This window comes from Sarcophilus harrisii, chromosome 2, assembly GCF_902635505.1.
Source record: "Sarcophilus harrisii chromosome 2, mSarHar1.11, whole genome shotgun sequence".
Taxonomy (NCBI): domain Eukaryota; kingdom Metazoa; phylum Chordata; class Mammalia; order Dasyuromorphia; family Dasyuridae; genus Sarcophilus; species Sarcophilus harrisii.
This window is the reverse complement of record NC_045427.1, coordinates 261,556,773-261,690,203: the sequence shown is the minus strand read 5'-3', so window position 1 is coordinate 261,690,203 and position 133,431 is coordinate 261,556,773. Positions and strand designations below refer to the sequence as shown.

General features: G+C 38.3%; 2 protein-coding genes and 1 pseudogene across 3 annotated transcripts; 2 read left to right on the top strand and 1 right to left on the bottom strand.

Moving 5' to 3' along the window:
* Positions 1-12,188: 12,188 nt before the first annotated feature.
* RPUSD2 (RNA pseudouridine synthase domain containing 2) lies at positions 12,189-22,200 on the bottom strand. Its single transcript, XM_031952095.1, has 3 exons — positions 21,559-22,200; positions 17,550-17,846; positions 12,189-16,500 (listed from the first exon to the last, which is right to left on the bottom strand). The coding sequence occupies exons 1-3, from the start codon at positions 22,150-22,152 to the stop codon at positions 15,775-15,777; spliced, it is 1,617 nt and encodes a 538-aa protein (XP_031807955.1). The 5' UTR covers positions 22,153-22,200; the 3' UTR covers positions 12,189-15,774.
* An 8,165-nt stretch (positions 22,201-30,365) lies between these two features.
* CCDC32 (coiled-coil domain containing 32) lies at positions 30,366-61,992 on the top strand. Of its 2 annotated transcripts, none has more exons than XM_031952094.1 (4): positions 30,366-30,470; positions 37,999-38,254; positions 44,029-44,185; positions 45,413-45,725. In XM_031952094.1, the coding sequence occupies exons 2-4, from the start codon at positions 38,011-38,013 to the stop codon at positions 45,543-45,545; spliced, it is 534 nt and encodes a 177-aa protein (XP_031807954.1). In that variant the 5' UTR covers positions 30,366-30,470; positions 37,999-38,010; the 3' UTR covers positions 45,546-45,725. The 2 variants fall into 2 exon arrangements, with proteins under 2 accessions (XP_031807954.1, XP_031807953.1); XM_031952093.1 differs by lacking the exon at positions 45,413-45,725 and adding an exon at positions 60,614-61,992 and having other exon boundaries at positions 30,391-30,470.
* A 49,841-nt stretch (positions 61,993-111,833) lies between these two features.
* Positions 111,834-113,951, top strand: LOC100930558 (annotated as a pseudogene).
* Positions 113,952-133,431: the final 19,480 nt, after the last annotated feature.

The window sequence follows — 133,431 nt, the reverse complement described above, 5'->3', positions numbered from 1 at the left end:
ATTTAAACTTCCATGTTACCTGTTTTGATTGATGAAATAGCAGTTTGTTTTTACATTTATTCAATAAAATTTTTTAAACAATAATAATAACATGGAAACAACAGAAGCATCCATAGTTGTAACCAGGAGCTAGAAATCTGCATATCAGAAATCCAAAGGCTTTTTTTCCCAGAGGGGCAGGGTTCTGCTGATTCCAAGAAAAAGGGCACATCAGCCTGAATGGATAGAATGAAGGGGGGAGGGCAAAAACCTCACAGTAGCAAATCAGCTATGATCCTCCCTCATCTCTGTGGAAAAGTAACTTTCCATTAGGACTGGAGAAAAACCTCCCTCTTCCTGATGCCTAGTACAAGAGCAGAGTCATGTCCCTTGCAAGAACATGCTGGCACAGTTAAAAATGATAACTTACATTTATTTATCTCTTTTAGATATTTCTAAGTTATTACATGTTATCTCTTTTGGACTTCACAACAATCCTATGAAATGGGCAGTACACATATTTTTTCTTCACAGACTGGCATGATCTCATACTATTTCCTCTCACACGGGAAAGAAAATAGGATTTAGGTAAAAGCTTTGAATTCCAGCTATCTGAGTGACTTCAGGTTTGATTTATAATGCTTGATAGTCTTTAGACTCAATTTCTTCATTTGTAAAATGAGAGATTGGGCTAGATGAGGAACTTCCCAGTTTCAAATCTACAGCAAAATAGTCTACATTTCAACCAATCAGTCATTTATTAAGTACCTATTATGTACAAGGCATTGTGCTAAGCTTCTGGGATGCAAAAAAAAAAAAAAGAAGAAAAAAACCCTCTCTGGCCTCCAGGAGCTCACAATTTTATGTGATTAGATAACCAAATTGTATATTTCTTAGTTTTCTCTCATAGTCCTGCTTTTGATCTTCCAGTTAAATAGTATAATAAAATGTGTAGCAACGGTTGCTTTGAATACCTCTGATCAATTGAGTTCCTAGGTCCCCCTCAATCTAATTGATGAAATTGTAGGATTTAAAGATCAGATTATTATTAATAATAGTATTTATATTGTTTAGCACAGGGTCTAGCACATACAAAGTTGAAATACTTTTCATTCACTCATTCAAGGTCTATTTCAAGTACTAATTCTTTAGCTAAGTCTTTCCAAGGTTCCCTCCAGATGAAGTGATTTCTACCTTTTGTTTCTCAGCACATTTTTTTGTTCTAGTTCTTTTTCCCGTCTTTATTTTTCCCTCTCTCTCTTTTAGATCATGTGTCTGTGTGTGTGTGTGTGTACTTGTCCTTTCCCCCTAAATATTCAAGCTTGAAAGTAGAACCAACCAAGTTCATATCCATATTTGAATTCAATAGTACCTTAGAAAAGGTGTCTACACTGGCACTTAATGAATGCTCATTGAACTTGAAATGTTACTTTACAAATGAGGCAACTGAGGCTCACAAATAGGTCTTGCTCAACATCACAAAGCTACTAAATAATTGAGATTGTAATTGGATCTGAACCAGATGAGGGGAGATCTTTCAAGACATTTCTGAAAATCGAGTAAGGCTTCATCTACTTCAGAGTTTGAGTAAGCCTGAAGGACTTTAAGCATTGAGTCAAGGACATACCTAAGTCCCCTTCCTGTTATCCTCCCATGACATCAGTGTCTCCCTATTTCAGTCAAATATGGGCAACTATATACTTATTGGTCAAGTTCAATTTCTTGGGTAGTTCCCACATTTAGAATGTAAGATCCTCAGCCAATAAGGATGAGGGTCAGTGGTGGAAGGGGGTATTTGCGTTAGGGATGAAAAGTGTTGACCCTGCCCCTGAAGGTGATTCCTCCCTTAGATTGTCTGCTCAATGGGTTGGATGCTCTTTTTGAGAGAATAATAAACTTTGCTTTGCTTCTAGAGATCTCTCTAGCTTTTTTTATTAAATGGTTACCCCTCACCATTTCTGAACAACATAGTTTTGGGGGCTAGTCTGGATCACACTACTTGTGGTGAGTAGGTGAACCCTTGGGGTGGCTAGTGGGGTGGCACCGTGCTCTGATTTAGGCAGCCCGCCAGTGTCCAGGGCTTCTCCCTACTCCCCAAGGTAAAGTGGGCCCGAAGTGGAGAAATTCAGAGCAAAGCAAAGGGAAAAACTCCACGGTAAGATCCCGATCGGTTTGGTGGAAGACAGACCAGTCAAGTAATTTGCTGCACAGCAACCCAGAGTTAAGTCCCCTGTGAGGCCCTTGAGTCAAACTCTGGAGGGGTCTCTGGACAGGACCCTGTGAGGCCCTTGAGTCTTAAACTCTGGGTCTCTGGACAGGATAGGCTTGGCTAGGCCTTATAAGGTGATTGAAGTCAATTGGCGACAATTGGCATGTTTGGGCGTTTTGGAATTTAGATTCCGTCCAAATTCCATGGGAGTGGTCCAGTCCCAGCCAGCCCTCGTGGAGAGAAATGAGAAAAATGATCAGAAAATACCAGTAGATTGGTAGATAAATTGGGAGATAAATTAAGTAATTGGAACAAACTGCCAAAATATATAAGGAAAAAGAAAAAGATGATAAGGTCAATACCTTGTTTTGTCTAGGGTGACAAAGATATTGGTGAAGGCACTGTTGAAGACTGGGTGTGCCAAAGACTGAATTTGTACCTGAAAGAAAAGGAAAAGATTTAATTCTCATCAGCTCCTCCAAGGGCCCTAGGGCCAGGAGGAGAAGTTATGTCTATTTTGAATTCTCTCTTCTCACAAGAGGAGAGGGGACTAATTTTGAAGGAGTGGGACAGCTGCAGGAGTAGTTTCACCTGACCAGAAATATCCTTTAGCAGATCCCAATTGGGATCACAATAACCCTATACATCGGGGAAGTATGTGGGATCGAGAGAGTGAAGATGGTGGCTTCTTTCCTTTCCCTCCCACGTATTTTGACCTGCAGTAGGGGCACATGGGACCAAGGGAAAGAAACTGCTATTTAGTGAAATTTATTATTTTAAATATGATGGCTAAAGTGGTTTTATATTATTGAGAATTTAAAGTTGTGTTTGGGTTTTTAAGTTAAAATATAGGTTATTAAAACAAAATGCCGGTAGCTTACCTTAGGGGAGATTGGGGTTGTATCTCCCTACTTAGATGGTATGTTGTTTTCTAGAGGTATTGGGTAATTTGTAACTGAGTTATGCCTTAAAAAATTTGTCATCTCTGTTGGGCATGTATAAGTTTTTTGCGAACCTTGAAGTTTAAAGTTTAAAAGAAAAATTTTTTTTCTTTGACTTAAAGACAAGGGGCAAGAAAGATGGATTTGCAAAAGCAATTAATCGTTTAAATGGAGCATCTAGTATTGGTTTCGGAGTGTTAACATATGTCAGAGAAGGTTTAAGCAAGTAAGCTTTGGAAGGAGAGAGAGAGAGAGAGATAGGACAGGAAGAGATGATGTGAGAGAAAAGAGAGGAAAATAGCTCTCTAGAATTGGGGAAAAAAAAGGCACAATTCCCTAGTGAATCTGCCATTTGCCATGGGAAAAGGAGATATATATATATCCCATGAGGTTGGAGCCTGTCTTGAGCTGGCAGATTGGATCCTGGGGAAATGGCACCCTAAAAAAGTTAGCTGTGATAAGTTAGGGTGGGGAAGCATGGTGGAGTGGGGGAAGGGTGGCCACGTGGAGAGGGACCTTATCAGGTGATCTAATCCCCTTTCCCCATTAAGTATGATGGCTTTTTAACAACTGCAATGTCTTGCTGGTTCGGATATTAATTGCTTTTACTGTTTAAAGGAAGAACCTACATTTATACGGTCTTAATAACTGAATGTTTTATTTTTATTTTTCAAGTCTATAGTTTTTTAAGAAGTTTGTTGGAACTGTAAGTTATCTGAAAGCTATTTATTTCTACTAAGATCCCATCTGTCTAAAGCAAATTATTTAATGTTTATTTACGTGCATGATAGTCTCCTTGTTTAAGGAAGAAGATAAAAAATCTAGAGCAGTATTTTAATCTGATCTGATAATTTGATATGGTTATTTCCAAAAATTTAATTTTTTTTAGAATGAAGAGAGTATTAATGTTAAATCTGAAAGATCTAAAAGTTTCTTTTTTTTTTTTTTCAATTTTTTTTTTTTATAATAACTTTTTATTGACAGAACCCATGCCAGGGTAGTTTTTTACACCATTATCCCTTTCACTCACTTCTGTTCCGATTTTTCCTCTCTCTCCCTCCACCCTCTCCCCGAGATGGCAAGCAGTCCTATATATGTTAAATGTCTCAGTATATCCTAGATAAAATGTATGTGTGCAGAACCGAACAGTTCTCTTATTGCACGGGGAGAATTGGATTCAGAAGGTACAAATAACCCAGGAAGAAAAACAAAAATGCAAACAGTTTACATTCATTTCCCAGTGTTCTTTCTTTGGGTGTAGCTGCTTCTGTCCATCATTGATCAATTGAAACTGAGTTAGGTCTCTTTGTCAAAGAAATCCACTTTCATCAGAATACATCCTTATACAGTATCGTTATATATAATGTATATAAAGATCTCCTGGTTCTGCTCATTTCACTTATTATCAGTTCATGTAAGTCTCTCCAAGCCTCTCTGTATTCATCCTGCTGGTCATTTCTTACAGAACAATAATATTCCTTTTTTTTTTTTTTATATTCAATAGCCTTTTATTTACAGGCTATATGCATGGGTAACTTTACAGCATTAACAATTGCCAAACCTCTTGTTCCAATTTTTCACCCCCTCTCCCCCAACCCCCTCCCCGAGATGGCAGGATGACCAGTAGATGTTAAATGCATTAAAATATAAATTAGACACACAATAAGTATACATGACCAAAACGTTATTTTGCTGTACAAAAAGAATCAGACTTTGAAATATTGTACAATTAGCTTGTGAAGGAAATCAAAAATGCAGGTGGGCATAAATATAGGAATTGGGAATTCAATGTAATGGTTTTTAGTCATCTCCCAGAGTTCTTTCTCTGGGCGTAGCTGGTTCAGTTCATTACTGCTCCATTGGAAATGATTTGGTTGATCTCGTTGCTGAGGATGGCCAGGTCCATCAGAACTGGTCATCATATAATATTGTTGTTGAAGTATATAATGATCTCCTGGTCCTGCTCATTTCACTCAGCATTAAGAACAATAATATTCCATAACATTCATATACCACAATTTACCCATTTTCCAATTGATGGGCATCCATTCAGTTTCCAGTTTTTAGCCACTACAAAAAGGGCTGCCACAAACATTCGTGCACATACAGGTCCCTTTCCCTTCTTTAGTGTCTCTTTGGGGTGTAAGCCCAGTAGTAATATTGCTGGATCAAAGGGTATGCACAGTTTGATAACTTTTTGGGCATAATTCCAGATTACTCTCCACAATGGTTGGATTTGTTCACAACTCCACCGACAATGCATCAGTCTCCCAGTTTTCCCGCATCCCCTCCAACATTCATCATTATTTTTTCCTGTCATCTTAGCCAATCTGACAGGTGTGTAGTGGTATCTCAGAATTGTCTTAATTTGCATTTTTCTGATCATTAGTGATTTGGAGAACTCATATGAGTGGTAATAGTTTCAATTTCATCATCTGAAAATTGTCTATCCTTTGACCATTTATCAATTGGAGAATGGCTTGATTTCTTATAAGAGTCAATTCTCTATATATTTTGGAAATGAGGTCTTTATCAGAACCTTTAACTGTGAAGATGTTTTCCCAGTTTGTTGTTTTCCTTCTAATCTTGTTTGCATTAGTTTTGTTTGTACAAAGGCTTTTTAATTTGATGTAATCAAAATTTTCTATTTTGTGATCAGTAATGGTCTCTAGTTTATCTTTGGTCACAAATTTCTTCCTCCTCCACAAGTCTGAGATAAACTATCTTATGTTTCTCTAATTTATTTATAATCTCGTTGCCACTACCAAATAGTTTTGGTGATTGGTGCTTTATAATATAGTTTTAGATCAGGTACAGCTAGGTCACCTTCATTTGATTTTTTTTTTTTTCATTAATTCCCTGGAGATTCTCGACCTTTTATTCTTCCATATGAATTTTGTTGTTATTTTTTCTAGATCATTAAAATATTTTCTTGGAAGTCTGATTGGTATAGCACTAAATAAATAGATTAGTTTAGGGAGTATTGTCATCTTTATTATATTCGCTCGGCCTATCCATGAGCACTTAATATTTTTCCAATTATTTAAGTCTGACTTTATTTGTGTGGAAAGTTTTTTGTAATTTTGCTCATATAATTCCTGACTTTTCTTTGGTAGATAGATTCCCAAATATTTTATGCTGTCAACAGTTATTTTGAATGGAATTTCTCTTTGAATCTCTTGCTGTTGGATTTTGTTGGTGATATATAAAAATGCTGAGGATTTATGGGGATTTATCCTGCAACTTTGCTAAAGTTTTGAATTATTTCTAATAGTTTTTTAGTAGAATCTCTGGGGTTCTCTAAGTATATCATCATATCATCTGCAATAAAAGTTTCTTTTATGTGGAAACAGGATGGATAACATGCGATTTAGAATTTTTTTCTTTGTATTTGAATATTTTAAAGGCAAAAGGATCTGTAATGTTAAATTTAGAACTATCTACTTAGATAAGAAAGATAAACTGTATAATCTGTGAATTTTCTAGGATGAACCCTTTACTGTGTTTCTTGAGAACTAGATTCATCTGAAGCCTTGATTAATGATAATTGCTGTAGGAGATAAAATCTTTTGGGACTGTAGCTAATATTTATTGGGAGTTTTGAATTCAGGTATGACTGCATAGGTCATAAGGTGGAATGGTTAAAACTTAAGGACAGTTATCTGAAGTAAAACTGCCTTAAATAGATATTTTAATTTACCGCCCAGACTTTGGTTGCTATTTATTTTTTAACCTTTTTACTTCCTGGGGCTAGAGTTTCTTTATCTAAAGGCTTACTTTGCCCAAGTATTTGGGGCCACTTTCACTTTGCCTTTTGTTCTTTGAGAGAAAGCTGGGAATCTCATTACGCGCTGATTAAGCTAAGGTTTAGGTCTAGAGCCTTTTACACTGTATGTTGATAGAAGGCAGGGCTATCTCTGAAACCTCAATCCTAGGCCCCTGATTTACTTATCAAAGATCTATATGGTCTTCAGATGCGTTTTTCATGTTTTGCATGATCATGGGGGGGGGGAGGGGGCGTATATGGACAAAGAACTTTTGACACCCAAACAATTCCCCATTAAATACGCAGAAAAAATGAAATGAAGGGGAATTCACTCCAGGTGAAGGGAAGGAGGCTTATAGGATCAACTGCCTATGTTGTATTGATCCTTTGCTCCTGACCAGTAGCTTTCCTTTCTAAAGTATTAGATCTAGTAGCCAAAGGATGGCTGATCTGTGTACAATCAGTAGCTGCTACCACTCTCTTGGTAGAAGAGAGTAGGAAGCTCACCTTTGGAAGCAGTGTTATAGTAAGTGTCCCACACCAAGTAAGAACAATATTAAATCAGAGGGCTGGGAGATGGCTCACAGATTACAGAATGTTGATAATCTTAATCCTGCCTCCTTTTTGTGCCCTGGAACAGAACCACCCTTGGAGAGGAATATAATATTATTGTTTAGAGTTAATTGATTTTCAAACAAAAGTAAGAGAGGATTTACAAGAATTCCCAATGCCTGGGGGAGTAAATTGGTTTATAGATGGATCTTCTAGAGTGGTAGATGGGAAATTCTTTTGAGGCAAGGGGAAATAGATTAGCAGATGAGAAGACCAAGGGAGCTGGAGACCAGGAGATTTCTCATATAATGGCCTTGATACCTGTACTTCCCCCTAATCTACCCTTTCCCAGTTTTACCCAGAAGGAAAAAAGAGAAGGCCTCGACTCTTGGAGCAGTTGGGTACTCAGAAGAATGATGGCTCTTACTTGATGGCAGAGAGGTGACCAAAGCAAGTATGAGGCAGGTCCTTCAGCAACTCACCAGGGCAGTCACTGGGATGTCCAAAACCTGAGTAATGCTGGGCTGACAAGGTATGTTACCCCTGGCCTATATACTATGGCCCGACAACTGGTGGACTGGGACCATCCCAAAGCATCCAGGTGGACTTCATTGAGCTGCCATCAGTGGGTCGCCTCAAATACTTGCTGGTCTTAGTGGACCATCTGACCTCATAAGTGGAGGCATTCCCCTCAGGCTGAGCAACTGCCTCAACAGTAAGTAAGGTCTTATTAGAACAGATTATTCCTAGATATAGAATAGTGGAGAGGGTAGACTTGGATCAGGGAACACATTTTTCTGCCCAAGTATTGCAGAATCTGACTGGGGCCTTAGAAATCACTTGGGATCTCCACACCCCTTGGCATCCTCCCTCTTCTGGGAAAATAGAAAGGATGAATCAAGAAATAAAACAGCAACTGACTAAATTATCTTTAGAGACACAACTACCTTGGATTAAATGTCTTCCTAATCAGAACCAAGCCATGTAAAGATATAGGGCTTTCACCTTATGAATTATTGTACAGTCATCTTCTCCAGGAATGTCCTATGGGAAACTGGGACCCTATCTTAGAGACAAAGGATTTATTCCTGAAGAGATACGTTAAGTCATTGCTAAGACATTTACAAGAACTTCAACAAAAAGGGTTAATAGCTCAGACTTCTCCTCTAGGTTTCCCTGTTCATAGTATTCAGGTTGGAGATTGGGTGTTGATCCGTTCCTGGAAGGATGAGAGGCTGACTCTGTGCTGGGACGGACCCTACCAGGAGATACTGACCTCAGACACTGCAATTTGCACTCAGGAATGAGGCTGGACACACCACACCAGAACAAAATGGCCTGTGGCACCACCTTTATCGGAGTGGACAATTGAAGATAGGGAGACCTCAAATTACATTTGAGGAGGGGACCTTCACTGATTGGGAACACAAATTCTGAATCTAGTGCATTGTAACTGTATGATTTTTCTTTTCTTACATTAATTACTTTGTGAAACCCTCATATGGCTTTCCCTGAGCTTTGCGTTTACCTATTTCCTCATGATAGCCATAGAAACCAGACCTTTACCTTCCAGAGATGAGAAGCAGCTCCTCCTGCTCATGCAGAATATAGGGAGAACTTTTAACTTATCAAGTTCTGTGGTGGATTCCAACAATTGAGCCAATGGCCATAGGTACCTATTCCCTTAAGCCCAGCCTGGACCTCTAAACTAATAGGTCAATGGCCAGTTGCCAATTGTAGTTGGAGGAAGGAGCAAGGTTTATGGAAATGTTAGTATGTCACCTTTGTAGGAGGAGGTCTAGGGATGAGAGACCAGCAATATTACCCTTTTACAAGGAATAGTTCAGACATATTTTCGAGGGAACAACCTGTTCTAAAGGGACATTCATTATTGGATCTGTGGCTTAACTGCTTATACTCACTTACCTCTTAATTGGACAGAGATTTGTTATATCGGACGAATAAAGCCAAAATTTTTCTTTCTTCCTGAACAGGCAAACCAATATTTAGGGATTCAGCTGTACGATGATTTGGGAAGCGGGAAATGGGGTTTAGATACCTCTATTACTCAGACTGAAGATGCAAATGGTTGGGGTGATGCCTGGCCTCCAGAGAGAATAGTTAAGAGTATGGGCCAGCCATTTGGGCTCAAGATGGAAACTGGAGATATAGAACCCCAATATATACATGTTGAACAGAATAATTAAGCTTCAAGCAGTTGTAGAGATTATCACCAATCAGACAGCTAAAGCACTAGATCTTTTGGCTGACCAAGCTACTCAAACCAGAAAGGCTGTTTTACAACATAGACTTGTGTTGGATTATTTGTTGGCTGAGTAAGGGGGAGTTTGTGCGAAACTAAATTTATAAGAACATTAGGAAACTTGCTCAGGTTCCTGTACAGACCTGGACCTCACCGTTCAGTACTTCCTGGTGGTCCTGGCTTGGGAAAAGCTGGTGGAAGCAGCTCCTTTGGTTTGGCCTTATAGCTCTCAGTAGTATTATATTATTCTCTATCTGCCTACCTTGTTTGATCCAATTGATAACCAGAATAGTCCAAAACTCATTATCTAGAATGATTAGGTTGGAAGAGAAAGCCGAAGGGTCTGTTAGATTGATGGTGTTAAAAGGACAAGGGTGTGAGCCGGTGGTCCAAGAAGACCAACAGGAGCCAGAAGGGGATGAGGAATTCGATAGGGAATGTGAAGTTATGTTACAAGAATTTGAAAAGATCTCAGTGTACAAATAAGAGGGGGGACTGAACGAGATGAGGCGAGATCTTTCAAAACAGTTGTGAAAATCAAGTAAGGCTTCAACTACTTCAGAGTTTGAGTAGGCCTGAAGGACCCATATAATAAACTTTGCTTTGCTTCTAGAGATCTCTCCAACTTTTTTTATTAAATGGTGACCCCTCACCATTTCTGAACCACACACTTTTGTTCTTTGTTCTTGAAGAAGACCAAACGACATCATTATGTTAGAGTTGAATTGCAGTGTTTTCAACCATGGCTGATCAGATCGATATGAGTTTGGAATGCTCTGCCAAGGTTGGATACAAATAGTCCATATGAACATGTGGGGATGACTTCTCTAACTTTGTGCATCTCAGAGTTTTTTTGAGCTAATACAAATCTGCAGAACTTTCTCTGATGGCATGCCATATTGCATGCCAGTGTCTCCCATGCATGTATGTATACATGTCCTTCCCTGCACTTCAGTCTGGCTTCCTTCAGGATTTAGCTTATATGCTACCTCCCAAGGAAAATTGTACTGAACTATTAGCTATTGGGACTCTCTCCTCAAATAACCATGTACCTTCCTGGGCCTCAATTTCTACGTCTGTAAATTAATGAGGTGATTTTTACAAAATGATCTTCAAGGTCCCTCCTAGCTCTAAATTCCATGATTCTATTTCTATATATTTATAACTAGGATTGAGAGTCAGAAGGAACCTCAGAATATATCAAGTGCAAATCTCTCATTTGACAGATGAAGAAACTGAATCTCAGATACTTTACTGAGGTCATGCAGACATATCCTTTCAGTTGAATTAAGTTTCTTAATTCAACTTAACTCAGGAACTCATTTTTATTTTGCAACCTAGCACAAAGTTTTGTGCTAGCACCCAGTAGGTGCTTAACAAATGCCAATCCAATTGGATACCAAATGCAATTGTATACTTTGTTGTTATTGTTAAGTCTAACTCTTTGTGACCCCATGGACATAACACACCAATGCTGTCCATTAGATTTTCTAGGCAAAGATAGTAAGAATGGTTTACCACTTCTTTTTCCAGTGAATTAAGGTAAACAGAGGTTAAATGACTTTTCCAGGGTCACACAGGTTATAAGTATCTGAGACTGGATATGAACTCAGGTCTTCCTGACTCCAACCCCAGCATTGCATTCACTGAGCCTTTCAATTCCTTAATATATTCTTAGATATCTATAAAGAAAAACAACATTTCCTGACATCAAGCTTAAAATGTAAAGCAGGACAGGAAGGATATACAGATAAATACAAAATTTTAAGGAAAGTAAATATATAATTTTGAAGAGAGCCCCAGAAAATTGGGGATCAATGGGAAGTTTAGTATCCAGTGCACTTATCTTTCTGTCACCCAGGAAACTTGGGAGTCATTTTCAACTCTATACTCTCCTTTTTCCTTATCCTTGTCACTCCTCCCAGTGCAACACCTACAACCAGCTTTCAACATGTGTCCATCCTATTCTTCAAGGTTATTTGTATCTGTTCTCTCTAATCACCCAAGTTCCATCTGTTTTAGGCCCTTGACACCTCACTTGGATTATTACAAAGGCCTCAATCAATCGATATTAAAAAAAATATTTTTAGGCTATAATATACATTCACTTTTTACCCATTTCCATGAGTTAGGTTGGGAGAAAAATGAGAAAAGGAAAAAATCATAAGAAAGAAAAAAAAATGAGGAAAAAAAAGTGAAAACAGTATGCTTTGATCTGCATCTAGTCTCCATAATTTTCTCTCTGAATGTGGATGGCATTCTCCATCCAAAGTTTATTGGAACTGTCTTGGATCACTCAATTGCTGAGAAAAGCCAAGTCTATCATAGCTATTTATCAGTATTTTTTAAAGTGCCTACTGTGTGACAGGCATTGTGGTAAAGTGTTGAGGATACAAAAAGAAGCAAAAAGCAGTTCTGCCCTTCAAAGAATTTACAATATAATAGGGGAAACAACCTAAAATATATATGTATAGACAAAGCAATCTATAAATAGGATAAATAGGAGATAACTAATAGAGTACTTGAAGAGTTGCAAAAGTCTTTCAGTAGAAGGTAAATTTTAGTTGGATTTTAAGGGAAGTCAAGGATGTCAATAGAGCAGAGAAAGAGAATTCCCGAGAAAATGCCTCAAGGTGAAAGATAAAGTATCTTTGTTTATGAAATGTCTGGTGGCTGAACTGGAATATAGGTTGGGCCCTAAGGTATAAGATGGGAAAGTTAAGAGGGGGCTAGATATCTATCAGTTTGTATTTGACCCAGGGGACATCAGGAAGCCATTGGAGTTTATTGACTGGGGAGGTGATATGGTTGGACCTTTACTTTAGGAAAATCACTTTGGGAGCTACATGGGAATAGATTAGAGGGGAGAAAGAATTAGGCCGGGAGACTCTTTGGTTTTCCACACTGAACTATTTGTTTCCAATTTTTTCTCTCCAAATTAAATTTCCTCACAACTGCCAATCTTTGTAAAGCCCAAGCCTGACCCTATTACTCCTCATGGTTTCCCAGTTCTAGGAAGAAATGGAAGTTCCTTACTTTCACACAATGAACCATCCCACAATCTGACTTTAGGCTAACTTTTCAAACTTCACATTATTCCTTTTCACTCACTAGGTTCCGCATTAAACTTAATGTTCTCAAACATGATATTCCCATCTCCGACTATTCTTTGTGTGAATTGTCTTCCATGCTTGGAATTCACTCGCCTAATTACCACCTTTTAGAATCTAACTTCCTTCAAGACTTAGCATGGGTACAATCTCTTCATGGATTGCTGCCCCTCCCCCAAAAAGTTATAGTATATGTTATCTTTATCTATACATATGCTGTTATTTACATGACTATTTTGTCTTTTGTCATCTTGCACAATGCTTTCAAGATCACAAGACCACAATGGCTTTCCAGGGTAACTAGTACTAAAGGTAGGTCTTGAAAGTAAGGATTCTGAGGCAGAAATGGCTTAGTTGTAGCCATAAGGAGTGAGTTAGGAAAATATAAGCAGGCAGGAGAAACGGTTTAGGCAACAGCTGGCCTTGCAATTTGGCTGGAGCATACTGCATGAAGGGGAGTAATGTGATATAAAGCTCAAAATGTGGGTCAGAGCCAGATCTTGGAAGGATTTAAATGCCAAGGCTGTTTGCATTTTATGCTAGAGGTCAGGAAAGACTCTTGAGCAAGGAAATGACCTAGTCAGATCTATGTTGTAGAGATCATTTTGGATGGACTGGAGGAGGAAGAGGGTAGAAGCAGGGAAACCAAATAGTCTAATTAATAGTCCAAGACATTAATATCAAACTCAAATAGAAATAGCCGCTAAATCCTGTAGGTTACATATTGACTTAGACATCCACATATGGATATTATCTATGTTTTATTGAATTTTAATTTTGTTAAAAATCTCCTAATCATATTTTAATCTATACTTGGGAATGTTGTGAGCTGCATGTAACCTGACCACCTCTGGTCTATGTTACAAATGTTAAGAGATTGAGCTAGGAAAATGGCAATCTCCTAAGACTAGCTGAATTTTAATTGAATGCTTCATTGTGGTACTGAGGTAATCCTGGGTTCCCAAAAGTTATCCTAAGAAAGTATAAGCTCTGGCAGCTAATATGTATATAGTTGTTTACTAGCCACTTAATAAATGCTCATCACCAAAAGGCTGAGCATCAGGGTGAATTTTTTTTTTTTTTTGGTAATGCAACTCACTATTGGTGTCTCAAGTCACATAGTAGTGGTAATCTGCATTATTGGAGGATGGTCCACAGTTGATGAAAATTAGTATTCTTAAGGTATCAAATAAATGCTGATACTTAGCCAATACTCACCTCATTTTAATAGTTCCGCCCTTCCCACCTTGTGATAGTGCTCACACACATCTAATTTACATATAAATGCCTCTCTCCCTGGGACAAAAACATCATTCTCTCCATACCCACATTAACTGCAGTTTGTCCTTTATTCTGGAAGAGGACCATGGAAAAGGCAAGGACATGCAGGTGAACTGGATTTAAGTGAGGAAAGGCAGTGCAAAGACTCCAACCCTACTCTCTCCTCCAGAGCCATCTGGATTTAGGGGCCAGATGTAGATCAGGACAACTGAAGATGGCCCTAGATATAGTAGAAAACCTTGGCCTTTTTAAGATAACATTTTTCCCAAGTCTCAGTTTGTGTGAACCAGTGCCCATTCAGTGATTAGGGATAGGTAAGAAGAAATGAGGTAAAGTATGGCCTCATTTCTTAACATCAATCTGGGAGGAGAAGACACACAGAGAATCTTACCCACACAATTAACACTCAATACTTACAGCCAACTAGTCAGTGTGGGAGAGGCTGTGAGCACAGTTCCAATAATCCACTGTTAACGCAGCAGTGAATTAGTATAACCATTCTGAAAATCAGTTTGGGATTCTGTGAGAAAAATCAAGGTATCATAGATTTAGAGTGAAGGAGAGAGTTTAGGGCACATTCAGTAAAATTCTGTTTTTTACAGATGGAAAAATGAAGGCCCAATAAGGGTTAAATGACTAGTCCACGATCTTATGAGTAGAGAAGGGATTTGAACTTGGGTCCTTTAACTCTCAAGCCATTGATCTTTCTAGTTTTTGTCACATAATTAGATACCCTTGGATCACATGATTCCATTACTGGGAGCATACTTAGGTCCTATGCAAACCAAAATATTTACAGAACCAAAAAACTGAAAACAAAAGTAGAGGCCTAATCATCAAGGAACAGATAAATTATGATATATGTGAAATATTATTGTAACCATAAAGAATGATGAAAAATTCAGAGCTTATGGGAACTGCTGTATGAACTGATAACAGTACAAAGCAGAATCAGGAGACTCAATATACAATGGTTATATTACTATAAATGATTATGTTAGATCAAATACAATGATCAATATTGGTTCCTGATGACCCTGGTTGGGATATCTCCTCTTCATGGAAAGTGTGGGGCCTGGGCACTGTTTATATCATCTGTCACTTGCATTATATTTAAGAGTTTTTTGTTGGAGTGTGGGGGACAGATTGGGGAAGAATTGGGAAGGGATCATGATGTAAAAAATAACATGCATTTAAAAAATATTTCCTACTTGAGTAAAATGGTATTTCATAAACCTAGGTGTTTTACTACATATATACCTAGAGAAACAGAAATCCAATCACAGGGAAAGGGGCAAAAACTTTCTGCAGGAGGGAAAAAGCCTCTGCTTGCACAACAAGGAAGGCTGAAGGGATCCAAGTACAGCCACAGGGTATGGGACTAAGCAGCAGCAGCACGCAAAAACACTCAGAGAAAAGCTCTCAAAAAAGAGACACTGAGAAGGAATATTTTAGAAATTAAAAGATGCCAAAACTCTGGCTGGAGGTAGGATGGCAAATGAGGTATATAATTTTCCCTTTGCTGAACAAACTTTTTCAAACCCCAAGATTCTTCTTTTCTAACCCTTGCATGCCAACAGAGGACATCCACTTTCCCTCATTAAAAGAGGGTCAGTCATAGCAACTCTGTGAGGAATGGTGGTCTGCAGAAGGCAATTCAGGAACCATATCCATCAGTCTTCCTTCCAGTCATCCTGTGCCCACGCAGGCATGGGTGAAGAGTACTCAAAGCCAGGCCCTTTATAGCGTAGAGCATGAAGGTACATCACTAGCTCTTGAGGCAAGGGGTCTTGTCTCACCAAACGGCATTCCTCACAGAGAGGGTCCATCTTTTTATGCTTAAGCTGTAACCCAGCTGCCTCCCCAGGAGTCAGTTCTGTTGTGTCTAAATCAAGGGAAGTTGTTTGGTTTGGTTCCTCTGGGCCTCTTGTGGTTGTAGATGGCTCTTTCAAGTCCTGCTTAAAAACCGGGTCTGCAGGGGCCTTAAGACCTGGGGGTAGGTCCCCTTCAAAGAGATCTAGAACATCCAGGCTTTGTTTGGCCCGGTGTTCCTCCAACAGATCTTGTAGCAGCTCATCATCTGTCTTTGGGATATGGCCACCTCGGCCCCGGGCAGGGCCCCAAGCTGCTGTGTTATAGATGGGGTCATTGATGATAGGGTGGCCCAGGAACTGCAAGTGTACCCGGATTTGGTGGGTACGGCCAGTAAGAGGCCGGCAGTGGACCACACTACTCTGACCATTGTAACTCAGCCTCTGGAATACAGTTTCACAGGGCTTGCCCTGTGGGTCTACACGGCACAGCCCCACCTTATAGGATACCACCAAGATGGGCTCCTTGCAGGTGACTGCTTCAGCAGGGAATTCTCCTTCCACCCGGCACACATATTCTTTCTCCAGCTACAGAAGAGAATACAAAGTCAGCAAAAAGGTTCCAGCTCTTAGATTGCCACCCTCAATTATTCTGTCTGAGAGCAATTCTTCCATATTCGGATTCAAAAGCCCCAAGATTCTAACCACTTCCACAAAGCTTTTCTGTGTTCAAGGCTCCCTTTTACTTTTATAGGCCATCTCTCTTAAATAGCAGTACCATCCCCACATGCCCCTCTGTACCTTAACATTTTTTTAAAAAATATTTTATTGAGCTACTCTGATAAGACAATTATCCAAGACAAATCTGAAGGACTTGTAATGAAAAATGCTATCTACCTGAAAAGGGGAAAATGATGAAATATAAGTACAAAATGAAACATATTTATCTCTCTATTTTTCTTGATTTTTTTTTTCTTTTACAACATGGTTCATATGGATATGTTTTATATGACTTCACAGGTGAAACTGATATTGAAGGGAATTTGAAACTCAAAATTTAAAAAAAGAACTTAAAAAAGAAAAATTATTAATTTTATTGCTATCTTATTTTTACATTCTTTTTATTTAAAAGTATACCCCTTCCTCTTGCCTAACAAAACATTTGTAATAGTTCTTTGTTACTTTGTAATGAAGAAAAAACCAAATTTAAGCAACCTGTCAAATTATAGTATATACAATGTTTCAAACCCACAGCCTTCCTTCTTTGCAAAGGGGGAGAGGTACATTTTCTCATCTTTTTTTCTAGGGCTAAATTTGGTCATTAAATAGTATTCAATTCAGATGATCAGGCTACCAAATTTATGCAATCTGCTATTTCTCACTGTGTGATGTTGGGCAATTCACTAAACTCCTCTTAGATCTCTTCCAACTCTAAATCTTTATGAACCTATGATCTCTATGCCTGAACCCTCTGAAAATACTCTACAAAGTTCAGATTTATCGGATGACTTGGGAAGCCCTTCCAGATTTATAATTTAACGATTCCCTTCCTAACACTAAGCATCAGTGGACTCAATCTGCACCTGGCCTTTGAAAAGAGCACAAGTGAAAACGGTCCTTCCCCCACTTTGCTTTACCTGCCGATCTCTAACTTGCTCGTGGATCCGCTCAGAGACAGCAGCTGTCTTGGCAAACATGAGCACCCCTGAGGTGAGGCGGTCTAGCCTATGTAGTGGATGCAGTTCCTTAAGCTGGTGCTCCTTGCCCAGGACGAAGATGACAGTGTTATGGCGGAAACGACCACAAGGGTGAACAGGCATGGAGGAGGGCTTGTCTACCACTACGACTTCATCATCCTCAGCTAGCAGACGAATAGGCTCTGCTGTCACAGGGGGCTCATGCCGGTGGACAGTGTTCTGGAGGAAGTCGTTATCCTGCCAGAGAGATACAAACAGCTGAGTCAAACCTGTACCCACTCCATGTGGAAAAGGAACAGTGTTGGGCACATAAGAACAGTTACTACCATTCAGGAAAAGGATCATAGATAGAATTAAGAGTCAGAATGATATTAGAAGGCTTGGAGTCTAAGCTTTTCGTTTTACAGATGAGCCTAAATATTAAGGGATTTAGCCAAAGTCAAAGTCAAATATCTGAGATATAAGGATTTGCACCTGGGTCTTCTCAATCCCAAATTCAGAACTTTTCCTATTATGCCATACCAGTACTCAAGGGGTCTTTTTTTTTTTTTAATGTCTTTTTGTTGCTCTTTAAAATTTTTTTTTTTATATATTACTCATTTCCCAATGGTTTCTTGTACTTTCATCTCTCCTTTTCTAGAAATCAAAAATGGAAATTCAAGCAAATCTTACACTCTAATTGAATCTCATATTCTCCTAATAGACTGTAAGCTCTCTGAGGTCAAAGACCATTTCAAATTTTGTCTTTGTATTCCTAGCATCTATCATAGGGCCTAGCATGAAGAATATATTTCATAAAGGCAAGATCGATTGAGTGATGTCTTAAAATGTAAGTCTCATTCCAACCAATAGCATATTACCTACCACCTCTTTGTCAAGAGTTATCCTTCATCCTAAGACCTCTGAAATTATAAGCAAACACCAACTAATCACAGTTCAATCTCGAATGAAATTCTTTAAACTATTCACTCAACAAACACTTATTCGTTGTTCTTTAGTCATTTTATTCATGTTTGACTCTTCCTGACTCAATTGGGATTTTATTGGCAAAGATACTGGAGTGCTTTGCCACTTCCTTCTCCAAGTCATTTTTATAGATGAGTAGCAAACAGGGTCAAGTGATGAAGTTGCATTTGAATTCAGATCTTCCTAACTCTGGGCTTGGTACTCTATCTACTATGTCACCTAGCTGCCCAAATACTAATTAAGCATTTATGATGTTCAGAGAACAGTGATTGGTGCTAGAGACATAAACAAAATTCAGATATAGAATTTCAGTTCTGAGTTTATATTCATCTTAGTGGAACATAAGGCATGGCTAATATGTTGATTTGTCTAGTCTGAAGATTTTTCTTTTTTTTTTTTAAGTGAGGGTCCTTATAGTGAGGAAGGAAATAAGGAGGCAGAAAGACATCCATTATAAATGGGGATCAAGATTCTGATGGATGTGACCCTCTTCAATAATGAGATGAAGCAAATCAGTTCCAATAGAGCAGTAATGAATTGAAGCAGCTACACACAGAGAAAGAATTCTGGGAAATGAGTAAGAACCACTACATAGAATTCCCAATTCCTCTATTTTTATCTGCCTGCATTTTTGATTTCCTTTACAAGTTAATTGTATATTTCAGAGTCTGATTCTTTTTGTACAGCAAAATAACGTTTTGGTCATGTATACTTATTGTGTATCTAATTTATATTTTAATATATTTAACATCTACTGGTCATCCTGCCGTCTAGGGGAGGGGGTGGGGGGGGGTAAGAGGTGAAAAATTGGAACAAGAGGTTTGGCCATTGTTAATGCTGTAAAGTTACCCATGTATATATCTTGTAAATAAAAGGCTATTAAATAAAAAAAACAAAAAAACAAAAAAAAAACAAGTTAATTGTACACTATTTCAAAGTCCAATTCTTTTTGTACAGAAAAATAACTGTATGGACATATATACATATAGTGTATTTAACATACACTTTAACATATTTAACATGTATTGGTCAACCTGCCTTCTGGGGGAGGAGAAAAATTGGAACAAAAGGTTTTGCAATTGTCAATGCTGAAAAATTATCCATGCATATATCTTGTAAGTGAAAAGCTATAACAATAATTAAAAAAAATTTTTTTTTAAAATGGGGATCAGTAAGTCACACTTCCCTCGTGTTAAATGTGTAGTGGGCAGCCAGGAAATTAGGTGTGTGCAGCCTCAGACATCTAGGTGTTGGAAAGACAAGAATAGGAAAAAATAATTCTTACCTTTAAGGAATCTACAACCTCGTTAGAGTGAGGAGATACATACAACAATTTTTAGTAAAAGTTAGCAGTAACAAGTACATAAGAGAGGAGAGAAGTTGGAAATATCAGAAGGCTTCTTAGAAATGGCAACATCTGAACTGGTCCATGAAGGAAGAAAAGGAAGATATGAGAAGCCATTTCAGACATGAGGACATTGTATACAGATGTACAGAGAGAAGGAAAGTGGCTAATAGTACAGTACACATGAAAGAGAAATAATGAAAAAAATAAAACTGGAAAGGTAGATTGTTGGCAGATTTTGAAAACCTATTATGCCAGGAAAAAGTTCATATCTTATCTTGTAGATATTGGGGAGCTACTAAAAGCTTTTAAGTCAGATCAGATCTGCATATTAGGTATTGATGTCAAGAAGAGAATGGAGGAATCCATTAAACTCCTAGGGTGCTAATAAGGTAGGAGCAGAAAGGAAAGGATAGATGCTAGTGATAAATTCTATATAATCTGATCACTGAGATGTATTAGTCGGAAAAGGAAGTGTTTAAGATGAATGATGTCATGGGTATACTAATGACAGAAATGGAGATTGAGAGGAAGAGCAAGTTTAAGGGAAGGGTAGAATATATATATATATATATATATATATATATATATACACACACAGAAGATCTGCCAACACTTATATATATATATATATAAGTGTTGGCAGATCTTCTCTGAAGGCAAGCCTTCATTTGGGGGTAAAACATTTAAAGTGTTAGGAGACTGAAGTAATGCTTAGAAGTCATTTGTGAACACAGATTTAGAATTCTCTTATATAGAGGTTATAACTTTAGTCAATGGAATGAGGCTGTCAAGAGGAGGAAAAATTCCAGGGAAGAGAAAGGAGATCCTGGGGGCAGAGAACAGAGTATACCCACTCACTCTTAGGGAAGGGTGGACAAAAAAGACGGGAATAACAGTGCTAAGAGATACTAGTATTGTGAAAATCAAGTGATTACAGTGTCAAGGAGTGGATGTTCAACAGTGTGAAATACAGGAAGGTCAGAAAAATGGATCTCTTAAAAACTCATGAAAAGGTTATTTTTGGCTACCAGCATCTTGGTGTTTGGTGGCAAGTAACAACAGGAAAACGGTACTAATCTGTCTACATCTGTCCTTTGTGTGTGTGTGTGCGTAGGGGGAATGGGAGTGTGTGAAATCCATGTTAAGGACCAATATTGTGCAAGCAGTCAAGCTAGCTACTTCAATTAGTCTGTTTCCCTAACCCAATTAAGCTGACAAATTGCTTCAGCTAATTAACAAGAAGGCAGGGCCACCACTATTCTTAAAGGAGCTTGCCATCTACCGTTCCCATTGAAACAGGGCAAGTATATATGGAGAAATGGAAGTAATAACAACAGCTAGGACCTATACAGCGCTTTGCAAATAGTCTCATTTTATCCTCACAATCACCACTCTGGGAGGCCGGCGCTATTGTTGTCTTCATTGAAAAGTTGGGCGATTAGGGAACTTAGGGCTGCACACAGCTAGTTAAGTGTCTGAAGGCGGATTTGAATTCGGGTCTTCCTGAGCATTCTGTCCGCCCGGAACCACCAGCGAGCCCGATGCGGAGATCACACGCTGGAGCTAAGGGAAGGTTCTGAGCGGGAGCCATTTGTGTTGGTCCCGGACATCTCCCCCTCATCTCCCGGGGCCCACCTTAAGAATCACGTCGAGGTTTCGCACTGGCTGCTCGTTGAGGCGCAGGCGGCCGGCCTTGGCGGCAGCCTCGTAGTACGAGAGGGGGTGGGCACGAAACTCGGTACTGTAAACGTGCAGCAAGCTTCGGCCCACCCAGCGGCCCTTGCAGTAGGTCTGGAAGTCGAAGTAGTAAGGCCGCACCTTGCGCAGCCCGCCCTCGAAGTAGTAGCTGGTCTCAGCGAAGTGCTGGTCGCTGAAGCTGACCCCGGCCCGCCGCTTCTTAGGGGGTGGCACGAAGCGCTCCCCGCCCTGGCCTCGCCGCTTCTTCCGCCCGCCCGAAGCTGGAGCCAAGGCCGGAACGGGCGCCTGCTCCTCCCGGGCCGGGGGCTGCCGCTCTCCACAGGGCTCAAGGCCGCGCTTAAGTTCCTGCCCCCGCGGCTCTCCCGGACACCCAGGGTCTCTGTCCCGCTGACCAGGGGCCTCGTACCCTCCGCTTGCCATCATCAACCTGCAACCGCGGAAGCTGCTCGGGCGCCCGGCGAAGACGAACCTCCGCAGGGTAGGGAGAACTGTGGCAAGCGAGGCGGGAAACACGGAAGCGCCCGGCCACATAGCTCAGCGACCGCTCGCCCACGTGGGGGACGCCAGCTCCATAGCGGCGCAAAGAGATGACGCAAACAATGCCCCAGCCAATCACCACGGCCGAATGCGGAGGCCGCCGAGAAAGTTGTCGCAGGCGCAGAGACGTAAAGAGCAACTCCCATCAACTGAGGGAGAGTGCTGGGAAGCCGTTAGTACCTGGCGCTCTAGTGTTGAGCAGCAGGTACGCTGTCAGGGGACTGCAAGGTGATGATGCGTTGGAAGCTTTCCCCACAGGAGTTTACTTAAACCACAGTTTTTCATACCTTTTTTTTTTATGTTAATGTAATTAAATCTAATATATGTATACATATTTATACAAATATCATGTTGCACAAGAAAATCTGACCAAAAAGGAAAAAAACTGAGAAAGAAAACAAAATGCAAGCCAACAACAAAAAATGAGAGTGCTGCATTGTGGTCCACACTCAGTCCCCACAGTCCTCTCTCTGGGGGTAGATAACTCTTCATCACAAGAGCATTGGAACTGGCCTCAATCCACCTCATTGTTGAAAAGAACCATGTCCATTTTGATACTTCTTTAAAGAACATGCCTGTACCAGGAGATCATTATATACTTCAACAACAATACTAGATGATGACCAGTTCTGATGGACCAGGCCATCCTCAGCAATGAGATCAACCAAATCATTTCCAATGGAGCAGTAATGAACTGAGCCAGCTACACCCAGAAAAAGAACTCTGGAAAATGACTAAAAAATTCAATTACATTGAATTCCCAATCCCTATATTTATGCCCACCTGCATTTTTGATTTCCTTCACAAGCTAATTGTACAATATTTCAGAGTCTGATTCTTTTTGTACAGCGAAATAACAGTTTGGTCATGTATACTTATTGTGTATCTAATTTATATTTTAATATATTTAACATCTACTGGTCATCCTGCCATCTGGGGGAGGGGGTGGGGGGTAAGAGGTGAAAAATTGGAACAAGAGGTTTGGCAATTGTTAATGCTGTAAAGTTACCCATGCATATATCCTGTAAATAAAAAGCTATTAAATAAATAAATAAAAAAAAAATATATATATAAAAGCAAAATAAAAAACATAAAAAAGAAAATAAAAATAAAAAGCTTTAAAAATAAAAAAAAATAAAGAACATACCTGCTTTCCCCAATATTGCACCTCTTACAATAAATAATATTTTTAAAGAAGATGAAAAAAAACTATCAGAATATTGGATAAGTCTGGAAATGTATGGCACTGTTTGTTCCATATCTATAGGGATCTCACTATTCAAAAGAATGGAGTGAGGAACTAGTTATAGAAATATAGGTACACTATTGCAATGTTAGTGGAATTGTGAACTGATCCAACCATTGTGGAGAAAAAGAATGGAACTATGCACAAAGGGCTATCAAACTGCATACCTTTTGATCCAGTAGTAAGTACCCCTACTATGTCTGTTCTACAAAGAAAACAATGAAAATGGGTGATAAGTACAAAAATATTTGTAACAACACTTTTTTAAAGTGACAGAGAATTGAAATTCAAATGGAAACTGAATGTCCATCGAATAGGGAATGGCTGAACAAATTGTGATGTATGCTTGTAATGTGTTATAAGAAATGATGAGCAGGCTGATTTCAGAAAAAAACCTGAAAAGACATATATGAACTGATGCAAAGTAAAGTGAACAGAATCAGGACAACACTGTACAGAGTTACAGCACTGTTGTATGATGATCAATTGTGAATGACAGCTATTCTCAGCAATACAATGATCCAAGACAACTGGTGAAATGCTATCCAGCTGCAGGGAAAGTACTGATGGAATCTGAATGTAAATCAAAGCATACTATTTTTCATTTTATTTTTTCAATGGATTTTTTTCCTCTTTGAGACTTTTATAACAGAACTAATATGAAATTTTGTTTTGCATGATTGTACATGTGTAATCTGTGTCAAATTGTTTACTGTTTCAGGGAAGCAGGAGGTAAGGAAAGAAGGGAGAAAATTTGCAATTAAAAAAAAGGATGTCTTTACATGTAATTGGGGAAAATAAAATATTGTTAAAAAAAGAAAAAGGAAGAGAAAAAATAAGTAAAACATCAGTATATTGGAAAAGGCTGCAAATGTATGAAATGTTCCATATTTATGGGCCTCTTACTATTCAAAAGAATGGAAGAGAAAACTAGTTCACTTTTAAAAGTCATTTAACAGTAGGGATATGGAAATATATGTACACTAATGTACAGTTAGTGGAACTGTGAACTGGTTCACCAGTCTGGAGAAAGTTTGAAATTTGAACAAAGAAGCTTATATCTCAAAGAGAATAAAGAAAATGGGGGGAAAAACTTATATGCACAAAAATATAGTTTTTTTTTTTTTTTTTTTTTGTGGTAGTGAAGAATTGGAAACTGATGGGATACCTATCCATTGGGGAATGGCTGAAGAAATTGTGATATATGAATATAATGGAATATTACTATGCTATAAGAAATTGAGAGATATGGTTTTAGAAAAACTTGTGAAGATGTATATGAACTAATGCAAAAGGAACCAGAACAATGTATAAAGTAAGCAATATTGTAATCATGTTCAACTGTGAAAAAATTAGCTACTCTGATCAATACAATGCTACAAGACAATTCATAAAGACCCATAATTAAAAATGGCATCCAGAAGAGATAAATTCTGAATGCAGATATACTTTTTTCCACTTTATTTTTATGTATTTCTTTACTTTTCTTGCTTTTTTTGTAACATTGTTAAAATGGAAATATGTTTTGTAAGTTTCACTTTCAGATGATTATACCTATCCTATTGTTTGCCTTCTCAGTACTTAGAGGATAATGAAATATACACAAAACATTGTAGGCCTAAAAGCAGCCACCAATTAAGAAAGCGTTAAAGCTCAAACTCACCTGTCATTTAAGCCCAACAATCCATCAAAATCCCTACACCCAATATTGGACAATTCTATTAATATTTATTGATAGAGGAGGGATTAAAAGGAAGAGAGAATTTGGAACTCAAAATAGTTGTTAAAAACAAATGATTTTTTAAAAAAGAAAAATGTTAGTTAATATTGTTATGCCTCAGTTTTCTTATTTAGTAGATGCATAATAAAAAGGGGGAACTTCATAATTCACAGGGCTATTGTGAAGTTCAAGTGAGATATAGATGCAGGCATGCTTAGAAAAAAATAAAAACACCATACAAATTATTATAATCTAGCATGATAAAATACCAAATCTATACTAAAATGGACTTGAAGGTTAAATCTTTAGAATTTGATTTGGCCAAACACAATTTCGATCATCATCCAATAAACTTCAATGCATCCTTATTCCTCCCAAGATAAATATAGTCTCTCTTTTGCATTTAAAACTCTTCACAGACTTGACCTCTTCCTCCCTTTCTAGTCTTTTAAAACTCTACTGACCTCTCCTTTGTGATCCAGCTCTAGAGGGGTTACTGTTCACAAACCTCACTCCTCTCTTCTCTTAGCCTTTGTTACTGCTTTTTCCCATTTCTAGAAAGCTCTCCCTCCTAACTTCCATCTCTTGGAATTCTTGGTTTCCTTCTTAGTCCTTCTCAGTCCTAATACCCTCTTCCCTTAGATGTGAGAGCCTTTTATCCATATGTATCTTGTAAATATATTTATATATAGAATATTTATTTATATACATGTCTTCTATTAGAATGTGACTGGTTTTGCCTTTCTTTGCATCCTCAGTCCTTAAACATAGTGCCTGATTCATAGTAAGTCTGATTTCATTAGTATACTGCTTTCACCCCTTTCTGCTACTCTCCCCCCCAATAAAAAAAAAAAAATCAGCCTTACCAATATCCAGGTCAATTCTTCAACTTATGAATTTTAGGGAGTTGCTTAGAACACTGAGAGTTGTTCTTTTCTCAGGATCATACAGTATTTTTCAGGGTTCAAAAACAGTATTGAAGGACTTGAAAGTCTTTCTTTCAGGCAGGTTCTCTCTCCACTATTCCATGCCTCTTAATATAATTTTTATAATAGCTTTTTATTTTTCAAAATACATGCAAAAATATTTTTTAATATTCACCTTTGCAAAACTTTGTTTTTCAAAATTTTCACTCTCCCTCCCCCTCTCCCTCAATATAGGTTAAATATGTGCAGTTCTTTTAAACACATTTTCACTCAATATAATTTTTAATCAATTATAAACAATTATTAAATGCATAATAATTTATTGATCCATATTGTTGTTAAGCAGAATCCAAAGAAATTTAAAAGTAGAGATATATGACTTCTCTCCAGAATTGGATAAAGAAAGGATAAAGCATTCCTGCTCATTATATAGAACTTCAAGAACACAGATGCAGATCATTCTAGTATGTCATGAAGAGGCAGAAAATCACAGGGTAACTAGGTGTCAGCTATGCTTTTCTTTTGAGATTATCTCCAATTTATCTTGTTTATATCTTGTTTGTACATAGTAGTTTACAAGTTGTATCTTTCATTATACTGTAAGCTCCTTGAAGATAGAGAATTTTTTGCCTTTCTTTGTATCCCCAGTGTTTGTGATGACAGAAATAATACAAGATGCTGTTGCTATCTGCATATATATATATATATATATATATATATATACATACATACATACATACACAGCTATATGACATACATCTTCACACATCTAGCAGAGTTCCTTACACATAGAGTTGCTTACACATTGTTGGTGTTTAATAAAATAAATATGTGTGGAGGATGAATTTATTTGAAACAGATTAGGCACTGGGTCACTGTGCTTTTTTTTTTTTTTTTAACCACAAACCAACCTGACATACAGTAGTTGTTTAATAAATTCTTGTTGAATTGTCCAGTCCAATCTAAAATATGAGTAAGTGTGGTTGAAAGGACCAAGGTTAATCAACAATCTACTTCACACTGAGTAAGGTCTTTCACTTGATTAGAATCTATAATAAATGCAAAGAATCTATTAACGTTCAGCTGTTTCTTAAAATCTTGAAACCGGCCTGAAGGTCTTAAGATACTACCTAAGACTCCATGTAAATGACATTTCACTTTGAAATGATTGAGTAGCCTGATTTAATACTCTTGTTGATAATGAATTAATAGATTGAAGAAGAATTTTAGAGATGGCAGAAACCTTAGAAATTGGTTAAGAGATCAAGGAAGCATAGAATCATAGAATTTTACAGCTGGAAGGGGCCTTTCATGTAGACATCAAACTCCCTTTCCTATCCCATCAAAAAATGTATGAAAGACTCCAAAGAATAAGCAGAGATTGCTTCTGTTCCCCCAGGATCTTCTAGTAAAGTATGGGAGTTAAGTTCTCTTGACAGCTTTTGAGTAGGTTTCATGCGTTCAACAAGTATTTATCGAGCACCTACAGGTAACAGCTTTCACATCTAGAATAAAATGTCAGGCTTTTCCTCTGCCAGCTAACCTGATTTCATGCCCTAGGCATGCTGCTGGTTGGGTGATTATCTCTTTAGAGAAAGATGACAGAAGGAAACAGTTCTTAGGAAGAATCCAGGCTTCTCTGCCGGAAAAGCAGGCTGCAATAGCAGTGATAAGCAGACCTATAGATAAGTCAGTTGGTATCAGTCTGCAATATTTATTGAACACTTTTTTCCTCTACTGAGTACTATACTAGATGTTATGGGGAGATATCACATATGTATATATGTATATTATATCTGTATATATACACACTTGCCTTTTGGATTTCCTACAATCCATTGTAGGATTCAGAAAAGGACACAAGGCTGTCGTACTACAAGGCTGTATAATTCAGCAAGTATAAACATAGATGGCAAAGGAATGGTTCTTTGATTTAAATTAATGGGTTGACTAAAAGGACTACTTCATAGAAGATATATGTTTTGAGTTATTTTGAAAGTAGGTCATAGACTACTGGAAGGAAAGTATTCCAAGTAGGCATCTGTCAAAGGAAAGCAAATACGCACATGCTTGGTTTGTCCCAGCTGAGGTATTACATCACCCCCTCATTCTCCCCACTCCCAGGTGTTGCTTTCTAGACTTTCCTTTAACATAATGGAATTAACATATTTACACCCTGGCCAAAAACCCTATTTTTTCCCCCTTTGGTACCACCTTCTGTTAGCAACCAACCTCCTTAGCAACAGAGTAGCCTTTCTTTGGTCTATAGTTCATTCCAACAAACTCCTCACCTCCAGCTTGCAAGTATAAGCCACATCTGACACCTAGGAGATGCTTTGACACATTGCTCTGTTCTCCACTCTGCTTGGCAGCTTCAGGGAACACTGATACAAGTGATTACGAGACTTAAATTCAGTCTAAAGTCAATAACTAGCTGACCTCACTTAATTTGCTTGGCTGCATCTCTGCTTCCCAAATAGGACCACAACTCCAGCAACCAAACAAAAACAAGCATATTTATTAGCAGAGAAGAAGTACAAAAAATAGGGCTTTTTTGATTAGGGTGCAAATATGTTAATTCTTTTTTTTTAATTAAAGTTTTTTATTTTCAAAACATATGCAGGGATAATTTTAACACTGACCCTTAGAAAACCTTGTGTTCCAAATTTTCCCCTCCTTCCTCCCCCACTCCCTCCCTATAATTGGCAAGCAATATGTTAAACATATTAAAACTTAAATCCAATATATGTACACATATTTATACAATAATCTTGCTGTACAAGAAAAGTCAGATCAAAAAGAAAAAAAGAGAAAGAAAACAAAATGCAAGCAAACAACAACAAAAAGGATGAATATGTTGCCATCCACACTCAGTTGCCACAGTTCTCTCTCTGGGTGAAGGTGGCTCTCTTTATCATAAGACATTGGAACTGGCCTGAATCACCTCACCATTGAAAAGAGCCACATGCATCAGAATTGATCATCGCATAATTTTGCTGTTGAAGTGTATAATGATTTCCTGGTTCTGCTCACTTCACTCAGCATCGGTTCATGTAAGTCTCTCTAGACCTTTCTGAAATCATCCTGTTGGTCATTTCTTACAGAACAATAATATTCCATAATATTCATAAACCACAATTTATTCAACCATTCTCCAACTGATGGGCAGCCACTCAGTTTCCAGTTTCTAGCCACTACAAACAGGGCTGCCACAAATATTCTTGCACATACAGGTCCCTTTCCCTTCTTTAATGTCTCTTTGGGATATAAGCCCAGTAGAAACACTGCTGGGTCAAAGGGTATGCACAGTTTGATAACTTTTTGGGCATAATTCCAAACTACTCTCCAGAATGGCTGGATCTCTTCACAATTCCACCAACAATGTATTAATGTAAATATGTTAATTCTTTAGGCTAAAGAAAGACAAGAAAGGCTACTGTGTTCTGAGCAGTGCACCAATTCACTCTGACTTTTTGCCACAAAGATGGAAAAGACTTCCTGCAGAGTGGTCAGAGTCACATTTCAAAGCTGAAAGGGGGCACACCCTTAGGTGTACAGGAATTTCCTCTACAGTATCTCTCTGCTCATCCAGCCTTCACTAGACCACTTGCAGACACTCTCGGACAGTGTTGGTGACTTGTTAGGAAATTAACTATTATTATTTTTGTTTTTGTTGATAGGACCAAAATCTGCAAATTGCAGAAGGATCAGGGTGGAGAGACTGAGGCTAGGGTAACTCCCCAGGAGATGAAGAAAGGCTATCCCAGGAAACTGGTGGGAGACCTTTGAATGAAATTTAGCAAGCATTTATCAGTCTCCTGCCAATTTCCCAGAAGTGTCCCAAGGTGATTTTATTTATGTGCATATATATGCACATAAATAAAATAATATATGCATTCTGTATATAGAAACAGGGAGCATACCCACTTATGCATAAGTGTATATACACTATAATGTATATTATATACGCGTATGTAAAGTATAGCTGTATCTATATGTGGGTCACATACATAATATTTAGCTTCCACTGTAAGGGGCAGGACCGAACCCACGCGCACAACCACCAGTCCCCAGAAAAACGCCCCACCGCGTGGCGGTAGTGACTCCCGCGCGCTCCCACTCGCGCACGTAAACTTCGCGCTCCACTCTGGAGAACCACCTACTGCCTGCCACGTGCTCTCGTCTCCGAGCAACGGCTGCTCCCATCCCTCCCCAATCTCCACCCCCGCCTTCGCTCTCAGCCCCGCCCTGCTTCGGTTCTCCTTGCAGCCAATCCGCAGCCAGGACATCACCAGTTCTAAAGGCGATTGGAGGAAGCTCGACGCCCATCATTTGGAGACTCCGCCCTGTCAGGTCATTTTGGCTACGGAGGCAAAGGTGGAGACGAGTACTCTTGCGGCTACCGGAGCCGGCTGTTGGGGTAGGTGAGGGAGGGACCCCGGAGCTGGGACCCTATCTCTGACCACTCGTTTCCTCCGGGGCGCGGCTCCATCCGGGCCTGGGGGCGGAGCCACGGCTGGCGTCGGGGCCTGGACGCTTGACTTCCTTGCTTGTTTTGGGTCCTGCCGCCCGGGCCCCCCAGGCCTAGCTACCCCGCTCGGACCTTGGCCAAGTGGGTTGCTGTGGCCGGCCGCTTACACTGGCCCCAAGTTGCTATGACGATTCAGTATTCATCGTCTAGATGAAGCTAGAAGCTTCCATTTCCGGCTCCTGGAGACCAGTTTGGGCCATTTAACTCCTCCCGTGGGCTCCTGCGCTTAGAGGTTCCCCAAATACTGGTCGTGCATCCAGGAATTGTCCCTTGCCTGGGTTGTGCTCCGAGATACGGGAGGAAAAAAGTAACACAATCTCAGTCAGTCTAATAAACATTGTAAGCTTTCCCTCCACCTAGGACGTCATGTCCTTATCTACGCATGCTCTTAAAAGCTGCCCTTTTTTTTTTTTTTTTTTTTTTTTTGAGTCTCTGAACCCTCCCAAGATATTTTGGGATTAAGGTCTAGGTTTCTTCTTAAAGACCTCCAAGCCACTTTGATCCTCGTTGATTGGCCACCAATAGGTCTCAGGCCAAGCCCCATTTGGTTCCTGTTTGGGTCCTGTTTGACTCGCCTCGAAAGTAAATAGCAATCATTTCTGCTTGAGGGTACTCCCTTCCCAGATTTATGGTTTATTTAATTGTTGTTGTTGTTTGGACTGTCTAGCTTTAATCACTGAATGAGTGAGGCCTCAGTCAGACTGAAACCGATTGAAGATAGTTTAAACAGGCAAACCCCGCTGCATTCAGAGCCATATCCCATCATCCTGATCTGCATCTGAACACTAGATCCAGATGACCCTGGAGGGGAAAGGGAGGCAGGTGGTCTTGCACAGCCCTCTTTCAGTTAAATCCAATTTATTTGCAAGTCGCCGCATCACCTCCCTGATGTCATGGTCCTCTTTCAGTGAAGGACAAACACTAACTGTGTACCAGGCACAGCGCTAAACTCTGAAGATACAAAGAAAGGCCAAAGACAGTCCCTGCTCTGAAGGAGCGCATGGTTACATGGGGGAGGTTTACATGCAAATAACTATGTTAAGTTAAGACAGCTGTGGGATAATTTGGAGATAATCCACTGAGGGAAGGCAACAGTATTAAAAGGGGGGATTGAGAAAGGCTTCTTGTAAAAGATGGGGTTTTGGCTGAAATGGGAACGGAATCAGGGAAGCCTCAAGGTGGAGATGAGGAGGGAGAGAATGGAAATATCCAGTTAGGAGATGACTTATTCAAGAACAGGGAGAAGGCAAGTGTCATGTGATGGCAGAGTAGGAGGGAGGAGTAAGAAGACTAGAAAGGTATGTGTGTGAGTGTGTGTGTGGGGCATGCAATTAATGAAAGGCTTTGAAGATCAAACAGTGTTATGTTTGATCTTGGAGGTGTTAAAGAATTACTGAAGTTCATTGAGTAATAGGGATGACTTGGTCTCTCAGCTGCCTTTTTGGATTTATGCTTAGGGTCATAGAGGTAAGGTACAATGGAAAGCATTCAATTCCTCAGGCATTTACTGACTATTCTGTGCCAAACACAGGGAATATCAGACACAAATGTGTGTCCTTTGAGACTCCAGGTTCCTAGACAATTCTGGGAAGAAACTGCACTTACAGAAAAGAAAACAAAATCTGCAAAGGAATGGTGGTTGGGGACTGGGACACTAAAAACTGGAGTAATCAGGGAAGAGTTCTGTAGAAGATGGTATTTGAGCAGAGCCTTTAAAGGTGTTATGGATTCCAAGAAGTGGAAGTGAAGAGAGAATATTCCAGGTTTGTGGAACAACCTATGCAAAGGCATGGAGGCAAGAGATGGAAACTTTTATAAGTTTTAAGAGCTTTTCTCTTAAATAGAAAATCCTTATCAGCAAATTGAAGATGTGTTAACCTCTATTTGGGCTTATTTTGTCAGAGTGCAGGCAATTTAGGGTCAGAAGACTTGAATTCCCATTCTCTATTTGCTATTCACTACCTTCTTTGAATTTAGAAAGTCAGTTAACATATGTGGAACAGAGTTTATTGAGCTCCTTTCCAAGTCTAAAATTCTGCTCTTAAGGCCATGGAACTGCATCCCAATCTGAACTTGATTCTAAGCTCTGGGTTTTGATGCCTGCTATGATACAACCTTTCTCATTTTAAACAAGTCATTTAACCTTTGTTTCCTCCTTTGTAAAACGAAGGCATTTCTCTCTTCCTGTTCTTGTGTTACTGGAGGAAGTTACACAACAGAATTGAATCCCTTACAAATTTGTGTTATCTCATTTCAACTTGATTGATTTTTTATATTTCTCCTTAGCAACTGTTCAGATCTTGTTTTCTCTCCTCAAGCCCCCAGTGCTGCCCCCATACCACCTGTGACTCAACTGAGCAGATGTCATTGCCTATTGTTTTACTAAGAATGTCAACACATTGAGTTTTCTCATTTTCTCAATTCCATTTTACATCTTTAAAAATTCATAGATTTTATTTGTTTTTACATCCTTTCCTCTCGAATATACTCTTCTATTTTCTCTGTCCTTTTCCCCCTTAACCTTATTATCTGAGGAATAAATGGCCCTTTTCCTTGCCAAGACCAGTGTTGCTATTTGTACTCTATTTATGTGTCTCTTTTCATATATTCCCAGATATTGTTCTTTGGATAATTCCTTTCTCATTTTCAACAGGTCTAACTAACTGGCTTCTTTCTTGCTGTCTAAATGAGGTGGCTGAGGTAGCACCAAATGGTATTATTTAGGCACCAGATGATGTGCTTTAGGAAAAGAACCAAAAGTTGAGGTTCAGTCATGTGAAAAATTCACAATGACCATTTTCTTTTTTTTTCTTTTTTATTTAATAGCTTTTTATTTACAGGTTATATGTATGGGTAAGTTTACAGCATTAACAATTGCCAGACCTCTTGTTACAATTTTTCACCTCTTACCCCCCACCCCCTCCCCCAGATGGCAGGATGACCAGTAGATGTTAAATATATTAATATGTAAATTAGATACACAATAAGTATACATGACCAAACTGTTATTTTGCTGTACAAAAAGAACCGGACTCTGAAATATTGTACAATTAGCTTGTGAAGGAAATCAAAAATGCAGGTGGGCAAGAATATAGGGATTGGGAATTCAATGTAATGGTTTTTAGTCATCTCCCAGAATTCTTTCTCTGGGCGTAGCTGGTTCAGTTCATTACTGCTCCACTGGAAATGATTTGGTTGATCTCCTTGATGAGGATGGCCAGGTCCATCAGAACTGGTCATCATATAGTATTGTTGTTGAAGTATATAATGATCTCCTGGTCCTGCTACAATGACCATTTTCTTTGACAAAAAGTACGTTTATTTAAGAGAAGAGATTACAGACAAAATAGGAGCTACAATAGACTTGCAGGAAGGGTGTAATATAAAATAGGGTTGGGAAAGCATAGAAAGGAATTTTATATAAAAAGGGCAAGTTCCCTAGTGGAACTTGTTATTTACCAGGAGAAAGGAAACAACTCCACAAAGTTGGGCAGGCTAAATCCTGAAATGGACTTAACACCCTAAAAGAATTAGTTATAAGGAGGAGAAGTGGGGTCTGGAGCAGAGTGGTGTTAAGAGAGATACAGGGAGGAGTTAAGGGAAAGGCAACATGAGGCAGTGTGTCAGTAGTGGATTGACTCAAAGGAGAGCAGTAATGAAGCCATGTTTTATAGGGAAAATTTAGCCTCAGGTACTTGACATAACTTGGATTTCTTGACTGGATTACCTCCAGAAGGTGGGAACCATGGAACTATACTGATCTTGGTTAGCAGAGCTTTCTTCCTGCCTCCACAGAGAATAATTTTTATCAATTCTTAAAGTTGTCTACCAACCACACCCACCATTTAGGACCTCATCACAAATTTGTTCAGATCTTCTCTATCCTAAAATTTTTATATTTCATATTTGTATATATTATCTTCATTTCTCAAAAGTCTTCCACTTCTCCCATCCAAAGATTATGCTGAAAAATAAATAGGATAGGAAATAATAAATAAAATAGCAAAAATAAGCAATTCTGAGAAACAAAAGTATATTCAGTGTTCTTCATTTATAGTTCCTCCCCTCTGGGAGGAGGGAAGTATAATCTCATACCTCTTCTATAGGGTCAGACTTGGTCATTATAATCACATTGTTCAATTTTTTTTTTTATCTTTCCATTTATATTAATGTAGTCATTGTATATACATTGTAATGCTTATTGTGTCCACAACACTTACCACTTGGTAAGCACTTAATAGTTTTTCATTCTATTCTGTCCACTTCACTCTCTTATCAATTCATATAAGTCTTTTTATGCTTCTCAATATTCTTCCTAGTCATTTTTCTTATAGTGAAGTGATATTTAACTCTATATACACAGTTTATTTAAGCTGTTTCCCAATAATGGATAGCTATTTTGTTTCCAGTTTTTGTATGCTAAGAAAAGTTGTGCTATAAATATTTTGGGGGGGATGTGAGACTTTTCTGTCTTGGGCCATATACTCCTTAAAAAAAATGTCCATTTTACCTTGCTATCTTCTCAAACTACTGTATGATGTCTTTCTTCTTTTTATGGATAAACTTTGCATGCTCTCTCCTGCTTTAGCTCACTACAGGCTAAGAGTTGCTGCCAAGTAGAACCCTTCTCCTTTTTCCCCCTTGGAAAGCTGCAGAATATCTATCATTCTCTTTGTTGTAGAATTTCCCTACTTCTACTCATTTCCTAATGGTAGTGAACTTCTTCCTTCTGAACTTTCTGCCCTGCTAGACCATATATCCTATACCAGGATATATCCTAAGAACTCCTGGACCTTGCTATTCAGTCAATCAATAAACAGTTATTAAGTGCCTACTATGTGCCAAGTACTATATAAGATGTGAAGATACAAAAAGAGGCAAAAGACAGTTCCTGCCTTCAACTAGCTTACAAACTAATGGGGAAGAAAACATGCAAACTAATGTATACAAAGCAAGCTCAATACAGGATTGGGAGGAAATAACAGAGAAGGCACTGAAATTAAGAGGGGCTGGGGAAAGCTTCTTGTAGAAGGTGGGATTTTAGTTGGAACTTAAAGGAAAGCTTTTCAGTCAATAGAATTCATTTTAGGCATGGGGGACAGTTAGAGAAAATTCGAGTTTTGATTATGGAACATCCAGGAAGCCAGTGTCATAATGCAGAAGAGTACATGTAGGGGAGAAAAGTATAAGAAGACTGGAAAGATAGGAGAGGGATTGGTTATGAAGAGCTTTGTGGGCTTTTATTTGTTCCTAGAGGAAGAAAGAAGCCACTATAGTTTTTTGAGTAGGAAGCTAGGGAGTAGAGTGGGGGACTAGAGCGTATGATATGGTCAGACCTTCACTTTAGAAAAAAAATCACTTGAATGGTTAAAATGGAGGATGAATTGGAGTAGGGAAGAGACTTGAGGCAGGCAGACCCTTCAGCAGGTTATTGCAGTAATCCAGGCATGAGGTAATGAAGGCTTGTACCAGAGTGGTAGCAGCATTAGAGAGAAGGGGCTGTATTCAAGAGCTGTTACAGAGGAGGAATCCAGAATAACTTTTAGGTTATGAGCCTGAAAGACTGGAAGGATGTTATTGTCCTTTAAAATAATAGGGAGGGTTTGAGGGGAGGAGGTTAGGGAGAAAAATAATGAGATCCCTTTTGGACTTAGTTGAAGACATCTGCTGAATATCTGTTTCTAGATGTCTGAAAGTCAGTTGGAGCATAGCAGAGATATTGGGGTAGGATAATTAGTATGTATCCAGTCTCTCAACCCTTAGGACCTCAGATCCTTTCAGTCAGAGTTTAACTCTCTCTTATATATAACTCTCTTATATAGGTTTCTCCCATTTAGAGTGTGAACTCCTTAAGAGCAAGGAATGTCTTCTTTTTCTCCCTCCCCTCTCTCCTTTCCTCTGCCATTGTTGTGTATCACAACGTTTGGCACGTAGTAAAGCTTAATACATTTCATTTTCATTCATTCACAGTGAGGTATTCCAGAAGTTCCTGTTTGTGTATGGACATGTTGATTGCATTAAGCCTTAGAACATTGAGAGCCTCTTGGAAGAGACCCAAAAGGAGTTTGGCTTGTCCATTAGCACAGGAAAAATCCAAGTAGACAAAGAATATCTACTGCCCAGATTTCAACAAGCATTTGGATGGACATTCTATAGAACTTGTCCAAGATTAAGTATATCTGAGATAGTTAATTGAGTCTGCAATTGAACACAAGATCAACGATGAGCTGTATTACATTTGAGAAAGCTGACTCCAAGCTTCCTATAAAAACAAAGTCACATCTTTTTATTACTTTCCACTGGTGTTACTATATGTTAAAGAGATACACAGGATATAATTGTTTCTGAATATCACACAGAGAGCAATGAAGAGGTTCATGAAGGGTGTGAACAAACTACAGCATAAAATCAACAAGAAATTTCAAAGAACAAGAGTAAAAGATATCATCAAGGAATTATATGTGATAGATAAGTTAAGTTGGTCATATGGCAAGAACAATGTCAGGTAGATAGAGTATTTCACCCTCTGTTAAGAGAAATTAAATTAGGCCTCCAGCATGTTGGGTGGATCTCCTGTGATGAACTTTTAGGAAAACATAGGCAAGAGTTCTACAGCTTAGCAAGCAAGGAGAGAATGTGACCTGAATCATTAGAGGAAATTTCTGAATTGATGAAATCACCTGCTCATTTAAGCACAAAAAAAGAAAAAAAATACACACACACACACATACAAAGCTGGCAGGAGCAATACAATGAGATGTGGAGTAAATGATAAAATGCATATAGAGCATCTTTTTAAAATTCTAAGTTTAATTGTAAATAGATTTTACTTTTGTTTGAGAGTAATAATTATTTAAGTTAATTTAAAAAATAAATAATGAAAACATTTTAAACTTTAAGCTAGAACATATAACATTTCATCTTCTACCTTATAGTAATGTTATCCATATATAAATCTTTTTTTTTGTAAAAGTAAACATTTTATTTGCTATTCTTTTTATATATCATTGTCACTTTCCATTGACTCTCCTACCCTTTACCCTCCAGAATCTTTTCTTCAAACAAAAAAAAAGTATGGTTAAATACAACAAATTAGCACATGACTCCTCCTGACAACATCTGCTGCATTCTATATGTACTGTCCATTATTTTTTTACTTATAGGAGGGAGACACTCTTCTGAGTAGTTTGCTGAAGTAGCAATTAGTCATTGCTTTGATCAGAATTTGGATGTCAGTATTGTTTTCCTTTACATTATTACCACACAGAAATATGTTGAAGTTAAATTTCTTTGAAAACAGCTTCTTTAAAATCTTATTAGTATCTCTCTCTCTCATTAGACAAATGGAGAGCTCATGGGAATATACTTTAGTTGTGGAACCTTCAAGTTCTTACAAAATGGAATGTATGTTTTTCAGCTAAGATTCCAAATGAAATCATTTGAGAGCATTGATTCTGCTGTTCCAAGGTCCAGTGGGGATCTCTGGGCAGAAATCTGTTCCTGTTTGCCAAATCCTGACCAGGGGGATGACCCCAAAGATGCCTTCTCTGATTCCTTCATGGATTTATCTTCTGGAGGTGAGAATCAGAGAGAAGCTGCAGACTTGACTGTTCAGCCAAACCTAAAGCCTTGGGCTCCATTACAGGATTCAGAAGTATATCTAGCATCTCTAGGTGAGTACAGAGTTTTGTCAGCATGGTATCATGGTAGTAAAGCATTACCAACTGCATCAAATCTAGTTTTCTGTTCAGTTGAATTTGTTCCTTTTAATTTTCTTAGTGGTATTTTGGATTTTTTTTTTTTTTTTTAAGGCATTTGGGGTTAAGTGATTTGTCCAGGATCACACAACTAGTAAATGTCTGAGGCTGGATTTGAGCTCAGGTTTTCCTGACTCCAGAGCTGGTACTTGATCTACTGTATCATCTAGTTGCCCCTGGATTATGTTGTTTTGATATATCCAACCTTCCCCTGGTATAACTGAGCTATCTAACTAACTCTTCCTGCCTTTTACTGCTCATGCTGCATTTTTGTTCAAAGATGCTTCACATTTACTGTGTCAGTACTTAAATTTGGCTGAAAAATGGGGTAATAGGCCACATGTGAGATCCTGTAATTTGAAAAGTTGTCATGCTAGGTTGCTTTTTGATATAGAAAGATACTTACTCCAAATCAGCTTCTTGTTAATTATTTTGCTTAAATAAGGATAATAATACTTGCACATCTTACCTTAACAAGGCTGTTGAAAGAATCTAATGAAATATGTGTAAAACATTTTACACACCTTTGCCACATAAATGAATCATTATTCTGAATAAGATAAGATTGTTAGAGAACAGATGACAGCTTTTAAATGTTGAAAAAGTAGACTTTTTTTTTTTGGTTCATAATTAAGGCCAATGATGAAATTATTGAAAAGCAGGTTTTGACCCAGTAAAACATACACAGCAATTAGAGTTGTTTTGAAGTGGAATGAACTGCCTTGGGAAATAGTGACTTCTCCATTACTAGGTATTTGTAAATCAAAGACTAGATGACCACTTATAAGGGATAATTATATAAGATAAGGATTCTTCCTAAATTGAACTTTGTAACCTCTGAATTTTTTCCCAGTGCTGAGATTCTGGGGTACTACAATGACAAGACAAAGTATATGTCATAAAATAATATATATTTAAAGTAGAAGGGATTTGAAAGACCATCTGTTCCAATATCTTCATTTTAAATATGAAGGAAATGAAGGCCAAAGAATTAAGTTGATTTGTTCAACATCACATAAGTAGTGAATATCTGAGATGGGATTTCTGACTCCAAAGTCCAAGATTCTTTCCTTTACACAACAAATTGCCTTTGATATTTAGGAAGAACCCTCATCTTCTTAATATCCTGTTTAGAAACTCCCAAATTGGTTGCTTTTATAGCTGATTAATTCACATATTTTATTTTGACTTCTATGAGCTTTATTTTTAGATAGTGACATTTCTTTTTTTTTTTTTTTTTGATAATAGCCTTTTATTTTTAAATACATGCAAAGATAGTTTTCAGCATTCACCTTTGTAAAAGCTTGTGTTTCAAATTTTTCTCCCTCCCTTCCTCACTACCTCTTCCCCTAGATAGCAAGTAATCCAATATGAGTTAAATAAATCCTTTTAAACATGTTTCCACATTTACCTTTTTTTTCCCCTTCCTTTTTTGCTGAGGCAACTGGGGTTGAATGATTTGCCCAGGGTCACACAGCTAAGGAAGCATTAAGTAAGTGTCTGAGATAAGATTTGAACTCAGGTCCTCCTGATTCAGGGTTGGTACTCTATCCACTGGGCCACCTAGCTGCCCCATGTTTCCACATTTATCATGGTGCACAAGAAAAATCAGTTCAAAAAGGAAAAAAAAAGGAGGGGGAAAAAAGCAAACAACAACAAAAATGGTGAAAATATTATGTTGTGATCCACATTCAGTTCTCACTGTCCTCTTTCTAGATGCAGATGGCTCTCTCATGTCTATTGGAATTGGCCTGAATAAGATGGTGACATTTCTTAACCTCATCCCTAGATCTTAAAGTGCAAAGAATTTGGAGTTCATGTTATCTTATTCATAGATTATAGTGATGTCCATTATTGTTTGTTTGATTTTTGTGGCATCTATTTCATTCTGAAGAATTATATAACACTTAAAACAAACCCAAAAATGGATAAAAATTTTAGGAGAAAATAACTTATAAAAATTTTATAATGTTTAGTCAGATAATTTTAGGAGCCTTGATGATTGGGAGGAAGTAATTGTTTTAGGGTAATTTTGGGAAAAGGAAATATACTACAGATGAAAGAGTGAACATAATTTTTAAGGAACAACATGGAAAGATAAAAGGGGAGATATCAGGGCAATGATAGAAAATAATTTGATATAATGGGGAATGATCAGGAAGATAAAGATATCAAATTAAATTTGTTGGGATTCCACCAGGACAAAATAAATGGGTCATTGCTATGGGTGAAGCATTGTAGCACTGTAGTTAGAGATATCTAGAGCATGTGTTTAATGACTGATAGAAAAGAAGTAAAAGGACAAAAATCCTTTTGATTATGTCAGAGCCATAGGCTTGTGGATAATCAGTATACATGTAACAACTATGAATATTTCAGTAAATGGTCACTGATTCTGAATATTAGATTCCATATTTTCTTTTTTACATTATTTAGGTGGGTGACTATAATTGCTGTAGTTCCTGCTATGAGAGGTAGAACCATTAATGATAGGTTGTGAAAGAGGAGAATTAATAGTAGTATATAATGATGGCTCCTACACGAAACTACCTGAATCCCTCTCTCTCTCTCTCTCTCTTTTTTTTTGAGACTGAATTAATTTTATTTATTTATTTATTTATTAAAATTATAACTTTTTATTGACAGAATCCATGCCTGGGTAATTTTTTTTTTTTTGCTCTTTTTTTTTTTTTTTTTTTTTTTAAATTTAATAGCCTTTTATTTACAGGTTATATGCATGGATAACTTTACAGCATTAACAATTGCCAAACCTCTTGTTCCAATTTTTCACCTCTTAACCCCCACCCCCTCTCCTAGATGGCAGGATGACCAGTAGATGTTAAATATATTAAAATATAAATTAGATACACAATAAGTATACATGACCAAAACATTATTTTGCTGTACAAAAAGAATCCGACTCTGAATTATTGTACAATTAGCTTGTGAAGGAAATCAAAAATGCATGTGTGCATAAATATAGGGATTGGGAATTCAATGTAATGGCTTTTAGTCATCTCCCAAAGTTCTTTCTCTGGGCATAGTTGGTTCAGTTCATTACTGCTCCATTGGAAATGATTTGGTTGATCTGTCTGAGGATGGCCAGGTCCATCAGAACTGGTCATCATATAGTATTGTTGTTGAAGTATATAATGATCTCCTGGTCCTGCTCATTTCACTCAGCATCAGTTCGTGTAAGTCTCTCCAGGCCTTTCTGAAATCATCCTGTTGGTCATTTCTTACAGAACAGTAATATTCCATAATTTTCATATACCACAATTTATTCAGCCATTCTCCAACTGATGGACATCCATTCAGTTTCCAGTTTCTAGCCACTACAAAAAGGGCTGCCACAAACATTCATGCACATACAGGTCCCTTTCCCTTCTTTATAATCTCTTTGGGATATAAGCCCAGTAGTAACACTGCTGGATCAAAGGGTATGCACAGTTTGATAACTTTTTGAGCATAGTTCCAAACTACTCTCCAAAATGGTTGGATTCGTTCACGGTAATTTTTTTTACAACATTATCCCTTGTACTCACTTCTGTTCCAATTTTTCCCCTTCCTCCTTCCACCTCCTCCCCCATATGGCAAGCAGTCCTATACATGTTAAATATGTCATAGTATATCCTAGATACAATATATGTGTGCAGAACCGAACAGTTCTCTTGTTACATAGGAAGAATTGGATTCAGAAGGTAAAAATAACCCAGGAAGAAAAACAAAAATACAGACAGTTTACATTCATTTCCCAGTGTTCTTTATTTGGGTGTAGCTGCTTCTGTCCATCATTGATAATTGAAGCTGAGTTAGATCTCTTTGTCGAGGAAACCTGGATCTCTCTTGATCAGATTGGAACAGAGGGCTCTCAAGAAATGGAAGCTTTCCATGACTAAAACATGACTTTTCCAAGACCAGAATAAGCACAAATTTCATTTATTATTTTCATTTTCAAATCTTATTAATTAAAAAAACACTTAGTTTAAAAACAATTACTTTATTATTTAGCTTTTTTGCTATTGTTGGAAAATGAAATGCCTCAAACATTTAACACTTAAAAGTAGTTGGTTTTCTTGTTGGTGATTTACAACTTAATAACAGTGATTAATTATTCATATTAATATACACTTTCAAAAGTTAAAACCATTGTGAATTTAAAAATTTGTTTGTTTGTTTTGGTTGTCATTTGAAATGGGTGAAGTCATTTGGCCTAGAATTTTACATGTTAATCCATATGCTGTAAAAAAAAAACAAAAAACCCTGAAATTAGAAAATATAGTTAATGGTGAAGACATCTCCACATTCTTTTAAATGAAATAGATCTGTTTAATCAGTTATAGCACTTAAAATAAAAATAAAATTAATTAAACCTATCAGTACACAGCATATTAACCAAATTCAAAGGGAATGCAGAATACCTTATTAGGTTTTGAATATCTAGGCTGCAATTTGAACAATTTAAAAAGGCTCTCTCTCTTTTTTGACATTTTTTAAAAAATAACTTTTTATTGACAGAACCCATGCCAGGGTAATTTTTTTACAACATTATCCCTTGCACTCACTTCTGTTCCGATTTTTCCCCTCCTCCCTCCACCCCTTCCCCCAAATGGCAAGCAGTCCTATACATGTTAAGTATGTCACAATATCTCCTAGATACAATATATGTGTGCAGAACCAAACAGTTCTCTTGTTGCACAGGGAGAATTGGATTCCAAAGGTAGAAATAACCCGGGAAGAAAAACAAAAATGCAAACAGTTTATATTCATTTCCCAGTGTTCTTTCTTTGGGTGTAGCTGCTTCTATCATCATTGATCAATTGAAACTGAGTTAGATCTCTTTGTCCACTTCCATCAGAATACATCCTCATACAGTATCGTTGTTGAAGTATATAATGATCTCCTGATTCTGCTCATTTCACTTAGCATCAGTTCATGTAAGTCTTTTTTGACATCTTTAATCAAGAATTTAGTAATAGAGAGATCCTAGAAATTTTAGATTATTGAGTTCTCACCCAAAATAAGTTAGTATCTAATGAATGATTGGATGTTCCATTATCTTCTCTAAGTCATCTTTTCTAGTTCTTTCTCATGAGGTTTGAAGAAGTTGGCTTCATTGTCACTGTATTAAAAAGAAGCACCATATACGTTTCTTTATTAAAGCTTTTTATTTTTTAAAACATATGCATGTATAATTCTTCAACCTTAACTTTTGCAAAACCTTGTGTTCCAATTTTTCTCCCCCTTTTCCTCCTTTCCCCAGATGGCAAGTAGTCTAATATATGTTAAACATGGTAGAACTATATGTTAAATCCAATAACCATATGTGTTTCTTGAAGAAACTATTGTTGAGTTGAAAATTGACAATATTCACGCTGTTAGAAGAAACAAATATTCTTAAGACAATAACATGCTGAGCTTTTGTGATTACCAAGAAAGTGAACATTGCTTTGATTATAAAGTCTAGTAGGTTTTACTGTTCTAGGATTTTTTGGTTGAGAATGGAAAACAAAAAAGAAATAGTTGAAGGTAAGAAAAAAAAGTTAGTTTCCCTTATCATAATTGATTCATATCTAAGCCCATTTTGGAATAATTGGTCAGTATTGAAAGAACTTGAGTAATAAACATTGGTTTTTCCAATTTAGCTAAAGTCTCATTCATCATTAGATATCTTTCCTTTTTTCCCTTAGAAAAGAAACTAAAAAGAATTAAGGGTTTAAGCCAGGAAGTGACTTCCAAGGACATGCTTCATACCCTTGCTCAGGCCAAGAAAGAATGCTGGGATCGATTCCTTCAGGAAAAATTAGAATCTGAGTTCTATATGGAGGGTCTTGAGTCTGATGAGAGGTAATGAGCCGCTGGGCAATAATATTTCTCTACTTTAATATATCACAATTTGTTTCAAATTTTCTTATTATAGAAACAGTTTGATTACTGAAAACAGTTTTCTCATTTCCCCTAAATGAAAGGACAGTCCTATGTCCTGATATCACTTAAAATCAAATCAAATTTGTTTTTTTTTGTTGTTGTTTTTTTAAACTATAGCTACGTATTTCAATATTAAAAATATCCTCTGAAGTTGTCTTTTTTACAGGAAGGTCTTTTCTTTATCTTTAGGCTGACAATGAGTTTTTGGAATGTATGGAATGTACTATCTTTGCTGGAGCAAATGTTGCAGGCTATATCTTAATTATGTAAGCTGAACTACTTAGGTGTATGGCACAGATGAACCAGTTCTCTATGTATATTTTTAAATATATAAATATATATTAAATATGTTTTAATATATATACACATATGCCCATATATACAATTTTTAAGGTACTTAATTTAGGTGTGTTTTACTTTTAAAAAATACCCCTTTAATAATATTTACTGAGTTTCAATCTCAGGTATCTTGGTGATATAAAAAATATTAGGTGAAATTCTTGCTTTCAAAGCTTGCAACTTAAGAGGAGACTATTTATACATATAGAAAAAGAACTAATAATACAAGATAGAATGTATTAAATGAGTGTTATGAACAATAACACTTTAAAAGCAGAGATCATTGTGGGCAAGAGTGGGAAGGGAAGAATCCCTTATGTGGCAGCTGTTCATACGTAAAAAGAAGTTTATCAGTTGGATGCTTTTATCTTGAGAATTGCTTGTGGAAGGAAACAAGAAGAGACTCACTCACTTTTATTGGTGTGGATGGAAGGTGATGGGGTATAGAGGGAGAGAATGCACCCTCCAGAAATGAAAAGACAAACATCACTGCTCATGGTTCTTTTTAAAAAATATAGTAGCTTTTTATTTTTCAAAACACATACAAATATAGTCTTCAACATTCACCTATGCAAAACCCTGTGTTCCAAATTTTTCTCCCTCCCTCTCCCTCTTCCCTCCACTAGACAGCAACCAATCCAATATAGGTTAAACATACTGCTCCCAGTTCTACAATTCTATTCTGATCAAATGTTCAAGGCAAAAGATTGGTGGGGGATATGATGGAGAGTAATAAGCATGATAATCCTTAAGTAAATTCATCAATGATGTCGATTAAGTTCACCTTCTAGCCCTTCTCTTTTGTAGTACTTTGGAACATTTCAAGAGGTGGCTGCAGCCAGACAAAGTGGCTATCAGTGCTGAGGAGATACAGTACCTGATTCCGCCAGAGTCACAGTCTGAGAAGCCCGGGGAGGAGCCAGCAGCCGTGGAACAATAAACCACACACACCACGCAGCTGTCACAGGTCCCCAGAGACCAGTGGAGTTCTCAGCAGCAAGTAATGAAAGGAGAGTTGAAGGTTAAAAAAAAAGAGAAGCAGTCCAAATTTCTACTCTGCAAAGCAAACAGCTGCAGGCCTCCAAAGACCTGCTTAGGATCTAGCATATGTGATTGCCTTGGATGAAGTGACTGGTTCTGTGCATACTGGACCCAAATATTGCTTTTCTCTCTGTTGTTTTGCAGCTCTTCCATACCCTGAAGCTTCAGGTTAGATCACTGTTAGTAATCTGATGAAGGACCAAGCATGGAAAATGTTTGGAGAAATTGATGCCCTAGGCTTGAATGGACAAATTATGTGAACTTTTTTTCCTTCCTTCATGGGTAAACAAACTCAGAGCTCTCATATTGCTGGTTGTATCCCTACATGGCAAGAGATTTCTGTTTAATAGAACAAACCTATCAGACACAGTGTTTCCTGTTCATGTTCCAAACACCTCTATAAATTTTATAAGGGCACAGGGGAGGAAAAAGTCTACCTCCTCACATGTCAGCCCCTCTCAGTATGCTCTGCAGTGATATTAAATAATATCCCTACCTGACATTTGTATTGTGCTTCATGGTTATTAAAGCCCATCCACTTAAGTTATCTTACCTGATCCTCACCACAGCCCTGTGAACTAGGTAGGGCATAAGTTGTTATTCCTATATTAGAGTTAAGGAGATGCCTTTTGCCCAGGATCATATCTAGTAAGTATTAAAGCTATGACTATCACCCGGATCTTCTTATCCTAAATCCAATCCTTTTTTTTTTTCTGAGGCAATTGGGGTTAAGTGACTTGCCCAGGCTCACACAGCTAGGAAGTGTTAAGTGTTTGAGGCCAGATTTGAACTCAAGTCCTCCTGATTTCAGGGCTGGGGCTCTATCCATTGTATTACCTAGCTGCCCCCAATTCTTTTTTTCATTAAATGCTTTTTCACTAAAGGATGAAGTGGCAGAACCCTGAAGGAAAAGGATTTTATTTTTTCTATTGCCTGATTTATTTTTGTAATAGGTTTAGAATGGGGAGAATATTGAGAATATATGTATGTAAGTATGAGTATCTTTCTATTTCATTTTTTCAGCTGTCTTATTAAAAATTCTAAGTTCTAAATCACATTTTAAGATGATTTTAGTATTTAGTTGGTATTACAACTGAAAAGTTTTGTTTTTGTACCTCCTGGCAGTTCTCCTGAGCATAAACTTCTTTTTGTTTAGATATTTGTTTAAATTGTTTTGATTTGGTATATACTGACCATAAAAAGCTTTTCCCATCTTAATACCTATTTATATGTATCATAGTTCTCATGGCTACTTTCAGGGAGAGAAAAAAGGAAAAAAAATGCACGAAGTAACAGAATTGGTGCCTGCATTGCCTGTGACCTTCTATTTAATGAGTATTCTTCTAGCATTATGAACCTCAGGTTGCCTTTATGGGCAGTGTTGCTTTTGCTGCCAGAGCTCCACAGTCTAATTCAGGCATTGAACTAAAGTAATTGGTACCTTGATAATTGGTACCAAATTCAGATGGAAAAGAGTGTTGTAAAAACCATTGATTGTTCCTCAATTGAATGCTTGGTCTAAAAGAAAAGAACCTTGGCTATATTCAGAATTTTAAATTTCTTGAAAAGCCTTTGGAAATATTTGTTCCTTACATATTTTGGTCAGGGAAAGTTTAGGAACTATGTTTTTAACCAGCAGGCTTCATTCAGTTTGGTAACTTAGTATCCATGACAGATCCAGAGAGATGTGCCACAGTATCTGTAAATTCCAAGGAAACTGGAATTGGCTCCTGAGATTGCTGTAAGGAATATAAAAGAAAATCATCTCTTTGATGATTTTCAACCTCTTACCTATGCTTTGTGGTTATCTGCTGGCCTTACAATAAGTAGATGGATTTTTGTTTTTAAGATTTTATATTTTATCATTTTGAGAAACTACCTTTTTTTTTCTTGGTGACAATTATTTTAAAAAGTCAGAGAAGGGGGACAGCTAGTTGGGATAGTGGATAAAGCACCAGTCCTGAAATCAGGAGGACCTGAGTTCAAACCTGCCTTAGACACTTAATACTTGGTGGTTATATGATTCTGGGCAAGTCACTTAATCCCAATTGCCTCAGCCCCCCCCAAAAAAAAAGTCAGAGAAGAGGAAGGTTGTCACCAGTAGCTAGAACACCCAGAGAAAGTGTTGCTTTCTAGGAAATAGGAAACTAGTTGAATAGTATCTTCACAACTCAAGCAAAAATCCATCACTGTCTTTTTCCTACCCTTTGGCATATTTAAAAAAAAAAAGTAAAATTCTTTTAAAAATGTAAATAATATTTTATTTTTTCCAATCACATATAAATGTAGTTTTCAACATTCTCTTTTTTAAAGATTTAGAGTTCCAATTTTTTCCCCCTCCCTTTCTCCCTTCTCCTCTCTCCAAGATGGCAGGCAATCTGATATAAGGTATATTTGTACAATCATGTTAAGAATACTTCCAGATTAATCAGTTTGTGAAAGAAGAAATAGAACAAAAGGGGAAAAAACACAAAAAAACCCAAATTAAGTGAAAATAGTATGTTTTGATCTGCATTCAGATTCTATTTCTTTCTCTGGCTATGGATAGCAGTTTCCATCATTAGGACTTTTAGAATTGTCTTGGATCATTGGGTTGCTGAGAAGAGCAAAGTCTATCATAATTGATCCTTGCAACAATGTTGCTTGTATACAATGTTTTCTGATTCTGCCCACTTCACTCAGCACCAGTTCACTTAAATCTTTACAGGTTTTTCTGAAATCTGCCTATGCATCATTTCTTATAGTATAATAGTATTCCAGTACATTCATATATCACAATTTGTTTAGCCATTAATAGGCATTCTCTCAGTTTCTAATTCTTTGCCAACACAAAAAGAGCTGCTATAAATAATTTTATTCATATAGGTTCTTTTCTCATTTTTATGATTTGTTTGAGTTAGCAGTGATATTGCTGGATCAAAGGGTATGCACAGATTGATTGCCCTTTGGACATGGTTCCAAATTTCTCTCCAGAATGTTTGGATCATTTCACAACTCCACCAATAATACATTAGTGTCCCAATTTTCCCACATCTTCTCCAACATTTATAATTTTTCAAAAGGAAAATTCTTGAGAATGGAAGGATAGAATTATCTGGGATGTTTTGCTTTATATACGGATTTAGGTAGTTGGAGCAGGCATGAAGAAAGAGCCAGGTGATTTTAAAAAATGTTTTATTAATGCTTTTAAAAAATACTGTTTCTTCCCACTGACTTCCCATACCTATCTGAATAGAGCCCTCCATCATTAAAAAAAAAAGTATAGTCAAACAAAATTGAATCAGTACAGAGGCTATATCTGAAAATATATGCTTCATTCCACATCTCTGCTTCTCTGCTGAGAAGTATGATTGGTCACTTCTGCATGAATCGGAATTTTGAAGTCTTTAAATATTTTTTCCTTCACGTTATTGCAGGCTTGGTTCTGCTTACTTCATTACCATTTCATACAAGTCTTCCCAAGTTTGTCTGAATTCTTAAGTATTCACTTTTTAGGATACAATAATATTTTACCACACTCATATGCCATCATTTGTTTAGTCATTCCCCAGTGGATGGGTTCTTCTTTTATTTTCAGTTTTTTAATACAAATATGCTACTATAAATATTTTTGTATATTTGTGAGACATCTCCCTCTGTCTTTTACATTCTTGGGTTATGTGTCTAGTAGTGATATTATTAGGTATAATTCCAAATTGTTTCCTAGAATAATTGGATGATTCTCCACTTCATGTAGCAAGGCATTTATGTGCTAGTCTTCCTACAGCTCATTTACCATTTTCATCTTTATCATAGGATCAAAGAATCATACATTTATAACTGAAGAGTCTTCAGGGTATCTTTTTCAATCTCCTTTGCCCATCCATCCTTTTTTATACGTGAGGAAACTAAGGCCTAGAGATGTATATTTACTTGACTAAGGTCATACAGTTAAGTAAACGTTCAGTTGAAATTTGAACCCAGGTCCTCTGACTCCAAATCTAATGTTCTTTAACAACTCATATTTCTGTAGCTTTTTAATGTTTACAAAGTGCTTTTCTTCTCAGGTACTTCAATTTGCATTTTTATTAGTGATTTGGAGCATTGCTTCATATGGTTATCGATAGTTTTGCTCATTTATCTGTTAGGGAATGGTTCTGGTTCTTAAATGTTTATATTAATTCTTTATGTATCTTGGATATTAGACATGGAGATTTGTATATTGATTTCCTTATTACTTCTGTAGATTGGAAGCAAATATTCTAACTTCTTTAAGCCTAAACTTCCCTCTGGATTCATGGTTTCATTATTTGGAATTTTTTCTCCTTAGTTGCAGTTTACAACCTTTCCTTCCCTTACTTGATTTCTGCCTTTGCTGTAAGCTAAAAAAAAAAAAAAAAAATCATCACCTGATGGCCAATCCTTTAGTAAATGAGCTTTTCCAAACTTAGTGAGACCTCAAACCATAGGCACAGAATTCAGGGACCAGGCTTATAAGTAAAGCCTTTCCAGCTTGGCAATATGTGGAGGTTTTCCACTTCAGCCTTTAAGAACCCTGCTTCGTTGTACTACACATGAGTAAGATGAGACATTGAAATTGGTATGTGAAAGATTTGAATTTTATCATGGGAGTAATCACATTAGCCCCAAGTTTTCTTCATTCTGTGAAAAAGAAGCAAACAAATTTTAATTCCCTGGAGTCTTAGCATAGTTTCTTATCCTACTTAGTCGCTCATCAAGTGACCTTGGAAATGGAAATGGTTTTCTGGGTAATGTTTCCAGAGATCACTGAAATTCATGAAGAAGGAGAATGGTCTTTATTATTCCTTACTGTCTTCCCTGCCTGTGTCTCTTAAGTTAAAAAAAATAGAAAATTGATGATTGGAGTAATAGTTTATGTTAAATATAAAGTATTGGAATGAAAATAACCTCTGGGAGTAGAGCAGTAGTGTGAATTCCTTCACATAAGCTAGAACAGGTAAGATTTATGCCAGAGAGACAAGGGGCCAGCTGATTGGTGTTTTTAATGGTTAAAACAAAATAAAACAAAAACAGTAATTACTCCATGGTCTGAAAAGACTCGTACTGGAATTTCATAGAATTGTCCCCAGTACAAACTCCAGAAATGTGGAGGCAGCAAATGAACAAACAGTGAATCAACCAGTGGTTGCCAACATACTTACTTGCCTGGCAATGCTATTGTTGATAAAATTGTTTGAAGAGAAATGGTGTTTTGGACTGGCTGGCTGACTATTAGGGTATAAATGTCTAGAAGAGATGCCTGTGCCCTATCCCTCAAGGCAAGACTATATGCCCTAGTTGCTGGAGATAACTACCTTTTTCTCCAGAGACCTCAAAGATTTGTTTGTTTGTTTGTTTGTTTATTTTTACTTCTCTGAGATGCTTCTGGAATTTAAAGGATATTGCCATGCACATGCTGCCCTGTGGGTTCCAAAACAGAATAAAAGACTTGATTTTCTAGCAAGGCAGTAAAAGACAGAGGCCAGTAAAAATAGGTGCATTCGTCCACCTCACTCAGGAGACCTGTTTAGAGCTTGAGGTGGTTATTATATAACACTAACATTTATGTAGTATTTTTTTGTGGCATGCCACAACTCTAAAGGAAATAGTACAAATATGATTATCCCCATTTTTGTTGTGCGGAAACAAGCTCAAGGTCAGGATTAGAATTTGAATTCAGATCTGACTTTCCATTACTTTCTCTCTATAAAAGGAATTATGAATTGCTGTGGTACAGATGGGGAAATGAGAGTTCCATAGGCAGTTGTTGAAAAATCTGTTTGCCATACAACCTTCTACTTCTTACCTCCCAAGCCTCCATAAAGTATAATGAAATTGTATCCCCCAAAAAGGTAACATATCCATGGAGAGATCGATAATCTGAATGAATGTTTCTTGCTTCTTTTGTTTGGTCCCTACTATAGTTTCTTTTGTCTCTCTTTTGAATGGAGGTCTTTTTCTTTTCACTACTACACCTCTTAGAAAAAATTGTCTATGCCCGATATTTGTTTATTACCCACTCTTTAATCCCCATGTATTTTACCCTTCTAAAGTGAAGCTGGTTTCTCAAAGGGTATCAGTTTTCTAATAATTGCTAAATCCAATCCCCCTCATCCTCATCCCCAATTCTCATCAACACTGATCATTCCTCCCTTGGTTTTAGAGGCAACTCCTGCCTCTCTGACCCCTTCTCTGTTTCTGCCAGCTCCTTTTTCTCTTCATGATCCTAGAGGGTCAGTAATCTTCAGGGTTCTGTCTTTGGCCCTCTGTTCTCTCTCTGCTTAGCAAATTCCCTCTTACAGCTTTAACTACCACATCTATGCTGATGACTCATATTTGTTTGTTTCTTGGCTTTTATGCTCCAAACCTACCTCTTCAGCTGGCTATGTAAAATATTTCATTTGGATGACCTACACCACTGCAAACTCAATATATCCAAAAACCCAACTTTGGCCTCTTAAGCTTGCTGTTTTTTATTATCTTTTATAAGTGGCATTCTGGTTTTCCATGTTTAAAATCTTATTTTTGTCTCTTCCCTAGCTTGCATTTCTCATAATCAGTTTTATTCATTCAACCTCAATAATCAAATATTAAGAGGTGATTCAGGTCAATTCCAATAGACTTGTGATGAAGAGCCATCTGCATCCAGAGATAGGATTGTAGAGAGATTGAATGTAGATCACAACATAGTATTTTCACCTTTTTGTTGTTGTTTTTTACTTGCTTGGTTTTTTTCTCATTTTTTTTTCCTTTTTGATATAATTTTTCTTGTGCAGTATGATAAATGTGGAAATATTTACAGAAAAATTGCACATGTTTAACATATATTGGGAGAGAGGGGAGAGGGAAAAGGCGGGAGAAAAATATGGAACACAAGGTTTTTCAAGAGTGAATTTTTTTTGCTTGTTTTTAAAAAAAATTTTAAGTGTTGAAAACTATTTTTGCATGTATTTTGAAAATAAAAAAGCTATTATTAAAAAAATCAAACATTAAGCACTTACAGTGTGCTTGGCATTGTGCTAAGCTGTGTATACAAAAAGGAAAAAGCTAGCCCCTGCTTTTACAGCCACCTCTGCAAAATATTTCTCATTTACCTTCTGCCTTCCCTTTCTTGGCACTATTCTGGCACTAGTTCTCATCACCCGTCCTCTTGGAGGATTATGATCACCTCACAGACTTTTCCTCCTCCATTTTTTCTGCTCTTCAGTTGAGTTTTCATAGCTCAGCCAAAGTAATCATTCTTCTTTGAAGCTCTACTCATGTCACTTGTCTGCTCAGAAATCTTCAGCGACTCATTATTGCTTACTAAGTATGATTCACACCTCCCCAATCTGGCATTAACTTACCTTCTTGGCTTTTTCTTACATGACTTTCTTCTCTGCATTAAAAACCTTGGCCAAACTGGATAGTCCTTTTTCCTGAAAACATGCTCCACACTTTCTCACCCCCATGTATTGGTTCATGTGAAGCTTGAGAACTTTCACCGGGAATGTTCTCCCTAAATTTTCTTGAATAGCCAGTTTAAATGCCACTTCCCCCACAAAGACTCTGATCTCACTCAGATCTACCTTCCTCCTGAGACCTTAAGCCACATTTTGGTTCCTGTCTCTTTTCAGGGTCACTGGTCTAAGAATTCTCCCCTGGGTGGGCTTGGTAGGTACTAGGGGAAAAATGGGCCACTTTTCCCATGAAGTTGGTAACAATTTGGTGATTTTTACTTTAGTTCTACTCAAACTACCTTTATGACCAGTTGGGAGCTTCTTAGGGCTGAGGACAGCTGGGTGGCACAGTAGATAGAATGCCAGGCCTGGAGTTAGGAAAACTCATTCATATTCATGAATTCAAATCTGGCCTCAGACACTGTGACCCTAGGCAAATCATTTTACCTTGTTTGCCTTGGTTTCCTTATCTCTAAAGTGAGCTGGAGAAGGAAATGACAACCATTCCAGTATCTCTGCCAAGAAAACCTCAAAAGGGATCACAAAGAGCTGGACATGACTGAAATGACTGAACTGATTGAATTATAGATTTGTGAAACTGAGGCCCTAATGGACAGATATGAAGTGAAAAACAAGCTTTTCATATGCTCTCCTGGCCAATTCTGCCCTCAAGATCAATGAATTTGTTAGGCTCCTATCTGCCTGTTGTGAGGAGCTCCTTCACAGAACCAGGAAAGAAGGAGAAACCATTGAATGACTTCTTCTGGAAGGTAATTTTGAGCCTATTACACAGATCTTAAGAATGAACTCTGAAATTATAGCATTAAGTAATGTCAATTCCTGCTAAAATTATTGATTGGATGATTATAAAGGGGTGTTTTGTGAACTTTAAAAATGAAGGTGATTACCAATAAATGGATAGGTTAAAAAATGAATTTATTCCAGAATAACCTAATCTCCTCCCTCACCCCTTTTTTTTTCCTTATAATTATTAGGCTAGTAGATGAGAATAATACCACAGATAGAATAGGAAAGTGGCAAGATACAGAAGTTATTTTTATCGCTGAATTCTTCAGTTTTACTCATGGACATAAAGTATATTTAAATTTCATCAAGGCTTTTGACAAAAATCTCATATCTTAGTGAACATGATGAAGATTTTCAGAATAAATGATAATACAATTATATACATTCAGAACTAGTTGATTAGAAGTTAGTGTTGATTAATGAATTAATTGGTGCTAACCAATTAGGTAGGTCTCTAATGAAGACTATCCTTGTTTCTATTGTGACTCATTCTCAGTGACTTAGATGGAAGCATACATATAGCATGCTTACAAAATTTTGGATGGCCTAAAGACAGGAATGCTAATTGGCAGAATTAGGATCTAGGAATATCTCAGGAGACTGGACTAATGGGACAAATCTAGAACACCAAGCAGTAAAGATTCAAAATGTTACACATTTAAATATAAAGTAATAGACATGGCTAGATGACAAGTCACGGTAGAAAAATGTTGGAATCTTTGTGGACTTAAGAGTTGATAATGAGTTACTGTGATGTGGCAGCCAAAAGAATAATTCATTTTAAAATTGCATTAATAGAAATAGAGTTCAAAATGTGGGGAGGGCTAGTTTCATTGAATTTTGTCCTAAACTGAAGCTACGGCATAGTGTCCAATTTTAGGTGCCACATTTTAGAAAGAACAAAGGCAAGATACAGTCTAACTATAAGTGATCAGAATCCTGAGGGGACTGAAATCTTGCTGTCTTGAGATTAGCAGAAGGGTCTTTTATCTTGAAGAGAAAACTAAGGGGTAATAGATTTCAGCTGTTTGAGAGGTACAGAAAATCAATTCAATTTGTCCTATTGACTCCAGAAAGCATATAGTTCCAACCAATAATTGAAAACTATAGAGAAGCAAATTTCAGCTTAACATAAAGACGAGCTTCCTAACAAATTTAAGTGAGGTAGTGAGTTCTTTGTTAAGTATTTTTAAGTAGAAGCTTAATATTCATTTTTACAGAATATCATAGAAAAGATTTTTCTTTTGTCCAGAGGTTATGCTAAAATGAACTCTGCATTCCCTTTAAACTGCAATTCTATAATTAAAGGATTCTGTACTTTTTACCTGTTGAATAGCTATAAGTGGTTCTTGGGACAGATTGTTTGTGGTAGAGAAAAATCTATAGGTTTCTCATTCCAGATTCAATTTCAGAAGTAGAGATTGGACCTTAAATTTTTGCATTTCAGATCTTGTATTTTCACACTGTACTGAGCAAGTCTTTTTCAATCTGGCTCTTCTTGCCTTGCCTAGATGCTCTGATAGTTGGGCCAGGCTCAACCCTTTAGGCAGGGAGGTTCCCTGCCTTATAAGCAAGAGAATTTGTATCTTATTCTGACCCATATCTTTCCCAAAGGCATAGTCCTGTGCAGATTAACTAGTTTGAAGAGCTATAATAGCCAAAATCAAAAAACAAAAAACAACATAAAAACCTGAAGCTTATGGGCCTCTCTGACCTTTAAAGAATACTTATGGGTGTCAGACACTGGGCTCCCTCTTCTGCCTAACATCCTTACCTTGTCATTTTCTAGATATTCATTTGCCATTCTTATACATCTTATTTAATTCACTGACCAATACCTATGCCATCTCCCTGCTTGTGATAGTATAGGAAATCAACATATGTTGCTGATGGAGAATATTCTCTATACAACTCTAAACATTTGGCTGCCTCAGTGAGTTGTCCTAGTGTAAAAGTGAATTTAATTCAGAAATGATATAGTGACAGCTGCATGGACAAGGTATGATAGTTCCATGAAACTGAGTGTACCGAGGTGTAAGAATAACATCTCTGAAGGCCATCACTGACCCCTTTACCACTTCTTTCATAGCCTAAGAACCATTTCACCAAGTGTTTTGGCAATTGATATCCAGTTATATCTACTGTTGCTAATCCATCCTTCATACCCTGGGGCCCCATTGAATCTAGATCTAGTTCCATCTAATAAATGAAAACTACTTGTATCCTTTACCCAAAACCCTTCTTCCTACACTACATGTGCTCCAAGATATTTGTATTAGAACTTGAGCTTCCCCTTGTGTGAGTTAAAATGCCCCATTAATAAAAGAACTATTTTATACCTAACTAGTGTCTTTTTTTTTTTTTTTTTGGTGAAGTCTCCAAGTTCTGTAACTGCTGATAAAAAAAAAAAAGAAAGCAGCCCAAGCCAATGAGACGTTAAGGCACTTTCTTGTGGCCTGCACCAGTATTTTTACCTTAATTTTGGGAGGACAGTACTGGGGCTCAGACCATGATTATGTGACACCAGAGTTCCTAACTCACTTTCTGTATCAGTCAAGGACACATGAAAATATTCTGAATTTTCTATGTGTGCTGTCCACATATGGGCAGTTAATAAGTAAAGGTGCCAAGAATGATTAGAACATAAAAGAACCCCAGAGATGTTCTTCAAGGCTTCAAGGATGTGTTCAGATAGGGAAGGATTCAAGTTCTTTGCAAAGGAAATTGAGTTATTTATGAAAGAAGCTGAAAGGATCCTAAAAGAGATTTTAAAAAAAGGAAAAGGACCTATATAAACAAAAATATAGCAGGTCTCAGAGCAAAAAATTTGAAATTGAGTGGATGTCCATCAATTGGGGAATGGATGAATAAATTGTGGTATGTGATTATGAGGGAATATTATTGTTCTATGGGAAAAGATAAACAGGATGCTTTCAGAAAAACCTGGAAACTCCTCCATGAACTTAAGAAAAGTAAAATGTACAAAGTAATCGCAATGTTATAGGATGATTAGCTGTGAATGATTTTGCTATTATCAGCAATGCAATGATCCATAATTACTCTGAAGGACTTATGATGAAAAAATCTTATTCATACGCAAAGAAAGAACTTACTGTTCTTTCTTTGAATACAGATTGAAGCATTCTCTCTTTTTAATTTTATTTTTTAAAGGGGGAAGATCTATGATTTTTTTTACAGCATGACTTTTATAGAAATGTTTTGCATAACTTCACATGAGCTTTCTTAATGGAAGCTGGGGGTGGAAAGGAAGGGAGAGAATCTAGAACTCAAACGTTTAAAAAAACATGTAAAAAATTGTTTTAAGTGTAACTGGGGAAAAATAAAAAATATTAAATATGAAAGAAGCTGAGAGCTCTTTTCCATAATGTCATGAACCTGAAGCACAAATGTAGAGTGATATGGTATTCTCAGGAAAGGAGAAGATAAGAGATGAACAAGACTTAGCAAGAGGTTGTGGGGTATTAGGATTCTGGAATTGGCTAGGAGGGTGTTATTGAGCAAACCAGAAACTATAAGAATCAAAATAATTTGGAAGGGTCAAAGAAGACTGAAAAGACAATGGGTGAATTAATACCAGAGCAACTGAGTGCGTAGAAGCCCCTGGGAGAAGCAAGAAAATGGCCATATGTGGAAACCACCCTGTCTTTACCAAGGTCTCTGACATCGTTGGTATTACTGGACTTTTCCCTATTGGTATTGTTCGTTTTGTTATCTTGGAGAACGGGGATTGATCCTCTGGGGAATGGAGGAAGAAAATAGCATTTTTCCCTTGCTAAATGTTCTCAGCTGAGTACTCTTTCTGTTCAAAATGGAAAAATACCACATTTGGAATTAAAGGACCTGAGTTCAAACTCTTGCTATGTGACTACAGTAAATTACTTAATAGTCATAGAAAGTGGTTTAATAGTTCTAGACCTCAGCTTTCTCATATGTATTCTGACTATTAAGGTTTTTCATGTGAGCTTCTATTAAGGTTTCTTTTGCCTTTAAATCTAATATCCTTTTGCACATGTTTAACCTATATCAGATTGCTTGTTGTTCTGCATTAGTTTTGTTTGTACAAAAACTTTTCAGTTTGGTATAATCGAAATTTTTTATTTTGTGATCAGTAATGATCTCTAGTTCTGCTTTGGTCATAAAGACCTTCCCCTTCCACAGGTCTGAGAGGTAAACTATCCTATGTTCCTCTAATTTATTAATAATTTCATTCTTTATGCCTAGGTCATGAACCCATTTTGACCTTATCTTGGTGTACGGCGTTAAGTATGGATCAATGCCTAGTTTCTGCCATATTAGTTTCCAATTTTCCCAGCAATTTTTATCAAACAGTAAGTTCTTATCCCAAAAGCTGGGATCTTTGGGTTTGTCAAAGACTAGGTTGCTATATTTGTTGACTAGATTGCTTGCTGTTCTAAGGAAGGGGAAGGGAGAGAGAAAAATTTGGAACACAAAATTTGGTAAAGTTGAATGTTGAAAACTACGGATTTGGGAAAATAAAATACTATTTTAAAAAGGAATCTATCATTCTTTATATCTCCTGTATTAAATTAGATCTGTCTTAAAATGCTTGATGGGGAAGTGAATATACCTAGGAAGAATAGGAAAGGAAAAAAATTCAGATATGCCCAGGATCTGAATATAGCTTACAAATAATTGTTTAAAGGGAAACTCTCAAGACTGACCAGGAGGAGAAGTGTCTAGGAGCTTTACAACCTGGTTTATATCTAAAAATAGAAATGTTATTTACCTTAATAAGTCACCATAGAGATGGCTCACTGACCTGGTTCCTTCCAGGCTGCCTACAAAGATGCCCAAGGCTAACCTTAAAATAAATAAATAAAAAACAAGAATACAAAACCTCTTACTAGATGCTGGTATTTCCTGTAGTTACTGTGTTGCATTTCAAATCCCTTTTCATCCAAACTCCATGGTGCCTCCACTTCTCACTCTCTTTTAGACCCCCTGCATTTCTGATTTCTTACCTCTCCATTCAATAGAAACTTTTTTGTTCCAAGTTACCAGCGAAACCTTAATTACTACATCTAATGGCCTCAACTCAGTACTCAACTTCTCTGCAACATTTGACATTATTGATATCTCTGTCATTATGGACACTGATTTTAGTGACACTGTTTTCTCCTGGTTTTCTTCCTCCTCCTCTGACTGCTACTTCTCATTCCTTTCTGCTGGATCTTCATCATATCAGATGCCCTAACTGTATATACCTCTATCTTGAGCCCTCCTCTTTTTTCTCTAAACCAGGAATTCTTTAGCTTTTTAAAAAATACTTTAGTAGACAGGTGAAGCCTGTGGGCTCCTCAGAATAATGTTTTTAGATAAATACAATAACATATATGATCACAAAGGAAACCAATTATGTTAAAATGCAGTTATAAAAAAATTTTTTTTAAGTTTGAAGACCCCAGGTTAAAAAGCTGTTCTAAAAATGCTCTAAATCACTATTGATTAGAGAATTGCAAATTAAGACAGTTCTGAAGTACCACCTCACATCTCTCAGATTGGCTAAAATGATAGGAAAAGATAATGATAAATGTTGGAGGGGATGTGGGAAAACTGGGACACTGATGCATTGTTGATGAAGCTGTGAAATGATCCAACAATTCTAGAGAGCAATTTGTAACTATCCAAAAGGTTATAAAACTGTATATACCTTTTGATCCACCTGAGTCTATATCTCCAAGAGTAAAAAAGAGGGAAAAAGACTCATATGTGCTGAAATGTGTGTAGCAGCTCTTTTTGTGGTATTAAGGAGCTGGAAATTGAGTGGATAATCACCCATCATTTGGGGTATGGCTGAATATTGTTCTGTAAGAAATGATGAGCAGGCTGATTACAGAAGGGCCTAGAAAGACTTACATAAACTGATGATGAGTGAAGTAAACGGAAACAAGAGAACATTGTACACAGTAACAAGAAAATTATGTAATGATCAACTGTGATGGACATGGCTCTTCTCAACAAAGTGATGATTCAAGGCAATTTCAGTAGACTTGAGATGCCATCTGCATCCAGAGAGAGAACTATGGAGAATGAATATAGATTGAAGCACAGTATTTTTACTTTTTGTTTGTTTTTTCTTTCTCATGGTTTTTTCCCTTTTGGTCTGATTTTTCCTGTACAACATGATAAATGTGAAAAAATGTTTAAAAGAATTGCACATATTTGACCTTTATCAGAGTGCTTGGGGAGGGAAATGGTGAGGGAGGGAGAAAATTTGGAACCCAGAGTCTTACAAAAATGAATTTTGAAAACTATCTTTACATGTATTTGGGAAAATAAAATCCTATTAAAAAAAGAAAAATAAGGAAATAAAAAAGGATCTCTGTTCTAAATATTCCTTTCTGATCTCATCAGTTTCCATGAACTTTATTCTCATCTCTGTACTAATGACACTGACCCAGGAATGTTCTGGTAAATGTTTAACAACTAGCTATATGGGGGAGAAAATGTACCTACCCATGGCACATTTTTATATTTACATCGCCAACATTTTCTTCATCACTTTCTAAAGTCTAGGGAGTCAATAAAACAATAAATCAAACCCTGATTCACAGCATTTGCCAATGTCTAAGGTGGAAATAGATTGAAATTTTAATGATCAGTTCACTTGAGCCAGTTGGAGCTGGCTCCAGCATGCTATGGCCTAAATCTAAATGTCTACCCCTTTATCTCTCTACAGAGCTCCCGTCTTTTATCACCAGTTGTCTACAGAGCATTTAGAACTTGATGTCACATAGGCATCTCAAGCTCAACACATTCAAAACAGAACTTGCAGCTAGATAAAATGCTGAAGCTGAAGTTGGGAATATCTGAGTTCAAATCCAGCCGTGGACACTTATTAGCTATACGACTTCAAGCAAATATTTTAACTTGTCTCAGTTTCCTCATCTGTAAAATAGGGATGATAATAATAGCACCCATTTTCCAAGGTTGTTTGTGAAGATCAAACAAGATAATTATAAATCTCTTAGAGCACGACACATAGAGGTACTCTATACATGCAAACTACCATTACTATTATTATTATCAATTATTCACCTCCCCCCACAATGGTGCTCTTATTTGAAATTCTCTAATTCTGTCATCCAGGTTCACAACATCAGTGTCTTTTCTCAACTTTTCACTCTCTTTCCATACATATTTAATCAATGACAAATCTTACCCTTTTTAGCTTTATGTCTTACATATATCTTCTTTTTCCTACTCACAAAGCCAACATCCTAGCATAGAGATGTCAAAATGCAATCCCCAAACGTCTAAGTATGTCTGAAACCACATTAAAATTTGATTGGAAAATATTTACTAAAATAACACAAACAAATAAAAGGTTTTTCTGAGTCAGCATGCAGCCCACAGAGATCCTTATGTATAGATTAATGGTTAGCTTTTTGTTTGTTTATTTGTTTGACAGCATTGCCTTCTTCATCACTTCTAATTTCAAAAACTGGTCTTGGAACTTTAGGTCTCTTTCTTTTCTACTTTCTTCTCCATATAGCCATGTAATTTTTCTAGTACACAAATCTATTTCAACTATCCTCTCTCTTTCCCTCCTTTTCCTTCTCAGCCCCTTCCCTTCCCTCCCATTTAACCTCAAGTTTCTATTACTCCTCTGTTTAGCCCTGCCTTTCCAGTCTTATTATATACATTACTCCCCTTCACGCACTCTTAAGGTCCAGTAATGCTGTTCCCTATATAAGTCTCCATCTCTTGTTTCATGCTTTGCTATAGCTGTCCCCACCCCCCAGCCTCACAGCTCCCCATGCTTCTTCCTCACCTCTTCATTTTGTAATTTGGTTCCCGTCAAGATTGGTTCAAGTATCATTTTCAGGAGGAGGCCTTTCCTGGTCCCCTTAGCTGCTAATGTCCTTTTCCACCTTTTCCACTCCCAAAATTACCTTTGATTTGTTTTGTAATTTGTATATTTTATATATTCACGTGCTCTACCCTGTTGGAATGTAAACTCCTTGAAGGCATAGAGAATTTTACTTTTGTCTTTGTATCACATACAAAGTGCCTGGCACATAATAGTTACCCAATAAAAGCTTGTTTATCGATTGACTTCTGGGTACTCTTTCCCTCTCTTGCAGAACTTTGAATCAGTGTGTGTTCACAGTTCTTCCCTTCTCCATCCCTTTGTCTCACCTTAAGCCTTATGATATATCATAAATCAGACATGATCTATGTGTCTGAGCCTTACCTCCATGGTTCCTTCCTTATCCTCTGGTCCACTCCTGACAAACTTGATTTCTTTCTCCATTTGTCCCAGCAATTTCTTATTGTGGAAGATCCTTTCACCTCCACATTCTACCTCCTGCTGGAAAAATCCTTCCATCCCTTCAGTCCCTTCTGACTGGCCATTTACTTCTAAAACCTCCACTTTAAGGGAAAGGCCCGGGCCCTTCATGGTTCCATGGTTGTCTGAGCTCCAATGCCTGACTCTAGGGACTTTCTTTACAATAAAACTCAGGTACCTTCTCTTCCTCACTTCCACCTCAATTTTCAGTTTCTTTTTATGTGGTGTTTTCCCAGTTAGAATGTAAGAGAGTGGGATAGGGATTAATGCAGAAATAATCCAGTGAAAAGAGAAATCTTTGAGCTAAAAAGCAGAATGAGAAGGGAGGGAACTCTAGAAAGCGGTTGCAGTTGTGTCTGACTTTTGATAATTCCATTTATTTTTTGTTTTTTTTCAAAGACAATAGTTAGACATTTACTTCTCTACAAAGTCCAAAGTAGAGTTGTAGTTAGTGAAATGACTTCAAATGTGTCACATTTGATCCCAGCACTGGTCTATTCTGCACTTTGTCACCACACCATCTCAAAGGCCATAGGTTCATAGATCAAAGAACCTAAATCCAAATCTAGAGTCTAACCCCCTCATTTTACAGGTGTGGGAACAGAGACTCAGGAAAGGAAGGTGGCTTGTGCAATCCACACAAGGCAAGATTAGAACTCAGGACCTCAGACTGCCTGGTCACTGCCTCCCTGGGCACCTGCCTTCATCTATCACCATTCCCATCTGGCTGATCTCCTCTCAGAGAAGCAGGGGTCAGGCTGTGTGGATCTGGGGAGTGGGCTTCCTCTTTCCTGATGTGACTCTATTCACCCTAAGCAAAATGTTCTGTGCTTACCCAAGCTCAACTGAATTAGTATTGGGAACAAAAATTATTAGTTACAGCTCTGGGAAAAGGTAATTTTAGAGGAACTAAGATAAGGAATGAGAAGTAAATGAATACAAGTGAAGATATAGAGCTGGGGGGAATTGTCTCTGAATCTCTTTTCTCTATTCTTTCCAGTTTGGGGTATTGTTTTTTCCCCTGCATTTGGGTCTTTATCTTTGCTTTTTGTGTCTGTCTCCCTATGTCTATATTCCACTTTATTTTTATGCCTTTCTTTGTTTTTATCTTAGCCTTGGTCTCCGCCTTTATCTCTCTCCCTTCACGTCTCTGTTATTGTCTAGATTTTTTTTTTTAATTTTCTGGATCTCTGTATTGATCTGTGCCTGCCTTTCTTTGTCTCTATGTGTCTGTCCTGTCTCTTTGTGTCCCAGTGCCCAGCTCTTTGTTTCTCTGTTTCTCCTTTTTGTCTCTGTCTTTCTGTCTGTATTCTCAGAGCCCCTGTGATCAGGGTATATACCTGGAAGGAGCCTTATCCCCTAGTCTGTGCAGACCAGGAGAGAGCAACATAGCTCATTGGCCTGAGGGAGCTGAGAACACTTCCAGCCCTGCCATTGCTATGGTAACAGTCAGCAGCCCCGGGCTGGGCCTGGGAGATTTTGAGGGACAATCAGGGGAGGAAACATGGTGTGTGTGTGTGTGTGTGTGTGTGTGTGTGTATGTATGTGTGGCGCACTGGGGAGATCGTGGAGAGTATTCTGATTCAGAGATGTGAGACAACTTCTCTCCGATGTCCCAGTCTTTATTGCTTCGTGGGCCTATGCTGAAAAAAAGGACAAAGCCTGGGAGAGTCGGGAACAGTCAGATGGACAGATGAAGGGAGACAGATTGAGAGAGGATGAAAGAGAACAAGAGACAGACATAGCAAAACACACATATGGTGCATACACATGCATGCTTGTGCACACACATAAACACACTGCCTGGAGTGCCATCCCCTCTGGTTAAAAAACCATTGCCTACACTTTTGTTGTCCACTAGGCAGGATAAAAGCAACTTCCCCACAATACAGAAATGTTATTTTTCTTCATAATAAATTCCTTCAAATGAAATCAGCAAATTTTTAGAATTTTCCTAAAAAATAGAATTATTGTATGTGAAAAAGCTGCAAGGAAAGATACCCAGATCAGAAGGCATGTCTTCCAACAGAATCCAGGGTCAGAGAGAATCCAGAATCTTCCAATCACCATATTTTTGTTGATGTATGGTAAGAATTATAGAATCATAATTCTGAGTTGGAAGAAAGCTCAAGAGATCACTTTGTTCAGTCCCTTCCCTTTATACAGATAAGGCATTAGGGTTTGGTGTTTTTTTTTAATCTGTTTTTATTAATTTATCCATACAGAAAAGTTCTAGTGAGAAAACTAATTTACCAAAGCAAATTGGTGATCTGTAATTTAGATTTTTTAGAAGGTTGGTTGCTTAGGTCACTAAGATTGCTGCATGGCATAATATTAGCATTATATTATAATATGTTATGTTACATATTAGTGTATAATATAACACATATGTGTATATTATAGCCCTACATGGAGCAGTGAATAAAGTGCCAGGTCATAAGTCAGGGAAATTCATCCTCCTGATTTCAAATTTAGTTTTAGACATTTACTAGCTGTATGATCTTGGGCAAGTCACTTAACCCAATTTGCCTCAGTTCTTTATCTATAAAATGAGCTGGAAAAGGAAATGGCATAGTACTCCTTTATTCTTGCCAAGAAAACTCCAGATGGGATTAAAAAGAGTCAGATGTAGCTGAAAGGCTGAAAACAACAATAAAATTCTAGAACCCAGAGTATGAGGATGAAATAAGATAATATTTATAAAGTGCTTTGCAGACTTTAAAATGCTACATAAGTGCAATATTATTGTTGTTGTTGTTGTTGTCATTTCTGACTCTAAGGCCAGATTTATACCATTCTACCCTGCCGGGGTTGCCTTTCTTAAGTAAGGTGTTACTTCCTTTTTTATAAATGAGGTAGCTGAAACTCAGGATCTGGGGGCAAAGGTCTCATTACACCATGCAGCAATCTACCATTGCCACATTGCCCAACCCCAGTACTTTGGGATATTCTCCCTTATATTCCCTGTTCTGTGTTAAGATTGCCCTTGGTCTCAATTTGTATAAAAAGCCAAGATCAATATTGAGGAGGGTCTGGGAGACAAGGAAGAGGAAAGTTACCTCTCCATCAATTGCCCCCAACCATGATGAAGAAGCTGTTTCCATGAAACTTTTCTCCAGTATTGTCCATCCCTCCATAGTGGTGGTAGTGGCTTTGGGTGGAAGAACACTAGATAAAAGCAACAGGAAGTTATAGTCATCTTCCTAGTAGTGTTTTAGCCTCGTGACATCTCATGTACACTGTCCCTTCCCATACCCCAATAGAGGTATGGAAGAGTTGGGGGTGAGAGAGGGAAGGATCAGTGGGAAAGACAACTGTATCCCTTACTAATTCTATCTACTAATACAGTGGTCAGTAATTTTCTTATACGCATCCTTTTCCTTCACCCTCATGAAAAGAGTTATTTGAATTTATAGCTATTCTATTCCTTATGAGTAGACAATGCAAATAAAACCTTATTAATAACATTTTGGTTTGACAAGACACTTCACAACAAACACTTTTAAAAAGACCTTTACAAACTGCCTTCCCCCAAGTAGAATAATAATTATTAACAGAAATGACTTAACAGGGACATTAGTTGATGAATTTTTTTTTGCTTCTCTGTTGATTTCACTTACATTATTTTTATTGTACATAGAAGGTGTTTCTTTTGGCTGTGCTTTCTGTATTCTTCATCATTTCATAAAAATCTTTTCATTTTTCTCTGAATTTTTTATATTAATGATTCCTTATGGAGTCACAATCAATAACTTTTATATGCCAGAATTTGTTCATCCATTCTCTAATCAATGGACACATGTCCAGTCACCACACATAATTCAGCTATGAACATTTTTGTATATATTAGAATCTCTTCTACAAGTTACCATAGAGTAGGGGATAGAGAGCTGGCCTTGAATTAGGAAGATGGGGATTCAAGTTCTGCTAGCTGTGTGACTGGGAAAATTACTTAACTTTTAGTGCCCTCAGCAACTGTTTAATGCTATGAGTCAAAGAGAAGCTATTGGCCTTCATTGGTTGAGGAGATAGTTCACAGGGAGCTCTGTACATTAAAGGAATGAATAAGTGTTGAAAAACCCCAAAAGAAGATCTTACTATTAGTAACCTCCTTGGAGTATAATCCAAGTACTGAAATCTCAGGATTAAGTTGAGTTCACAGACTTTTATTAAACACTTGCTATGTCCCAAGCACTCTTAAATACAAAGAAAGGCAAAAAGACAGTTTTCAAGGAGTTTAAATGCTAAGGGAAAAAACACAGTTAGGTAGAGATGTTTATATACAGAGTAGAAGGAAAGATCTCTGAGAGACGAAGATTAGCATCTCTGTGAACTTGGAAAGGCCTCTTAGAGGAGGTGGGATTTAAGTTAAATCTTGCAGGGAAACTATGAGGCAGAGGCAAGGGACAGAATGTTCCAGGCATAGGGTCACAGGCTATGAACAATTTAGTCCCGTAATTGATGGATAAGTCTTAAAGCTATGCAATGAGAATAAAGTAAGTCATGAAATGTTCCTTAAAAGAGTTCAAGACGTTCACCAAAGGGGAAACATGAATATAAAGTCTGGGGAAATTATCATTTATATCAGGAGACTGGCAGAGGGGAAGATGAAGGACCACAGAACATTTAGTACTAAGAAATAAGTGCTTTCCATTGATGGAGAATCTGAGCTCTCACAGGAGGGTCTAAAGTATAATGATTTGAATCTCCAGACACCATCAGGAGAAGAAGGGTCATATTGTATGGTCAGAGTAACAAAACCAATACTGGTGGTTGTCATTTGCCAGATGAAAAGCACCAAAGTGGCTATTTGTTGACTTGACAAGTAATGGAGAGGTTTGCTGTCTTGCCAGGGTATGCATCCAAAACATGATGCAGAGCCTCCCAAGACTGTCAGATATAATCACCATTACCCACTTCTAGTGATTGATGTGAGGACAAATGTTTACCACTAGAAGGAACCTATAAATCATTGGTAGGGATTATTAAATTCTGGGCATGAAATTAAAGAACTTAGGAACACAGCTGGTATTTTAAGAAAAAGGCAGATTTGGGAAAAGACCAGCTGGCTAAGAAGATGGTATCTGAGATTGGGATTTGCATTCCTGGACCTTGATTTCAAAGATGGGCGGCCATATTGGGTGAATTTCCTGGAACAGACATAAACGTGGACAGGAGTCACACAAGATGAGCATTCATGAATCCTCTGTGCTCTGCATATTGGTGGGAATGCCCACATGAGTGATATCATAGATCCACTGAAAACTTAAAGTACAATAGATTTGGGATGGAAAAATGCCATTTGCATCCTGAGAGAGAAAACTATGGAGACAATGTGGATTGAAACATAGTAGTTTCACCTTTTTGTTTCTTTGTTTTTTTTTTTTTTCTTTCTCATTTTTTCCCCTTTTGGTCTGATTTTTATTTCATAACATGACAAATATGGAAATATGTTTAAAGGGATTGCTCATATTTAACCTACTTGAAATTGCAGTAGGGAAGGGGGAGGTAAGGGAGGGAGAGAGAAAAATTTAGAACACTAAGTTTTACAAAAATGAATATTGAAAACTATCTTTGCATGCATTTGAAAAAATAAAAATCTATTAAAAAGACAACTTAAGGTACAATAACAATGGGTTTGTGGTCAGAGCTGATATTCACCTAAAGAGAATCATTTTTAAAAAGTAGTTAGTGAGTATGCTCTGGTACACTATCCCAGAGATCTCAGAGCTGGGGCTGTAGAATTCTGGGGTATCCCAAGGAGTTTAGGACTTTTTCTTCTCTTATGCCATTGGATCAAGCCTTATTTATATGTGTTTCCCCCACTATTAGGTGCCAGTGACAAGTGCCCCAATGTTTATTGAACCACCAATTTTTTTAAAAGGGATATTTACTCCAAATATATAACATGGATAATTTCCCCCCCTCAACACCTTGGCAATACATTTCCCCACACTACTTTGGTTTCTGTAGAGAATAGGCTCACACTTAGGGAAGAAGAATGTATTAAATACCTATTCTGTGCCAGGTGCTATTATTATCACCATTTTTCTCCCCAGTTCAGGAAACAAAAGCAGATAGTGGTAACTTGCTCAGATCCTGTACATATTCATTGGTATGACTACTAAATAAGTCCTCATCTGAGCTATTTCTGGGTGGTCTTCCAAAGGTCAATCCATGAAGGTCACTTCTTGAGAAAAAGAACAAACATGCAAATGAAGAAGCAAAGGTCATTTCATGGAACCAGGTGGCCACAGGAGGGAGAAGTCCCTGAGGCTTCCCTCCTCACAGTGTTGTCTGTCATCAGATGCTGTGAGCAAAGGAGTCACACTCTGATCCCGTGTCATCACAATTCTCCTAGAAGCAACATTTCAGGCTCTTCATATCCAGTTACATATATATATCTTCCTGGAGCCTTACAGGTCTAAATAAGAGAGTTTTCAATTGAAAAGGGGGGTTGGTGGGCAAAGAAAACTGAAGGTGGAGGCAGGGCGATTAAAAAAAAAACCAACTATATACATTTAGACAGTATATATTAGATATCGTGAAAAATGATAAAAAAATAGGAAGAAGATTAGTTGAGAGGACCAGTACTTTGCCATAGACATCGAAGGAGAGCCAGTAATAAAACTCATGGTTTCAGATGTCTGTATACAAATATATGAAATGTAAGTAATAAACAAGAAGAATCTCTGAATCCGAGGAGAAAAATTCAATTTCACAGCTACCACTGACACTTGATGTGATGGGACTGATGATTCAATTATGATTATAGAAAGGTATACTTTATTCAGAAGAGGGCAATGTGATAATAATATAGTATAGTCAAAAGGTATGCTTCACTGAGGAAATCTGGGAACTGGACAGAAGAAACATGGTGATGGATACTGGGGAAGGAACAATGAAGAGAAAAATAGAAGTGATGTTATAGCTGCGGTATGTTACAGATCACCCAATCAGGAAGAAGAAATAAATGAGGAATCTGGAAAACATCACAAAGCTGCCATGACAGCACCATAGAGTGTCCCAAAAGTCTTTGTGTACTTTTGAGTTAACTCTTTTGGGATGCCAAAAGATTCCTGGTAGTATTTATAATTCAGCTCCGTGTGTGTGTGTGTGTGTGTGTGTGTGTGTGTGTGTGTGTATCTCGGTATGTCTCTCTCTGTTTCTGTCTCTGTTTTTGTGTGTCTGTGTCTCTCAGTATGTTTCTGTCTCTCCCTTTCTCTCTGTCTCTGTCTTTGTGTGTCTCTGTTTCTGTGTGTCTGTCTCTCGGTATGTCTCTTTCTGTGTCTTTGTCTCTCCTCTCTCTGTCTCTGTCTTTGTCTGTCTCTGTTTCTGTGTGTCTGTCTGTGTGTCTGTCTTTCTCTGTTTCTGTGTGTCTGTGTGTCTGTCTGTTTCCATTTCTGTGTGTCTGTCTCTTGGTATGTCTCCTTCTGTCTCTGTCTTTGTCTCTCCTCTCTGTCTCTATCTCTCTATCTCTGTCTCTGTTTCTGTGTGTCTGTCTCTCAGTATGTTTCTTTCTGTCTCCATCTGTCTTTGTCCCTTCTCTCTCTCTCTCTCTCTCTCTCTCTGTCTCTCTCTCTCTCTCTGTCTCTGTGTCTCTCCTCGACAACGTCCCCTCCAAAAAAGCACAGCAGCTAATTAATTCTTAACTTTTCTTCATAATGACTTAATTCTGAAAAAATTAGGGAAGCAGCTAAGAGAAATTACTACTCTGAACTTGATACTCCTATAAGTAGAAAAAAAGATAGTTGTACTGGGAGGAGGGACCCATTCCATTTTAGCATCTGTCATATGGAGTTAAAGGACAACAAGATATAGTCTAAGATACATATTCAAAATTTGGGAATGCAACTTCAAAGAGTGCAAAGAAAGGATCTGTAGGTCTCAAATTCTATGTGGGAAATTATGCCAAGAGGAATAGGAAGTTCTTGAAAATGACATTATAAAGACACAAATTCAAATTATGCTAGGGAGGAAGAAAAGGGAGTACCATTTAAGGAATATTGATTCACTGGGAACTCATCAATTAGATTTCAAAAAGGTCTTTGTGGAAAATGGAAGGGAGAGAAGATAGTACAGAATGGAGTTGCATGGCCCTGCTAAGAAGAGTGTCAAGGGTCAAAACTCAGTATGAATTGAGACATAAGAATAACAAAAAAGTCTTTTTTGGATGAATGAGACTGGATATCAGGTTATCAGGTCTAGGGGCTGCCTTCTGCTTTCTCCTACGTTAAGCCTTTTCTTTTTCTTTTTCTTTTCTTTTTGCTGAGGCAGTTGGGGGTAAGTGACTTGCTCAGGGTCACACAGCTAGGAAGTGTTATGTGTCTGAGGTAGGATTTGAACTCAGGTCCTCCTGACTTCAGGGCTGGTGCTCTCTCCACTGCGCCACCTAGTTATTCTTTTTCTACCTCAACACATACAAATTCACATTGTTTAATCTTGGAGACATAATTTAGTGAACCCTATTTTATGGATTTGAAAACTGAGTTACCGGATACTGAAATGATGTGCAGAAGATTCTGGCGCCAGTAAACCTGTATTGGTCTTGTGAGATCAAGTCCAGTAACCCTCACCTTCTTGGTTTTTTTTTTTTTTTTGTCCTTTGGATACATTCCGTTTTGTCAAGATCCTTAAAGTCTAGTGCTCAGAACTGAACACAATAATCCAGATTGGGTTCAACCAGGGCAAAGTGATATGTTTACTGATCAGTGGACTATCAGCTTTCTCATGCTTTCCACTATGTCTCTATGGAGCCTAAATCAGACTAGGTTTGTTTTGGGTGATTTGTTTTGTTTTATCTTTGGGCTGATAGCAGTTTTTTTGCTTATCTTAATTATCCTGAAATCTTTTATTCGCAATTCTGTTATTTCACAAACTGCAATCTCGTTGTGCCTTTATAATCCTGTACTTGTAAAGCTGATTTCAGAGCCCAAATCCAAGTGAGCAAAACTGTCCCCCACATGGAGCATGGGGTGTTGCTGTACGTCTCCAAGAAAGGGAGAGTAGAATTTCTAGTTTCTTCTTCTAGAGAGATTTTCATTGCTGCCAGGAGGGGGAGCAGGAAGTTGCAACCAGAGGCTGCTCTCCTCACAGAGAGGAGGAATTGGACTGAAATGATATCTATCTGCTCCCTTAGGTATTGTTAGTCCAGGGGACGTGGTTTTCAGTTCAAGCTAAACTTTTGATTGCTGATTAGAAGCGCTTAAGGGAGAGAGAAGGACTCAAATTTATACCCAAGGCTTGACTCCGTTCCCACCAACTACTAGTTCCACAATAACTCACATAGAAAGCAGCAAAGAAGCCCATTTACCCAAGTCCATAGCAAAACAGAAATCAGAGAAGTTATACATAGGAGAAAATAGAACAGACAATACAGAATGAAGAAGTTCTTGCATTGGGAGAGAGGGAACTTAGCAAGAGGCAGACAGACAGACAGACAGAGAAAGACAGAAAATGAGGGAAAGAGGAAAAGGGGGAAAGAGAGGGAGGAAGAGAGAAAGAGAGGGACAGAAAAAGAGACAGAAACAGATAGAAAAAGAAACAGAGACAGAGAAAGAGAGGAGAGAGAGAGAGAGAGAGAGAGAGAGAGAGAGAGAGAGAGAGAGAGAGAGAGAGAATCTCATTCAAAGGGAAATTTCTTGAAATCTCTGATGTAGCAATCTGGGGATAGGGACTTGATGAAGACTGCCAGTTCCTTTCAAGTTTGCTTTTACTTCAGCAATCTGAAGGGGAATTGACGTCATCTATCTTTTCTCTCGACACTGGAAGCCTGAAGCCCAAATTGACTGTAGAGGTCAAAAGAGATTGGAGTTTTCCTCCCTCCCACTCTCCTCAACTCTGCCTGCCCCTCATACAGGTGTGGAATATTATCTCCATTAGGGCTGCAATGGTTTTGGGACTTAGGTTACAGAAGTTTTTGTTTTTGTTTTTTTCCCAATTAAACTTATAACCTCTTTTTTTTTTTTTTTTTTTTTTAAGTATTCTTAGCCTGTTGTTTCAGATCCTGACTGTCATTCAGTGTGTTAGCTAGCTAAATGTCCTAACTCTGTGTCATCTGATGATTTAGATGGCATACTATCCTTGACTTCATCCAAGTCATCAAGATTTGAATAGGGTGTCATCCTTGACTTCATTCAAGTTGTTGAGATTTGGATACCATGTCATCCTTGACTTAATCCAAATCCTTGATTAAAATGCTAAATGGAACAAAGCCAAGGACAGAGTACAGGGACATCTTGTATTCTTATTTATGCTGGATTTCAACTCTGTTAACCATTTATGTTCTAACCCAGCCCAGCCCAAAGACAATTCCCCAAAATTGTCTTGGAATGCAACATAAAAGCCAAGTAGAAGTTGAGTAGTTCTGCCTCCTCTATATCATATGCCCCTCATCCCATTTATCTTAGGGTTTTTCTCTTTTCTTTCAGCTTTCTACTCTTCTCTTTTTTCTTTTTAAAAATTCTTTGTAATAGGGGATGGCTCTGTAGAAAGGGAGAATGAAGGGATAAAAGGAGAAATTTAGTCAAAGTAAAAAAAAAATCCCAATAAAACTGTTTTTTTTTTTTTTTTTTTTAAATTTCTCCTCAGAAAGCCTGGGTTAAATCCCAGTTGTGCCATCTGTATGACCTTTGGTCAATCACTTAATCTCTCTGGGTTGTACTTCTAAAATGAGTACATTGGCCTAGATCAGTGATTCTAAGTGTGATCCAGAGAATCCTGGGGATCTCTGAGACCCTTTCAGAGAATCTACAAATTCAAAATTAGGTTTTATTCCTAATATGGTAAATATCTATAAATATAAACCACAACAGATCCTCAATAAATTTTAATAGTGTAAAGATACTGAGAACAAAAGTTTGAGAATCACTGGCCTAGATGACTTCTAAAGGCTGTTCTAGTTCTAAATTTATGACTTCTATGGGACAATCACTGGGACACACATGTTCTCAGGGGAGCAATTAGAATTCAGGACACAGACCAGGCCTGAGATAGAGCTGCTGCCATGTTGTAGTAATATGGCAACTGGCAAAGGCTAGGATGTCCATGCCAGGTTATGGGAAGATGGGGGATTCCTGGGGAGATAGCAATGTCTCCATAAACTGGCAGGTGAAGTATTATGGCCTGAACCTTGTACGTATGATGGGGTAGGAGAGTCAGGTTAGGATTGATCCTAGACAATAGGGTGTTCAATGGACCCTTGCTTATGATCTTGTTATTTGGAAAACTCTTTAACTCATGATAGAGTTACTACTCACAACCAGAGACTGCTGCATACTATTTTCATTTTTTGGTGTTATTTTCCTTTTTATCTGTTTCTTCTTTCACAACATGAATAATATGGAAATATGTTTTACATGATTACATATATATACATATATATATATTCACACACACATATAACCTATATCAAATTACTTACCATCTTAGGAAGGAGAAGAGAGAAAATTTGGAACTTCTGAAAAAATTTTTTGTTTTAAATTTTTTTTAGGTTATATATGGTACATTTATTTTTTACATATTTCCATGAGTCACATTGGGAAAGAAAAATCAGAACAAAAGGGAAAAAAGAAGGAAAAAAAAGGTGAAAAAATATATGTTCAGTCTGTTCATTCACTTTCCATAGTTGTCTCTCTGGATGTGGATGGCATCCATAGATGGTTTTCTATCTAAAGTTTATTGGGATTGCCTTGGAATAATGAATTTCTGAGAAGAGCTAAGTCTATAAAATTAATCATCACACAATCTTCTTGTTGCTATGTACAATATTTCCTGGTTCTGTTTGCTTCACTCAGTATTAGGAAATTAATTTTTTTTTTATAATAAATGAACTTTAAAAATTAAATATTATTTAAAGGGGAAAAAAGACCACATATAATGACTGCCACTCACTTTTGTAGCTATGAGAAAGGAGAAAAGCCTTAGATCTGTTTCCTTCAACTTCTACTTCTAGACTTCATTTTCCTCTTGTCTAGAGGTCCATCTGCTATTTTGTACTAGTTCTATGTTATCCCTAGAACAGAGGTTCTCAACCTTTTTTGTGTGCATATCATGGTCTTTTCTGATAGCCTGGTGAAGCCTATTTTATTTTAGAATATGTAATTTTATATATAAATATAACTATCACAATAATTTTATTTATTTTATAATAAATAAAATATATAAGATTATAAAAGAAACCAATTATATTGAAATATAAATATACATAAATAATTTTTAAAAATATAAGTTCAGACACTCCAGAATCCTTGCCTTACAGAAACAAGGGGTATTTATTCAATATAATGTAGGCTCTATATGCACTTAAAAAAAAAAACTCGACAGCAACAATTTTCCATGCAATTTTATATATAAATATAACCATCACAATAATTTTATTTATCTTATAAGATTACAAAAGAAACCAATTATATTGAAATATAAATATAAATAAATAAGTAATGACAAAAAAAAAATACAAGTTCACACACTCCAGAATCCTTGCCTTAGAGAATCAAGGGGTATTTACTCAATATCATGTGGGATTGATATGCACTTATAAAAAAAAAATAACAACTCAATAGCAACAATTTTTCGGAACTTAAAAGAGCAAATAACACTGACTTTTGCCACCCCTGGCAATTCTGTTGAATAGGCTTGGCAACATGATAATTTGCTTGGCCTATCTGACAAAGCCTGCTTGCCTCTCTTGTCCCAGGTTTTCCAGCAGCTAGCAATGCTTTTGTTCATCTCTAAAAAGAGGAGGGTTACTTGAAAGGAAGGAAGAGGGAGGCTTTTCAGATGTTATGAGATGAGGACAAACTGAATCAAAAAGAATATTCTTGATCTTTTTATATTTTTCATCCTACTCCCTTACCCCTAAGAAGCTCCAAATAGTTCAGGTGGGTGAGCTGGGCCATTTGACTCAATTCCCTTACCCCAGGTTTTGGTTTTATTGAGAAAAGGGGCAACATTTTTTTTTAAACTATTTTTGCATGTATTTGGAAAAATAAAATAATATTACAATAAAAAAGTTTAACAGCAACATCAAAGAAAACATGAATTCTATACAAGAAAAATATTGATTTTGAGGATAGAATATGGAGGGAAAATTTAAGAACTAAAGGTCTTCCATAAGGATTTTACAAGTCAAAATCCAATAGGCAGTTGGAGATGTAAAACTGGAGATCAGAAATGATTTTTAATTTAATTTAATTTAAAAAATCCATTCCAAGTAGTTTTGAGGCCTACTGCAAATATAGTTTGATCTGGTACAACTAGGAGGGGCTATATTTTTCAAGGCTAATTGAGACTAGCCTTCTCAGCTAGCTGAAGGACTTTACCCTACATGACAGAGTTAGGGGATGTGAGAAACCAAAGAGCTCAGTTTATTGCGGGTAATAAAGAATCTCTGAAGGTCACTATGAATGGAGGCTTCCCCTCCTCAGCCTTGGACCCTTTTCCATACTGACCTGGTTAATATTACTCTGCCCTCCAGCACATTTCTCCAGGCAGAAGAATCCAAAAAGAAGCTCAATTAATTACAAGTCAGTTAGTTCTAGACTGGATCTGACTTTACGACTATTACTTCTTCCTTCCCCAGACTGGTACCCATTTTGTGTGGTCTCTGGAAGAACACAAGCTGGAAAACAGGACACAGAAACCCAGGAGTACCCACCCACATAACAAGACAGACACCAAGGAATACCGATATTACCCCAGAGAAAGAAGGCAGAGCAAACTGATCTGAGAGGCAGGAAGCAAGGGCCACTCTCCCATTCTGAGATTGCTTGTAAGCAAGTAGATAAAAAGTAGGGGGTCCAGGCTTCTGGGCCTGTATTTAGGCTAGTGAGTGATATTGTGATGGTAGAATGGATAGATGGGAGATGGGGGAGCTAAGTGGTACAATAGAGTGCCAGGGCTGAAAACGGGAAGATTCATCTTCCTAAATTCAAATATGGTCTCAGACCATACTTGGGAGGTAGGTGCTATGAAAATTTTACAAATGAGGAAACTGAGGCAAACAGCTTAAATGATTTGCCCAGGATCACACTAGTAAATATCTGAGATGAGATTTGAATTCAGGTCTTGAAGAGTTATTTGCTTGAGTGTTGGGGCAGGCTTCCAACTCAGATCTTGTAGAGTACCCGATATTCCACTTACCTCTCAGTGGCAGTTATATTTCTGACAACACTTTCTGTTATCTGGAACTCAAAGGTGCCCAGACTAGGCCAAATGTGTCCCATGTTGTGTCCAGAGTATCAAACTCTAGAGTAACTAAGAAATATCTTATGAAATTGATAAAATACAATAAAACATGGATAATATTAATATGTGATTTTCTAAATTAACACGTGGTCCCCGGGGATCCTTATGTATGATTTAGCGGCTCCTCCATTCTGTTTAAATTTGACACTATTGTTGTATGCTGTTTTAATAGGCAACTAAGGGGGAATAGTAGCTAGAGTGCTGAGTTTGAAATTAGGAAGACTTGAGTTCAAATTTGACCATCACACTTAGCTGTATGACCCTAGGCAAGTCATTTAATCTCTGTCAACCTCAGTTTCCCCACCTATAAAAGAAGGATAATATTAACACACAGAGTTGTTGTAAGGATCAATTGAGATGTCTAAAAAGAATTTTGCAAACATTAAAGCTCTAGTAAATGTTAAGCATTATTATCACTTACTACTAATTATCATTTTTATTTTTACAGAATTTACAGAATACAAAATTTTTACAGATCAGAGATCCCCAGCCCCCTTAAAGTAACAGACACATTCTGAAGCCTACCCTCTCTTCCCCCCTCCTTGCCACCCCAAGTCCTTGAGGGTCTGAGGGAGGTAAAGCATAGACAGAGAATAGCTCCAGGAACAGCCAGGGCAAGCACTTGTTTTGCAGCAGCACGAGAATCCTATACTACTCCATGATGACTCCGCCCTTGCCGGGCACGGGGGCCCGGCTGCTGCCACCCAAGGTGGTCGGGGTAGGGGTTTGGGGGGGTTTCCCCATCCATGGCCAGAGGCGGCAGCAGCAGACGCAAACGCTTGCTGCCTCGGGCCGGGGCGAGCCACAGACCTTCTCAGCAGCCCTGGCAACAAAGGTGGCCTTTATCGTGGACAGATTGGGAAAGGGGTGGAGGCACTTTGGCAGAAGTGGACCATGACTAGGGTGGGGAAACCACAAGTTTGCCTCCCGGTGCTAAATTTAGAAGGCACCAAATTTAGAGTTTGCTAACAGCACTTGGCAGTGTAGCAACAACAGTGTTTAACACCTAATTCAAAAAGATAGAATAGATTTAATTTAATTAATTTTTTTTCAATTAAAAAGCATTTATTTTCTCTCTCTTCCATCTCCCCACAATGAGGAAAAAAACAAACCTTAAAACAAAATATGCATAGGTTAAGCAAATAGGGATGGTTAAATTAGGAAACTATCAAGTGACTGACCGGTTAGTTCTTCCCTTACCCACCCTCCGGTGGCCTTTCCAGAAGCCCTCCCAGGGTCTACATTTTGCCTCCTTCTCCCCTCAGGACAGTGTCTCACATGATGAGGACATACTTTATACCAGTTGACCCAGGTGCAGTTTTTTGTATTTGTCCCAGGAAAAAAAAAAGTCCCACTACTATATCTGCATCCTGCCCTGTCAGTTCTTATGGAGGAGGGGGCCCCCTGCTGGGGAGCAATCAGAAATTTAGGGGACAGTTTTTGAACCCTTTTGGAGTGGGGGGACATATTGCTACCACCTTCAGGTCACCTCTCCCACCAAACTTCTTCTGCAAGAGAAGAGACTTGAATAGTCCATGTAACCAGCTTTATAGAATGTAATCTCCTTGAAGGTAGGGACTATGTCATTTTTATCTTCCTAGTTGGCTTCTGACAATGGTTTGGCATTTTTAAGGTGCTTAATCAATGCTTATCGCATTGAACTGGATCAGATCCTGCCACCTAAAAGGCTTCTTGGGAAGGAAAAGAACCAGAGCTATCGAAAGTATTTTTCTGTAAAATAAAGGCCCACAGATCAGAGCCTCCTCTGTCTAATGACTTGGCAGCCTTCATTGATGTGACTGGACAGCTGAAGGACTGCCTAAAAGTCAGCAAGAGGAGATGGCCCCAGGACTGGAAAAATGACATGGAGGCCCTAGCCCCTGCAGCTGGATAGCCGCTGAGCACAGAGGTCCCCGAGTGGCAGAAAGTACTGCGATCTCTGTCTCTGTCTGGGCGCCGTACTGTGTGGCCACGAGTCCTGGGAGTGGCCGTAGAATGGGATCCTAAGGAAAATGAGAGATCCTAGAGAAGGCGTGAGCTAGAAAACTCAGGATACAGGGAGACTGAGCAGGACCAGTGCCTCCAGGGAGAAGGGAGAGGTGCAAAACATCCCTTGGGCCAGGGGAAGGAGGAAAGGTGTCCCGGGGACAGAAAAGGCTTTTATTTTCCTCTGGTTCAGCCCTTGGGAATATTTGTGTGGAACAGAGCCAAGGGAAAGAAGCTCCCCAGCAAATGAATTTTAGGTTCAAGCTCTACCTAGGGCTGGCAGACCCTGAAAATTGAAGAAAATAGAGAAGCCCTTTCTGAAGAATCCTAAAGGGGAGGACAGGATAATTGCAATGGTCATTGATACACACGAGTCCCTCAGGAAGAGGGCAAAAACCAAAAAACAAAAACAGTCAAAAATTCCAGATAGGAGTAGAGTGAGGTAAGGCCTTTATTGATGTGGACACATTGGTAATGGATCAACAATGACCCAAGTGACAAGTAAGGAGAAACAATTGTAGACCCAGCCAGAAGGTCACCCACCATTCCTACTGGGGACCAAGTGAGAGCTCTAGAACACACACACACACACACACACACGCTGCTTTAAAGGAGGTAGGATGATACAGAAAATAGAGCACTGTCCTAGATACGGAGGAATATCAATTTGGCTAGTTATTCACCTGTGTGAACATGGAGAAGTCCCAAACCTCCCTGATCCTCAGTTTTGTCATCCGTAAAATGAGGGGATTAGATATATGGGTAAGGTTGTGTACATGTGCAAGGCTGGGGTAGATGCTTTTGTTACATCAGGAAAACAAGATAATGATATTTGGTTTAGGAATGCAGTAACTATTGACAATATCCCTGAAAAGGACACCATCTTCTTTGATACTCTGAATGATCTCTTAACATTTTTCCCTTTATTTTAACTATTAAACTTTTACAGTATTATGTTAATATTATATAACATAACAACAGACAATAATATATATAGCTATATAGTTATATTATATATTATGTATACTGTCATACATAATATATTATATAACTAATATATTGTATAATATAATATAGAATATGTTGTACATGATATAATATATTTATAATATGTATGTTTATGTCGTTATATTTTTATTGTTTTGATTTGTATGAAACAAATTCACCAACTAGCCCTCTCCAAACAAATGGAGTTTGAAACACAAAAAAATGTTTGTAGCAGCCCTTTTTGCAGTGGCAAGGAACTGGTAATTGAATGGATGCTCATCATTTGGGGAATGGCTGAATAAGTTCTGGTATATGAATGTAAGGGAATATTATTGTTCTATAAGAAATGATGAGCAGGCTGATCTCAGCAAAGCCTGGAAAGAATGACATGAACTGATGATGAGTGAAGTGAGCAGAACCAAGAGAACATTGTATAAAGTAACAAGATTATGTGATGATCATCTGTGATAGACTTGGCTCTTACAATACAGTAATTCAAGGCAATTCTAATAGACTTGGGATGGAAAATGCCATTCATATCCACAGAGTGAACTATGTTGACAGAATGTGGATCAAAGCATATTTTTCATCTTTTGTTGTTTGTTTGCTTGTTTTTTTTCCTTTTTTTCCCTTTTTGATCTGATTTTTCTTGCGTAACATGGCAAATATGGAAATATGTTTAAAAGAATTCATATTTAATTTTTTAAAAAATTGCAGCATAACTTTGCCATCTGGTTTAGACTTCTTCCTCTTCCTCTTCTTCCACCTCCTCACTATCTTAGTCAGCATTGAAGGTGCCATCTGTCAAATTAGAGACTCTTCTTCCCTTTTCCTTCCTCTTCTCTTCATCTCCCTCCCTTTCCTCTCCTCTTTTTCCTTTCTGGGCAAGGTAACATGCCCCTATCATTCTTGTCTCTGTGAAGATTCCATGGCACAAACTTTACCCTATTTACCTGAAAGGTCTTCTCCTGTGGCAGGGCTTCCATCCACTAGTTGGAAGCTGGTCTCATCATCCTTCTGAAAATAGGTATATTGACTTCTAGCCACCAACTGTAATGATCTGTGTACCTCTTATCCTGGTAAAAGGCACCTATCCAAGCTGCAACCTTTCCCACTGGTCTCTGTTGCACACGTCCTCAGATTCTTAGAAGGCTGCATAGGAACTGCAGCCTGAGGGGTTGTTCTGGCTTACTGGAATTGAGAATCTGGCCATCTTCCAAAACCCTAAATTCCTATGTAGGTGGATCCCACCTGATTCCACAACACTAGCTGTACTTCCTCTCCCTTTAGATGATATAAACCAAAATAAACAATAGGACAATCTGAACCTTTGGGTTTTGGGTTAAGCCATCCCATTTTGTCATGGTAGTGGTTAAGCCTTAGAAGGAGGCAGGGTGTGAAAGCCATGGGGGACACCTCTGGGGGGTTTTCCCTGTGCAGCTCTGTTATCTGGTGGTGTGTGTGTGTGTGTGTGTGTTTGGGGAAGTTTTAAGAACTGGATTTTGCAGTAAGTTACTGTTAGGTGTTAGGCATACAATACACTCCCTTCCTTTAAGGGATACCTTATCAGCCTGGCAGATACCTGTTTCTGCCAATCTCTATGCAGTGGGAATGGGTCATACTGGCCGGAGTCATGATATTCATCTAACTCTTGATGGGCAGTGATAACTGTCTCTCTCAAGGTCATTTACATCAGTCTCCTCCTCTGCAGCTTCTGAGCCTTTCCCTATTCTCCACATCTCCTTTCCAGGGGCTGCAGGATCCCAGCCCCTGAGGTCAAACCCTGGCAAAGCTGCCACCTCTCATTTCTCATTCTTTTTCACTTTCTTGAAAACATGATACTGATTGCTATTAAATCCACTGACCAGGCCACCCACTGCTCCATCATCATTGTATCCTCTTACCGACAAACCCGTTAAAACCACTTGTACCTTCAAAGATTTCCTGTTCCCTGGAGGCTATTTCCCTTTCTCCAAAAACACCAGAGGAAAGCCTATATATTAATTGTTCCCCGAGACAGTCATGGGGAGAGCAGTGGAAGGGACTCTTCTTCAACAACAGCTGCCAGGGACCTCCAACACCTGTTTCTGTCAATTCCCATGGAAGGAGAAGGACATAATCATCAGACTCCATTTCCGTGTGAGATCTATTCCAAAGGGACTCATTGGCAGCTAACACCATTCCCCTCAAAAACTCTTCCGCTAACCTCCCTTTTCCGGCTCTATCTCCCTTCTCTAGAAGGGAATCTTCTAGCCACGGGAGAACTATTCTCTGATACCTATTGGCTTCAGGCTTCATGGACAGGATGCGAACCGGTTCTTTATGCAGGTTGCTGGTGATGGAACAAAGGTTAATGCAGGAAACTGTTTCTCTTACAGTACGTTCAGATAGCCTAAGCTCTCGGCTGAATCAGGACGGGGCACCCTGGCAGGCTTGGGAGAGGCAGAGAAAGGGATATCAGCAGTTGTCATAAAAGAAAAAGGGCTTTGGAAAGACAGGGTGAGCCATAAACTACCAGCTCCTCTTCTCTTCCTGCCTTCACCCACCTGATCTATCGCTGGACCATCAGCCTGAATCTCTGTACCAGGAGCAGTCTTCTGCTGTTCTTAGTCTGGATTTCAGTTTATTCTTAGTTTGCCCCTCTTTAGGACCCAGTCCCCTCAGCCTTAGGCAGGGATTGCCCTTTTATGCCCAGCTGTTTGCTTAATCACCTACACGTGTCAGTCCAGCCTCAGGCCCTTCCCTCCCTGGACTTGGCTTGCCAGCTGCCCAGACCCACCAGCTTCCTAATTAGCAACCTGGCAATGTCCTGGCCGGCTTGTTTTTATATTTCTTCTACGGGCTCTTCACCATCTCCTCCATCCTGGAATGGTGGTAGTTCTTCGGTCACTCCCTGGACCATAGCAAGAAATTGCTCTAGGCAATGGCGGAGCCACCCTTTCCCCAGATTAGGGACAATAGATTTGATGGACTCCATCTGACCCATGGCCGTGTCTACCATAGACCCATGATTGGCTGGCTATCGTATGGCCGTATTCAACTTCTGGCGAGGGTGTAGCATGATAACAGCAACTGGCATTCGTAGATTAAGGCTTACAAAGCATTATCTCAACAACTACCCTATGAGGCAGATATGGATGACCAGATCTTTGAACCACAGCGGGACACTGGGGATGGTCATACACTACGTTGCCCTCTTCTGACTGCACTCAGCAGTGGTCAACTTGCCATGTGACGCAAATGGAAGAACTGGCTGGTCAGTGGATTTAATAGCAATCAGTATCATGTTTTCAAGAAAGTGAAAAACCAGGTAGGACAAACCCTACCTGGCCAGGGGATAGCTGACCTGCCTAATAGCAGTCGCTGTTAGCTAAGGTTTATACAAGGTTTACAAACCACTTTCTCCTCAGCTACTCTGTGAGGTATTACTACCCTTCTTTTGCAGAATAGAGAACTAGAGCTCAGAGGAGGCTAAATGATTTTGCCCTGTTACGTGGTAAATGGCTAAGATGAGACTTGAACCCAGTGTTAGATGCAAGTCACCTGACTCTAAATTGAATGCTCTTTCCACTACTACCATACTGATAGTAGGTGGTGCAGAGCAGGGGGTCTCAAACTGAGACTGCAGATAGATTTCTGTAAATTTGAATGGGGAAAAGGTGACTTTTGAATTTCAATGTAGTTTAACATATATTGGATTACTTGACATCTAAGGGAGGGGGAGAGGGAAGGGGGGAAAATTTGGAACACAAGGTTTTGCAAGGGTTAATGCTGAAAAATTATCTTTTGTAATCTTAAATGCTTTTTTTTAAGTGCTTTTTTTTTTTTGCATTTAAAAATATTATTCTGAGAAAGAGCCATAGAGGGGCCCACAATATACAAAAGGTATATGAAGCCCCAGAGCAGTAGATTTGGGGGCAGAAATACTCTAGTTCAAATCCTCCCTCAGATACATAGTAACTGTGATCTTGGGCAAAACGTCTCACCGGTGTCTGCCTGAGCTTCCTCATTTGTGTAATTCAGGGATAATAGCATGAACTTCGGGAGGCTATTATGAAAAGCAAATGAGATTTTTCTATGCATATGTGCGTGTAGCGTTCGGAAAACCTTCACACTCTCCCTAACCGTGAGCTGTCGGGTAGGGGCTCTGCGGCCAAAGGCGGCTTCTCCCGGCCCCGCTCGGTGACTGCAGGTTGCCTGGGCTCCCGCCTCCCCAGCCTTTCCCTTTGAGCCCCGGCCGGCGAGCCGCGCCCCTTCCCCGCTGCGAAGGGAGAACGGGACTGCCTGCGGAGAAAACCCGCACGGCCCTCCTTCCCCGAGCCGCGCATCCCCCCACTTCCCCGGTGCCGGCCGCCAGCAGCGCGGAGGCGCCTCGGGGACAGACAAAGAAAGGAGTATTCCCGGCTCCCGAGGCCTGCTGGGGCGGCACCCGGCGTAGGTAACTCCTAGCCGGCCGCCCCGCTCGCCCTCGCCCCCGGGGGTCCCGAAGCGCGCGCCCCCGAGCTCTGCAAGCATCCCCGCGGCTCCCGCCCGGCCCCGGGGAGTGCCGCCCTCCAGCAGCTGGAGGAGAAAACATCCAGCTGTTGTGCTCGGTGCCCAGCTCCCTGTCATTGTGCTGAGGGGGGCGGGGGGAGGGAGAGGGGGGAAGGGGAGACGGCGGCCCCTCCTCCCTCATTCTGTATGCTGCAGCTGTGCTCCATACCGCAGAAATGAATGAAATCTTAATTACAACTCAGCCCCACTTGTTAGTGTCTCTGGCAGCTGAGAACGCCTTGAGCCAGCGAGATGAGAGCCCAGTCAGAGGCACATTTGCCTAGGGGGGCTACAATTCAAACCACCTGAGTTCCATTTCTGCATTGGCTTGGAGTGGGGACTTTGGTTACCGCCTCCCTTCCCCTCTCCCCTTCCATCTGGATCTCACCCACACAGGGGGAATCTCGCCTTTTCCCAGACGTGAGGAGATCCAGACATAGTGAGCAGGAGTCTGGAAGCTGCGGGGAAGGGTCAATGTGCTGATGAATTTCTTTGCTCTCCTTCGCCTGGGCCTCAGATATTTATGTGTACAGAAGATAACAAAAGCAAAGCAAGGGAGAGTTTGGATGAATGTAACTTAACTCTAAGATAAGCGAATAAATAAACCCGATGCATCCAGAGTCAGAGATGCTTCTGGGGACTTGGTTTTTTAGGTGACTTAAAGAACCGAAAGGTGGAAGCAGTGGATAGAGCGCTAGTCCTCGAGTCAGGAAAATCTGAGTTCTAATTCGAGCTCAGACACTCAACATTTCCTAGATATGGGACTCTGGATGAATCATTTAACCCCGATTACCTTGCAGGAAAAAAAAAAAAGAATTGGAGGGGTTCTAGTCACTCCTGGTTAGTGTGAGAATCAAGTGCATGAAGGGTGAACAAAAGGAGAGGAAGAAAGAGCAAAAATAACTCTTGAAATTATAAAACTATCAACCTGATTTTGAAGGATCATAGACTTAGAAACAAGGAAACTCAGAGGTCATCTGGCCTCCTCATTTTTAAGTTGAAGAATATGGAGCCAAGGGTGTTAAGGGTGACTATCAGATGTGGTATTTGAACCACAACCAATTTTATCTGGGAAAATCCTGTTGGGGTTGCAGCGGGGGTATCTCAACTAGGTGCAGGGAAATTTTTTTTTTACCTGCTTGGAAAACTTGTACTGCTATGGCTCCTTATGATATTTATACACACATGTATACATCCTTTTTCAAAATTCATATGGAAAATAGCTGATTCCTCCCTTCTCCCCTCATTATACTTCTGAGTTATCAAGAATTAGCAGGTGTGGAAGGTGAGGGTTTGGAAGGCTGAAGGGCTAGTCATAAATTGTTGAGATATGTTACCAGAATAGTTTGGATTTGTTCTAAGATAGAAAATTTAAACTTTTTTTGAGTGTGTTTTATGGTCCTCTTTGGCAGTCTGGTGAAATAGATTTACAGAATAATTTGTTATTATTTGAGAGGCAATCAGAGTTAAGTGACTTGTCCAGTGTCTAAAATTGGATTTGAATTCAGTCCTCCTGACTTGAGGGCCAGTGCTCTATCTATTGCACCATCCAGAATAGTATTTTCAAATGCATAAAATTAAATACATAATATTGCAAAGGAAATAAATTATGTTGAAACACTAATTATGTTATATTAAACCATATGTTCGCTATATTGTATTGTTAGAGTATTGAAAGATTAGTTATCTAAATATCATGAAAAAAATAAAAACAAGTTCATGGAACCCAAGTTAAAAGAGCACAGACAGTATCTAGCACATTCCTCATACTCAGTAAGTACTTAATAAAATAGGTGCTTGTTGAATTGAATTGAACACAGTCAATTTTGGGGTCACCTGCCTTAATGAAGGGAGTTGTGCTCCAGAGAGTCCCAAAATAAGTGGTTAAGAAGTTTTCTTTGGTTTGGGAATTATTGATTTATTTGCTGCACAGTTGTTTTCCTAATTGTTTTAGCCTTGGGCTATTGCGAAATCTACTCCCCTGTCCAAAGCCTTGAATGATCCCAATAGAAAATCTGGAATTAAAAATTGATTGTGGTTAATCTACATACATATTGGCTCACATTTCTCTATGGTTTATGAATCACTTTCATTACAACTTTCTGAGGTGGGTAGGAAGGAATTCCTCTTCATGGGGAAAGGGAAGGTGTCCCCATTTTGCAGATGAAGGGACTAAGGCTCCCATAGACCCACTTGTCCATACTCACACACAATTATTAAGTGATGGAATCAGGACTTGATCTCAAGATGTCCGCTTAAATTCTAGAGATCTGGATTTTGCCATTTGCTAGCTCTGTGATGCTGATGCAATTACTTGAACCTTGGTTTCTGCATTGGTAAAATATGGGTAGTCAGATTAAATCATCTCTAAAATTACTTTCAACTCTAAATTCTTCAGGTCTATGACTGTAAGTCCAGTGCCCTTTTCATAGCACAATATTGCCTCTCATTCATTCATTCATTCATTCATCGTATACCATGTGAAGACTTTTAAATTATAGGAATATACAATGATGAATATGACACAACAGAAGACTGCACAAATTACTATAATACAAATTACAATACAACAAATGCTTAAAAAGGGCCAGAGATCTATGAGTTCCAAGAAAAGATGAATTTCTTTTGATTACAGAGATCAGGGGAGTCTTCATAGAAAAAATAAGCTTTCTAATACGAAGGCCTGATCACATTGTGGTACTTCTCAACAACTATCAGTAGCTCCCTATTGTCTTAAGTAGTTTTCAATAGTATATGACTCTTTGTGACCCCATTTGTAGTTTTCTTGGCAAAGACACTGGAGTGATTTACTTTTTCCTTCTCCAGATCATTTGATAGATGAGGAAACTGAATTAAGTGATTTGCTTAAGATCACACAGCTAGGAAATGTGTGAAGGCAGATTTGAACTCAGGGAGACTTTCCTCATCCCCAATCCAGTCCTCTGTCCACTGCACCACCTAGTTGCCCTTCCTTCTTATCTACAGGGTCTAAGATTTGTATTAGACTATGTAGACAAAAATCTAGGTCTCATACAAATCTTTGTAGTTTTCTGTTTAATTAAGGCCCTCTTTAGTCCCTATATCTCCAACATACATTCATCTCTGTATTTAGAAATTTTTCTCTCTTCAAAGCCCAATTAATGAAGTATTTTCCTCATATAGTCTCCCCTCAGCCCTCCAGCCAAAAATTATATCTCTCTTCCTCAAATTTTCTTTAGAGTACCTTGCCTGGATCTTTCTTTTGCCTTTATCACATTCTCTCTTGTTTAAAACTTATTTGTATGCATATCATACCCCTTCTATTAGATTTTAAACTCCTCCAAGTCTGGAACTGTCATTTTTTCATCATATGTTCTGAACAAATAGTAGTCACTTCATGAGAGCTTGTTGAGTTAAATTGGCCCTTGAGCTCGGTAGCATTTCCATCAGAGGGATGAAAAGAGAAGAAAAGGGCATTAAATACATAGGGGAAAATCACCAGCAAAAGCTGGGATGTGGAAAATAACAGGATGTTCTTGGCATGGTGTGTAATATAGGTCAGCTAGACGCATGCAGCACGTGTAGGGAAGTACTGTAATTTAAGCCTGGAAAAGTAGTTGGATTATGGAAAAATCATGGCTGTCAAGCTAAGGAGTTTGGACTTTATTCCAAACTGGAGCCAGGAAGATAAGTTCAAATTCCCTCAGATACTTATTAGTTTTACTTCTGGGCAAGTCATTTGATTTTTGTCTACCCCAGATTCCGCAACTGTAAAATGAGGATAATAATAGTAGCTATCTCCTAGGGTTGCTGTATAGATTAAAAGATATATTTGTAAATTACTTAGTATAGTATCTAGGACATAGGTGCTCAACAAATGCTTGTTTCCTTCCATTCTTTATTCAGTAGGTAACAAAGAACCACTGAAGGTTTGTGAGCAATGGAATAACATCATAAAAGCTGTGCACTAGGAAGATTACTCTGGTAGTAATATGAAGGATAGACAGGAGGAAAGGAGGGACCAGAGGCAGAAATTATCGTTAGAGTTCAATCAAGAAGCAATGCCTTTTGAATGTCAGAAAAACTTTTGAAAGACCTACATGAACTAATGCTGAATGAAGTGAACAGAACCAGAAGAACATTGTATACAGTAACAACAGCAACATTGTGTGATGATCAACTATGATAGACATAGCTCTTTTCATCAATACAGGGATCCAAGACGATTTCAAAGACTTGATATAGAAAATACTACCACATACAGAAAGAGAACTATGAAGATTGAGTGCAGATTGAAGTATTCTATTTTCACTTTTTTTTTTCTTTCTCATGGTTTTCCCCTTTTGTTTTGATTCTTCTTTCATAACATGATTACTGTAGAAATAGGTTTAATGTGATTGTATATTTATAATCTATGTCAGATTGCTTGCTGTCTTGAAAAGGGAGGGAGGGAGAAAAATCTGGAACTCAAAATCTTGTAAGAGTTAATGTTGAAAACTATTTTTACATGTAATTGGAAAGCAGTAAAGTACTATTAAGTGGGGGGAAAAGGAAGAAGAAGGAGAAGAAGAAAAGGAGAAAGACAAGGAGGAGAAGGAAAAGAAGAAGAAGAAGGAGAAGGAGAAGAAGAAATGCATTTGCATTTCTGGCATTCTAACATTCCTGGCATATAGAAGGTGCTTAATAAATGCTTATTGACTAAATGAAAGGGGTGGGACACCTTCAAATAATCAAATTGGATGGTATCATATCTTTCTATATGGAGATCACAGGGACACATATTTAGGATTTTAGAGATCACAGAATACATTCAACTAATTCCTCTCTGAGGAAAATGGGATCTTTCTAACATCACAAAAGTAGAAGGGATTTAAGGCAGGTTTTGAACCCTGGTCCTCCAGACTCTAAGTGCAGTACTTAGGCCACTGCTTTCATTTGACAGATGAGAAAACTGAAGCAGAGGGCTTAAGTGATTTGTCCAAGGCCTAGTGCTCTTTCCACCCAGTATTTATGCTCACAGATATCCCTGTGCTAGGAGACAGAACTGAGAATTTGGATGAGTGAGAGCTAGTTTCTTTGTGGGTTTTATTTCTTTTGTTCCAGTATTAGGTCAGATTAACAGGAAATAAACAGCAGAGAAAATCCCAGAGCACCTAGTCATTGAATGATTGATTTATGATCAATTGAGCAAAAATATGAAACTTTTCCCAAAAACCAGCCCACTGTCCCTGTGCAACATTTGGTAGGCTTCTCACCAAAGTAGATTAATTGTTCCAGGTAATGGTTCTTTACAGTATAGAATGTAAAACACAGCTGCTACAGAGACAAGGGATTTACGATAATGGCTCATCACCACAAGGTAATCACACACAATGTGTGCTACTTTGTGATCTGAACCAATGTGCAAGTCAGATATGATATTAAAAGACCAGGACTCAATTCAGGGTCCCCTTCTCATTGAAAGCCTATTTTAGGGAAGAGAGCAAGAAGCATCAGACTGAGCCCGCAGCAGCTGGATTTGAATTTCAGCTTTGCTACTTAATATCTTTTCCAGACCTCAGTTTCTTTATCTTTAAAATAATGAGATTGGGTTAGACATTCTGATCCCTCCCAACTCTAAGATGTGATGTACATGTGTTAGGTGAACTTTGTTTTTAAATTTTGAGTCCCAAATTCTATCCCTTTCTTCCCCTTCCTTCCTCCTTGAGAAACAATCTGATATAGGTTATATATGTGCAATCATGTAAAACATATTTCTATATTAGCAATTTTGTGGAAGAAAACTCAAATAAAAAATGAAAGAAGGAAAGAAGATGAAAAATAGTATGCTTCAGCCTTCATTCAGACTCCATCAGTCTCTAGAGGTGGATAGCCCATTTTTCATCATGTCTTTTTGAATTGCAACTGCTGTCTCCTGTTCCAGACCTAATAGTGGGGCACACTGAGAAGTAAAAAAAAAAAAAAAAACAAAAAAAAAACTCCAAACCACAGAGAAGTAAAATCCACAGAGAAACCAGCCCTTATTCATCCAAATTCCCAACTATGTCTCCTAGCAGAGGGATAACTGAGTGTATGGTAAGGTGGAATAGAGCATATAGAGCAATTGCTGAGAATAGCCAAGTCATTCATAGTTGATCCTCACACAATGTTGTTGTTACTACATACAATGTTCTCTCGGTTCTCACTTCACTCTATGTCAGTTCATGTAATATTTTTCCAAGTTTTTTTGAAATCATTCCACTCTTCATTTTTCACAAGGCTATGTACTTTTTGCCAGCAAAGACCTGAAGGCTAGGTTTATGCTTTTAACATATAACATGTTAAGAGTCATATTAAGAATAAAGAATAACTCTTAAGCTAACCCAGTTAGAAAATCTGTGTTGCTGTGCCTTCCCTCCTATCCCCACCCTAGCAATAATTACAGCCTAGTAACAGCCCCTACAAAATAAACAAACAACAAAGATTGATGAAGTCTAGGAGCCTGGGATGGAATTAAGGATCTTGTTAAAAGGAAGGGTCAGCATCTCTCTGTTTTTCTTATCCCCTCCAGAACTCCAATCTCTTCCACACTCTAGGGACCATGAACTCGGTCTGTATTCCATCTCTCTCAGGAAGGCTGAATTAAGAAAGTCAAGAAGGGTAAGGATAATGTAAACATAGGCTTCCTCACTTAATTCCAGGATATACAACTCTGGGTATCCCTTGAAATTTGAAAGAAGCAATTATAGAGTAATTGTGCTTTACATAAGTGGCACGATGGATGGAACACTCAACCTGGAGTCTGGACTATTTGAATTCAATTTGGCCTCAGACACTAGCTGAGTGATCTTTTAAAAGTTGTCTTATTTTTTCTGATTATATATGTACATTATTTTTTAAATACTACATTTATGAATCATGTTGAGAGAGAAAAGAACAAAAGGGAAAAACCATGAGAGGAAAAAAAAAGAAAAAAAGTGAATATAGTAAGTGTTGCTTTACATTCAGTCTCTATAGTTCTTTTTTTTGGATGCTGATGGTGTTTTCTATCCAAAATTTATTGGGATTGCTTTGAATTACTGAACTGCTGAGAAGAACCAAGTCTTTCATAGTTGATTATCTTACAATCTTGCTATTACAATGTATAATATATTCCTGGTTCTGCTTGTTTTATTCAGTATCACTTCATGTAAATCTTTCTAGGTCTTTCTAAAATCTAGCTGTGAGTAATCTTGGTAAAGTCCTTTAACCTCACTGTCTGCCTCGGTCTCCTCATTTGTAAAATGGGGATAATGATAGCCCCTATTTCCCAGGGATGTTATAAGGATCAAATGAGATCTTTGCAAACAAAGTGCTATATAAATACTATTTATTATTATTATTTTTTCACCAGCTGCTTCTGCCCAAAATCTGGGATCCCAGTCAATAAATAAACTCTTATTGGTTGATAGGTAGGTTAATAAATCCCAGGAATGGAATAACCTTGAATCCTAGCCTCCAGGTTCTGACCCCTAACACAACACCTGTTGAGAATCAGCAAAACAAGGGGTCCTCAAACTTTTTAAATAGGGGGCCAGTGCACTGTCCCTCAGACTGTTGGAGGGCCGGACTATAGTAAAAACAAAAACTTTGTTTTATGGGCCTTTAAATAAAGAAACTTCATAGTCCTGGGTGAGGGGGATAATTGTCCTCAGCTGCCACATCTGGCCCGTGGGCCGTAGTTTGAGGACCCCTGCGAGTATCCAAAGCTTCCTTAATTTATCCATCCACCATCAAACTGAACCAAATGTCAGTTCCAGTTGTGTGCAAACTTGATCTCAACATCAATTGCTATATGGTTCTTAACTCCATCTGCTTTATTTCAGTAAGCAATAAATGACATTTCTTGTGTTTGAAAAAAAAATTGCTTTTTAAAGATTTTTTTAATATTTAATTTAATTGCAAATCATAGGCTAGAATCAAAACCCCAGGTTTATCTGGACAATGTTCAATCTTTGGATTACCTCATATAAATCTCTTTGTCTCATGCCTTGGCCAAGGTTTCTCCTGCTCTTTACAAAAAAGGAGGAAAAAGGCCCTTAGCCCAAATGCAAATACTTGGGCTACATACAAGATATTAAATATAAGATGTGATTATTTTTGTCAAGTAGAATATGCAAAGAAGCTGCAACAAAGCCCATAATCAGGAGTATCTTAATATGGGGTTCACAGGTTTCAGGGGGCCACAAAAATTATATCATTATTTTCACTAACCTTTAGTTTCCTTTGTAATCCTATTTATTTTATTTTATGCATTTAAACATCAGAGCTAGCTGGCACAGGGGATAGGGCATTGGGACTGGAGGCAGGAAGACTCATCTTCCTGAATTAAAATTTGTCCTCAAAACTTACTAGCTATGTGATCCTGGGTAAGGCAGTTGGTCCTGTTTACCTCAGTTTCCTCACCTGGAAAATGAGCCAGAGAAGGAGATGACAAACCAATCCAGTATCTTTGCCAAGAAAACCCTAGAGTCTGAAATGACTGAACAACGTATATTTAAACACATTATTATGATAAGAGGTCCATAAGATTCACCATACTGACAAAGAGGTCCATGATAAAAAAGGGTTAAGAACCCATGTCATATTAATATTGGAAACATGTTTTGTATGAATTCACATGTATAGTACTAGAATCATTTTCTGGAGGAAGAAAAGAGAATTTGAAATTTTAAGTTTAAAAATGGATTCTTAAAAAAAGTTTAAGGCAAAATGCATTTAAAAAAATAAAATGCTTACAATGTGCTAAGTTCTGAGAATACAAATAAAATGACAAAAAAAAAGAGAGATCCAATGCCTTAAATAGTTAAAACAATGTTCACTGCTTATGGCATTCTGTATTGCCTTCAGTTATCAAAGCAGTATTCCCCAAGAGTTAAGGTCCTTCTACAAGAAGAACAAATTTGGGGTTCCTACAAAGTAAAGCTATATGCCATTTCATTTTCTGCAAGGACTTGTACAGAATTCCCAAATTATATTATACTAGCATTGAGGGTCCTGCTCAGGGAAAATCAAATAAAGACAGTTATGAGTGGATCTCTTTCCCTGAATCTGTACAATCTACATAATTTACAGTACCAGTGGAGGATAAGGTCATAGACCATAGAGAGTGGTCAAGCTGACTCTTGAAAGCCTGTTGTTAAATTTCCATTGTGAGCATTTTTACCTCAGAAATCAGCAAATGCTACAAATCAGGACTTGATTTATTATTTTATTAATAATGTAGACTAAGTGATGGAGAAAATGTTAGTAGTGCTCATCAACGTGAAAGTGAGTTGAGAATGCTTATTTTCCGGAGAACTGGTTGTTAAACATTCCTGGATGGAAGCAACATTAGAGGTCGCAGAGTTCCACTTTCTTCCTTTCTCAGATATTGAATTCAGAGCAGTGAACTGACCTGCTCAAGGTTAGAGAAAAATTAAGTAGCAGGATCAGGATTAGAATCCAGGTTCTACAATTCCCAATTCAGTACTCTTACTACTATAAGGAAAGGGAAGGGAAGGAAATAAAGCAATTTCTCTTCTTTTCGCAATGTAGGCAACAATGGCAATAAGGAAGTTTCACTTAAAATCTGACTCAAAAACATCCAGTAAAAATAAATAAATAGGAGCAGCTAGATTGGTGCAGTGGATAGAGCACCAGCCCTGAAGTCAGGAGGACCTGAGTTCAAATGTGACCTCAGACACTTAGCACTTCTAGCTGTGTGACCCAATTGCCTCAGCAAAAATAAATAAATAAAGATTTAAAAAATAAATATACATGCATACATAAATATGTATATACCTAATATAGAATATGTATATACCAATGTGGAAGGGTTTTCTTAAAGAGAAAGGGAAAGGATCCAAAATAATCCAAAATTATTGGAATGGTTTGCCATTTCCTTCTCCTGCTTATTTTACAGATAAGGAAACTGAGTCAAGAAGAGTTAAATGGCTTGCCCAGCTCACACAGCTATTCAGTGTCATGTGTCTGAGTTCTGACTTGAATTCTAGGCCCAATGCTCTAGTCACTGCCATACTCAGCTTTCCATATGGTTCCCTCTAGTATCATGCAGTTTCCCTGAGTCTGACTCTCAAGGATGTTTCCCTTTTTCTTCCTTCATCTACTTAATTTTCAGTGTCTCTGCTGTACTTTTCAAAAGCACCCCTATTCTAGGAGTATGCTGATAAGCGCTCCAGAAAAAAAATAAAAGATTTAATTGCATTACTAACATTTTCTCCATCTAAGTCTAGATCAAAACTTCTTAAACATTTTCCACTTGTGGTCCCTTTTTGCCTGAGAAATTCTTACATGAACTGAGGCATATAAAATAGGTATACAAATCAAATATTTACTGACAATAAATTATAATTTCACAAGCCCACATTCAGGTGCATGACTCCATATGGGATTGCAACCCACAGTTTAAGAAGCTTTGGTTTAGACCACAGCTGTCAAACATGCCCTCTGGCTGAAGCTTGGGGCCCACATTACTACTCTGGAGTGTGACACCAGATTTAAATGTAATAGAGGAATATTAAATAAAATAAATAAAAAGATAATATTACATTTTAAATTGTCAATATGTGACCTATAAGGATCTTGTGGGTAGTTAGGTGACACAGTGGGGAAAGCACTAGATTTGGAATCAAGAAGACTCATCTTCCTGAGTTCAAATCTGACCTCAGACACTTACTAGTTGTGTGACTCTGGGTGAGTCACTTCACCTGATTTGCCTCAGTTTCCTCCTCTGTAAAATGGACTGGAAAAGGAAATGGCAAAACACTACAGTATCTTTACAAAGCAAATCTAAAATGAGTTAACAAAGAAGTGAACTCAACTGAAAAATGACTGAACAACATTTGGGATCCTTATGGATCGATGAGTTTCTATTTGAGTTAGATGCCCTTTAGACCATCAATAAAAGAATAAATCAAGCCCCGATCTAGAGTGTTTGCTGATTTCTGAGTTATAAATGCTCACACTGAAAATTTAACAATCAGCTTTCTCCAGTGGAGTGGTTCTAGCACATCCCTGACAAGCCCAAAGATGTAATTAAGATATTAAGTTCACTAGCAATGACCTCATCATCAAAGTGAATTTAAAGTTCTGGACTTGGAGTTAGGAAGAACTGACTTCAAATGCAGCCTCAGACACTAAGTATGTGACCATTTACTCTGTTTCAGTTTCCTTATTTGTAAATAGGGATAATAATGGCACCTACATCCCAGGGAAGAACAAGTGAGATAATATTTGTATAGTATTTAACAACAGTGCTTGGCACATAATGGGTGCTTAATAAATGCACATTTCCTTCTTTCCTTTATAATCTTGTAAACAAAGTATTAATATTAAGGGGTTCAACCCCTATCAGGTTCCTTCTGGACACACTTTTGACACAATGACTGTAAGCTTTTTTCCAATTTTTTTTTATCATGGATTTTGTATTTGTTATGACTTCATTTTTTCATTTAAGTCCTACTCTGAAATCTATTGTGGTTTAGAAGTGACCCTTGGTTCCTGAAGGCCATGCCAGCTGAACATATGCCTTGGCAGGCTCTACTAAATTAGACAGACTTTGAGTATGAATAAACTATATATCTATCATCTGAGGTCCAATCTGGTTGAGTCCAGAAAGACTCATTTACCTGAGGGCCAGCCATCAGATATGCAGTGATTCGTGGAGGGAGACTTTTTTTTTTTTAATTAAAAAAAGATTTTATTAATATATTCCACTTTTAAACCCCCTAAATTTCCCCTTATATTCTTTCTCCGTCCTTCTCAAAAAGCACATTTATATAACAAAGAATTGTTTTTGAAAAGAGAAACAGAAAAAAATCAGTAAAATATTGAAAAAATCTAATATAATATGCAATTTCCATACCTATGGATCTTTCTTCCTGCCTCTGCAAAGGGACAAAGAGGTATATTCTCATATTACATAATTTGTCAATACTTCAAGGATTTGTGATTTTATAGTTCTACATGCCATCTCCCCAATCTTTGTAATTTTGTAACATTCATTTTCTTTCTTTTAGTTACATTTTTCTTTTTTTAACAATAAGTTTTTATTTTTACATGAGTGTAATTTTCCCCAAGATCCTTCTCTTTTTCACTTCTAGAGACATTCCATATAACAAATAGTATTTTTAAAGGCAAAAAAAAGATAAAGAAAAAGAAGAGGAAAAAATAATTGAATAATACATCAAACAAAATTGAAAGTATTTGCAATGTAAAATACTTCTAAACTGGCCAAGTCTATCTCCACGAATCACTGCATGCTTACAACACAACAACATTCTGGTACATCCTTGCACCACAGTTTATTTAGTCATTCCCCAACTAAGTGAAATTTTTTTTTTTTTTTTTAAGTCTAGAGTATAAATGATCAGCCTCAGAGATGAGACCCACTATCTAGGAAGGAAAGACAAAGCGGTATACTGGAGTTAGTTTGAAAGGCTCCAAAGCCAATAGTTAAATTTTTAATGTGAGAATTTACACCTCAGAATTTGCAAACTACAAACCAGTATTTAATTGATTGCTTTGTTGATTGTCCAAACTTAAAAAAATGGAGAAAATATTAATAATGCAGATTAAGTTTGAAGTATGTCATGTGTACTTCTAACCCCATAGGCAGTTGTTAAACATTTAACCAGCATACCACAGGGAGGAAGCACCTGCACCTAGGAAATCACAAATCTTTGAAGTATTGACATGAATATAATTTCAATTTACAATCAACATTAAAAAATTCTGAATCCAGTTTTTCTTTGACACATTCAAGAGTTCTTTTTTATGTTCTAAAAATAGAATAGAATCATTAGCTTATTAATGGGGCATGAGGAAAGAGATTAACTTTCTTCTCTTTCTTTTCTCTTATTCCTGGGTAGGAAGTGTATGAATTAGGAGTCATTGTTGAAGACTTGGAAGAGGCTATCTGTTCTAATATCCTCATTATACAGATGAGGAAATTACAGCTCAGGGAGTCCTCAAAGGCAGGACTTGAACCCTGGTTCTCTGACTGAAGATTCAGTGCCATTGGGAATATGGGACCAAAAACTATAATGTTTCTTCCAAATTTCAGATGGCTATTATCCTGCCAAACACCCAATAATGGAATAATTGTTAATGCTAATATACCACCTTTAGAGTCTGATTCATAACAGAGATCTCCACTGAGCATCAAGCTTTAAGGTTAAAGAAAAGAGCATTAATCTGTTTTTTTTTGTTATTTGGTCATTTTTCTAGCCATGTCCAACTCTTCATGATTCCATTTGGTTTTTTTTGGGGGGGGCAAAGATACTAGAGTGGTTTTCCATTTTTTTTTCTTTAGCGGATTTTACAAGTGAGGAACCTGAGGCAAATATTGCAGGGTCCCCCAGGTACTAAGGGTCTGAGATTGGATTTGAAGTCAGGCCTTCCAGAATCCAGGCCCAGCACACCATCTGCTGTACCTCCTATTGCTATAGTAGAAAGACTGGACACTTTGGTTCCAATTCCAGCTCTGCTATTTAATAACTCTTATGATTTGAATGAATCACTTTGCTTTTTTGAGCTTCCTTTTCCAAATGAGGGAAATAGACTATGGAAGGCAGTGTGATCCTCCTATAAGTGTGCTAGATTTGAAATAAGAAGAGGTTCAAATTTTGCCTCTGTCTTGTGTACTTTGGGGCAAGTGTGTTGAATCTCCTTGGAACTTATGTATCAAGTGAGAGGAATGGATTAGTTGACCCCTCCTGTCCTTTCTAGTTCTGGATCTCCAAGGTCTCTTCTAATTCTAAATACTATAACCTATAATCCAATGTCTGAAGTTGACTTCTTTGAGTGTAGTAAGTCAGTCTTTCCAAATACATCCGTGACTTGACTAGTCATAGAATACTATTTATTAGTGCTCAAAGGGACCTTGGAGATGAGTCACCTGTAATCCTGCTGCCACACCCCCTAGTACTTAAGGTAAGACTGCCTTATGTCTGGAGGAAGGATGAAATATTGATTCTGGAATCAGGAATACCTGAATTCAAATCTTGCCACAGACACTCACTTGCTGGGTGATTCTAGATAATTGACTTACTCTCTGAATTTCCCCATCTGTAAAAAAGGGATATTGGACAACTAGGTGGCTTAATACATAAAGGACTGTGGTGGGGATCAAGAAAACTCATCTTTCTAGTTCAAATCTAGTTTCAGACACTCATTAGTTGTGTGACCCTGGGCAACTCATTTAATCCTGTTTGCCTCAGTTTCCTCATCTGTAAAATAAGCTGGATATGGAAATGACAAACCACTCTAATATCTTTGCCAAGAAAATCCAAATTGGTGTCACAAAGAGTCAGACATAACTGAAAAATGACAAACAAATAATAAAAATGGGGATGAAAATAACATCTTCTTTACAAGTTTGTTGTGAGCATGAAATAAGATAACATATGTAAAGCACTTTGAAAACCTTAAAATGCTATATAAATAATAGCTATTTCTGTTCCTTCTCTCTTCCCCCAAATTTGAGCAGCTACAAATACAAAATTAGAGTATAGAATGAAAGGTGTTGGAATGTGCAATTAGACTTGACTGAACCATATTGATTCAGGAAGGACTCTGATCTCAGACTCAACTTTTTTGCCACATTGGTTGGAGGAGGTGGAGCAAAGGTTTTCAGATCCTCCTTGAGAATCTGGCCTGCAATAGATATCAGAATAAATTTCTATGTGCTTGCCTCTTAACATACCCATCTTTTATTTATCTCTTGGTATATTCTGGTGTGAGCAGACTGCAAGCATATTTACCCATACTGCAATTATCTATCATCTATCTATGTATATATATATATATATACACACACACACACACACACACATACACACACCTACCCCTATCCATCACATCCATCCAATGAGGAACTTCAAAAAAGAATCCAAGTAAGAGATGCCATCCAAGAATAGCATGATTTAAAAAGAGGAGTCACACAGCAAGAATGAAGGATGATGGGTAGATATCCAGCAATCCTTGTAAAGTCAATACAAGGCAAGGAAGACCTTCAGCATGCTGTGTGGATCCCCTATGGTAGGACTGTGCTGCTATCAGCTTCTATTAGATCTCTAACAACTAAGATAAATTTCAGTGTGAGCATTTACACTTTGGAAATTAGCAAGGGGAACAAATCAGCACATAATTTATTGTTTCATCAGTTGTGTAGTCTTAAGAAAGAGATGGAGAAAATATCAATAATGCAAATTATAACAAAAATATGTTATTTGTATATATCCCCCCTTTCCCAGAGATCTAGTTGTTAAATATTTAGTAGTATTCCCTTGCCTTTCTGTGAACTTTTAGCAAGACATAGGTGAGAGTTTCACATGATGATCAAGCATGGGATGCATTTTGAATTGAATTATGGAAAGAAATTTCATAATAGGTGAGATCATAGCTCTATTTAAATTGTTGCCATATACAATACCAGGTCCCCAGACCTGATATTCATGGAATGACTTTTATGGAAATGTTTTATGTAACTTCACATGTGTATTCCTAATGGGGGGGAATGGAGGTGAAGAGGAAGGAGAAAATCTGGAACTCAAATTTTAAAAAACAAATGTTTAAAAAATTGTTTTAAATGTAACTGGGGAAAAATAAAAATATTAAATAAAAAGACAAAAAAACCCCTAAACCCCAAAGATTCATGGAAATTTTTTTATTATTTCATTTCATTTCATTTCATTTTTAACCGAGAGATTCTTTGGAGTCAGAGTTGCTAGATAAAATAGATGAAAATTGCATCCCTCTAGTGTTACTGTTTATTAGAGATGGAGGTTCTTCCCTGAAGCTCATGTGATTTAGTATGATAGGATTTAGAGCAGATATGGGCTCTGGAGATCAAAGTATCATAGGATCAGCAGTGTGGAACCAGAAGTTTCTCAAGGTTATTTAGTCAACAAATATCTATTAAGTGCTTGCTGTGTACTATGCAAACAATTACATACAAATGAGGTGGGGGACAGGAGGGAGAGGAGCAGTCATCCCCCTTCACCCTGACCTTTATCTTGCCATTGGACCCAGATAGCTCTGGAGGGAAAAGTGAGGCTGGTGACTTTGCACGATCCAATTTCCTTGCATGTCACGGTTCTCTTGGACAATGAAGAGCAAATAACAAATAGGGGATAGCTAGATGGCCCCATAGTGCATAGAACGCTAGGTGCAGTCAGGAAATCTCATCTTCCTGAATTCAAATCTAATCTTAGACACTTACTACCTGTGTGTTCCTGGGCAAGTCATTTAACCTTATTTACCTTGGTTTCCTCATCTGTGAAATGAGCTGGAAAAGGAAATAGCAAACCACTTGCCAAGACTGAACCGCAATGAATGTACAAACAAGCTATAAATAGGAGATAATGAACAGAGAGAAGGCAGTAGAATTAATTAGTTCACCTCCTTCACCGTTAACCTGTCTGATTTAAAAGAAATGGAAACTAAGGGCCAAAAAAGCTACTGTTTTGTCTAAAATCACATATTTAGTAAATGACAGAGTGGGAATTTTAAACCAGAATTTTGTGTCTTATCACAAGCTAAATATCTTTCCATGGAAAGCAGCATTTTCTTGAACTCAGAAATTTTCATTTATAAAAACAATATTTAAAAGTATTCCTCATCATATCCCCTGGCAAGTTATACTCTTTGTGACTGTTCTCTGATCAATAGAACAGTTAGGAGATTCAAAACTTATCTTTTGCCAATTTTAGAGCTGAAAAAACTGAGGCCCTCAGAACCCAAGTGACTTGCCCACAAATGGAGGCAGTAGATGGAGCAATGGATAGAATTCTGGGTCTAGAGTTGAGTTCCAATTTGACTTCAGCCACTTAGGAGTTTTGTGACCTCACCAAATCACATAACCTCTTAACCACTGGTTTTGTGACTCTCACCAAGCTAATAAAAAGCTAGGCAGGGACTCAAGGCCTTTTTTCTATGACATGCTATGGGAATGTGCAATATAAATGACTTCCATATAGTTGCTTTTCCTTTAACACATATTATAGCCCCATTCAGAAGAGACAGGGGATTAAATAAATTATGAAGTGCTTGATAAGAGTGGCAGTAATTGTTGAAGGTGGAGAATCCCCTCCCGGCTTGCTAACTACAGACACAGTTCATTACACATCTCTCTCCCAGCTGTTTCTTTCACACCCACCTCTCAGTGGAAATGGATGGCCCCAAAGCCAGTGAGAGGGATTCTGGTGAAAGGCAAGTGTGAACTTTCACAACTAAAACATAAAGAAACACTTAGCATGGTCTCTCAGCCTCACTCTACCATTTTACAGTGATGCTGGATTCCTCAATCCACAAACATTTACTTGAGCACCTATTAGGTGCTAGGCATTGTAAAATATCAAAATATGGTCTTTTTGCTTAATTAGAAAGCTCTCAGTTTAAATTAATTAAACAAATAATAGATATCATGTACAAGGCCCTATGCTAACCATTGGGCATGAAAAGATAAGAATGAAACAGCTCCTGACTTCAAGAAACTTACATTCTATAGGAAAAAATAAAATGTGTACACCAATAAGGAAATACAAACTATATCCAAGGCAATAGCAAATAATTCTGAGGAGAGGGCACTAGTAACTGGGGTGCTGTGTCTTTAGCCTCCCTTTAAAGGAAGACCCTGTTTTAACAGTCTTTATATCACCTGGCAGTGTTCCCAGCACCTTTGGATTGCTCCATTTATGCTGGGTGTATTGATTAAGTACCTATTGCATGGCACTGGGTAGACTGAGATGGATACAATGCAGACACTGCTTTTCTGGCATGTATAATCTAATTAAAAGAAGGAAGGAAGGGAACAAGCATTTACTGTGCTATGTGCTAAGCACTGTGTTGAGTACTTAAACAAATATCTCATATGATCCTCACAACAATCCTGGGAGATAGGTGCCATTGTTATTACCCTTTTACATAATCACCAGTTGAAGCAAATAGTAGGCAAGTGACTTGTCCAGAATCAAAGTGTCTGAGGCTGGATTTTAATTCAACTCTTCCTGACTGGGACCAACACTCTTATACAGTAGTATCATCTAAAATATACAAATGTGTTTGCTATTTAACTCTTATTTATATTTTTGATGGAGAATATAATGATCAGACTTGCCTTTGAACCCCCAAAGCAATTACTAAGGCTTTGAAACGGTTTTTGAATGGATGCATATTTTCATTGCTTACATTGATTTGGGAAGTTATCAGTGCAGGAAGGATGAACATGTAGCAAAACTTGCAATACCACCATCAATATAGCTGGGAGAATGTTTACAATATCAGTAAACAAGCAATATCACCATCCGTGCAGTCAGGGGAGTGTGACGTCTTGGAGTTGCCAAGGAGATGGGGATGCTGGATGCCTGCTGCTTCAGGCAGAAATCGGATCTGTATTTCCCTTCTTGATTCTTTGGGAAATATGTCCTGAACTCGAGACTGGTGAAAGGGGGTGGATGTGACTCAGACGCCCTCCCCCCACTCCTTCTTAGTGTAAGGGACTGTGGGAATTTGTGGGTTGGCCCCAGAAAAGCAATAGATGAACTAGGAGGGGAAGAAGCTACTGGGACAATCAGTCAAGCTAGAGACAGGTAAAATAGGAGCTGTGAAGGGAAGCTTTGGCATCCTCAGTTCTGAGCTTTGGGACTTAGGCTGATTAATGGATGAGCAATGCTGGGATAGATGATATACCAATGAAACCATCTTGGACTAGAGGACTTCCCCCAGCTCCTCAATTCAATGATTTTTCCTCTTATTTCCTTCTTTTCTTCTTTCTTTAGAGAGGACATGAACCCAATTCCCCAAAATTATCTCAATTTCATAAGTCACTTATTTCTCTATGTACTTAGTCTTTCTAGTATGATAAATGTTAACTATCTGCAATGCAGGTCTGTGTGTATCCTTGTTCAAATGCAGTAGAGAGGGACCATAAGGGAGCATCCAAGAGGATAGAGAGACATTTATATTAGTAATATTTTTTTTCCTGAATGGCTCTTCAGACTGAAGAAAGAATTGTTGATTCCTTTTTTAAAAAATAACTTTCAAAGGTGGAGAGAATACTTATTGCAGGATCCCTCTCTAGATGATGAGTCAGAAATCTGGCTGGAGGTGGGTTATGACTAGTTGGTAAGGTATTTGAGGTGGGGCCTTCAACCATTTTCCTTCCCTTCTTTCCTCTAGGATTAATATGAGGGGAAAACATCTCCTAGAGGCAGAATTGAAGGAATAACTGAGAACAGAGTTGCTCATACTATACATTGATAAAGGTGAATAAATATTTAACAGTAAAATACCACTACACCATCATAGCTGTGCTAGAGAAGGGTACCATTCATGTTGCTGTAGGGCCAAATTCAGGTCGATGGTCTTTCAGATGGTCTCAGATTCCAGTTTGCCTGTTTGTAAGCCTTAGATTATTAATCAGGTCATAAGACTAGCAGCCACCAAGGCCAGTGAATATGGCATAAATGATTTTTTCCTGGCTGCAAGGGCACTGAGTTCTTATGGTTCTCCTAAAGGCTTGACTAACCAAGTTGATTCTTTCAGAAATTGAACTTTGCCCATCTGCCAACACATTTAGGTTGTACTTGTAGAATATTCTCATTGGGTAATACTGATCAACCAGCAGCTGAGTGAATACCCATGCCCAAGTTATGGAAGAAAAAAGGATGGAGGACGTTTAGATGTTGAGTCCCCTATTGGCCAAACTGAATATTTGAGTATTATCTAATGCTACCTGGCACACAGTAGGCACTTAATAAATGTTTATCGATTGATTATGTAAGCACAGGACAAGGAAGAGGCTGCCGAAAAGCTACAGTTCAATGGAGAACCAGCAGATGGCAGTAGCATTTTGATGGAGAGCTATCATGGAGCTCAGCAGAGGCATATGGCCTGAGAGAAAGCAGCCAGCAGATGACATCAGCAGACCAACCGATGACATAAACAACTCTACAAGGAAGCAGCAAGTGGCAGCTCCAGACACAGAAGGGTGTTCCATCTGGGATGCAACTGTGACTTGTGTTGTCTAGGCTATGTGTGTTCCCTCTTCCACCACTGAAATGGAAACCTATTTGAGAGTATTTCCCCATAGGTATGGGGGCATTTTTTCCTTGTTATTTACTTAACTTTTCTAACAAAATACCTTTCTTTTGAGTTAATGTGTACTCTGGTTTGATCTGGTAAAAGGAAAACATCTGTGGGGGCTTGTGAACTGTAGTTTAAAAATATGCAGATCCAAGATGTACCTTGAAACTGGGGAAGTTGGAGGGGTGCCTTGGCTGCAGTTACAAATATAGCAATAGCCAGTTGTATGTGATTAGCATTGCCTTTGACCCAGAAATTCCATTGCTAGGCATTTGTCCAAAGGAGATTAAAGATAGAGGAAAAAAACAGTCCATAGGTACAAAAAGCCTTTTACAGCAGCACGTTTTACAATGACTAAGAACTGGAAAGAAAGTAGATACCTGTCAACTGGGGGAATAGCTAAATAAATTATGCTACATGACTGTAATGGAATATTACTGCAACAAAAAGGAATGGTGGATGTGAAGAATGCAGAGAAGCATGGGAAGACATAGATGAAGTGATGCAAAATGAAGTAAGCAGAACCAGAAAAAAATATAATGACTATAAAAACCTTCCTTTCTTCTTTTTTCTCCAACAATGAACACTCTGTGATTGTAATGATCAAGCTTGGGCCCAGAGGTAAAACAATTAGTTTTTTTTTTTCTTTTTGTGAAGAGGTGGGAGAATATACAATGCATGTGTTATCAGACTTATTGAATATCTTGGTTAATGTTGGTACTGCTTTTTCCCTCTCTCCTTTTACATTTTTATGATAGGGGATGACTCTCTGGGGAAGGGAAAGATATAGTTGGAAATGGAATAACAAAATATATCAATGTCAAGGATCGTTTTCCATTTCACTCATAATATTCACTTTATTTTAGAACCTTTGTTCATAATGATAAAAATAAGTATATTTATTAAATATTTTCTATGTGCAAAGCAAGATAATGCCTGTCTTCAAGAAGCATACATTTTGATTGTACCTGTTTAACCTATATCAGATTGTTTGTTGTCTTGGGAATGGGGGAGGGAAGGAAAGGAAGGAGAACTTGAGATCTTACAAAAGTGAATATTGAATATTGAAAATAATCTTTAAAATGCACGTGTTTAACCTATATTGGATTGCTTGCTATCTTGGGTGGAAGAAGAAGGGGAGAAAAGGAAAAAAATTTGGAACATAGGGTTTTGCAGGGGTGAGTGTTGAAAACTATCTTTGAATGTATTTGGAGAAATAAAACATAATTAAATGTAAAAAAGAAAACTATCTTTACAGGTAATTGGGAAAAATACTATCAAGTGAAAAAAGAGAAGCATTTATTTTTACTTAAAGATAAGTAAATCAAGATTCAGACCAATTCCAATGATCTTGTGATGAAGAGAGCCATCTACACCCAGAGAAAGGACTGTAGGAACCCAGTGTGGTTCACAGCATAGCAGTTTCACTTTTTTGTTGTTTGCATTTTATTTTCTTTCTCTGGTTTGATTGGATTTTTCTTGTGCAGCAAGATTTAACATATATTTTTACCATGTTTAACATATATTAGACTACTTGCCATCTAGGCTGGGAGGAGGTGGGAAGAGGGAGGGAAATTGGAACACAAGGTTTTGCAAGAGTTAATGTCAAAGAATTATCCATGGAAATGTTTTGAAAAATAAAGAGCTTTAAAAAAAAAAAAGATAAGTAAATCAAGTATTTATTAAGTATCTACCTTGTGCCTGGCACTATGCTAAATGCTAAGAATATATATAAAAAAAGAAGAAAACAGATCCTTCCCTCATAGAGCTTATATTCTAATGGGGGAAGGTGATGTGTACATATATAGGTATATATAAATAAAACACCCAACTACAAACATATCTTTGTGGCTACATATAGGGACATATACATATGTGTATGTGTATATGGGGAGGCTGCTAGCACACGGGGGTGTCCTGAGGCCCTTTATAGTTTGAACTGAGTCTTTAAATGAGCGGGTGATCTATAAAGGAGAGGCAAGGAGAAAGGGTATTCTGGGCATGGAGGACAGCCGGTACAGAGCAGGAAGACAGGGGACGGAGCTTGGGGTCCAGGTGGGCTAGACCAGATCAGGGAGTGCACAGACTAAGTATAGGACCAGAAGGACGCCGAGGGACCGCGGCAGTATATTTAACCTGGTGGTAATAGGGAGCCACTGACACTTAATGGGGACACTTTGGGAAAAGGCAAAGTGAGCCAGGGAGAGGGAGAGCGCTGCCAACGGGGGGCCTCGGGGAAGAGCTCCCGGGGAAGGCTCCCGCGCAGGGGGCTGGGGAGCCCGACCAGGAGCGCGGGGGGCCGGAGCAGGAGCCCGGTTCGGGGCCCCGGTCTGCGCCGAGAGCACGGGGGGCTCCGTCTGTCCCCCGAGCATCCCCTCCCAGTGCGGGCTTCTCCTGCAACGCTAAGATGGCTGGAGTCCCTCAGTGACCGGACCAACGCTCTTTCCCCTTCTCTCCTAGGAGGGCCCCTCCTGGGCAGAGTGACGAGAAGGGCCGCACTCTGAGTTGCCCGAGCAGCTGCAGATGCTTCAGGATGCAGGCTCCGCCCCTGTGCAGGATCTGGTTCAAGTCTTGCCCTCCCTTCCCGGGCGGGAGGGATCCCGGGCAGCCCCATTACAGGTGGAGGGCGGCAGCGCCACCTCGTGGCTGCGGGCCTGGGTGGGGGAAGGGCGAGAGGAGCATCTTGCTCCCTCCTGGGCGTGTTTTCTGTCCACCTGAGTGGGTCCCAAGTGACCGCGCGCACCGGGGTCCCAGCAGCTGGGACCCCACCGGGGCAGCTGGACTAGAAGGAACGCTGAGCCCCGAGCCAGGCCTTGGCCCCCTAGCCAGAGCAGGTTTGACTCTTAGTCAGCCGACAGGCATTTATGAGATGCCTACTGTGTGCCGGACGCCGGTGCACAAACGTGAGCAGCCTCAAGGGGCTTCTGTTCTACTCGGCGGGAGAGAGGCTCACAGACATGACACACACGCAGAATTATGGGAGACCATGAGAGGATTCAGGGCAAACGCCTACGGACGTGGGGATGGAAGCGCCGTCCGCCTCCAGGGAGAACCGCATTTTCACCCCTTTTTTCTTGCTGTGATTGCTTGTTTTTTTCTCTCCCTCATGTTTTCCCCCTTTTGATTTGATTTTTCTGTGTAGCACGACCAGTATGGAAATGTTTAGAAGAATTGCACATGTTTCACCTGTTTCAGATTGCTTGACGTCTTGGGAGGGGAAGGAGGAGAGGGAGGGAGAAAAATTTAGAACACAAGATTCTGCAAAGGTGAATGCTGAAAATTATGTGCATATATTTGGAAAAATAAAATACTTTTAAAAATAAAATAAAATTTAAAAAATTATTTGAGAGGGGGAACATTAACAAGAAAGAGTAATAGGGGAGACCCTGCAGGAAGTGATGCTTAAAACCTTGAAGGAAGTATGGGATCCAGGAAGCAGAATTGAGGAGATAAAGGATTCCAGGCCTGGGGGCTGCAATGCAATCTGTAGAAGGAGCTATTTTAAAATTCGCTTTTCTGTCACAATGTGCCTTGGACATAGTAGGAGCTTAATAAATGCTTGCACAATGCCTTATACCTAGAAGGTTCTTAATAAATACTTGATGGATTGAATTGAATCAGAGTTTGCACAGAATGAGGGGCAATAGAGCCCTTACAGTTTCTGAATCCTAATTTCATGAATCTGATTTCTCAGGAGGCTCATGAATCTAACTGGCATTTACAGCATAACTTGGCTCTGACAAGTGTGGGCACCTGCCTTTATTCCAGCAGTAGTACATGCAGTTTCACAGTGATGATTCATAAATGACCATGTTAAAGCATTACGGTCACGAGGAGGTGAGAATGACCTGCATCCAGAGATCTGTAAACACGCACACATCTGCAGCTCGGGGTGAGTCATAGCTGAAAGAGAACTCCATGCATTCTGACCTTCGTGGGTGGCTGGCTATTTAATCGACAGATAAGGAGCAGTCCAGTGCTACCCAGAGGGGCAATGCTAAAATCCAGGTCCCTTTGTAAAGGGATCTCATGAATGTTTGAAGATACATGAGCATGCTGAACAAGCCAGAATACTAATGCAGTGTAAATTATGTGTTACAGTCTATAAATGCTGCAGGAGTTCCAAGGAGAGGGAGATCAGGGAGAGCTTGGGTAGTCAGGAAAGTGGCTCTTGAAGCTGGGCAGGATTTGCTTGGGTGGGGGAGAGGAAAGAAGAATTAATCTCTTTAAGGCTGGCCATTGCTACCCTGGGCTGAGGATAGGGGAAGCATTCAGGAAATGCTTACTGATGATTTAAATAATGACTGCCAGGATCCAGAATCACTGGTTTCTGGAAATAGGTAGTTTCAGGGGTGACTCTAAGAACCAACACTTTCCCCTGTTTTCTTTCTGATGCTGCTGGAATCTGGGGCTAGAACAACCCACTGTACAGGGCCATTCACACTTGATGTGCCTTTGGGAGAAAGAACAGATCAGAGGGGCTTTTTCTCATTTGCCTCCCCTTGGCTCACGGCTTACCCTGCGTCTGCAGTGAATCACTATCCATAGTATCCACGAAGGCTTTCTTGTCAGCTTCCTAACGTCCCAGAAGGGAAAGTGAGTTATTGGAGGTCGAATGGCAAGGCGTCCCCTCCAAGGCACTATCAGAGCAAAAACGTGAATGGGGCAATGGTGGTGGTGAATCAGAGAAGGGACGCCTCTCAGTACTGGTTTCAGGCCACATGATAGAGGCTGGAGGGTCAAAGTCTGAACCACATCAGAGGCTCCACTGGGGGGATGCAGAAAGTCAGATCCAGAACTGGCTGCAGTGACTTGGGGGAGGATAGTCCCTGGGACTCCAAGGAGACTGGGACAGAGAGTCTGCTGAGCTGAGAATTGAGGGTTTTTTCTAGGAGCTGTGGTAGGGGCTGGAATGACAGTATCAGACCACTCCAGATGAGCCAGCAGGGATGGAAATCTCAGCCATGGACTCTCATGGGGTCAGTTTCATGAGTCAAATAAACTCTGGCTGGTTAAGGAAGGAGCTGGACACTATTTTAGAGTCGATGTTTGGAAAGTGACCAGGGGATTAGGGTGTGGGGAGCAGGAAAAGCTAGGCCTTAAGCCAGGAATGAGAGAGTCAGGGGTGGGGGGTGGAGGTGGAGACCAGAGCCAGGGACATTGGTGAGGAGTGGATGGCTAAGACAGGAGTTAAGGCTTATGCTGAGGGCAGAGATTAGTGGTTATAATGCTTAGTATAGTGCCCCGCACATAGGAGACATTTAGCAAATGTTTATTGATGGACTAAATAACAATAGCTCATGTATCAATCAACCAATAAGCCTAAAGACACTGTGTATGGTACATTGTGAAAAAAAACACTTGATTTAGAAACAGGGAATCTTGATTTAAATTTTGTCTCTCTGTCACTCTCTATCTTAGGGCTCAAAAGATAATCACAGTTTCTCAGGGATTTAATTCCCCTTTTCTAAAACAAGGGAGTTGTACTACAGAGATCCTTTAACACCCCTCCTGCACAAATTCTACCTTGCTATGATCCTTGGCATTTTAAAAGAGCTTCCTATGTACCAAGCACATTGCTCATAATAAATGGAGCTGATTTCTTTAGTGGAATGGGAGGCAGCAGCATCTACTGGGGGAGGATAAGGGTCGTGAGGAGGGAGAAGGTTTGAAATAGTTGTTAAGGGGAGTGGAATAGAGAATCAATCAGGGAAGAATAAATTTAATTCCACTCAAACAGTAATTATTAAATGCCAGGAACTGTGTGAAGCATTAGGAATACAAAGACAAAAATTAAATGCTCCCTTCCCTTAAGGAGTTTGCATTTGTCATGTGTTTGAATTTGGTCCTGCTCTCTCAGATCCAGGCCTAATACAAATTACCCCACCCTCTAGGGTTCTCTGGTACCCTAAGGGAATTGGGCTGTCTCTTGTTGCTGTGATAATTTTAAGCCCCCATTGGCTGTTTCCCTCTCATTTCTCCTCCTGTAGTTTACACTCCAGTTACCAGATTGCTTTTGCAAAAGAATATTTAAAAGATATAGCAACAATAAATGTACATTTTCCCCAGTAAGTCAGGAGGCACAACCCCCTTTATACCATCTTGTTCTTTGGATTTGAGGGTAGGGTAGAAATTAGTTTCATAATTTAGCTCAATTTACATAGCATTGGTCCCATCAAATTCATGGTCAGGTGCTAGATTATATTTCCCTTGGGCTGTAGGTCTCTTATGAACATTACTTCTTGTCCCCCAGGGCATCAGTCCTGTTCTTTAAGAGATATCTGGTCCAGGCTCTCAGTCCTGGCTTCCTGTGGCTTGTTCTCCTGACCCCTGGAAATTTCTGAGATCAGAGAATATACTCTCTGGTCACCAAGTTCTCACTGAAGAGATGTTAGTGAAGAGCCTTCCTCCATATGTGGTTAGCAGATCTGAAACAATTATGAAATGCCTCTACTTGGTCCAGTCTCTCCAAGATACCTTTCTTACATCTCATTATGATTCTTCCCAGCGTCATTCATATGAAGACACAATCATAGCAAACTGATGGTATCTAAAATGTTTGTCAGACTGCCATTACATATTCTATTAGGGAATCAAGTTAAGATAAATAAATAAGCATTTATTAAGCACCTATTATGTGCCAGGTTCTGTACTAAGCACTGGACATACCAAAAAACACACAAAAAGGGAAACCAAAAGAAAAAAGGCCCCACTTTTTTGGAACTTTGTTTAATGGAGGAAACAACATAAGAAACTATGTACAAATAATATATATATATGGGATAAATTAGAGATAATCAACAAAAGAAAGAAACTAGCATTAAGAGGACTGGGTAAGGATTTTTTTTTTCTTAATAGTATATTATTTTTCCAGGTACATGTAAAGATAATTTTCTTTTTTTCTTCTTGATAGTATTTTATTTTTCCAAAATGAATGTTGAAAACTATCTTTATATATATTTCAAAAAATACATGTAAAGATAGTTTTCAACATTTTTTATAAGACATTGTGTTCCAAATTTTCTCTCTCCATCCCTTACTTCCCTCCCTCCCCTAGACAGCAAGCAATCTGATATAATCAGCACTCATTTTTTTGAATTTTGAATTCCAAATTTTTTCTCCCTCCCTTTCTTACCTCTCCCCTTCCCAAAACAGATGCAGTCTGATATAGATTATACATGTACAATAATTTTAAACACATTTCCATATTAGTTATGTTGTAAAAAGAAAATCGGAACAAAAGGGGAAAACAATGAGAGAAAAAGCAAACAAAAAAAATGGTGAAAATGGTATGGTTCAATCTGCAATATGAATATAGATGGCATTTTCTATTCCAAGTCTTCTGGAGTTGTCTTGGATCACTATATTGCTGAGAAGAGCTGAGTCTATCATAGTTGATCAGCACAATTTTGTTGTTACTGTTTAACATGTTCTCCTGGTTCTGCTCACTTCACTCAGCATTGGTTCATATAAGTCTTTCCAGGCTTTTCTGAAATCAACCTGCTTATCATTTCTTATAGAATGATAATATTCCATTAGAGTTTGAATTAGGTTTGGAAGTCAGGGTTTAGGAGTTGTAAGAATTAGACATGGGAATAAAATGATTCATACATTCATATATCATAACTTATTCAATCATTTCCTAACTAATAGGCATCCATTCAATTTCTGCTTCTTGCCATTACAAAAAAAAAAAAAAAAAAAAAAGAACTGCTACAAATTTTTTGCACACATGGGTCTTTCCCCCCACCCCACCCACACCCCTGAATAAGGATTCTTAAAGGAAGTAAGATTTTAGCTGGGACTTGAAGGAAGCCAGAGGAGCCAAGTATTGGACATGAGAAGGGAGAGCCTTCCAGGTGACAATGCCTTGTTTTATTTAAGGAAAAAACAAGGAGACCAGTTTCCCTAAATGACAGATGGCCCCTGTATGGAAGAAGAATAAGGTACAAGAAAACTAAAAGGTAAAATTATGAAGGAATTTAAAAAGCAGAGGATTTTATATTAATCCAGAAAGTGGTAGGAAACCAGTGTAGTTTATTGAATAGGTGACTGGCTTAGGTAGAAATCAATTTGACCAATGGAGTGGTAGTTAGACTGGAGTTAGTAGAGACTTGAAGCAGGCAGAATAACCAGTAGGCTGGTGGTACAATAGTCTAAGCCTGAGATGATAAAGGCCTGTGCCAAGGTGAAGTTTCTACTGTCAAAGAGAATGGACAAGACTTGGCAAAGAATTGATTGAGGAGGGTGAAAAAGAGTGAGGAGAGATTGATGGCACCTTAGTGGTGAATCTGGGGGCCTGGGAGAAAGCGTAATAGAGAAGGCAGGAAAAAGGGATGATTTGGGGAAAAGATAATTAGTTCAATTTTGGACATATTGGATTTAAGATGTCTGTGGGACGTTCATTTTGAGATATCAACTAGGTGTATTGGAGTCTGGAGGTTAGGAGAAGAGTTGGGGCTGGAAAAGTAGATCTGAGAATCATCAGAATAGGGAAGATAATTGAATTCATGTGATTTCAAGGGATCATCAAGTTAAACTGGGTAGAGGGAGAAAAGAAGCCCTGGAAGACACTCATAGTTAAGAGACAAGGCCTGAATAAAGATCCAGCAAAGGAGACTGTAAAGAAGCAGCCATACCTATACTAGAAGAATAGGATAAAGTAGAGTCAAAAAAATCTAAAGAGAAGAGAAAATTATAGAGAAAAAAGGTGATCAATAGTGTCCATGGCGACAGAAAGGTCAAAAGGGATGAGGATTAAGAAATGGCCATTAGATGTGGCAACTAAGAGACCATTTGTGATTTGGGAGAGAGTAGTTTCAGTTGAATGATGAGGTCGGAAGCCAGGCTGTAGAGAGCTAAGAGATTCAGAGGGCCATTCTCCTGCCCAGAGGCTGCAAACATCCCTGTCCATCCATTCTGCCATCACCATTCGCTCCAGGCATGGAATGCTCCAACATGGATAGAAATGAGCTGGTACAAAAGGCCAAATTGGCTGCACAGACAGCTATATAATGAGATGGCAGCCTGCAAGAATTCTGTAACTGAGATAGGAGTTAAGTTAGTCAATGAGGAGGGGAATCTTTTCTTTGTTGTTTACAAAAATGTTGTAGGTCATCTTAGAGGCTCATTTCAAATATTGAGCAAAAGATAAAAGGTGCTGAAAAAAAAACCTCAGCAGATGACTTGAGAATACAAAAAGAAAATTGAGATTGAGCTGAAAAATATTAGCAATGATGTACTGATTCTACTGTGATGTACTCTATAGGAAAAATTTGATTCCTAATGTCTCACAAGCAGAAAGCAAAATTTTCTATTTGAAATTAAGAGACTGGGGGCAGCTAGGTGGTGCAGTGGATAGAGCACCAGCTCTGAAGGCAGGAAGACCTGAGTTCAAATCTGACCTCAGATATTTAATACTTCCTGGCTGTGTGACCCTGGGCAAGTCACTTAACCCTAATTACTTCAGGAGAAAAAAAAGAAAATTTAAAAAGAACATTACTTTTATTTGGCCAAGGTTGCTGCTTATGATGACAAGAAAAGGAATGTGGACCAATCACAACAAGCTTATCAAAAAACATTTGAAATAAGCAAAAAAGAGATGGCCACCAACACATCCTACAAGACCGGGCCTAGCCCTGAACTTCTCTCTGTGTTTTTTTTTTTTTTTTGGTGAGATTTTGAGCTATCTAGAGAAAGCTTATTCCTTTTCAAAGACAGTCTTTGATGAAGCCATCGGTGAACATGATATGTTAAGGGAAGAATTGTGCAGACAGCTCACAGTTGCTGAGAGACAACTTGACATGGTGGAAACCAGACTCCCAAGGAGATGAAACTGGGATAGGAGAGAGAAAGGAGAGAATTTAACCAGTCTCCTAACGTTGGTCGGCCTCATTCTAAACTTTGCACAGTAGGACCATTTGTCATCCATGCTGCTTACAATTTATGACAAGTTTATGTTATTTCTGTTTGGGTTTCTATATTTCCCACGTAATTTTTTTTAATATTTACTATTAGAGGAATAAAGACAATTAACATTTGGGGAGTTATCTGTTTTCATCTGAGAGGGCCAATATGGGGATAATAAGAGGGAAGTTGGACTAGACAGCTTTGAAGGTCACATTCAGTTCTAGATCTATGATCCTTTAGTTCCCAGAGCTGAAGCCCCAATTACAACTTTCTTGCCCATCCCAGAAAGCAGATGAAGAGGAAGGGGATTGTTATCTATGTCACGAGGGTTAAATCTAATCTTCTGAGCCCACTGACATAAGGGTTTCCAAAGAGCAATTGGTGGTTAATCATGGGTGCATATATATCACCTAAAAGTACCAGAATGATATTTCTTGCTCTGGAATAAAGGTCATACCTAGATTATTTTTAGCAACTATCACCTCAACAGCGTCCCCCCCTCCCTCCTGCTTCATAGAGGGAGCTTGCTTCTGCCAACACACAGGTATAGCTGGTACAGTGGATAAAATCAGGAGACAGTAGTCAGGAGGATCCAAGCTAAAATCTAACCTCAGATACTAGCTGTGTGACCCTGGTCAAGTCACTTAACCCTAATTACTTCCCCAAATGAAACAAACTATTCATGTATGGTCAATGCATGTTTTCTGCACAGAGCTTGGAGATATTATCCCCCCTCCCCCCAGAAGATCTAGCTAGAACTGTTCCTAGGTGTGAATTCAGTGAGGTGGGATGGGAGATAAAGCACAGAAGATAGTCTGCCTACATTTGACTGTATTTTCTAGAGGAAAAGGGGTTACTCTATCCCAGACAGATCAGTTCTTTTCTCGGGATGTAGTTGATGACTTCTAACCCTTTAACTCTTGGGAAAGGAGACCCAGGGGTGGTGCAATGAGTCAAAAGGATCAACAGGGTAGCATGAAATATAAGTAGAGGAGACTAGAGCCTCCACATTGCTTCTCTGCCATATTTGCACCATGTCTATGCTCCCCTTTCTCTTCCAACTTTCCTTTATGTGCTTTTTTCCCATTAGGATATAAGTTCCTTGAGGGCAAGAACTGTCTTGCTTGTTAGTATATTTGTATTTCCAATGTTTAGCACAACACCTGATATATAGTAACAGTTTAATAAATGCCTTATCCATCTTTGTGTTCTGGACCTGGTAGCATTTCTTCAGTTATACCGTACATTAAAACATTGCTAGACCCTCCGATAATAAAACTGGAAGAAATCTTAGAGAGATTATTCAGTCCAACCTCTGTATTTTACATATGAAGAAATATATGAAGAACAATAGTGCATTTTAAATGGCTTTTTATGGTTGAAAAAACATATTCCTCATAGCCAACCCTGGAAAAACGGAGGCTCAGAGAAAGAAGTTAAATGATTTGTCCATGATCACATATATGGTTAACGATTGGTACAGCCTAGAGATCTCCAAATCCCCAGTTCTCATGCCTTTTCAATTCAATTCAACATATTTACTTTAAAGGTCTCTAATGCAGTGTTGGAGAATTATGAATTGATCTAACCATTCTGAAGAGCAATTTGGAACTATGCCCAAACTGTACATAACCTTTGATCCAGCAATATCACTGCTTAGGTCTGTATCCCAAAGAGATTTTTTTTTAAAAAAGGAAAGTACCTATATATACAAAAATATGTATTGAAGTTCTTTTTTTGTGGTGACAAAGAATTGGAAATTGAGGGAATTTCCATCAATTGGGAATGACTGAATAAGTTGTGATATATGATTATGTGCTATAAGAAATGAGTAGGATGCTTTTTAGAAAAACCTGGAAAGACTTACACAACCTGATGAATATTGAAATGAGCAGAACCAGAAGAACATCATACTTCTTTCTCTTATTTTGAGAAAAATAAGTAAAGAAAAACTGTACCATGATCAATTGTGAATCACTTAGCTATGCTAGAGATACAAAGAACCAAGACAATTCTGAAGAATTTATGATGGAAAATTTTATATACCTCAGAAAAAGAACTGATATTCTGAATGGAGATCAAACATAGCATTATTTTACTGTTTTCTTTTTCTTTTCTTTTTTTTTGCTGTGTTTTCCTTTACAACATGACTAACATAGAAAAATGTTTTTCATGACTGCACATGTATAACCTTTATCGAATTGTTTACCTTTTCAATGATGGAGAAGAGGAGGAAGTATGGGAAAGAATCTGAAACTCAAAATTGTAAAAACAAAAACAAAACAAAGGTTAAAAGTTGAATTTATATATAATTGAGAAAAATAAAATATTAATTTTTAAAAAGAATGTAAGCTCCTTGAGACCAGGAATTATCTTTCTTTTTGATTATACTTATGTCCCTAGCACTTAGGACCTGGCACATAGTGAATGGTTAATAAATGTTTTTCGACTGATAAAAAATTACATGTGTGTATATATATATATATATATGTAATCTACAAGGTAGATACTACATATATATGTATATATGTAGTATCTACCTTGTCCAAAGCACTATGCTAGATAGTAGGATTATATAGAAAAATATAAATCCTATCCTCAAGGATCTTAATTCTACTGGAGAAAAAACCAATATGTGCACAGAAATGCATAATGTAAATTGGGGCAAAAGAATAATCAAACAAAATGGTGTAGGAATACTTGAAGAGAGAGAGAGCAACAACAGCTTTAAGTGTCAGAGAATGCTTTGGGCTCAGTTAAATTTTAAAGTAAGCAGTGGAGAAGGCAAATAGGATCCACAGATAATGAGAAACCTTTTTTAAAAATTACATTTGGGGATTTTTACATTACCTTCATTTCTGAATATATTCTTGCCTTCATCCCTCCACAGTTTTTCCTTGTAACAAAGATTTTAAAAAATAGTTAGGCAAAAACCAATCACATATTCAAGGCATCTGAAAGTGCATTCAACATTACATACCCATAGTCCCCCACACCTCCCCCCACACTCTCAGACGAAATTTAGTAGGGGATTGGCATGAGTGGAAAGGGAGCCATCCTTTAATTTGTATTTTTACAGAAGGCCAAATTGGCTGTGCAGACAGCTATATAATGAGATGGCAGCCTGGAAGAATTCTGTAACTGAGATAGGAGTTGAGTTAGCCAATAAGGAAAGGACTCCTCTCTCTTGCTTACAAAAATGTTGTAGGTCATCTTAGAGGGTCATTTCAAGTATTGAGCAAATGATGGGGAAAAAAACAGCAGATGGCTCAAGAATACAAAAAGAAAATTGAGATTGAGCTGAGAAATTCAATGATGATGTATTCTATTGTGATGTACTCTATAGATAAAGTTCTTGATTGATGTTTCACAGCAGAAAGCAAAGTTTTCTATTTGAAAATGACAGGAGACCACTACCTTTATTTGGCCAAGGCTGCTGCTCATGATGACAAAAAAAAAAAAAAAAAAAAAAAAAAGAATGTGAATCAATCTCAACAAGCTTACCAAGAAACATTTGAAATAAGCAAAATAAGAGATGGCCACCAACACAAGACTGGGCCTAGCCCTGAATTCCTGGAGGATGGGGCAGATGCAAACATGGAAAGAATGCACATGTTAATTCTTGAGCATGTGCTGCCTTATCTGCCAATTTCTAGAGGATTGGAGAAGGAGGGAGTGAAGGTCTGATATGGGCTAGGTTGGGTGGGTTAAAGTGATATCTACTCTGGAAGAAACAGCCTTAGAGGAAAGAAGTTAGTATGTGGCTCACCAGGGAATTTAAAGAAACTTAAGTCTTCACTTTCTGCAAGGGCAGTGCTTAAAACTATCCTGTCCTTAGAGAGGACTAGACCAGGTAACAAGTTGTTGTTTTTCGGCCCTTTTCAGTGGTATCCAACTCTTTGTGACCCAATTTGGGGTTTTCTTGGTAAGGGTACTGAAGTGGTTTGCCATTTCCTTCTCTGGTTCATTTCACAGATGAGGAAACTGAGGCAAACAGGATTAATTAAGTGACTTGCCCAGGATTACATAATTAGTAAGCATCTGAAGCCAGATTTGAATTCAGAAAGATGTCTTCTTCACTCCAGTCTCTATCCACTGCATCACATAGCTGCCCCTGACCTGCTGACAAGAGGAGTATTTACAGTATTTGCATGTGTTCTTTATAAGAGTCAGTCAAAATCCTCCATATTGGGTTCACCTGGTATAGTAAATGACAGCCAGTTGGGAGTCAGTGAGACCCAGATTCAAATTCTCCTCCTATTTTACAGTCACTAGCTCTATGACCTGAGCAAGTTATTTTACCCCAATTGCTTCAAGAAACTCCCTACTTAGTGGATAAATCATAGAAATGCCCCTTCACATCGGTGGAGATAATTTCTATACTAACAGTTCTCTAAGATGTCAAAATCCTAGATCCTTGGACTATTCCCATCCCCCCCCCCCAAAAAAAAGGCTTTTAAGTTCCTGAAAGACAAGCATGTTTCCACTTTTATATTTTTTATATTCTCAATAGCTATCACTGCTTTGTCTAGCACATCATAAATAGCACATAAATACTTACTGATTAATTAGGCATATCAGACCAGCATCATTGGATTTAGAACAAAATGGCATCCTGGGAAGTCACCAAAATTCAATTCTTTCATTTTATAGATGAGGAAACAATTCCCAAAAAGGTTAAGTTGAATGGGATCTGGAGTTAGAAAGATGCTCAGAGGCCATCTTTTCAAATTCCTTTACTTTATGAAATTTATTTGGAAACCAAGGCCCAGGAAGTGATGTGACTTGTGCAAGATTACAGAGGTCCAAAGCATCAGAGGTGGGATTTGAACTCAGGTGCTCTAATTCCAGAGTCAGTGTTGGTTTTGTATGTCTGTTTCTTTTGTTTTGTTTTGTTTTTCACAGTACCACTGTACTGCCCCTCTCCAAGGTTACAAAAGTAATAAGTAGCCAAGTGGAGATTGGAATCAAAATTCTCTGCCTCCAAATTCAGTGTTATTTCTTCTTCCCCTCCACGGACTCTACTCCTCGGGTTTAATCTGCCCAACAGGTGCAAGTACACCTGCCAGCATCAAGCTAATTGAATTTTAAAAGGAGCACTTTGTAAGAAGAGAAAGCTGTAGTTGAATGGAACACTGGTGAACACCACTGCATTTTACCAAGAAGAGATATGATCCTCAAATCCTGAAACGCGGGTCAAGACAATTCCCATTTCTATAGCATTTTAAGATTTGCAAATTACCTTCCTCACAGTGACCCCGCGACATGCACCTGGCCATGGCAACTCTGTAGGGGGATGCTCTGCTCCTGGCTGGGGAGGAATTAGGTTAAGGAAAGGAGGAGGGCAGAGAAAGGGCAGGAAACATGTTGCTATGGTGATTTTGCCTTTTTAGTACCACTCCCAGAACTCATGTCTACGCACAGAAAAAAGGGTGGGTGTGAAAGAACGATTTTTCCTAGCTCCCAGGACAACTGGGCAATTCTCTGTGCGGTGAGTGGTAGGGGCTCCCGGCAAACTGCGTAAGAGAGTATGGGAGGGTACTAACGTAATAGAAAACAACGTCGGAAGATATCCGAGCTCTGATCAATGCGGTGACTAATCATGACCTCAGAGAACTGATGGAGAGGAGAGAAGTACGCTTCCCTCCTCTCTGCAGAGACGTAGTGCATTATAGATATGGAATGAGTCAGGGGTGTGCTGGAAATGCTTAATAACTGGCTTTCTCATTTAACACTTTAGAGTTTCTGCTGCATTAGTAACCTTTTCCTCCATTACTTTCTTAAGTCTAGACAGACGACAAAACAGTAATTCAAGCCCTAATTTGGAGAATTTGCTAATTTCCGAGATATCAATCCTCACACTGAAAATTTGAGTGGACTCCAGCAGAGAGGCTTACATTCTCAGACATGCCCAATGTATTGACTTGTTTTTGCTTAATTGTATTTCTTTGTTACACGGGAATGGCTCTGTGCAGGGGTTGGGGAGGCTGGCGATGGAAAATGACCTCCATGTTAAAAAAAAAAAAAGGGGGGGGATATTAGTAAAAACAGTTTTAAAATTTAGAAAGCAGGCAGAGAATTTTTTCCTACTGTGACTGGGTGAATTTTCATAATAATAACAACTGACATTTCTAGAGCCTTTTAAAAATTACAAATAAATGCCCTATGTGGCAGGGAGGGGTATAAATATTATTCTCTATTTTAATTATTTGGATGTATGTTTATTGCTCTTTATCATCATTTGTAGGAACCCCCTGAATGAAAACTGCTTCCACTGACACAGATCAGTTCCTTTGTAGAACTCATTTGTAGTTTATGGTCTTAAATAATTGCCCAAGAAATCAAGTGGTCTATCTGTGGTCATATAGCAGGGATTGGATTCTGACTTAGAGTCTATTTGAATGCCTACCAGAAGCAGTGGGGATGTATTCTCTCATTGTAATGTGGTGGCACCCACAGGATTATAAGATGCTGAGAAAGATAAGAGAGAAAATGTAGTACCTACCTAATTTAAAATGATTTTTATATTCTGGAATAACAAATAGTGTCTTCCCAGATGTATTTAAGAATAGCAATAAGTACCATTTGGAAAGGAATAGAAGCAAAAGATGCCAGCTATCGTTTAATTAGGATTTCTAAGTTGTTGAGTGTGTCTATTACATCATTCTATACCCCTTTAGTACTCAAGCTTGAAAAGAAGTAGCTCCATGAATGGGAAATATGTCAGAAAGTAAAGGTGAAAGCTTGAAATATTCACATTTTTATTCATTTAATCCAATATTTCAATTAAGAAGCCTAAATTAGTAAAAAGCACTTGACGTTTGTATGGAACATTCATTTACATAAAACATTTTCACATCCGTTATTTAAAAAAAAGTTTTATTGACATCTTTTGTCTTTATATTACAATCCTTTCCCATCTTGCCTCTGGAATGAGTCTTCCTTTGTGTCCAAAAGAAACAATTAAGCATGAATGTCTGATAGTGACTGAACCTGACAATGTATACAACATTCTGTCCTATTCAGCCCTTAGCTCTCAGCTGTGAGGAAAAAGATATTTTAGCATTATCTATTATCTAGGTTTTTAAATTACTCAGAGGCCCAGACCCCACTCTTGTGGACACTGGTGGACAGTGACAAGAGCAGAGCCAGTGTAACCTTTTGATTATTGCAGTCTAAGTTGGCCCTTCCTGTTGGTTTGGACCTTCCTTGAGAGAGGGTTTGGAAGACTAAGGAATGCCACTTTGGGGAGCTGACTCACTTAATGGTGAAAAGAAGGAGGTAAAGGTGTTCATTCATCCCCAAAGAAGAGAAGCAGTTGCTGAGATTCCCATGGAAGAAATACCATGGTCCATTGGGACACAATTTGATATCTTCCACCACAGGGAACAAGGAGAACAAGCATTTATTAAGCACCAAATATGTGCTAGGCACCATACTAAGTGATTTACAAATATTAAATAATAGTAAGGCAGCTAAGGTGTGCAGTAAATAGAGCGCCATGCTTGGAATCAGACTCATCTTGAGTTATGTGACCCTGAGCACTTAATCCAGTTTGCTTCAGTTTTCTCATCTGAAAAATGAATTAGAGAAGGAAATGGCAAACCATTCCAATATCTCTTGTAAGAAAATCCCAAATGAAGTCACAAAAGAGTTGGACATGGCTGAAATGACTGAATAATAACAATACAACACTAGGCAACTTACAAATATTATCTCATTTAGTAATACTAGCAAACTTACTATATATCAGGCACTGTGCTTTACAATTATTATTTCATTTGATCATCATCTTTGCTATAACCTTGCTATTCCTGCAACTGCTTGTGTTCATGGTCACTTTTTAAAAAATTAACAATAGCTTTTTTATTTTTCAAAACACATGCAAAGATAGTTTTCAACATTCACCCTTCCAAAACGTTGTGTTCCAAATTTTTCTCCCTCTCTCTACCTCCTTCTTCCCCTAGACAACAAGTAATTTAATATAAGTTAAACATGTGCAATTCTTCTAAACATTTCCACATTTATTATACTGCATAAGAAAAATCATATCAGAAGGGGAAAAATAAAAAAAGGAAAAAAAAACAAGCAAGCAAACAATGACAATTAAAAAAGATGAAAATACTATGTTGTGATCTATATTCAGTTCCCATAGATAGTCCTCTTTTTGGATACAGATGGTTCTCCCCATCACAAATCTATTAGAACTGTCCTGAATCACCTCATTGTTGAAAACAGCCATGTCTTATCAGAATTGATCATCACATAATCATATTGCTGTTTACAATGTTCTCTTGGTTCTACTCATTTCACTCAACATCAGTTCATGTAACTCTCTCTAGGACTCTCTGAAATCAAACTTCTTATTGTTTCTTATAGAACAATAATATTGCATTACATTCATTCCCCAACGGAGGGGCATCCACTCAGTTTCCATGGTCACTTCTTTACATCAAGAGATTCCCTGTGAACTTCAAAGCCCTGACATCATCCCCTAAGTGTACCAGATCACTTAGATTCAGTTCTTGGTCTCTGAAAAAAAGGAGGTGAGCCTGAGTTCTCTCCATTCTTCGACATCTGCTTACTTCTCTAGGGATTTGTTCCATTGTTTTGTTCTTGGGAGTCCTTCTGTGGCTACTGCCGATGTCAGACTGCTTGCATTCCAGGGTCAGAGCTGCCCATTAACAACTCTAAAATTATTTAATCAGTTGAATGTTATGCTGACCTTTAGGATCCTACAACCAAGAATTGGGTTATGGTGAGAACAATCTCTTAAGTTCCCCTACACTTTGGCAATTTAGGTTAGTTTTATTTTAAAAGCTATTGAAACTGGATCAGCTAAGTAGACACTGAAGAGAACACTGGACCTGAAGTCAGGAGGATCTGAGTTCAAATCTGATCCCAGATACTTGACATGTACTAATTATGTGACCCTAGATAAGTCACTTAACCTTGATTGCCTTGCCAAAAAAAAAGTTGTTGAAATTGTCCTCAAGATTTAATTGACAGGGCAGCTAGGTGGCACAATGGATAGAGCACCAGCCCTGAAGTCAGGAGGACATGAGTTCAAATCTAGTCTCAGACACTTAACCCTTGATAGCTGTGTGACCCTGGGCAAGTCACTTAATCCCAATTACCAGGGATGAGGGTGAAGATTTAATTTAATTGACTCAGGAGACTAAGATGCAGGCCATTGTCATGGCTTGCTAGTTTCAAAATAACTAGGACATGAGGGGCTGCTTTCTTTCCCTCTGGCTTATGACCACAGACCAGCAGCTTAAACCACATGAGGAAGCTGTTTTCAAGTGAATCAGTGGTTTATCCTGGATAAACATCCTTTCCCTCCTCTGAATTTCCTTCCATGGGTTAAGAAAACCTTTTCTCTTCTGTGCATTAAAAAAAAAGATGCTACCATGGTAATTTAAATTAAAAAAAATTTAATAAACATTAAAAAACTATTTTGTAACAAGTAAACATATTCGGTGAAAATAACTTCACCCATTGCCCATGTCTAAAAACATATCATTTAGTTTGTCCTTTGAATTCTTCACTTTTCCGACAGGTGGTGGTGAACATGTTTCATTTAAGTCCTCTGAAATGGCAATTGGTCATTTATTTCATTATCAGAGTTAAGTCTTTCTAAGTAGTTTTCCTTTATAATTTTGTTATTGTTGCATATATGATTTGCATTTTCCAGCTTAATCCACTCTGTATCAGGTCATACAAGTCTTCCCAGGTTTATCTGACTCACTCCTTTCATCATTTCTTATGGTGCAATGATCTTCATTATTTGGAATATCATGGAATATATGGTAATAGTTTCAGATTATGCCATAATTTGTCCAGCCCTTCTTTAATAGATGAACATCCATTTTGTTTCTAGAACAAAGAACTACAAAACAAAGTAACAAAGAACTACAAAAGTGCTACTAGAAATGTCTTTTCATATCCCTGATAGTGGAATTTCAAAGTAAAAAGTGCATGGACACTTTCTTCACTTTTCTTGCCAATTACCAAATCAATATCCAGAACAAATGGGACAATCCACAGTTCCACCAACAGGGTATTAGTTTTTTCACATACTTGTTTTACTTAGCCTTCATAATAGCTTTTTGAGGTAGGCAGTGAAAATATTATTATTCCCATTTTAAATATGGGAAAAGTGAAGCTTCAGACAGGTGAAATGATCAGGATTTTCTGGTTAATATGCAGGGAAAATAAAACTATAGACCATATCTTTTGACTCAAAATTCAGTGTTCTGCCACTTAAATTTCTTACCTACTTGAGATACAATAAAACTTTTCTTTTCGTAAAGAATGTGTGTATATATTATAACAATCAACTGATTAAGAAAAATTGATTAAATGATTACTATGTTCCAGGTACAGTCCTAAGACTTGGAGACACAAAAACAAAAACAAAACCAGTCCCTGGCTTCAAGGAGTTTACATTCTAACAGGGAAGATTATATTACATACATGGGCATATACAAGTTATATACAAAGTAGATTCATAAAGGGAAAAAGAACTTAGAAAGGCCTTCAGTGAGAGAAATGAACTAATTCTTCAGGGGAGCTAAGGATTTCAGAGGGTAGAAGGGAGAGGGGTGGATATTCTAGCCATGGGGGACTGGCAGAACAAACCCACAAAGATGGAACATGTGTGAGAAGCAGAAAATAGGCTGGTCTGTCTAGGCTGCAGAATATGTCAAGGACAGAAATATGTAAGACAACTGGAAAGGTAGGAAAGGGTCAGGGTGTGAAGAACTTTCAACACCAAACAGGGGAGTTTATATTTGATCCTAGCTATAACAGAGAGCCAGTGAGAGGAGCTTATTGAGTAGGAGGGTACCATGGTCAGTCCTGGTATTTAGAAAATCCACTTAGAAAATTATGTGGAGGATGGATTGGCTTCAGGAGAAACTTGAGGTAGGATGGCCACTTAGGAAGTAGTCTCCTGCAGTAGTCCAGGTGAGAGGTGATGAATGCCTGAACTAGGGTGGTGGCTCTGTGAGCAATCATCATTCATTTATTCAGCAAACATTTATTAAATAACTACTCTGTGCCAACCCCTGTATTAGGGCTGGAGGAGATACAAAGTTTAAATGAGACATAATCCCTGGCCCTGGAACTGCCAGTTTGGTCTCAATACGCATGTAACCCCAGTCCCAAAGTCCATTGGTAAGGGATTTTCTCCTCACTAGTGAGGAACAAAGGCTTTTGCTTCTCTGAAGGGTGGGCGGAATTGGCTATCTTCTTCCACTCTTTCTTGAACTTGAGAATACCTTCAGGTGCTACAGTTGCTTCTAGCTTCCAGTTTTCCAGAGAAAAGTAGAAGATGTAAATCCCACTTTAGGCTGCTGAGAATAAGACTCTAGGAAGAAGATGGTATAAAAGGAGCTGGTGGTCTCCATCATGTTCCTTTTCCCACTTTGTTATAGCAGACACTGCAAAGAACTTCTTTTTGGGTGAGATCTAGCATGTGCTCTCTCTTTTCTTCTTCTTCTTCTTCTTCTTCTTCTTCTTCTTCTTCTTCTTCTTCTCTCTCTCTCTCTCCTCTCTTTTCTCTTCTCTCTCTTTCTCTCCTCTCTCTCTTTTCTCTCTTCTCTCTCCTCTATCTTTATATGTGCTTATCTCCATTTCTCTTTCTCTCTCTCTCTGTTGTCTCTGTTTGTCTGTCTCTCTTTCTTTCTTTCTTTCTCCCTCTCTCTCTCAGCCCCCTTTCTCTGTCTATTTCTGTTTGTCCCTGTCTCTCTCATTGTCTCTCTGTCTTTCTCCTCTGTCTCTCTGTATATTTGTCTCTGTCTCTGTTTCCCTCTCCCTTTTTCTCTTTCTTTCTCCCTCTCTCCTTCTCTCAACCCCCCATCTCTGTCTGTTTCTGTTTTTTCCTTCTCTCTCTTTCTTTACTGTCTCTTTCTGTCTCCCTCTCTCTTTCTTTTTCCCTCTATCCTTCAGCTCTCTCTGTCTCTCTCTCTGTCTCTTTGTCTCTGTCTCCCTCTCTTTTTCCCTCTCTTTCTCCCTCTTTCTGTCTCTTTCCTTCTCTCTCTTTATTTCTCTCTGTCTCTATCTTTGTTTATCTGTCTGTCTCTTGAGCTAATCACCTCATTTCCAACAGGAGAGCCCCTTTACCCTGTATTATCTGATTCTCCTATGTATACCTTCTCTCATTTCTGTTTTGCTATTGATTTGGATAAAAAATAATATTGCTAATTGCTATATGTATTTTCTTTGTGGATTTGGCATTTGGTAGGAAGGGAATCAAGCCTTGGATATAAAACTTGAGATCCTCCCCAATCTGCCTCCCCCATATTGAAACAGCAGTCAGAAGTTAGCAATCATATCCGCCAGACTAATAATTTTGAGGGAGAAAAGAAATATAATTCTAATTTGATATACTATCTCTCAGAGAAGAGAGTAGCCTCCAGCTCCTACCTCCTGCTTCCTTTCCTGGAATGACTTGAAATCTCCCTTAGAGAAGGGTGGGGGTAGAAGAGGCTAGAGATTCTTATTCTGCATCTTTTCCAGCCACATGACATCCCCATGCCACATGTGGGGGACAGCCGTCAAAACATATGGGGCCCTACCACACATGGAGGCTTGCTACACATATAACTATAAAACACAATATTTCATGATAAATGCATTAGTGATTTAACAAAATGAAGTGCTCTGTGAAAGCTGAGTGGAATGGTTATCAACAGAAAGCTATTACTGCTGGAATAATGCTCTATATTTATTCTCTATTTAAAATCCTATTCTGATGGCTCATTTTGGTATGAAGGTGACCCTGGATTCTTGAAGGTCATGATAAAGTAGGTCCTACCAGACTGGAAATATGATGAATACTAGCCCATGGATGCGTTGTATGTCTGTTATAAACAGTCTAGCCTCCCAAGAAGTTCATTAACAAGTTGCCATGGGGAAATAAAATTTTGAGGCAAAGCCAATAAAACTTGTAACTCTAATAACTCTCAAAGACCATTTACTAAGTCATAGTAGGGTATGGTTTATATTGGTTGAGGAAATACCTAAACCAATCAAATCCCAGATCCTTGAAGTCTTGAGTTAATGCTATGTATAGTTTTTATTAAAAAAAAAAACAGTTATTCTATTTGATTGTGATAACAGACATTTGAATAGGAGATAAAAGACATCAATCAATCAGCGAACAAGCACTTATTAAGATATTATTTAGCAGCCATCATTTGTAGCCTGTCCTAGATAATGTTTGGTAGGAAGAGAATTTCACTGTGGTCGGTTTCAATAGAAATCATGCTCCTCTTTGTGTTAACATAAACTTAATTTATTTAACTTTGGGGGGGGGAGACTGGGGTAAATGTCCCACAGTTAATAAATGTCTCAGGCTGAAATTGAACTTGGGTCCTCCTGACACCAGGGCTGATGCTCTATCTACCTTGCTGCGCCTTAACCCAGACTTAATTGGTGATATAGCCCAATAGCAGACTGGAGTGAAGGAGGAAGATGAGGTGCTTTCCCTTCAATGATAATTTTAGAATAAGGAAATGCTAATATGGGCCTTTGACCATTAGGAAATGCTTCTAAGGTACAAATAGCTTAGTATGTGCTGCTTTAATGGTTAGACCACTGTGGCAGAAGGTCGTGAAACTCCACTCCCATTTCCATCACATATCTGTGTTTCCCCACTTTGGTCTTGGGTCCTTTTTGGCTTCCTCCCTTCTCAGTCCCTCAGATAACACCCTTAGCAGAGGCTTAGATTTTTTTTAACTGAGAACCTGTTTTGTTTCTGTAAGAACTTGAGTTCCCAGAGTCCCCCTTCCTCAAGTCTGAATACATGTAGCTTTGTATGCATCTCTGCTATGAGCCACCATTATCTACTGGGGGAATGGTAGACTGAGGAATCTCCTTTTCTCACCCCCTCATACTTCTGAAGAAAGGGAAACAGCAGAACAAGACCCAAGCAGGTCTTGTTTTTATAAGCCACAAAAGAGGGGTGACTCATCCCATGAGGGTCCATCCTGCCAAGACCCCCAGTGGGACAAGCTGGGGGAGGAGAACTTTGCTGTTCAGCTACAGCATCTGTTAGGTCTTCTTCATCACTGTCCTACTGTTAAAATTGCTGCATATGAGATCACTGGGACTTGGAATCACATGCTGTCTCTGGATTAATAAGGTTCTAAGGAACCAGCAAATTATACCAGCCTTCCATTTATCACTAACACCCACTTTCTTCCCCCTGTTCTCCATATTTGTAATAGTCCTCTCCCATTGATTCCCTATCCCCTTCTCCATTTCTGGTCCATCCTTCACTCCACCATCAAATTGATTTTTCTAAACTCTGGTCTAACCATATCACCTCCCTGTTCAATAAACTCCATTACCTGTTACATCCAGAATTAAATATGAATTTTCTTTTTAGAGCCCTTCATAATCTGGAGTCTTCCTACTTTTCTGGTCTTCTTACACTTCCTTACCCTCATATACTCTGTCATCCAGTAACACTGGTCTCTTTGCTGTTTCTTAAACAAGACATTCTATCTCCCAACTATGGGTTTTCATTGGCTGTATCCCATGTCTAAAATTCTCTCCCTCCCCATTTTCTCCTCCTTGTCTTCCTTCAGGTTTCACCTTCTGTAGAAGAACTTTTCCCCAGTCTCCCTTAATTTTAATGTCTTTCCTCTGAAACTACCTCTAATTAAGCTGTCTCTATCCTGTTTGTCTGTAGATCTTTGCATGCCGTCTCCCCCATTAGAATGTGAGCTTCTTGAAAGTAGGGATTATCTTTTTTTTTTTTGTAATGTAATTGTGATGTAAGGTAATTTTTGTAATGTAATAATTTTTTGTAATTTTGTAATGTAATGTAATAATTGTAATGTAATTTTTATAGTCTACTTAGATTTTTTTTCAATAATATTTTCTTTGGAAATTGAAACTATTTCTTCTCTAGTGCTCTAAATCACTATTAATCAGAGAAATGCAAATTAAGACAACTCTGAGATACCACTCCACACCTCTTATTCTGGTTAAGATGTCAAGAAAAGATAATGACAAATGTTGGAGAGGATGTGGGAACACTGGGACACTGGACTGATTCAACCATTCTGGAGAACAATTTGGAACTATGCCTAAAGAGCTATCAAACTGTGCCTTTGATCAGCAGTGTTTGTACTGGGCTTATATCCCAAAGAGATCATAAAAGAGGAAAAGGACCCACATGTGCAAAAATGTTTGTGGCAGCCCTTTTTGTAGTGGCTATAAATTGGAAACTGAGTGGATGCCCATTAGTTGGAGAATGGCTGAATAAGTTATGATATGTGAATGTTATGGAATATTATTGTTCTGTAAGAAATGATCAGCAGGAAGATTTCTGAGAGGCCTGGAGAGACTTAACATGAACTGATGCTGAGTGAAACGAGCAGAACCAGGAGATCATTATACATCCAACAATAAGACTATACGATGATCAGTTCTGATGGACATGGCTCTTTTCAACAGTGAGGTGATTCAGGCCAGTTCCAATGGTCTTGTGATAGAGCCATCTGCATACAGAGAGAGGACTGTGGGAACTGAGTGTGGACCACAACATAGTATTTTTACTCTTTTTGTTGTGTTTGCTTGCATTTTGTTTTCTTTCTCATTTTTTTCCCCCTTTTTGGTCTGATTTTTCTTGTGCAGCTTGATAATTGTGAAAATATATATAAAGAATTGCATATGTTTAACATATACTGGACTACTTGCTGTCTAGGGGAAGAGGTGGGAGGAAGGGAGGGAAAAAATTTCAAATACAAGGTTTTTCAAGGGTGAATATTGAAAATTATCCATGCATATGTTTTGAAAATAAAAAGCTTTAATAAAAAAGAATATTTTCTTTTTCCAAATACATGTAAACATAGTTTCTAACATTCACTTTTACAAAATTTTGTGTTCTAAATTTTTTTCCTCCCTCCTGAGTCAAAACAGCAAGCAATCTGATATAGATTAAATAAATGCAATTCTTTTAAACATATTTCCATATTTGTCATATTGTACAGGAAAAATCAGACCAAAAGGAGAAAAAACATGAGAAAGAAAAAAACAAACAAAAAGGGGGAAAAAACTATGCTTTGATCCACATTCAGTCTCCTCTCACATTGATCCCCTATCCCCTTTTCCACTTCTAGTCCATCCTCTACTCCACCATCAAACTGATTTTTCTAAAGCTCTAGTCTAACCATATCCCCTCCCTATTCAATAAACTCCACTTCCTGTTACCTCCAGAAGCAAATATGAATCCTCTTTTTAGAGCCCTTCATAATCTGGAGTCTTCTGACTTTTCGGTCTTCTTACACTTCCTTACCCTCATATACTCTGTCATCCAGTAACACTGGTCTCTTTGATGTTTCTTAAACAAGACATTCTATTTCCCAACTAGTTCTCTTTCTGGATGTGATTGGCCTTGGAATTGCCTTGGATCACCATAATATTATCAAGTCCGTCACAGTTGATCACACAATCTTGTTACTGTGTACAATGTTCTGATTCTGCTCACTTCAGTTCATGTAAGTTCAGCTTTTCTGAAATCCTCCTGATCATTTCTTACAGAACAATAATATTCCATAACATTCATATACCATAATTTATTCAGCCATTCTCCAACTGATGGGCATTCATGCAGTTTCCAGTTTGGGGGACTATCTTTTGCCTTTCTTTGTATTCCCAACACTTAGCCCAGTGCCTGGCACATAGTATGTGCTTGATAAATGCCTGTGGAGTTGACTCCTCAAACTCTCTAGGATTCTGTACATGTTGCATGCCCACAACTATATTCACATGTACATTCTCTCAACCTCCATAAGCTCCATCACTCTCTAATTATTCTCTCATCACAGATTCATGCTACTCTCTGGCATCAGAGGAATGTCCTGACCACTCTTTTATAGCCCAAGGAGTAATCAATAACTATAAACTGCCAAAACCTTCTTCAACTGGGCCATGTAACCACTCCCTCCTCAGAACCTACCAGGACTTTCATTTCAATTAACTATGTGTGCAGACTATTGAAAATTAGTGAACTGCTGAATAGGGTCATCTGGCTGTTGAAAGGTAAGTTAGTTCCTTCCCTCTAAGTCCCCTGTGGGAAGAATCATTCCACCAGAGCAGGACAGACTGCCCTGTGGCTCTACTTTGCTTCCAAGTAGAAAGAAATAAGGACATGGATTGGGGGGGAGAGGGTTAGGAAGAAAGAACAAAAGGTCTATTGCTTTTAGGGATTTTGCCTCTTGAATATTGCTCACACCTAGAAATTATATTTACACGCAGAAAGTGTATGTGTAAGCCTGACTTTTCCCAACTTTTACAGCAGCCGGCGATTCTCTGACAGGTGGTGTAGGTCCAACACTGGCTTGCTAAGAAAATCTTGAAAGCAGGAAAGAGTGAGTTTCCTCCCTCTTTGCCTGGGTGAGTAGAGCAGGCTTCTGGATGAGATTCAGGTAAATTTCGACTTTGCCAAGCCACAGAGGCTGAGCCACCAGGAAAGAGAAGGAGATATTTTAGGCACAGTCTCTATTTTAGCAACCAATGGAGGACAGTTTGAGGAGTCCACCCAGAACCTAGGCCCCCTTTTTTCCTTTCTCCTACTCAACTGAGCAATTTTTCAGGAAACTGTTCATATGGAGAAGTAAGTTTACATTTGTATTATGAAATCAAATATCTCAGCAGAAATGTCACTTGGCTCCAAGGCTACAGATACCCTAGTTCTAACAATAAAGTTATTTCCATTAAAGTAGTAATAGAATGTGCCTTTATAAAAAAGAAAATCGAGATTTTTCAATGTTGGTATCTACATTATGCTTGCAGACAGTCCTTTGAATCAGACAATGAGATGAGATGCACAATAGGTAATTGATAGAATAGACATCATATGTATTTATCAATGAGGCTAAGCTGAACTATAATATATCAGTTGTTCGTCTTTCAATCTTCTCCCTATCTTTCTCTCTGGTATTTATTTTTCTGGGAAATATAGATCAAATCGATGGTTAAAGCCCATGATGGAAATAGATAAAAAAATTTCAGATGTTAAAATCCAAAAAATATTTATTATACTTTACCAGGTGGCAACTAATTTTTTTTTAGATTTGAAAGTGTAGGAGGGAGAATTTATTTATTTAAAAAGGAAGTTATTATTTTTGTTATTCTGAAGGAAGGATACCATAAGAAGCACCTACTATGTGCCAGACATTGTGCTAAGTTCATTACACATATTATCTCATTTTATTCTTACTACAACCCATTAAGGTATTATCTTCTATTATTATCCCCCATTATATAGCCAGAACTCTCTCAAGATCACATAACTAGTATCTGACAACAGATTTTATGACACTAGGCCAAAGACTTTAATGTACTGCACCACCTAACTACCTCATAACTTGATAAATATCAACAAATATAAGCATTTCTATATACACAGAAGAACAAAAAAATAAGAAAAATTGTTCATGAAGTCATGAATCTTCATCACAGATTAACAATATAGAATACATTCATCTTGTTCATTTTCTTCAAAATTACGTTTTTTAATTAAAAAGTATTTATTTTTCTCTTGCTTCTGTTTCTCCCATCCCTACACACATACACACACACACACACACACACACACACACACACAAGTTCTTTGTCCTTCATTCTTGAAGAGGACCATGACATCAGGGAGGTAATAACATGATGTGCAAGTGAATTGGATTTAAGTGAGAGAGCATTGTGCAAGGTTACCTGCTTCACTTTCCCCTCCAGAGCCATTTGGATCCAATGGCAAGATATAGATCAAGATGCCTAAAAATGGCCTTGTTTGCAATGGGAGACCGTGGCCTTGTTAAGCTAAGGTCTTCAGCAGGGTTCAATTTGACTGAGGCCACATCCATTCAGTGATTAAGGGTAGGTAAGAAATGAGGCAAAGATTCTCCTTTTTAACCACACTCACACACACACACACACACACACACACACACACACACACTTAAAAAAAAAAGAATAAAGTCTTTGTAAAAAATTATGAAGTCAAACAAAATAAATATCCAAATTGGTTATTCCCAAAAATATATCTCTTTCTGTATCTTGAGTCTATCATCTCTGTCTTCTAGAAGGTGGGTAGTAAGTATCTAGAATTATGGTTTGTCATTACATTGATTGAAATTCTTTTTTTTTAATTAAAGCCTTTTATTTTTAAAACATATGCATGTAAAATTTTTTAACATTGACCCTTGCAAAACCTTGTGCTCCTAATTTTCTTTCCCTTCCCTCCGCCCCCTCTCCTAGATGGCAAGCAATCCAATATATGTTAAACGTTAAAAATATGTTAGATCCAATATATGTATACATATTTATATAATTATCTTGCTGCACAAGAAAAATCAGATCAAAAAGGAAAAAAATGGAAAAGAAAACAAAATGCAGCAAAAAGAATGAAAATGCTATGTTATGATCCAGATCCAGTTCCC

What these genes read in the sequence shown, in the direction of transcription:
- RPUSD2 (XM_031952095.1), bottom strand. Translation starts at nt 22,152, where the DNA reads ATGTGGCCGGGCGCTTCCGTGTTTCCCGCCTCGCTTGCCACAGTTCTC. An exon ending in ACCTCGACGTGATTCTTAAG is followed by an intron (nt 17,847 to 21,558) that starts GTGGGCCCCGGG and finishes TCTCTCTGGCAG; the next exon opens with GATAACGACTTCCTCCAGAA. An exon ending in AGCAAGTTAGAGATCGGCAG is followed by an intron (nt 16,501 to 17,549) that starts GTAAAGCAAAGT and finishes TCTCTTCTGTAG; the next exon opens with CTGGAGAAAGAATATGTGTG.
- CCDC32 (XM_031952094.1), top strand. Translation starts at nt 38,011, where the DNA reads ATGAAATCATTTGAGAGCATTGATTCTGCTGTTCCAAGGTCCAGTGGG. An exon ending in AGTATATCTAGCATCTCTAG is followed by an intron (nt 38,255 to 44,028) that starts GTGAGTACAGAG and finishes TTTTTCCCTTAG; the next exon opens with AAAAGAAACTAAAAAGAATT. An exon ending in GGTCTTGAGTCTGATGAGAG is followed by an intron (nt 44,186 to 45,412) that starts GTAATGAGCCGC and finishes TCTCTTTTGTAG; the next exon opens with TACTTTGGAACATTTCAAGA.